Source organism: Patagioenas fasciata, chromosome 2 (assembly GCF_037038585.1).
Source record: "Patagioenas fasciata isolate bPatFas1 chromosome 2, bPatFas1.hap1, whole genome shotgun sequence".
Classification (NCBI taxonomy): Eukaryota; Metazoa; Chordata; class Aves; order Columbiformes; family Columbidae; genus Patagioenas; species Patagioenas fasciata.
The window spans coordinates 46,883,032-47,027,210 of record NC_092521.1 but is presented as its reverse complement, the minus strand read 5'-3'; the positions used below and the strand labels follow the sequence as shown (position 1 = coordinate 47,027,210).

General features: G+C 38.4%; 2 protein-coding genes across 6 annotated transcripts; both read right to left on the bottom strand.

Moving 5' to 3' along the window:
- Positions 1-13,917: 13,917 nt before the first annotated feature.
- LOC136097488 (opsin-5-like) lies at positions 13,918-26,526 on the bottom strand. Its single transcript, XM_065829860.2, has 5 exons — positions 26,439-26,526; positions 25,327-25,489; positions 23,587-23,714; positions 22,324-22,658; positions 13,918-14,609 (listed from the first exon to the last, which is right to left on the bottom strand). Exons 1-5 carry the CDS (start codon positions 26,524-26,526, stop codon positions 13,998-14,000), a joined length of 1,326 nt encoding a protein of 441 aa, XP_065685932.1. The 3' UTR covers positions 13,918-13,997.
- A 50,951-nt stretch (positions 26,527-77,477) lies between these two features.
- On the bottom strand, positions 77,478-134,483 carry TRAPPC8 (trafficking protein particle complex subunit 8). 5 transcript variants are annotated; one of them, XM_065830604.2, is made up of 31 exons: positions 134,085-134,483; positions 126,558-126,752; positions 123,838-123,921; positions 120,905-120,994; positions 119,441-119,615; positions 118,900-119,053; positions 117,774-117,861; positions 115,258-115,505; positions 113,590-113,705; positions 112,091-112,241; positions 109,427-109,527; positions 107,814-107,919; positions 106,479-106,610; positions 104,150-104,374; positions 102,956-103,064; positions 102,078-102,272; positions 101,773-101,903; positions 100,624-100,698; positions 99,795-99,921; positions 98,617-98,774; positions 97,359-97,798; positions 96,452-96,599; positions 95,059-95,155; positions 92,714-92,782; positions 92,560-92,600; positions 90,712-90,897; positions 90,033-90,134; positions 83,053-83,100; positions 81,482-81,627; positions 79,906-79,995; positions 77,478-78,513 (listed from the first exon to the last, which is right to left on the bottom strand). In XM_065830604.2, the coding sequence occupies exons 1-31, from the start codon at positions 134,239-134,241 to the stop codon at positions 78,279-78,281; spliced, it is 4,419 nt and encodes a 1,472-aa protein (XP_065686676.1). In that variant the 5' UTR covers positions 134,242-134,483; the 3' UTR covers positions 77,478-78,278. The 5 variants fall into 5 exon arrangements, with proteins under 5 accessions (XP_065686676.1, XP_065686681.1, XP_065686678.1 ...); XM_065830609.2 differs by lacking the exon at positions 134,085-134,483 and adding an exon at positions 128,922-129,071; XM_065830606.2 differs by lacking the exon at positions 83,053-83,100.
- Between the last annotated feature and the right edge of the window lie 9,696 nt (positions 134,484-144,179).

Below are 144,179 nucleotides of genomic sequence, written 5' to 3'. Positions count from 1 at the left end.
TTGACTATAGAAATTAATCAGTAACCTCTAGATTTATCTTTGATGTTTAAAAACTGTAATGCACATATTTTATAAAGATAATGAGACAATTGACAATTTGACTGGTGGCATGATACCATGATACCATTTTACTCTTTTTTCAGTCTTCAGAGGAGTCACAAACTCAGTTAATATCTCTATAGGGTTGATAGTTTTCCCAATGCCATGTAATCGGTTACTGGTGTAAAACCTGGGCAAGAAAATATTCAAAATGTCAAAATATTTTGACAGGTCTTTCCATATTTTAAATATCTTCCCAGTATGACATAAATTCACTGTTTCTATTTGAAAACTATATTCTTCCATGCAGTGATCATAAATTTTGTTGACTATCTTGTTGGTATCGCCTTTTTTTAAGAATGCCTCTTTTTGGAAATGGCACGGAAGACACTGCCACAAACTCCACTAAGTCAAGTCAGAGTCCATCAGTCACATTTTTCTAATTCACCAGGCCAGACACCTTGACAGGAAATTAGACTGTTTTATTACGTTCTGTTCCCAATAAAACCATTTTATCATCTTACAAATGAAGCTTAATAACTTGAGCAGAATCTTTCCAGTGATCAAAGTTCAGCTGCCTAAAAAAACCAGAAATCTATGGATCTTCTGCCTTTTAAAAATGCATAATGTTAATCCCTTTCCAGTCTTCCAAGACCTTTCCTGTCCTCTACTAATTCTCCAGATAAGTGCTAGTGGTTCACAAACTGTATCAGATGCTTTTTTTCATTTCATTTTAAGATGCTTTTCAATATTGCTTTGCCAATAAGCTGTAACACATCTCCATTAGCTAAATGTACTTGATTCTGCTCTTCAGCCTCTTGTGAACTTATCTCCCTTCTATAACCACTTAGTTAAAAGTGTCTGATTTTTGCAAAGTCTGAAGTAGATAAATAATTGAATTCTTCAATATGCCTTGTTTCTACTTTTATCCATTCTGTTCTTTCTACTAAGGACCAGTACTTCCTTCGCTTCTCTTTTACTTCTAACAGAATCGTTTCCATTTGTATGCCTCTTACATTCTGAGATCTGATATGCACCTCTGCTTTCTTTATATTCTTTCATAAACACAGCTTGTTTTCACTTCTGATGTGATATCTTTCTGATTTTTAGGTCAGTCAGGTTCAGGTTTATCCTAAAAATTCCCTCCCTGACAGCCTCATGGATGTGTTGCTTTTTTGAAATACATTCGCATTCTATTGCTATTCCTCTGTAAAATTTTGTAAATATATATATATGTATATATATATATATATATTTAATTCTTCCACTGTGGTACTTCAATCAATTCCTGTTTATTACTTGAGACCACAGAGAAAATAGTTTCACCTCATAAAATATCCCCCATAATTGGAACAATACTTGATGTCCAGCTTGTTTTGAAAACTGTGTTCCATTCCATTTTTTAATAAGTTTGCCTTATAAGTCTCTTCTTATCTCCCACTAGTTATTCAACTAGCTCGAGTCCTGTAATTCACCTAGTGCTATGGGTGTGTAGGCTCAAACCAAATCAAACACCTTCCACCTTTTTCCAAATAGATGATTTGTAACCAGTTTCTTGGAAAAACCTCATACATGCTCGTTTTCAATTTAAGTCTTTTCTTTCTGAGATACAAAGCAGATATTTTCAATCTCGACATAGAGGACAAATCTCTCTTATTTTTCTGGAATTCCTTTCCCAAAGAGCATCATGTTTTTCTGCTGATAGTCTAGTCCTGCAGAAAGATTGTGCCACCTGTCTGTGACCCAGTTATGTCATACCTTTCATTCTAGTTTCTTCTCATTTCCCAGTGTCTTTAGAGGCATCTCAAAGGGCCAGTACACTGCCTTCTTATTTTCCTCCTGACATTCTTACAGGAATGAGGGATTTATACCATGAGGGGAGCTGCCTGCAGTTCCTCTCTCCAATCTTCCCCTAGTGTTTTAGCCTAGATCAACATCTAGCTAACGGTGAAAAAAACAGTGTCTGAGGAGGTTCTTTGTTCTTCAAACACATGAGAACATCCAGTGTTCGATATGTTAAACATACAAAGTAGTTTGGACATCCATTAGCTTCTAACTTCTACATTTAACAGGGTATTGAGAAATATCTGCTTTGCAAAGAGCTTAGTGCTCTGGGAATGCCCGTATTGCTTTTTGAGGAAGACATAAGAGAAACCTGGATGCTTGGTTTCTCACAGAGCATGCAAAATGCTGTATGTTGGAGCATTTTCTCTTGCATTGGGATGCACCAGCAGTGGGGTACTAGACAGTCTGAGTACTCCCAGAACCACTCAGCCTGGCTGCCTGCCAGCTGTGCACAGGCATTTCTGTGAGCAACAGTCAAAGAAATATGGGCAGGTGACAGATGGATCTGAGAGACTGTTGTGATCCTTTGCACTCCCAAGGCTGCCACTGAGCAGTAGCAGAGAGGTACTCACTAGACCTCAAGCCAGAGGCTTTATCTGTGCTAAGGGCGATTTCCTTACATGGTAGTATCAGCACAAAAAGTGTTGCTGAGGCAGATGTTGTTATACCAGAAGAAGATGAATTTTGTACTAGTAAAACCATCTCATAATTTCTGAGAGATAATATTCAGTACAAGGCTTAAGAGATATCAAAGTCACCTACCATAAGTGGTTTCTAAATTAAGGTTACAAAGAAGAGACTGGAGTTACACATTGTCTGTGCCACAGAAATTCAGCAGCTGCAGTTTCAGCAGACTTAGGTACTCCACCTTTTACAGTGCATGCAGCATCACACCACATCACCTCAGCTTGTGTACATTTTTATTCTATCCCCCTCTGTTAAGTTTTCTGAGAAGATACAAATCCCTGTATGTTCTGTGAACAATCTCATACAGATAATGAACTATTCAATAAGAACTTTAAACTGTATTTTTATTATTAATTTAGCACCTGCTACTAGAATTTAACATGATTACAAAACATTTTGAAAATGGTGTTTGTTGTAGATAACTGTCATTGTTTTTATTTGCTTCAAGGGCAGTTAAAACCTCGTGCTTCAAGGCACACTGCAGTGGCAGGGGAATCCACCAGCTTTCCCAAGGAGAGACTTACACAAACATGGCTTAGTCCTGCATCATTAAAGTTACAGTGTGTATGGAACTACCTTGGTTCCTCTCTAGCTTTGGGCTTATAGGATATGCTTGCTAGAACCTGCACCTGCAGAAGAAAACGTCTCCAGAGTTCATTTATGCAATCTGTTTTGTAAAGCTCCATAAAATGTCGAAGGAAAAATTTCCTAACTTCTAAACAAACCTTGCAATTTTGAAAATCATGTTTTCTTCCGTTGGCAACAATACATACAAAGTTTTTTATTAAAATGTTTGTGTTAGAAAATGAGGTTTGGATTACTGATTTCTCTTTTTACACTTTTTCTCTGTCTCCTCCTATAGGAGGACAGGCAAAGGCAAAAGGACAGGCAACTAGAAATTGAAAACTTCCCATTTTTTAACTTCCATATTTCAATAAGAAGCATGACTGAAGACATTCATTTTTGAAGATATGCAATATGTTTTCAAATTAGTTTGGTTGCTTTAAACATTGACCAACTCATGATCTTCAAGTGGCCAGGAGTCCTGCAAGGGTCAGAGCTACCCAACATAACTCAGACAAGCATAATAGAGGAAAAGGTCCCTTCTCTTTCTTTGCTTCTAAAACATCAATATATCCTTTGCAGTCTAATGGAAACAAAAATAATTAACGTTGAAAATCATTTACAATTCATCATCTTTGGATTCCCTGCAATATAACCCTCAATTAAAATTTGTGATAGGCAGAATGATGCGGAAAATATGGTTCCACAGAGGTTTGAACTATGCGGGTGATTTAATCTCCAATGGGCACATGATAACCTTTGGAATTTCCAGAGTAAATTAAGTCACTCCATACATAACATATATTCACATACCTAAGAACTGCAGACTGAATCCACGCTTATTTAGTGTAGGATCCTGAAACAGTCACTCCATGCAGAGGGAACATGTCTCTGAGGAGAGGTAAATGTACAGGCATCAAGGTGCAGATAACAATACTACAGCCCTGGTTTGGTTTCTGTAGGACTTGGGAAGTGAATGCAGATATGATCCTCTTCTTTATCACTGAAATTAACTAGCCAGGTCTTCTAGTTTTGCCAGCATGCAAGTACTGGGATTTTCTAGGCACATAAACCCTGCCAGGCTTTCAAATCAGAAACACATTGTTAAAGATTTAACAAAGACAGGAGTTGAATCAAGTTTTTCTAGCAGATTATAAAGGCAGAGGGGTTTTGTCCTCGGCTTAAGCAGAGTTTGCAGTCCTTGCCAAGACAAAATTCCTGTTGATCTCCTTGCAGATGTCACATATTCCTTCTTTACACATGACAGCCCATCTAACAGGATGGAGGTTTTAGATACTTCATCCATGCTGAAGGAAGAGACATTGTCTTCACTCTCTAATGAACACTGAACAGTGAGTCATATTTCCAAAGAAATCCTGGGGAAAATCATCTTTTGTTTTTAAGACTAGATAAATAGCGAATACATAGCTAAAATGGTTTTCCTTTTTTTCAGTCGTGTTGCATTTTCAGTGTGTTACATAGATCACTCAGTGGCTCTGTATTTTTCTTCACCTTTCTAACCATCTGTCACCAACCTCACATATTGTAGCCTATACAGCTTTTTAAAATTAGATGATAATTATGTTAATTATGGAAGCATTCACCGAAGCATTCAGAAGATGCAGTGTTACAACAAAGGGAAACAACAGTTTTGTAAAATAAGCCATTATGAGTCTGTCCTGTGTCAGACTGACAGTCTGTACAGTCAGAACATCTTTCCTTTATCTCAGTTCTGTTTTTCTCTTTTTATCAAAATTCATTGAATACTGATACTGGGAAGCTGGCACCAGTGAATGTATTTGATCCAACACAGCAATCTACCTATACACGATGAGTTGCAAGTCCAAGACCACAGGCATGGAAGGAGCTGATAATTGACAGAAGCAGAACAGCGTCAGCTCCCATTCAGCTGGGTTGGACAAGGACCAGACTGAAAAGAAAATAGGGCCTAATAAGTGTACCTTCTGGAAAATCACTCTGCCTTATGGTTTGCTTAACATCTTGGTTTCATGGGTCTGGTCAAATTTGGTTTAGCTGGGAATGCTGGTTATTTTGATCTGATGAACAGGCAGTGCTCTGGTTCGGGTACTGTGGAAGGATTAAGCTGCTGTAGGATTCCCTCTGCTTCACAAAGTGGTCAGCTGGCAAAGCGGTGAAATTCACTCAGAAAATCTGCATTCAGAGCAGATGTTGCCATGTCACTTCTTCAAGAAAACTGAAAAAAAAAAAAAATCATGATAAAACTGTCATGCAGTTCCCTACCACAGATACCCTGACTCAGGACTGTGGGTTTTGCAGGAAAAGATGACGGGAGAAAATCCATTTGCAATTGGGAGTAGAACTTAATGCCATAGAGGTAAGCACAGAAAATAATACAATCTTTTGAGAGGACAAATCACCTACATGAAGATGTGCAGAATGTTTCCCAGCTTTCTCTGCGAAAGTATTTAAATGTTGGGGAATTTTCTGTCTTTCAGCTTTCTGACTCTGGCTCTGCCTCTTTACTGGAGGTGCAGCCAGGGCACCTTGAAGGAAGCCCCATTCTGGGTAATCAGACCATTTAGGATTGGCCTGATATAGAAAGCTGTTTAAAACCCAATTGTGATGAGCTGCAGTGGGAGAATCACAAATTGGACAGCAAATGAAAAGCAAAGTGTTTTTAAGCTGTGGCCTTAGCTAGTATTTTAAACCAGCATAGTAATTTCTGTTGTACGCTTCTGTACATCAGAGAGTACACTGACTGTGACCAAAGCCCGTAGAGAGGCTGTCTGTGTTCATACATGTAGACTTGGAAAAATTGCCTGTAGAAAAAAACATCATTTTTCCCAAACAGCAGGTATTCAGTATTCAGCAACAGCCTTGTCTCGGCATGAAGCCTGATAGGAAGCAGTGTGTCATAGCAGAGAAATAAGATAATTGAAAAGGAAAATGTTTTAGCACTCAGGATGACTTCTGCCAGTCTCTCTGAACTAAATCTCAACAACTGACTGGAAGGCAGTTGTCTGCCAGTGTCTTTCTGTCAATGGAATAGGTTGTCCCTGACCATCTTCAGAAAGTGAGACACATCAAACAAAAGACAACAAGACTCATCTGCATTTCAGCTCACAGCTATTAATTTTACGGTGTGACTCCTCCAAATAACAGATGCGTAGCCAGAGCTGTTCCTGGATTTCAACTGATGGGAGACGAATTTCCAGTACCTTGACTCCTCTAATTACACTGACAAGTCTCCTGAAATCTCCGCTGTGGTCCATCATCTGAAACAAAAATGCAGACAATTCTCAATAGTGTCTGTTAAGCTGAGAGGAATGAGAGGATTAATTAGTTGCAGTTCATAAAAAAATAAGATTAAAATCCATGAGTAACTGCAAAGTGTAATTGGCAATAATGATGCAAATCACTGCAGTGCAAGAAGGACAGAATTGGTCCCAGACATTTTACATTTGGAACAAAATATATTGATAGCACTAAGACCACAGACAAGCCTGGATCACCAGCTGGCTCTTCTGCTGAGCTGGCCTGGGCAGCTGCCTGCCTTTCCTCAAGGCTGGCAGAGGAACCGTTCTTCAGCAGAGGAGCATCACCTCTAAATCTCCAGGAATCCAATCATCCTCATGGGTCTTACCAAAGGGCTGCACCAGGGAATCTTTCACCTTGCTGGGGAGGGTTATGGCTTCCTTTGGTGTCAGGGCTAGTAAGGTGTCCTGTGGAGGAGGGAATGTGCAGCAGATAGTACAGCTGCTGGATGGAGGGCTGCTTGGCAGCTGCCCCCACCACCCTGCCAGGCACCACTGGCCATCGAGCATCACACAGGGACAAAGGGCTTGTCTGATTTGACACCTTATGAATGATACCAAACACCCTTATGATTCCAGACTGAGAAAGTCAAAGCCTTTCAATTCAAAATTGCTATATTATCAATTTTGACATTTCCAGTAGCATTTCTCCCCCCCACACACAAAACCATTCAATGCTTTCACCTGTATCACAGTTGCATTTTGCAATTCACTGCAAAATATATCCCACACATTATGGTCTTTTTTTTTTTGGTGGGTGAAGTGACCTTTTGTCTCATGATTGCACTGCTTGCACAGCCTGAGAAGGCAGAACTGGTCCAAAGTACAGCTCTTGCTTGCTTGTACAAAGATTCACAGTATCACAGTATGTTTGGGATTGGAAGAGACCTCAAAAGATCATCTAGTCCAATCCCCCTGCCGGAGCAGGAACGCCTAGGTGAGGTCGCACAGGAATGTGTCCAGGCGGGCTTTGAATGTCTCCAGGGAAGGAGACTCCACAACCTCCCTGGGTAGCCTGTTCCAGTGCTCTGTTACCCTCACTGAGAAGAAGTTCTTTCTCAAATTTAAGTGGAACCTCTTGTGTTCCAGCTTGATCCCATTGCCCCTTGTCCTATCATTGTTTGCCACTGAGAAGAGCCTGACTCCATCCTCGTGGCACTCACCCTTTATATATTTATAAACATTAATAAGGTCACCCCTCAGTCTCCTTTTCTCCAAACTAAAGAGCCCCAGCTCCCTCAGCCTTTCTTCATAAGGGAGGTGCTCCACTCCCTTAATCATCTTTGTTCCCCTATGCTGGACCCTCTCCAGCAGTTCCCTGTCCTTCTTGAACTGAGGGGCCCAGAACTGGACACAATATTCCAGATGGGGTCTCACCAGGCCGGAGTAGAGGGGAAGGAGGACCTCTCTCGATCTACTGACCACCCCCCTTGTAATACACCCAAGGATGCCATTGGCCTTCCTGGCCACAAGGGCACAGTGCTGGCTCATGGTCATCCTGTTGTCCACCAGGACCCCCAGGTCCCTTTCCCCTACACTGCTCTCTAATAGGTCATTCCCCAACCTATACTGGAACCTGGGGTTGTTCCTGCCCAGATGCAGGACTCTACACTTTCCCTTGTTAAATTCCATCAGGTTATCCCCCGCCCAACTCTCCAGCCTGTCCAGGTCCCGCTGGATGGCGGCACAGCCTTCTGGCGTGTCAGCCACTCCTCCCAGCTTAGTGTCATCAGCAAACTTGCTGATAGTACACTCAATTCCCTTGTCTAAATCATTAATGAATATATTGAATAATATTGGCCCCAGTACTGACCCCTGAGGCACTCCACTAGATACTGGCCTCCAACTGGACTCCGCACCATTGACCACCACTCTCTGGCTTCTCTCTTTAAGCCAGTTTGCAATCCACCTCACTACTCTATTGTCTAGACCACACCTCCTCAATTTAGCTGTGAGGATGCTGTGAGGGACTGTGTCAAAGGCTTTACTGAAGTCAAGGTAGACCACATCCACCGCTCTGCCATCATCCGTCCACCTTGTTACATTCTCATAAAAGGCTATGAGGTTGGTCAAGCATGACTTACCCTTGGTAAAGCCATGCTGACTGCCCCTAATGACCCTCTTATCCCTGATATGCCTTGAGATGACACCAAGGATAAGCTGTTCCATTACTTTCCCAGGGACAGAGGTGAGGCTGACCGGTCTATAATTACCCGGGTCCTCCTTCTTGCCCTTTTTGAAGACTGGAGTGACATTTGCTTTCCTCCAATCCTCGGGCACCTCTCCCGTTTCCCAAGACTTGGCAAAAATGATGGAGAGCGGTCTAGCAATGACTTCAGCCAGCTCCCTCAGCACCCGTGGATGCATCCCATCTGGACCCATGGATTTATGGATGTCCAGACTATTTAGTTGTTCCCTAACCCAGTCCTCATCGACTAAAGCAAACTCCTCCATTAACCTGGCTTCATCCGGGGTCTCAGGGGTACAGGGTTCCCCAGGACAGCCTCCAGCGAAGTAGACAGAGACAAAGAAGGCATTCAGCAATTCTGCCTTCTCTGTGTCTTCTGCCACCAGGGCACCCACCTCATTCATCAGTGGGCCTACATTGCCTCTGGTATTAGTTTTATCTGCTATGTATTTGAAAAAGTTCTTCTTGCTGTCCTTGACCCCTCTCGCCAGCTGTAATTCTAAGGAGGCCTTGGCTACCCTAGCTGCCTTCCTGCATCCTCTAACAGCAGCCTTATATTCCTCCCAAGTGGCCAGTCCCTGCTTCCATGACCTGTAAACTCGCCTCTTCTGCTTGAGCATACCCAACAGATCCCTATTCAACCACGCAGGCCTCCTGGCTCCCTTCCTCGACTTCCTATGTGTGGGGATGCTCTGATCCTGAGCATGGAAGAAGCATGGAAGATTGTATGCAAAGAGTCTCTTTCTAGCCTTCCTAGGGGCACTAAACTTGTAGCATGACAATCATAGATTTGCTGTCCAAAGAGCCTCTCTTCTTGGCTTTTCTTTCCAGGTATCCTTTATGCATGACATAACAGGAGAAACATCACTAAGCTCTTTGTTAAAAGCCCGTCTCTAGGAATAGACATATTTCTCTTACAGAGCGGCCACAGCATGAGAACCGTGTTCTGCAGTAATGCCTTTACTGCTTCTTTCTACAGATTGCATTTTTGTCTAAAGGAGAAAAAATAATGAGGATATCCCAGTGTCCCTCCCAACCCCATTGCAAGAACATGTCATCTTGGCAGGTGTGGTACTTTAATGGTACCTTGCTAAAAGAAAACCAGAGAGTCAACAGGAAAATGAAAGAATAAAACATATAGCATGTGCTTCTGGCCTCCGCAGACTAGCTCAATTTGGATAACAATTGGAAAAGCAAAAACTGTCAACCACAAGTGTTCGACATGGCACACAGAAACTGGTCTGTTCACAGCTTTTTACTACCATTTTGTTTGTGATGGGAGTGCCAGGTGCTTACCGCAGAGCTCCCCAGGGGTGTGCTGAGTGCTGGGGAGCAGAGAGGAGGGGAAGAAAGATCAGGGGAAAAAACAGGAAACTGATGGAAGGCAGAGAGCAGAGAGGAAGAAGAAAGCCCATCAGGAAAGGGGACAGTGTAAAAGAGGAAAAGTGCCATAGGAGGAGCAGGAAGATGGCAGAAAAGTCATGAAGAGCTATTGCCAGCTCTTCTGGCTGAGATGGACCAGCTAGTTCAATTGCCTTCTGCAACCTCTGACAGACTCTCCTTCCACTGCAAGGACATAACTGCCCAGCACATAAACCAACATAAACAGCAAGCATAATATACCCAAAACATGTTGGATCAGCAGCTTACAGCATACATTTCCTGTCCACAATGGGTAGAGTAAAACCAAGAGAAGAACTAGTCTCTCCACAGTGACTCCAGGCAAGCTCCTCAGCCCTCCTGTGGCAGTGAGAAAAGACATGGTGTCTCCCACCTCGTTTGAAATCCTTTGCATGCACAGGAGAAAGCATTTCCCACCCCAAAACTTACCATCCCCTGTAAGACAAATGCATAAATGAACACAAAAGTTAAATATGGAAGGGGAGCAAGGTTGCTGTGATCATGGAACACAGGCACACACACTTCCCATTCCTGCTGTTCTGGGCCAAGGACTAACTGTCCCTGCGCCAGAGCCACCCATTCTGCCCCACTCTCCTCAGCTCAGTCAGCTGAGCCTCCTTGTCCCTTCAGTCTGAGCAAAGAGGGATTTTTATGCGTACTTGCAGTACAAGGCCTTTGTTAAGCGATGTGTGTGCAATGTAGTCAAGTTGTCTGTTAGCATGTGAGCTGTGCCTATGTGCATCAGCAACCCTCCCAGGTGGGAATGACTTTCTGTTCCCCCTGGTCAGGAACAGGCTTAGATCAGTGACCTTTCTGAGCAACTGAGTTCTAGAAAAATAATGTTTCCCCTTCAAAAAACCATAGCAGGCAGGTAGGTCCAGTTACATCTTCCATGCTCTGCTACACTAGCAACCTCACTGGTTTACTTTACCATTTCTGTCACTGACATCATAAATGTTGTATTCGGTGTACTTAAATACAGTGCTAGCAACAAAAATTATAATTTCATTAGTCAGGTGAGAAAAAGTTTGTTTTATCTTTAGAAACAAATATTCTGTTTAAGTTCTTGTAATATTCCAATAAGCCTTTAATTCTTCCATCAGACCTGAATGCATAAAAATAGAGTCCATGTAATAGATGGCATTTGATTTATACACTTACTAACGGTAAATTATGATTAAGCCTGATGAACAACAGATGGCCAAATTGAAAAACTTGCAAGTTTGAAAAGGTTTTTTGAGACTTGGTTGCTACAGAAAAAGCACAAGAGAGAAAACTTTTCCCCCCACTTAGTGGGAACATAATCTGAATGCACTGTCATTCTTAATGTCTACTATATGGGGAATTCTCTGCATAGGCACAATGTTCTTCCCATTAACGTATAAAAGGAGCTGGCATGGATTTTACAGTCATTTTTAAAACATTTTGTGTTCTACTCAAAGTTAAATGTGACCTTCTGCGTAAATGTTTTACTCTATACTCAGAGCCGACAGTCAGGTTCAAACAGTCCAGTGCCAATTTGAAGTAACCAAAAAGACACAGGGTTGTGGTTTTTTTTTTTTTCCTTCACATTAACAGACAGACATTATGCAAATATATGCTTGCATATGTCCCACTAAAAAAGTAACATCTAATGCAAGTCAGCCTTGGCTTCCACTACAGGGAATGCTAAATTGAAAGTGACTGTAAATCCAGGCACGGAGACTCCAGACTTCCTGACTTACCTATTTAGATCCATTAGAAAAAGTATATTTGTGGTTTAGACTAGTAGCTCATAATATTATCTCACCATGCAACTAACAGACAGCACAGTTCGAAGACCAGTCACAGCACAAAAAACCCCAACATTTTTCTGATCGTTTTAAAGAGATACATGTTACAGCTGGAATTTAAAACATCTGTATGGAAGCTGGGCATGCAGCCCCTCCGCACAATGCAGATTATAATTATTTGTCTTTTGATAGTGCAATGCTTTTAGGCTTGGCAATGATATGCCAGTTAAAACCCCCAAACATACACCTTTTTTCAGTGAGTCCTCCAGAGATTTATTCACATACTCAGCTTTGTGCACTGACGTCAATGGGACTTGGAGCAGGAAGGACAAGATGATTTCTGAGTGTATCGTCCACTCTTATTTTTCACCATCTGAAAAGGTCAGCATTGCCTAAAGGTCCTCAAACCTGATCCCACCTCATCTGAAGTAAGAGACAGCAGGTGCAGGAGCTGCAGCCCCACAGAATAAGGTACCTGTTTGTGCTGCACTGCTGACCCATGTGTCTTGGGAAGTCTTGGAGAAAACACACACTGAGAGGACTTTCTGAGCATTGTTTGTTTGCTTTTTCAGAGTTCCTGAAGAAATATCTTGAGAGGGTGTCTTTTCTGTAATGCCTTGTAAGCATTTTGCACTCTTCATCAGGTCACGTATTTTAAACATAAATACATCTGTAGAATCCAATTGAATGTATGTTAATTATTGTTCATATATAAAAACACTGAAGATAAAAGCTTCTTTGGGGTGGGAGGGTGAGGGGAGTTTGAAAACAGGACAGAGAACTCTATGTCCCAAGTGAATGTGACAAATGCACTGTACAGCAACAAAAAATCCCTTAAAGTGGCTAACTGGAGACTTTCACAGAGTTTAACATGGCTGTCCCTTTTGCAATCAGATACATTTTCTCGAAGTCACCACAGAAACAGGAAGAAAATGTGTTGTTGATAAATCATTATCATTCTAAAGATACAGGTATTCCACCGAGGCTTTGGTAATGTCTCCTGCGGAGGCCCTGCAGATGGAAGTTCAGAGGAAGACTGCCTTATCGTCCAAAGTAACTCCACCCAGAAAACAAAGTTATAATCACTTTTAATGAGAAAGATATGGCAATTTTGGCCGTAGCCTGGCCAAAATGACAGCTTGGCACTTCCAGCATGTCATTGGAAATTTGCCTCATGGCAGCAGCAGAGGATATGGTGCTCTCTGATGGTAAGCCATAAAACAGCAGCAGTTCAACAAAATCCTCCCTAAGCAGTAGAAGCAGCCATTTCAAATGCCCTTTGTCCAACACCCCTTTTCTTCTCATTTCTCTTCCAAGGGAGAAGAAAAGGAGACCAAGAACAAGGGAAAGAAGAGCTGTGCCTGTTCTTACTCTGCAGCAGTGTCCTTGTAAGTCAAATTCATGAATTCTAGGAGGACTGGGATCTTCATGTGGGATAGTTTTTACAGGTTTCAGTGATTTGCACCAGCAGAGATTCTTGCCCCTTGTGCTATTTCTGGGTCAGGTCTTCACCCTCCTAATTCCAAGGTCCTATACAGGAAACTGGGAATAATAAATAATGTCCTCAGGCAAGTTCTAAAATTACACCAAAAGGTAAACAAAAAACTACCTTGAATTAACAGAAATATTTTTATTTCATTCACGTGGAATGAAGTCGAAACCTGCCTGTTCATCTCAAAGCAAGGAACAAAGTGACCTACACCTCCTAGCAAATGCAACATATATGGTCATTCAGCATTACTTCTTGTAAAACGGGCATTTCAGTTAGCATTTACCTTTTCAGTTGCTATAACAATTAAACCAGCATGATCTTGTGGTTTTAAAACTCTACACTGAGTTATTTCTTTTAAACAGACAGACTATAAATGTACGTAGTCTAGAAAGAGTAAAGATGCTTCATGGAAAATCTCTCAATGGTTAGTGTTTTCTCTTGAAAACAGAGTGAAAGGATGTTACAAAACACAGAGAGGATTTGCCTGACATAGGTCATGATGTGAACACAGCCCAATGTACTAATGTTGGCATGGCAAGAGTCATATAACATTTATAGCATGTCCATGCTCTAGCATGTGACCCATCAAAAAGTATGAGAAAAAACAGAAAAATAGTCTAGAAAATGGGGTAGTAGAAGGACTCTTTAGAAAAAGTTACATTCATAAATCCAATATAATAACAGTACAGTCAGAGAGCTTCACACAAGAAGCTCTAGAGGTCTGCAGATGTATGATGCACAGGTACTGCTTCCAAGGTGATTTCCAAGGTATCAATTTCAGTACTTTTTTCTCCCTGCACAACCACCTTTACTGGTTTCTTACTGGCCTGTCTCACTTTCGCTTGGAGGTTGCTCTTCAAGGACAACGTTTCTTGAAGAGGGCATTCCATAGTGCTTGGCCTCTCCTGGCAGCATTTTGGATAGCTTTGAAAGCATTCAAAAGTATCACTGCACTTTTCACGGGGGAAATAAGAACATTCTCCAGCAATTGGCAGAGAATTACAGCTGAATTCATTTTTGCCCTTAAGTGTTCTCAGGTTGGTGTTCGAAGCTGATATGTAGTTCTGTGGTGCCTTGACACAAAAGCAACTTCTGATGCATAACTGTTGAAGAACTGTGAAATCTTTGGAGATGATGTTTCGGAAATTTGGCTTCAGGAGGAGATAGATAACTGGATTGTAGAGCGTGGAGGACTTTGCAAAGACAGCTGGCACAGCAAAGGCTAACGGAGGAATCTTATCTATTGATCCAAAAGCTACCCACATGGCAATGATGGCGTAAGGGCTCCAGGCAGCAAAAAATCCAATGCACACAGCAACACTCAGCTTGCAGAGAAAAGGAAAAAACAGTGAGTTAAAAAATGGCATACAAGAGAAAAATAGCCAACAAAATAGCATACACATACAAATACGACCTGATTGAATCTCCTTGTTAAGAGTCTTCCCAAGTCTTCCATCATATCTCAACTGCTCTCCAAATGGAGATTTGTCTAGCAAATTAATTCTATCTGAAACTTAGTTCCTCCTGAAGCTTCAGAGTTAAAATGTGTCAGCTCCTACATTTCTCTTCCTCTTCACTAAAGTGCCAAGAAAACTCTTTTTAGACTAAAAGGTAGCCAGCCTAAAGAAAAAGATGCCATTCTGGGGAAACTCTTGTCTGGATTGCAAAGCCATTCCTATTGCCCAGTTCAAAAGCAATATCGATTTTCCTGGCTAAAAAATGTCTTCCATAGTTTTACTGTTGCTTCTCACAGACAGGCACCTGACAGCAGAAGACTAGATTGATCCTGAAGGTGAATCAAATGCATTAGTTTAACTCCTACTGCACAATTGTTTGTCCTAATAAACTCCCTCAAGAAAGCTTTAAGAGGTCTTTAAAAAAAAAAATCTTTTGGGTTTTTTATTTAAATTATCACAGAGACACATAAAATGCAAGAACAAATAAATAAATATCAGGTCTTTGATAAACAAAACCTCTAGAAATCTAAAGTAAACTGTAAGCATCACCTTTTATAGGAAGACTGGAAGAATGATGCTGGACATCATTCTAAGCACTGCTTATAGCTAAAGTGCATATATAAAGACAGAAAAAAAGAATATTCATGCTCTTGAAGAAGCTTCTCAAGTCCATTTTTTCCAAAAGTTTGTATTTCCAAATAAGGAAGACAGTAGAGAATCCACTCAATTCAGAGTAGTATTGAATCCAAGGGAACAAAAAGAATTTAATAAGGAAAGTACTTTTATTTTCAGCTGTTAATTGTGCCACCTGCCTGAGCTGCCCTCTGCAAGTGCGAGTACAGAGCTGCTAACTAGCTCAGCTAATTGCAAATCCACAACTTTTCTCAATGAGGTTCTGGCTATAGATTGAAGGCTGGAAAAATCATGGTTTTTTTCTATTAAGACAGATGACATTATTGTTTTCAGAAAGAGAATGAAAGAAACTCTGAACACTAGCACCAGGGGAACACACACTAGACTCTTTTAAGATATAGAGAACTCCTCCAAATGCTATTATTTTCTCCCTAAGTTTGACAGTCTTACAAATTTTATTTTGCAAGAAGAAATGCATGGTGATTGCCAAGAAATATGTGTCACAAGTTTTATGAGGAATGTCTGTGGCATTTAACTATTTTTGCTATTAGGCTAAAATCTGTTTATGAATTCTTGCATTTCTCTACAAAGCCATCTGCTGTAATAATAGTGGCACAGAAATTTGTGGGTTTTAACCTGTTAGAGCTTCCATTAAGTGCAAAGTTAAAGTGATTTGACAGAACTGTAAAATGAGGTATTATGACAGAATGAGACTAGTTAAGAAACAATGAAGAGGCAAACCCATTAGACAGGGTAGACTTATTTTTTCTCTTTGTTTCCATAGCATTATATTTCTTGAATGAAGGTCTGAATCTACCTATGGATATACTGGTGCAATATGCGTGGGTTTTGTAATCCTCAACTGTCCATGGTCAGTATTCAAGACTGAAACCAAATGCAGTCTCTCTGGCAAGTAATATGCCTTGGCCCTTTAGAATCACAAGAAGAAGAAATGGGCACTAGAATCAATTGATGCATTTCCCAAATGGCTTATTTATGACAGCAATTAAGCTTTGGGATTGCAATAAGCTTTACCTTGTTCATGTGGAAAAAATAAAATAATAAATAAAATAAAATAAAATAAAATAAAATAAAATAAAATAAAATAAAATAAAATAAAATAAAATAAAATAAAGTAAAATGAAATAAAATAAATAAAATAAAATACAATAAAATAAAATACAATAAAATAGGCACATATTTTCAAGGAGCTCATAGCCAACTTCCAAAACTGCATCAATACAGTTTCTACAGCAAGGAGGAGATTAATCTTGCATAGCTTGAGCTCTCAAAAAACTTATATGCTAAATCTAAAGCAGTCTTGATTCCTTACAGTGTCAATGGACAGAGAGACTTCTATGTCTAAAATAGATGTGACAGATTGTTCTCAGGTCTTTGTCACTGACAATTTTCAAGATGTACTGAAGACAGTTACTAAGTTTCAGCGGAGCACGATTAGACAAAAGGAACTCCCTTTGAGGTATTTAAGCCTATCAGCCATACGTATACATACATGAATGTAGAAAGAGACTTTGTTATCATTACTAATATTGTCATGCCACATATTGGGAAGTCTGGAGTTTAATACATCAGAGCAGAAAAGGACTTAACACACTCTACCAATGGTAAGAAGTTTCAAGACGAGTCCTTGATGAAGTGCCTTCATCTCTTTAAGATCAACAAAATGACTGACATGGTTTCAAGAAGACAGGTATGAGGAGTGGACTAACCAGTGATGCCAACACGAGATGGCAAAGAACATCAGGATTTTCACACACACAACTTTGGAACTCAGATAAAGGTCCGCCGTATCAACCTGTTCCCTATACCAAAGAAGATTTAGAAAATTCTTCCATCCAGATAATAAACTTACTAAAAATACATTGAACTTATCATTATACTTGTATGGAGACTACAACATTATTGCTTAAGATTGTCAGGATTATCAAGAATTTCATTAATGAGGAGTAATGTACAGAAAGCATGGAAAGGAGTTTCTGCTCAAGTTCAGGAATGATATTTTAATGTCCACAGATTTCTTGTAAAACCCTGTGCCCCTACAGATCTTTCACCAAGCACAGAATGACTGTAGCCTGAAGGCACAGATGAGTCAAATATGCAGGCTGTCAGGGCCCATCCATCCAACACGCCTGAAGCCAGTGCTAGGAATAGGCAGGGAAGTGGAATTTTGGAGTATTCAGCATCTTGTGTGTCTGGACTTGGAGTATCTCTTCATACAACAGAGAAATTTGTTGGCATACTAATGTTCCTGGTACAAAATTATTAATAAAATATATTTCACTGTAATAATAATGAGAGTTTAGAACAGAAAGTCAGAAGTAAATTTCCTACTTGTTAAGAAATATATTGCAAAATGGTTTTGAATGAGAAGACTTGAGCATTAATGAATTAGAAGAATTCAGCCTTCCTGAGATAATGTCATTTAAATTGAGAGGACGACATGTTGTTCTTCTTGTGGATCATATATGGTCCATCATTTGTCTCATTTGTAGAATCTTTTGCTTACTTCAGCAGCAAAATTCATTCTTGTCCACAAAACTGAAAAGGATATTTGCAGCAAGCGCTTAACTTTTCTCAATTTATTTATGCAATATGCTTATTGCAGCACAGCTTTAAAGGATTCTCAGTTCCCAGAGGCTGCAGAGAAGGAGAAATGGGCTTTTAGGAGGTAATTAGGTAAGGTTATGACAAATAAAATAAAATGGTACTTTCTTCTTTCACTTTTAAAGGAATTGATATGGGTGAAGCTATTCTGCTGAGAATATAAAGATTTTCCTACAAATTGTTTCTGACAGGGTAAATGCAACTGTTTTCAAAATCTGTGAGACTCAGTCCAAATGCATGCTTATAAGGAGCAAATTAATTCCACCGATTTTTTTATGCCTCAAGGGACTATTACAACCTCTGCTTTGTTTTTCTGCAAAACAATAAGCCAGTGATCCAATGCGTTGTTAAAACAGAAGAAGTAAAAGAAATTAGAAATTCACAAGCTAACCTCTGAAAATTCAAGTAATGAATTTTACTCCTCTCTTCATTCAACAAAGTACAAAAGAGTAAAAAAGTAAAAAGAGTAAACTACTGCTACGGTACCATGGTTCAGAAAAGAATACTTGATTCATATTGTTGTCTGCTCTAAAACGAGTCAATTGGCCTCTTTCCAAAGATTACTCTGCTCTCAAGACCTTGGAACAGACCTTTGGCAGCATTTTTTTAAGCAGTTTGGCACTATTCTGTTCACTTATTCTTTTGTACATATACATTCAATAGTGTAAGTAAGGTAACTGTGAGTTGGGTATTGAGTGTTTGTGTCTTCATGCGCATTTTCTCCCTTCACATGCATTTAGAAACAGCACATGGACTACTTATCTCCAAACAGCTTTGAAATGCCTGCAGCGAATTGCAATGTTGCTGCACCTTACAACTAAAACATCTGTTTAAGGTGAACAAAATCAAGAAAGGCACTGAACAGTTATAATTCTTTCACTTCAGGAGTAGATTTGCCCATTACAATGAATTATCCAGATTTAGCATCTGGTATTCTAAACTGTAAGTCTTCTTTCAAGAATAACCTTTATCCAATTTTATTTCATTATATTTTCTATTATGTTCATAGATCTTCCCACCTGTAATTAGCCACAGCTTTCAAGATTGCTTCTACCAGTGGATATATAATACTTCCAGTCTCAGAGCAGTGAGATATCCTCCATTAATATTGCTAGTGAAATTTATATTAATTGAAAAAAAAAAAAATTATTGAGGAGTAAGAAAACCCACACACTATGTTCATGTATTGTACAAACGTAATTTAAGACCAAATAAACTCTATGGTGTGTAGATTTGTGTCATTTCTCTGGAAATCTTTGCATTCCATACTAAGAAAAAAGTCAGTTTATTCAATAAAAAAACATTAGAAGAGAGATGTGAATTATTCAACATTCTTCTTTTCAGCAAAATGATACTTTGGTGTTTTAAATAAGGTACTTCTGATGTATCATAAAATACAGCCACAAATAAATACAAGTTGAGTACCAGGAGCTTTGTCCAAGGTCACACATGAAGTCTGAATCACAACAAAAACTGAACACAACCTCTCAGGCTTATTCCTCATGATTAAAACTGAAGGTATGGTAAACAATTCAGAGATGGTATTTAAACAAATATTTGATAACAAATTAAGTTACACTCATGGTGGTTTTGCCCCTGCAACATCTAGAGGGAACTAGGGTATATATTTTAAAATGGTTTAATCCTAAGGAACTCCCAGAGAAAAGGCAATTTTCTGCATCTCTATTTGCATTTGTAATATTTATCTGTCTTATCTATATGCTCAGAGCGTATTTTTTCCAGAAGTTGGGAAACCCATGCAGCTGTGAAGAGACCACATGAGAACAACAGTGTCCTTCCTCTGTATGCATTATAATTTATATTTATGGCACTATTTAATAACAAAAGCAATATCAGTAGTTAGCCCACCTAAGCACAAAAGTGCTAATAGCACTTTACAGTTCCCATATAGTTTTTGTCATTCTAAAATAGCACAGAAAAAACCCACTACAGACAGATTTTTTAATATGGGAAGTGCATCAGTTATAGCAAATGTTATCTGTATTTTATTGCTTATTTAATAAAAATATTCAATTACTAATAAACAAATAGATTAAAGTGGGCATAAATTGAATGCTATGGCCTGGTTATGTTAATACAGTTTAGGAAAGAGATGGGCATGTAGTGTTCAGGGCAGTACAGCTTAAAGCAAATTGCAGGAACCTAGGAAACCTTTAGTATTACAGAGGAACTTGTGGCATTTTCTTGGCCTAGGCAGCTGCCAAGCAGGAGTCTCTAAGTCCAGTTTTAAGTGCCTAAGCAATTTTCTGGATGTAGTTTTTCAAGACTGAAGCAAAGTCCAAACACTACAGCAGAGGTACAGGTCAGACCTGACCAGGACCCCTAAGCTACAGTGACCTGATATCAGAGCCAGGATGGAAAAGGCTGGAGTAAGAATTGGCTATAAATTGTCTTTAATTTGACAAGTGCTACAAAGTAGGTGGTATTGCAGCTCAAATCCAGCAGAAAGAACTACAGTTCAACAAATAATCATTCCAAGTATACCACAAAATTGACATATTTGGGGTGGATTGTTTTAGTGGAGTTTCTTAAGAAAAAAAAAAAAAAAGTCTCTCATCTCCTCTCTGCTTTTATGAGTTTCACTTAAATTATTCTGTTAGCAGGTATGGTCAAGGGATTATCATGTAAAACTAGTTGTTTGTATTATTATTCCAGGGTGAGATCCTCTGAAGATAAGCAGCATTAGAGTAACTCAAGAGTGTACAATCTAATAGTGAAAATTAAAGCAATTTTGAGGGGAAAAAATCAGAGAGTAAAAAGATGACATATCTGTCAGTACATGATAAGGAGTTCTGCTAGTGTTCCAGCAGCCAAACCAATATCAACCTCTATGATATAACAGTGTGTCTTTTTATGTTAACATCATAAATGAAATTTTGAAGGAGATATTGCTTCCATTTTACCAGTGTTTATTAGAAGGAACGCATGAGATTGAACATGCATGCACATTTCTGAGTGTTGTGAACATATACTGTAGCCAACATCTTGGTCTCGCTAAGCAGGAGTATAGAAGTCAATTAGGATAAGCTATGAAGGGTCTTAAAAGTTAATTAAAGAGTTGAATTATAGTATCCTGTAGTCAAATGAAATACGTAAGAAAATGAATATTTACTGAATATCCAAGAGTGGGGCAGGAATATATTTCAGAGCTTTAGTTGGGAAATGTTCCATCTAAGAGTTATTACAAAGGAGGAGTAGGTAAGATGTGGACATAACTCCTTAGTTCTTAAACTGCTTGGACTGAGCATGATATTTAGGTTATGAGACCATGCACCACAGTGGTCAAAACCAAGATACTCAAAGGGAGAGAGCAGGCAGATTAAGATCTCTAGTGCAACTACACTGCACTTGGTAATCTGAAGAGAGATGTCAGAGAGAGGCCAAGTTTGCTATCATGAAAAAGATAAATAAGATCATCCATACAGCAGCAGATGGGTGAGATATCCAGCTGTATTTGCAAATTAGAGTGTTCATCTTCCTGAACAGAGAGAGAACAGAAGGACCAAAGATGACTCTAAGCAGAAAATTGAAGGGTGGAAAGGAAGATACTTAGAAGGACGTGTTAAGCAAGCAACTAGAGAAATGAGAGAAGCATTCATTGAAATTAAGAAGAAAACAACAACTACAACAACAAAAATATTTTCTCACTGGAGAAAATTAACAGAATCAAGGAGAAACATTCATGTCTTTCAAGAGATACAATATCTAAAGAGAGTAGCACACCAAATGTTAGCTGCAAGCTAATCTAGTAGAACACAAACTTTCAGAAATTTTTGTTCAAAAATATTTACAGAAATATGCTTTTCTGTGACTTTTATTCTTTGTTCAGTTATACACAAGAGAATTTGACCTCAACACTACTATTTAAAATCTCTAATGATATAAAATTTAAGCTTGGATCTCCTCTGGAATCTGCAGCTGGGCAAACAGAATTCACCCACTCAAAAGCAGACCGGATTTCATAAGCAATGCTTCAAGAGCATGAGACCCAAACTCACTTCTACATAATGCTCCAATTTTTAACCTTCCCTTTGATCAAAAGTTTGAAATACTAATTTTCACAAGTAATGAAGATTCATGAGCTTATCCCCCTTCAGAAACAATACAACTACTATTTGTATGTTTACCAACTCATTGCCATGCAGCAAATCTGCACAAGAAAATAGGGTTGTCTGAAATGAAAACAGAGTAAAGACCAATTTTCTTTTCCATCTTTATTCCCTTCTCAGGAGCTCTCTTGGTCCTTAAATAGTGCTGCCCAGTTGTGTTAAAAACAGCTTGCCAAAGGCTGACTTTCAAATACCTTGACAGTAATGGTTTGTGCGTTGCTCATCCTGGTGGAGCCAGAGACGTGCTGTTCCACTGCTTTCCTGGATTCTTTCACAGTTACCAGAATAAGAGAGTAGGAAGTGACAATTACTCCACAAGGGAGAATAAAACAGAAAACAAAGAGGACTACAGTGTAAGACAGGGCCACAGCATTGACGTTGGTAGAATGCCAGTCAATGCAGCAGGCTGTGCCATAGGGCTCCGCTCCATATTCTCCCCAGTGAGCTAAGGGAGAACAGGCAAAAATTGCTGCATAGGTCCAAGCACAGGCTATCAAGATTTGCCCATGTTCTCTCCTGAACCTGTTCCCTGGAAGATACAAAACAAATAGTGAAGATGAGCACAGCTGACATGTCTGAAGGGAGTTTCCCATATGCTAGCCATTGAGCAGAATAATTAAGAAGGATAATTTTAACTGCTGTTCAAAATATTATAGTATATTCAAGGTTTGTAAGAATAGGGCATGGATTACAACAAATTGTGAAAAAGAATCACAGAATGGTTGGGGTTGAAAGGGACCTCTGGAGATCATCTACCCCAACCCACCTGCTAGAGCAGGTTTGCCAGAGCAAATCACACAGGAATGTGTTCAGGCAGGGCTTGAATGTCTCCAGAGAAGGAGACTCCACAGCCTCTCTGGGCAGCCTGTTCCAGTGCTCTGGCACCCTCAAAGTAAAGAAATTTCTCCCCATGTTTAGATGGAACCTCCTGTGCTTCTGTCTGTGCCCATTGCCCCTCTTCCTATCGTTGGGCACCACTGAAAGGAGTCTGGTCCCATCCTCTTGACATTCACCCTTGGGATATTTATAAACATTGATAAGATCTTCTCTCAGCCTTCTCTTCTCTAGACTGAACAGACCCAGCTATTAATTGAATTAATAACTGAATTCTCTAATACATCTAGATACTTAGCACAACATAAACCTGCATGAATAAATCTCCATCAAGATGTAGAAATAAACTCTGAAAAAAATAATTCATTCAGGCTAGCCATGCTTTGAGATCAGAACTCTTATTCTGTGTTTCGAAATTACCACCCTGACTTAAAAGACCTTAAAAGCAACCAACTGCATGCATCTAGCCCTATAGTTAATTATCAATGATCACAGAAATAAGCATTGTTTGACCAGATGTAAGAGATATTCTAGAAGACTATTCTCTAGGATATGCAACCCCAAAATGGTGGTCTGTGTTCACATGAAAAACTGAGCAATCTAGGGCAGAAACATTAACTTACCATAAGCTGGAAAACAAATTTTGAGGCAGCACACAGTGCTCAGTAATGTCAGTGTTGAGAGACTGCAGATCCCAAAGAGCACCCCACAAAATGCATAGAACAAGCAAATCTGTTTCCCATACAGCCACCTGAAAAACAACAAAGAAAGTTAATTCTAAGATGCTCTCCTTCTTTCTTAAATGTAATAGTAAATGGCAGAAATATATTTGCATTTGTAGCCTTAAAATTTCAATAAAACTGCATGCTTAAATTATTTGTTGGTCAACGATCAACTACAGAAGATATGTTCATTTGAAAACCTTACGGCAATCATGTCCTGCTCTATATTTATGATTCATATTTAAGCCTTTTTATATTTATAAAACAAAGGAGTATATCTTTATGACAATCATACTGAAAAGAAAAATCTAAATGCTTAACACTAGTAGGACTAGGTCATAAAATAATATAGCTTATTGTTGTTTCTGCTAACGTTATGTATATTTTTAAAACTAGTTTTCATCAAAATCAACACATTCTCTTGTGAAAACTCTCCAGAAGAACACAACTTTGATCTGAATCATTATACCTCCTCGCTTTCTATTCAGACACCAGCAGTACTTGCAGTAGCAGTTATCAAAAGCCCCATTCTGGATTTTGAAGACGCCTTCGCTATTAGTTAACATATTTAGCAATATTTTACCACAGAAAGTAATGTGGTAAAAAACAAGTAATTACTGGATTTTTTTCTCTGATTTTTTGTTTTGATGCCAAAATGAGAGAACACTAGATGGGAGAAGGACAGAGACAGATTTTTTCACTTCAAACCAAATATATTTTTTCACTTTGGTTAGCCGAAAACAGAAAATTTCCCAGGGTTTGTGTTGGCTGAAGTGCTCTCCATGTTGTTAAATATAATCTACTTGATTACATTATTAAAGACATGTTCCTAGTTTTCTCAGTAAAGTATTTTGGGAAGCCAAATCAGCATTGCATATTCACATCTGTACAGTTATGGGACATTCTGCAACAACTGGGATAGACCAAAATATTACAAAGATCATTCTTTCCCAAACCATGCAGAATAACTCCTAACAACCAGTTTTGATATTCCTTCACTTTTTCTATCTAGTTCCTTTCTCCCAAACACTTTCATACTGCATGAGTTGCACAAATACTATCTGAGGTCTCGTAATGAGCCTACTAAACCTCCCAAATTTTAAAAGAAGATCACAAAAAATAGATTTTGCACAATTATATGAGGCTGAATTCACGTGGATAAGGGGAGAGAAGTGAGGAAGGGTGAAAGAAGTTCTAAATTCAGAACGTTGGCCTCAAAATTAATCCGGAACACTACGTTTCTAGGTACCATCGCTATCACTACTTTTGGAGATCATAAGTAAATTCAGGGTTGTTTTTTTGTAGTACCAAATTTCACTGTCCAATTGGGAAAAAAAAATGAAGCATTTCACCATCACTTGAATAATACTACCCACAAAGTGTAAATGCAGTAGGAAGAGGATGTTTGGAAAAAAGTCTCAGCTCTACAGAAATCAAAAAGATAGTGACCTCAAATAGACAAAAGTGCTAATTATCACCAGCAGTCCCTAAAGATGCTGTTACAGAGCATACATCTCTCAATCCACCTAATGAATTCCCACTTTGATGGCAAGCAAAGTGACAGAGTAATTCAGTCTTCATCACTGACAGACTTCCAGAGCCTGCCGAGGATGTTAAATATCACATGTACAGTGAACAAACCTGTGTGAAAAGCTGGAGGTTACAGCTAGAGGGTACAGCGTCAGGGTCATACCAAGGTCGCTGATGGCAAGGTTGATAATGAAGTATTCTGCTGGTTTCAACAAATTCTTTTTCTTGTAGGAGATGTATAGGAGAATACTGTTCCCACACAAGGAACATATTCCTGCAGAGAAATACACGATATGAAGAAATAGTTACTTTCAGCCATCCTTTTTTCTTCTTTTATTCCATGTATAGGAATAGGTTAATGTCATCATAGCATTTATCAGATAAACTTGTCTGGTTTTTATATTTATGGATTTCTTTTTTTTTTTTTTTTTTAATTTGATCATTTATTCCTGTTTTGTTTTCTGTTCCCTTCAAACTGTCTGCAAAGAACTAATAAATAATTTTATCCATTAAATTAACTGACCTGTCAAAAAACAAAAATTGCCTGTAGGAAGCTGGCATGAATTAATCCAGAGACAACATCCACATGGCAATGCACACATTTTCTCAATTTGAGGTCCAGAGCTCTCCATTCACTAACCCTTCTTCCTTTCTCTTCGAGGCATTTTCTCGGAGGTGCCTGTTATAGTTCCTATTAATGACAGGCAATATAGCAAGAATTTTGAATTATGCATGAAAGAGAAAATGTAGTTAAGTATTGTCTCTACGGTGTGTAGACAACTATTTCCTCTGGGAATGCTGGCTTACTATACTACAGGAGAGCCATACATCACACTTTTTCTTAGAAAAAAATCAGTTTTAGTTTTTTGCTTTTATTTCCCAATTTGTATGTTCCTGTATGGATTACCTGCTCAGCTTTTTAGCAGGCACCAGCTGACATCATAATCACTTTGGGATCTGGTTGAATGCATGATCAAAGCCATCCCTGTTCATGTACATTTCCATTGTGAAATTCTTGGAGGGAGAGATGGAAAGAGGCTTTACCTAAAACATTTTTTTTTTCCTTTTTAAGCATATAATTTTTCTTTCAGACATTTTGTGTGACTTACACAAAATACATTCATCAATGTCAGAAACAAACTTGACTTTTACAGTCAAGTCTCCTTACCACATCAAATATTACCAAAGCTCTATGAACACGCACACCGTTAAATTATACTTACCAAACACCATATAACATATTCCAACAAAAATATCAGCTGACTCTGTTATTTTGGACTGGAATGTTGAGTTACTGAAAGATGGACTCATCTGAAAAACAAAACAGGACACAGTATTAGAAATTCAATATCCATGCAGACACCTGTGATCTCTCTGCAAGGCTGTAAGCTGGTTTATGGGGAAAGGACAGTAAGAATTTTATTTCATTTTATTTCATTTTATGAATTAATATATCTGAGTGGAGGATGCAAAGAAGACAGAGCCAGGGTCTTTTCAGTGGTGCCCAGCACTAAGACAAGAAGTAATGGGCACAAACTGAAACACAGGAGGACCCCTCTGAACATCGAGAAACTTATTCACTGTGAGAGTGACCAAGCACTGGCACAAGTTGGCCAGGGAGGTTGTGGAGTCTCTGTCCTTAGAGATATTAAAAAAAACATCTTGAGGAGAGGAGTTGGACTAGACAACCTCCAGAGGTCCCTTCCAATCTCAACCATTCTGTGATTCTGTGTAATTTACAGGTGAAATCACAACCTAGAACCGATGCTGAGGTAAACGAATTTCTGTTAATTTGAGGGACTCATCCAAATCTGAAAATGTCACAACATTACAAATGCAATTGATGAGCAAGGGTGCATTCAAATTTGAAAACATGACTTGGCTCAACAACTGTTTTTTTCCAGAATATTGCTCATCACCACTTTACAACAACCATAGGAACCAAGGTAGGAAATCTTAACAACAGCAGATACAGAACTGCAAATATAAACCTAAACCAAGCAAAACAAAACAAAATAAAAAAAAAAAAAAAGAAACCAAGAGAGAGAAAAGTAGGAAGAGCATCAAGATAACTAGCAAGTGGAGACAAGAATGTATGTGATACATGCACTTAATTCTACATTTAACTCGTAACCTTATGTAGGCATGAGCCAAATAGATTCTCTTTCTTTCTCTCTTCCACAAGCACTACACTACTCCACTTTTATTTCCAGTCCCCACTCTCCACTTTTCTGAATCTGTCTCATTGAGTGTATTTGTAAACCTGCCTGTAGAAATTTGCACTTCTCTGGCCGAGAAATTGGCAAAGTATATGAGAGAGTTAGGGGCTGAAGGTAAATCAACAGTCTTTCCTTTAGTGTACAACTCCTGCCAATTCCCTTTAAACCACAACAGACTGAACTCTCTCAAATTTAAGGAAGAGTCTTATTAAATTTAAAAGGGTCTATAATTCAGATATCCTATGTGTCAACTCTGAACATAACTACAGGTGTTAGTATAAAGTTTTCATCAAGGAGACATACTGTGTGATGAGTCAAGTCAATGGGACATTGCTCAGCTTTTCCTAGCAAAATCCTTTGTGAAGAGGGTTACACTAATGAAAAAAAGCTTCTCTCAGCTGTCTTCATGTTGGTTCGAGATACATACTGGTATAACTCAGAAAAATGCCATAGTTACCTCCTACTGTCCTCTGTCATTCCTGTATTCAAGGACCCTGCCGTGGGACCAGCCCTGTGACACAGTTCAGAGCTTACTGCCCATGCAGAGATCAACATAAGGAAAGTAACATGCAATAAAATTGCAATACATCTGCTAGAGCCAAACCCAGACACACAGATGCTCTCACATATAGAGTTTAACATATCATACAATTTAAGGGCAAAGACCTCAGGTGGAGCTGTCTTCTAGCACAGTCAGAAGGAAAGAAAGTCTAGTAAAGGCTAGTGTTTTTGTTTGCTTGCTTTTCCTCCTCTCACAGATGCTGTTACTGTATTGTCTTAACCAGTGTTAGAGAGATTAGTTCCTGGCAAACTGAAGTTACCACAAAAATATGATGACAAAAACCCAGCAAATTCCTCCAGATACATTCACAGGCCTTTACCCTGGATGATGATAAACATATTATCACTGCCAGTCATTTCTCACGTTCTCTTTGCTTCCGTTGAGTTTCTTGTGGCAAAGGGAAGGTCCTGTTTCCTGCTTGATCCCTGTGGACAATAACAGTCTCTTGCTCCATCCCCAACTCAAGAGCAGCTCACAATGAGGCAGCAGCACAGCCTTACGTGTTTCATTTGAGGGCAACATGGGAAATGTCCAAGAAAAAAGCGCCCAGAGGAATGAAGTAATCTCAGCAAATGGCTAAAGCTCCCAGTCACATAGCACTTAAACTCACTGTGTTTTAGCTAGCTTACTGATGTGTATGCACATTAAATGATGACCTTGTAGCTGCATTTCTTTGTCTCAGGCAGAGTATCTAAATTCAGCTTGTCCATCTTTCCTACAACTTCCTATAATCTGCTAATTATCCCAGTGGCCCATCAGTTGTTCCTACATGCAAACGTCTTTCCCTCTGTTGTAATAATCCAGGGCACCTCCACTGAAACCAAAGGTGCTTTATGTTTGTTCACTCAGGAAGAATTTTAAGCCGAGTGCGTAACACTACTATTTATTATTTGATCCTTTTACCACTATTTGTTCCATTCATTAAGCAGAAGCAGTATCAGCAAGACTTCACATCACAAGCCTCACCTCTAGCATTTTCCTGGTGGCCAGTGCTGCAGCATGTGACTGCCTTCAAGAGACAGTGACAAAAATAGTGACAGGACATTCATCTGCTTTTTCCCTGAGGCAATCTATTCACAAAGAAAGGCTGAGCTCATTTCAGATGTTAGTGTGCCATTTTCAATGCTCTCTCCTGTGAAAAGCAGATTCCGTATTTGCTGAAAGGAAAGACATTCTACCCTTGAAGATGCAGATCTTCAGTTGGTCCTGAGTTATGGAAATCTGCTTGAGTTCCTGGTTTTCCAAAGCTGTGTGCTCATTTGTCAGAGGTAGACTCTCTTAAGCTTAATCCTTATGGTCTTTGGAATGAATTTGGAGAATGAAACCCCATGCAGAGAAAAGGGGAGTTTTATTCCAGTGCTGCCTGGACTGAGGCAGGGGAGTGTTTAAACCACAGCTTCCATACTTCAAAAGAGTTGTTCAGACATAACAAAACCAGTCTGATATTCCCAATAGATGCAGTGTCCCTCATCCAGAAAGCATCCAACTAATGTGTCTTTGATGAGAGTGACCCCCACTTTTCTGAGGAGACAAAAAAGCTCTCACTCAGAAATGTCAGGAAAATGTTTTGGGTTCTTTTTTTGTGCCACTGACAATAAGGTTTCTACTTGTCTCATTTACTTTATCCCTGTTCCAGTAGTAGTAGTTTTCACCTGCCACTGTAGATGAAAATCACTTCAAGATTGTTGTAGCCTATTTCTCTCTTTCTGTTACGGAAAGCGTAGTCCCCAGAGCCTGCCCTACTCAGCTCCACTCTGACTTATCTCCAGCACCAGAGCTTGTATGAAGCCAGTGTGCCAGCTCTGTGAACTGACAAGAATTGTAGGATAAGCATTTCAGCCTTCTGTGTGTTATCAAAACAAGGAAAAAAATAATAATTATAATAATAAGGGAAGTGATGATCAAATAAGAATAACCCCATCATTGCTAATAAAAAAAAAAAAAAAGCCTCAATTAAACAACATTTTAATAATCACCTGAACAGTCCATTCCAATAGTTCTTACTTTTAGTGTTTGGAAATTTACTTTTTTTCTGAGCACTGTAAATATTTCCTGCTATTCTTTTACAGTAATTTCTAACTAAAATTTTGCCTTTTCCGGAGCAGTAAAGCCATTTTAATCATGAATTCCCAAGCTGCTAAGTCTCCAGGAACCTGCCACCTCAGTGGTTTCCAAGCATCACCTTTTTGCAGACATTTGTAGTAATTTCACAGTTAAGTACAGTGATTCATTTTGCACATCAGAAGAAAACGGAGAGTTGGTTACATTAAGAAACACTTTAAAAACAAATAATATTTAGTCAATTTATTATTTAAAAGCAAAATCATCACTTTTACAAAACATGGATAAAGCCATCTTCAAATAGGAACTAGAATAGAAAAGGACTCCATCCTGGTGTTTCAAAAACCACTCAACATTCCCTAACATGCTGAGCTGGCAGACAGCTACAAGTTTCACAAGTTTCACTGTCTCTTTTTTGTTTTTTTGTCTGGATTGATGAACTACATAATGATATTTTTGAAAAATACTTTACCTGTGTTTACCTGTAAAATTTTTTATCTGAAAAATACTTTCTCTGTATTTTTCTCACACCTTCCCCCAACAGCTAGAACAACTTACCAAGACACAAGAAATCCATTAAAATTTAAAAAATCTACAAAATCTATTTACATCTTTTAAACTTTTAATAGTATGTTAATTAACACAAATCAGACAACAACTGAGGTCTGGACATCTACATTCAATGGAGCAGTTTAAAATTCACACTCTTAGTTACACTATCGTCATTGTCAATATGTTATAAATCTCTCATTTTCTCCCTTCAGACAGTCTTCTGTTGACTTCAGTTCTTCCGTCTTCCCCGAATAACATTTTCCCTAAGTATTTAATGCTTTGCTCTTTCCCTACATTGTATATGTTGGCTTAAAAAGGTAGATAGAAAATAACCTAGTAGGAAAAGTATGTAGCAGATGGAGCAGCAGGGAGGAGGAGGTAAAATCAATAAATGAACGCAGGCTGATAATTCAACATCAAATGTAAAGTATTTGTGACAACTCGCAGATACTGTTTCATTTCAAATCAGGTTAGTAACACCAGCATATCACTAAGGAACTAGAAGCAGAATAAATTCAATTGTGCTTTCAATAATTATTTTTTTTTAATACTAAAAGCTCTACACTCTTTTTGTTTATCTGTATCTACTAAATATGTGACATAAAGACAAACTGCTATGCCTTAGTTTAAAGAAAAATCTCAGAAATCTCATTTTTAAAGAAGTTTACTCCTCAATAGCTCTGACAAAAGAATTAAGCCAATAAAAGGTACACACAGAAATGTTGATAATTTCACAGTGCATGAAAGATTTCTGAAATAAGGAAGAAATAGAGGCCTTTACCAATAAAAACAGAAACTTCTTTTTCTGCCATGGCCGTACTTTTGAAGACTTTGGAAGTTATAATACTGTATTAGACCACAATCACTTGTTCACGTGTATGAATAAATATTTCTGTATACACATTTCTAGTCTCTCTTTCACTCCCATTGACATTTCGGCACGCAATCGTAAAGTCAGCTGGCTATACACCCGCGCATGGATGCACTGACGTCCTATCATTGTTCAGTCATACAGAGAATTCTCTTGGAAATTAATCTGATTTTTCACTCTGGCTATAGAAAGGCGTATTTTTGGAGCACAAGGACTGAAATAATGCTCATCTCCAAAATCATGTCACTCCACCTTCTGCAAATAGCAATTGCTGGAAGAATTAACTGGAAGTCAAAGAGCATTGTGTTGTGTGCAGAAGCTTATCCATTAATGTACAACAGACAGTTTTGCAAGGAAAAAAAAAAAAAAAAAACCCACAGGAATACATTTCCAAAATTCTGATATTACAAATCATTAAATTACCCTGAATTACTCTTTTTTTTTTTTCTGAAAATGCTTGATGCCAGATAATGTGCTTCTATTTGTCCTGTCAACCACATTAAAAGCATTCACATGAATTAAACACATTAAAATGAAAAAAGTTGTACAAAGTTGTACCTGAGACAACCTGTGTGATCCTGAATGGAATACAACAGGAGAAGCCCCTAAGCTCCAGCTTAGCAGTGCTGTTACTTTTACAACTCACCACAGAAAGGTGAAATTTTTAAGTAGATCTGTTAAATTTAGTAAATAAGAACAAAATAAAATAAAATAAATAAAATAAAATAAAATAAAATAAAATAAAATAAAATAAAATAAAATAAAATAAAATAAAATAAAATAAAATAAAATAAAATAAAATAAAATAAAATAAAACCTGTTATGTACAATCGCTAAGACCAAGTAATTACTTCTATATTTCCACCACCAAAATCAAGACAAAAATCTTCTCAGAAACTTCTTTTTGCTAAGAAGTTATCTGAGATTCAGAGATATAAGACACTTCATAAGAAACCTCTCATAAGAGGCCACAGAGGTCACACAACATGATCACCATCTGATACAGACTATTGAACTTTACAAAATTAAAGCAATTATCCAGGCTTGACCTAAAACACAAGGTCCAGCACACTCCTTAGGAAGTCACTCAGAGGATTCATTGGGGAAGGAAGAGATGATGCTTTGTTTTTGCAATTTATCTGGCCCCAATTTCCAATCACACCAACTCCCACATCAGCACAAAAAAGACCAAAAGTAAGTCACCCTTAACTTTTCCTTGACGATATAAATGGAATGAACTCCAGAGGTTTAGGACAGAGGCTGTTTCTGCTCCAGCAAACTGACTTCACTGGCCTCAGCAGGAGATCTGGCACTCCAGGATTCTGCTTTTCACCTACAATAGACCAATCCAATATCTAAAACTTCTCAAGGTCAGCGCCATCTCTTCGGTGTTTTGTGGCTACCAGCCTTTGTTTTGAGTATCCCATAATGCTGCCTTATTATTCCCTATTATTAACTTTACACCTCAGATTATCTTCAGGAGGAGAAATCTGATCCAGCCTAGTCACCTGTTTCTACCTCACTCCCATGCATTCAGACTAAAATCCTGCTGTTGAGGGGAATGTTGACCAAACTTTCCACCTGTGCAGGACACACAATTTCTACTGGCAAGGTGAGCTGCTTTGCCATGATATCACTGAACTCATATTAGATCTGATGCATCCCAAGGGGTCAAATTTAAATGAATGAACATGATATATTCCCCCACTTTCCAGAAACACAGGTCTTATACATATGGGATGTACGGTGTGCACTCTCATTTACCAAAAGTTGCCCTTTTTGGAGGGTGAGGTAGTTCTCAGCAAAGAAAATAATTATTCATAGCATATCATTATTCATATTCTGAATCCATTGCATATACTAAAAGCTCTCAGATTCAACTATTATAATTCAGTCACCTTCTAGTTAGACAGCTGCAATTGTTCAAAACAAAGCATAAACAGGATTCAGTATTTAACTGTAGAACAAGGTTAGTAAAATGGAAAAAAAAATAATAATAAGCAGAATAAGCAGAAAAGCAGAGTGAAAAAAGGGAAAAATCATACAACTGCTGTCTATATTCAGAATTTAGTTTCAGCTTTGACAAGAATCCAACAATTCCCACTGTACCTGAAAACATTCCTGAACATCAGAAAACATAAACATTAAGTGCAGAATATTTACAAAGAACATAATTCAAACCACATACCTGGTTGAAAAAATTGTTTAATTCCAATATTTCTGTAATTTTGTTTTTACCTGATGAATTTATTTAACCAATCAGTAAAGAGAAATTTAGAAATTTGTAATACTCCACCAAGCTTTTTAGCATACCCTACACTCATCACCACAGATAGGTTTCTGAAAGCTGATTAGATCACAGGCTACAAATGGCGCAGATACAGAAAAAAACAGTGACAATTCAGTGAGAAGTCAAAGCAGTAATTTGCTAATTTTGTCTCTCAAGAAGTCGTAAAAAAGACTACTCACTAGACTGCCACGTCTGCTAAGTGGAAACACATTTCCAAAGATTTAAAAATAAATTATCTGTATATAGAGCAGGAATTCTACTGCTTACTAGAAAGAGAACTGAGTAATTAGAAAAATACGAAAGAGTGAAACAGTATTGATTCTGGTTCACAGGTCAAAAAGTCTCATTAATCCTGGTTTGGTCACAGGTATCCAGGGAACACCTGGGTCCAACAGAATTTATTTCATCCCTACCTGGTGAAGTGGTTGTTATAATTCATGCAAATGTAAGTTGCTTCTGTTATCATTTATGTTTTGACCTAGCAAACTAGGCTACATTGGAACAGAAACATGAAGCAGAAGCTGATGAGAAAAGTGACCTCAGTACAATGGGCACAAAATCCTATCCACAAACCCATTAATTACAGCTGTGTGAAACATTTTTTATAAAAGTTCATTAAATGTTCTAGGTAACCTCAACACTCTTTTTTTTTTAAAAAAAACACACGTGCTTTTCCTACTGTCCTGGTTAATAAACCAGAAAAACCCCACAGCATAATACTTTGCTGAAATTTGTTAAAGTTAATAGCACTTGATACATTGCTTCAAGATTTACTTCAACTACGTTTTTTAAGATTTGAAAGCTGAGTGCTTTATTTTATTGAAATCATTTAAGAAATCGGGATTTTTCAGCTGTTATTTTTTCCATCACTGCAAAATTATCTGAAAAAACACTTAGCCAAGTTCTTACCTCACAGTGCCTGTGATTCACGCAGGTTACCCATTATATTCCGTATAGTATTATACCCTGTGGATGTCTAGATATTTGCAGTTTGATTACTAGAAAAGCCTCTTTCCTCCCTGCAAGGAGTGCAGTAGCAATGGACTCCTGTTCATTCCTGTCACTGCTCCAGTGCAGGTGGAACAGTTGCCAACGTGTTTTGTGCAAGCGGTCCATGAATCTCGAATTTATTTCCCTGTCGTTCTGCCAGCACCACAACTGATTGGCCTCTCAGCAAGTTTTGGAGACTTAAGAGATGCATTTTGATTGCTCTCCTTTTCCTCCAGATGTTTATAGACTAGACAGGTTAAATAAGATGAGCTACTGCTCATTCCATCAAAACAGCTAATGTATCAATTACTTATAGTACTAAGAAAAATGAAATGAAATGGCAGACACTTCCATAATATGGCATAGTCATAAAGATAGTAAAAATATCCAGAATTATTGCTAGGGACTTTAAAAGTAAAATACAAAATTAACATTTCACCAGTGCAGCTATGAATGCTTGTTATGATAATTCAACTAATGAATTGGTCTGCATTTGCACAAATAATCTGATTTATTTCAAGGCAGAAGTCTGCATCTTCTACTTTTGAGATAAAACGTAGGCTTTGTACAGAAGCTGTAGCTTAAGCATCATATGTTCTCTATATCATATTCTCTGATGTTGAAAGTAATAAAGTGATAGGATGGGACAGAGAAGAAAGTCTGGTCTAGCAGGGTCCCATTTCTTTCCACTTCCTTTTCTTCAAGTAAGAAAACCTCCTAAAGTATGGTTATTTCTCCCTCACTTCATCATTTCTTCTCCTCGTTGTATTTTTTCTTCTTGCAACCAATTTGTAATGTAAAGATTACTTGGGAAATTAAATATTCCTACTCTGGAAGTTATCAGTTTCAAAATTGCTTTATAGACCTTGCTTGTATATGCAGCCAGAGCAGAGGCTGAGAAATAAATGCTTTTTTATTGTATTGCTCCTATATGAATCTGAAAATAAAGCACTCTCAGACAAGCAAGCAAACAAACTAAACTTGGAGCAAAACTACGGGGAAAAAATTAATTATTAACCTTTTGGAAGAATGTTCTGGGCTCAGAGTAAGAGTGCCTTTTAATAGCAACTTATACATAGGAGTTAGTTCCTCATCTGATTTAGATTTGTGTAGCTCAAATACTGTAAGCAGTGAAGGGATCACCAGCCTCCAGCCTAACCTCCTGAATTACAAAATATAAACACATTTTAATTTTTGTTTGCAGAAATTTGGAGATTAATATCCCTAGTCAATATTTTCTAAAGGTTATTTTTTCTCAATAGAGAATTGTTTATATATTTCTTTTCCTGTTTTTAACCTGAATTCATCTAGCATCAACTATCAACCACTAACTCTGATTTTACTGTTTTCCACTGAATAACCTTGTGGTATCAGGAATCTACTCCCCATATACATAGCTGCAAAGTATTATTATGTCATATTCATCACTTGGATAAAATAAATTGAGTTTCTTAATTATTTTATTATGGGACTATTTTTTTAATTACTCTTGAAGCTTTCTCTGTCTCATTCCCAAGTCTTCAGTCTGCTTTTTTCCTGCTAGGGCACAAGGCTTCTAATCTCAAAACTTCTTCACAAATGCAGTATCTAACTTCTCCCACTTAATATTCCCCAATCCCCTAGGCACAGCTAGAATTTTTTCTCAGTCACATTGGTCAAGCATAAGTTACTGCTGCTTCTAAGCTCTCTTTTTTTTCTTTGTAATATTCTGGGCTGGTTTATGTTTCATGTATGCCTTTGTATTTGACTGACCCAGCTCTTTCTTTATAACAATACAAAGATTTCTTCTAAATCATTGTTGAAAAACATGAAATATTCTTGGCCAGCAGCAGACCTATGGATAGATGCTACTTACGTTGCTTTTTTCTTTTTTCCCTCTATTACTTTTCAGGTACTTCCAGATAACCATTTTAGAAACCTAATGCTTTCTACCTTGATTTTTTTTTTTTAATGAAGGTAGTGTTCTTCCTAGCAAAATCACTACACATATGGCTGATTATACCAGTAATGAACCAAGCCCTTATTAATGGAAGTGTGCACTGAGCAAGTACTAAATTAACTCTTGAAAAATTCTGACCAATGTCACTGTGTATTTCTGTTGGACTGTTTTCATTTGTTTCCCACAAACATCGAAGGACTACAATGTCTCAGACAGATTTTGAGGAGAAGTAGCGTGTGAGCTACAGTAGATTACATCAGTATAGTCATTTACCTGCTTGCAGTAGATCAGTGCAGACCTGACCAATAAATATGTTACCCAACTTTCACTATACCTTGACTAAGAAATATCAGCTGAAGAATTCTCCAAACTAATTTGACGTAGGGATTTTATCTGAATATCTTGCAGTCTTCAAGCAAGCAAAAGTTAAAAAAAAAAAAAAAAGGTCAAGTTTTTATTTTTAGTTATTTGCACTTTACTGTACCACAAAACACTAGAAGAAAAGGTTAAAAATATATTGCTTATTCCATTGTTATTTCATTGGGTTGGCATCAAATTATGATTTTACTTCTTCACCTGAGCATTGTAATTAATGACAGAAATTATTTTTTGATACTGCAGCCTACAACAATTGATTTCTATTAGGGAAATCAATTTCTCCTGTTCATCTTCAGGAAAAAGAGAAATTAAAGTTAAATTGTGAAATAAATAATGCTAAATACTATTCACTGAGCACATTAATTCTTAAAAACACTTTCTATTCTAATCAGCAAGGTGTGGCCCATTAATGGTTGGATATTTTAGTAACATTTACATAAGATCATCCGCTCTTCGAAAGATATATAGACATGATTGCTGAAGGATGTCTGCCTGAAGAAGACGTTTTGGTAAATTGTGCTTACATTCATACTTCACACGGAATCAAGTTGATAGACTTCCAGGAGATCCTCCTTACAGACAACACTAGGAGAGCTGACACTGGCCCTCATTTCAGCTGCTTGAGGGAAACTCAAACTACAACAAGAAAGGCTCCATGTAACAGTGACATAAGTACCACAGCACTTTCTTGTTTTCCTTTTGACACTTTGGAAATTTTGCAGTCCTTCACTTCCTGTTATCCACATTGTGAGAGCAAATTTTATTCAGAAAGTTGCAGAAAAATCAGAAAAATATTTCAGAAAACATCAGAAAAATATGATCAAAACTTGTTCTTCTCAACTCACTGTTAAGCCATAATCCGAACTTTCTTAAACTGCTCTTCCTTACAGTAGTAAATAGTCCCACTTCTCATCCGACAGCTGACTTTAATGATCATGACACGCCATCACATGGTTCCCGTAACTCAACAGGACAGTCATCTGATGACCAAATCCCAATGGGTAGCGGAGAGTGAAGCACCTGAATATCACCAGGTGCTCAAAAAAGGAACTTCATTTTATGATGAAACATGAACGAATTTCAAAATAGGTTTCCATTTGGGTTGACCCAATCCTAAACAGTCTTTGAAACTTTATTTAAAGTTTCCAAATATTTAGACTTCCTTATCATTAAAGTTTTCTTGCAAAAAATACATTTTCCAGTTCCATAGAAAATTTACAATGAGCTCTCTTTCAAAGTTTTATTTGTTGTCAAATGAAATAAACAGAATGAACAGTCTAAAACACAGGTAACAAACACAGGGAGCTGAACATATAGACACATCTCAGATGCACTACAAAGAATGAAGACATATGTATATGGAGATATATCTATTTTCAAAGGTAAAAACACACTAACACACCTTACTAAATTAAAATACCTCTCTAATCTCTACCGCTCCGAGCACCAATTTCACCATACGTACAAACCCATTAATTTCATCCATTCATCAATACTGAACTCATTAATAGGAAAATCATTGTATCCTGCCCCTACCTTTTCTCACAGGGCAGGGAGGCAGAGATTTTATGAGGAACAAAACAATCCACTTTTGCTCCTCTGAAGGATAAAAATCATAATTTTCCTCACAGTAGGGGTCTGCACACCTACCAGTGAGGTGTCCAGCTCTGACTATATTGCAGGATGCTTCCCTCATTCTAAACCAGAATGTTTTCCTGTAACCATCCATCCATGCCTTCAATATACACAGAGGACATACTCCTACAACTGGTGTTATGTTTCAGTTTGGAATTAGAATCCTAGTTTATGTTGCAGCAAAGAAAAGAACCAGAACAAATAGCAACCTGTTCCTGTGCTCCACAAGGTATGAGCCAGGAGAACAAAACCAAGAAGATAAGGTTTACAGTACAAGCTCTTGATACTAAAATGCTTATTCCAGAACTAAAAAGTACTGATGTAATTATATAGCAGTCAGCATACTAAGTAAACCCTCTTAATAAGCACACTTCAAAATAACATATGCCAAATAACCTGCCATGAACAATATTATTGCAGAATAACAACCTTTAACCTATTGGAGTGCTTACACATAGTTCTCTGGTTTTTAGTTTGCTTATGGATTTTTAAAAATCAAGTAACTTAGGCCTTAAAAGTCAATTGCTCAATGAACAGAGGTTCCTATACTAGTAATTGTGGAATGGAAAATGATTCATGAAGAATCTTTGCTGAAGAATAAAACTAGGCAAGAGGTTTCAACCAATCTGGAAGGAAAGGGAACATGATCCTACCTTGTGGTTGTCTGATTTGAGTGAAAATCCTGGTGAGGAGACCATGGTCGTCTCTGTTGAGCTCCAAGACACCCTCTGAGAACTGACTGCACTTTCTGTGGTGAACCACTTGAGTCCTGTGAGAGCATCAAGCCCTGTGAGAAACCTGCAAAAAGTCTTTATATGCTTCAAGACAGAGAATCTCTGATTTGGTCTCAGTCATGTTCTGTTCTATAGTTTCTATAATTTATTTTGTGAATTGGTTGATCTCATGATCAGAGTTTCCAGTTATTGTCAGCATAAAGAGTGCATCCTGTGTCTCCACAGACACACACAGACATTAGGAAATCAAGCAGGAACCATTTACACTTTGTCCATATAAGGAGCAAGGCTGCGTAATATGCTCAGTATTTGAAAATACAAACCAAGATTAATATTTCCATTTCAAAAGTGGTTAAGATATTGGCTTTTCTGAAGAACACTCAGGCAACAAAAGTATCATTCAATCCCAAGCCACCAAATGGCAAACATCTTGTATCAAAGAAAGATGTAAAATACCTAAAAAGGTGGAAGGCTCCATGGTACAGCCAGCAGTCCATAGCTGTGAGCCCATTAGGATACATTATATTGCAATATTTAAAACATTAGAAGGAAATTCGATTGATTTAGAGGTTGGTATCAACTTCAAAATGAAAAAATATTTTAATAGATGCCTTGAGCAAGGGAATAGTACTTCATAGAAGTTAACATGCACTATCACCATCGTTTTATGTGAACCAGAAAAAATGTTTATTTCATTTATGCCTTGAATTAAATTGAGATATTATTTCTTCTGCCTGTTAAAAGCTCTCTGGATTGAAAGCCTGTCTCTCAGCAAGGAAGTCAGTAATTTCATCATCCACAAGATAATGTTAGCTGCTACTAAATATGCTGGTTCTCTTCATGAAACGTGAAACTCGGACCCTAAACAGATTTAGAGGGCTGGCAAGGGAATGCTTTGCAGGAATTTGCTACCAGGAAAAACACAGGCATCAACTGAACAGTATTAGGCCAGCTTTTAGAAGAGAAAGTATTGCCTCACTCAATTTGTATGAGATCTCTCATATCCAAATTGTTGCTCCTGTGTGAAAGAGACTCTAAAATTGGTGCTCTGCACTTAGAGGTCAAGAGAAAAGTGACATCCTGGAATGCTATTTATATCTCTGCAAAAAAAAAGAAGAGTTAATGCAAAAACTGTCATCATGCTAGAATCCTATATTTACTTCTAGAAAGGTTTAAAAGGATGAAAATCTTGATAAAACGTGCGAGTCAAATTTCAAACTGGCACTTTTAAATGTTACAAGAAGGGTGCCATGCTCATTCTGACAATAGTGCTGGCAGCAAGCAAGATGCAAAAGACGCTGTTGGAAAGGGACTCATGTACCCTCAGTGCAGCTCATCACTGCTCTGTCCATAATGTCTAATATCGCCTTAAAAAGGCATTCTTCACCTTTGTTTCATCTGCTCTACTTTGTTTTGCCTATTTCATTACATAACCTGGCAGTATAACAAACAAAACGTAATAAAAAGAGTTCCAACCCCATAGAATTTACAGTTGGTTGTACAGTGGAACAGCGACATCACCTAAAACATTTACAGATTATGGAGAAAAATAAAAACAAAACCAAAAAACACATTATGACAAGTTTATTGCAATCATTAAAATGACGCTTGAGAATACTTCGAAAAGCATTTAATATGTGTGACTAAATAAGAGAGAAAGAAAATGTGCTAATTAGGTAGCCCTGTAATTATTTTGCATAGCTAGAACAAGACCAAATTATTTATGCTTGGGAAATAAATCCACTGCTGATCTTGAAAAGCCCTAGCAAGAATTAACTCAGGCTTGTGCTGAGCACAGACCATGCATGGTTCACTTCAAACACAGTAAAACATATCACAGTCCAATGGAATAGCTACTGGGAGCTGTATTACTTGCTAATAATAGGTGCCCTTGGAACAAGGAAGATGTTATAAAGTGATCGCATAATTTTCCCTGCTAAAATAACCAAAGAAAAACTTGACCTATGGATTCAGATAATCTAGGCACACTATAAAGAACCATATTAATATATTGTTGAATAAATGAAGCAAACAACCAGCTGGGATTGTAACTTCATCATTTGCAAGCCACCAGCAAAGTAAGCTGGATGTAAAAATACTTGGGATAACATATCACCACCAAATATTGTGAACTGCTGCAGAAATTTTATTCTGCAAGCACTGTTCCTCCAGGAGAGCTCAAATCAAAATGAAGTAAGGGGAAGGACAGTAGCTAAATGATTAGAGTTGAGAAGGTCAAGGCACTGAAAAAGGTGGATGACAAAGATGCCTTCTAAAGAGACAGTAGAAATAATATTAGGACATAATGTCACATAATCTATGAACAGGTTAACAAGGAAGACAATTTCAGGGGACCCTCTAGTGACCTTTATGTTTGTACCAGCATGAAAACCTTACAGTCTAACTGCCCCTCAAAACTTCAGTACCAGAGTAGAAAACAAATCTTCAGAAAAAAAACACATTAAACAACAAAAACTAAATCAAATGTTTAAATAAATTAAATTAAGAGGGGCACCACTCCTGAAAACTGTGATTAGGGCACTCTCTACTACCAGAAGACATTGTTCCTGAAGTATTTCAACATCACACATTACATTAGCTTTGTTTTCAATGGCGATCCTCTCAGTAGCTCTAAAACCAAAAGTTAAACACAAGAAAAGAGACCAGTGTGGGCCCAACAGTACAGAGCAGAGCATGGCAAATTAACATGACAGACAGCTCTCAGAACAGCCAAAATTCCCCCATTTTGGCTGGTTCTAATTGCTGGTCTTATTCATTGGCTTCATACTGCAGTTTTGCCCGAGAGTAGAGGGGAAAGGAGGCCCCCAGCAAATGGGAGAGCATCTTCATCACACAGTTCTGTTTTCATTAGCTAACTGACTATTCTCGGCATGGCTTCCCATGCATCCACTGTAATTGCTGGAGCAGTTGTGCTTTTGTTCTACTTGTTTCAATAACTGAAACAGTAACAAGACTCCTTCATTTATATAAATCTCCAAATGTACTCAAGTACCCTATTTCCCATCTCACTTGTGAGGTGGAAAAGGACAGATGGATTTTCTATTTTCCATTTAGTTATTTGCTACAATGCCTTTGGGAAGTAGCTATTTTCCTCATTTTCATTTAAATAGGAGCCCTATTTAGGAGCCCTTACTTGGTTTAGAGAATCTTTGCCAAAACAAAACCCAGTTATGACTGACTGAGCCCTTATTTGGTTTTGAGAATCCTCACCAAAATATTATAAAACCCAATAGTGACTGACTCGAAATACAATTTACTTCCACAATGTAAACTCAGTGGGGCACTACATCAAAGTAATAATAGGGTTTGTGACCTATAGGAGAAGCTGAGAGAAGATAGTTTTTTCCTTCAGCGATAATTTAGTAATAAAGCCTGGTTTCAGGCTCAGGTGCTGCCATAGGAACCTCCCTGAAGCCACGAAGTTCAAGGAGAAGAACTTAGTTCTGAGAAAAGGACTAAAAGTCAGAGGTAGAAATAAGAAATCATTAAAAATAAGGTGCCTTGTTACCCTGTGGTAACTTACTGCTTTGATTTCTCTTCTTGTTGTAGGTAGGATAAATACACCAGTAATTTCTCATTCTCTCCCTGTGCTGCAGGCTCTTCTGGAGTTATGCTGGTACTCTCACAGCGTCCTCTGAGAAACATAAATGACACTATAAGAGACCTGCCAGTCTATTACTAATAGAACATCCTCAACTAAGATTTGTACAGATATACAGCTGATATGGGATGTTAATTGCCGAACAAATAAAAGATACCTAGTCTGAAAATGTCATTCAAGCATCCAGCTAATAACACATGTGCTGCTTTCCTCATTAAAATGTTACATCTCTTGTGCTTAACATTTTACAATACCCACTTACACCTCACTCTGATATGCACATGACCATGTACATTCTCACAGAGTGTGACAAACCATTTCTTAGAAATTAAGACCTTAAACATATGAGGAAATCTCTTCTCTGACTTGATACTGCCAGTCACTTTCTAAAGAGAAGAAAGTTGTACCACTTCAAACCTATGTATGTCCTAGGTTGCCAAAGCAAGACAGGAGACTGAGTCCACCAGATCACAAATCCAGCTAAAGATCCAGAGGAGGCGCTGATGGTTGAAGGCAAAAAAAGCCATTGGCAAACAGCAAAGGTGACAGTGGAACGACAGGCTTCAGAACTGGCCATGCTTGCCAGCTCTGAGCTGAAAAGCCCCTTTCTGTTACCCTGCAGTGTGAGCATCTGCTCTGACTCTGCCACCACAAAGCCCACCACCTCATGTGTTAGCCACCCCTTTGCAGACCAGTGCTACAGGATGTTACATTTGTCCAAGGCAGTGGTGAAAAACCTGATTAAGGTATTGATTACCCTGATTAAGGTACTCCCTCTCTCTGCTACTGAGGGTATCTAGGTAACTACTTCAGACTAGATGCCGAAGTGTTAGTTAGCTAAACCAAAGTAATATGAATTAACTCCTAACCACACAGTCTACTGCTAAAACAGTATTACCCAAACCTACCCCCATGACTATTTTGGTTTGTGAGCTTACCAATTGTGCCATGTTTATAAACCACAGTTCCCTAGCTGTTCTTCTACAATATTCTGCTGCAGGATATGTACATGCTCTACCACTGTGTCCAGTTATGACATGCTTTCTTTAAGACTGAAAACCTGCCATGGAAAATTAACTTGTAAAAAAAAGATAGAGCTAGGAAAGCAATCAACCAAATTATTACACCAGGAAGACCATGCATATTACTCAGCAGTATTTCTACTCAAGACAAGAGAAGGTAATCCACCATGTAGTAGCGCTACTAAAACATTTTTATAGTAGGAATCAAAGTCAGAAGTATATGCAAGTATCTTTTTCTCTAAACATTAAGAGAGAAAGTAGTTGCATGAGGTGCCACTGACTTAAAAGAAGAGGATCTTTTGAAAGAAGAGTAATGGGGCAGAAGTCTGGGAATTATTCCCAGAGAACACACATTGCTTACTTGTGTCAGTAAAATCATACATAGAGAGACTCCACTCTGGTACCAGAGTGCCTAAATTCCTTAATGATGTCACAAGAGCCCTTCCTTATCAGATTGTTCTTTAATGCAATGACAACAGCAACATTAAAATTCCAAGAAGAAAAGCATTATGCAAACATAGCAGGAAATCAAAAGATACTCTTTAAGTGTCTCCAATGTAAACCCTGCCACGCTGCTAATCTGGACCTTCCAGGACAGCAATGCAAGGAGCCATAGCTAGAATCTGAAGTGCTGGAGAGTGATCCTTGAACACCAAGAGGCTAAGCAGGCTGAGAGGCCAGAGACCACAGGCCTGGCTGTGAATTTTACCTTCTCTCCAGGCTTTGGTGACTGTCTCAAGGCTGTGTTTTGCCTACATGGAGCTCAGAGCCCAGAAGCCTCTCCTGGTTAGGCACTGCAGCTGAACGGACTTCACATTAAGACTACATGAGAAAACGGTGAGGGTATTGAACAAGCCTTCTGCACCCCTGCCACACAGCTACAGGCATGGCCACACTGTGCTGTGCGGCTTAAGACCTGGGGGCTTCTTGTCTTAACAGGGCTCAGGTCAGCATTTCCCATTTCTGAGGAGTGCACCAAAACCACCAGGTTACAGTAAGGTGGGAGAAGGTGTAGTCTGCTGAAGCTGAACCACAAGCAGGAGAGGAGAAGCCATGACTCATGGAGCTGCAAGGAGCTTGGCATTTGCCTGAAGGAGCTGAGGATGCAAGTTGAGACTTTTTCCCACCTAATTCTTCTTCCCTTACCCTGATATTCATGCTATCTTCTTTATGTTTTCTTTCTGTTTAGTTTATATCTTTCTAATTAAATCAAACACCTCTCTGGGGTCAGTATAGCTGAGAGATATTGGATCACATAGCCCTAACTCTGAGAAAACCTAAACAAACACAGTGAGCAGGATAGATACAGCAAACACTGTATGGCTCCAATATATAGAAGGGTATCACTAGAAACCCAGCATTATTATTGCCAGTAATGATAAGAGAAAGGGCTATCTTTGCTTCTAAAAATCCACCTGTCCTCCACTTACTGAGACCAAGTTGTAAAGGGTTCTGAGATACCATGGAGGAGGAAAACAGAGAAAGGGCTTGTGGCAGACAGGTGCTTGTCTCCTTGTAAACCTCGTTCTTGTGAAAAAGGACCACTGGGAAACTTCTCTGTTACAGAACAACCCTTCTTCACCACTGTGATGCAATATTAGCTCAATTACAAGAAACTGCTGGCAAAGGCTCTGGTCTAGATCCAAAGGTTGACTGATGTCTGAAGTTAGCACTGTGGCAACTCAAGCTATAGACCGCAGCCCAGTGCGAAGGGACTAGAAAATGTGCCAAGCCACACAACTTTCATGGCCAGTGTTCTCCAGTGATGAACAGCTGTAAAACTGCCTGTATAGAATAAGTATTCCAAATGCAAAACCACCCTCGGGTCTCCAGGGACAGAGAGAAGAACTGATAAAACTGATAAATCCCAGACAAGCCAGATTTCTATAGAAACTAAGAACTTTGAATTAAAAACAGAACCTATTCAAACACATTCATATGCCCTGAAAGGGCTTCAACATATTCTCTTTACACTATCCACACCTTTGACAGATGAACTTTACACAGGCATATGAAAAGATTTTAGTACTTTAAAACTAGAATTAGCTGAGAATGGATCCCAGGTATTTCTTCCGAAGTACTATTCACCGCCCTAATAATCCCAGTTGCCAGCGATAAACAGACAATGGAAAATACATGGGAAATACCTCCTTGCTATCATTTCAATCTCTTCCCTGAAAAATGAAAGTGAACTGGGGCAGCCTTATAGCTGTCATTTTTCTCAGTTGGCAGGGGTAAGATTTACATATCTACAAATACTGCCATTTTCAAAGTATTTTACATTTAAAATTATGACAGAATTTTCCTAGAAGCTAGGAAAAGTTGCTTGTTTCTCAGACTAGAACACTAAGTCTGAGTCAAAGAAGGAATTTAAAGTCATTTTTTATGTGCAGCCTTCAAGAAATATTATTGTACCCAACTAACCTACTGGTCAACCATGAAAGAAAGGGAGAAGCTTTCCTGGAAATATGAATCAGCAAAAATACTTTTGGAAGGGTTATTACTTCAGTGCGCAAAGAGAATTTAAGTGTTTTCATTTGGAGCTGCATCCCACCTTCGAGCAGGAGCCCTCCTCTTCTGGTAGACCTGGAGATTTAATGCTCATCAGAACCGGCAGACAGGATCTGCTTTCATTTGCAGCTGAATCCTACCACGATTTCAGTTCTTGAGGCAAATCCTATAGCAGATTATTAAATCCCATCAGGAGCAACAGCAGGAATTGCCTCTTCCTTCACACAGGTCAATAACCAAGTTTTATGGGCAACAAGCTAGGGGAGTCCACAAGCTCATAGCTTCACAAATTCTTGCAAAGGAAGTTGAGTATTTCAATCACTGTTTAATCAGAAGACCTGAATAGGGCTCATACAAACTGTGCCAGTAGGCAGTAATAGTTTATCTGAATAAGTCTTTGCAAAACATTGGAAAGAATCAAGAGCTCTCTTGGCTTTTCCACACTAACAATTTTTCAAATTATTAGGGGAGAAATGCTATTGTGAAGTTTAAATCTTATGGGATCTTTGAGTAGGTTCAGATTCAAAGCTTGAAGCAGATAGTGTTAGGGTAAATACAGGTACCGCTACACTGTCTCTATTTAGTAGAGAATCCCCTTGCTCAGAATCAATCTTTCCAGGCCAGAGATGTAGGGGAAAATTCTTGGTCCTACTGCAGTAACAATTACACCAACACTGCCCAAGTCCAGAACCTCCACCTCCCATTTAGCTGATGGAAACCTGCACAAAGTGATTTTTCTTCCTCTGACAGTTGGGAAGACAATATGTAGTTGCTTGGCAAATCTCAACTATCTAAAGGTGGTATGTCTGACAGAAGGCTGGATTTTTAAATAAAAATGGCATATTTTAGACATAAAAAGTCTTGGTTATCAGCAAAAATTTGCTATTGGGGCTTAGAGGATGCCAAAAAGCATATATGCCATGCATTAATCCTGATCAGTACCAACAAGAACTCCTGCTGACAGCCCAAATACTTATTTACCAAATTCATGTATTCAGGTCTGATAGGCAAAAGGCAAATGCTGACTCCTCAGCTTTAGATAACACAGAAATTGCCAGCATCATTCAACGATGAGCAATAGGAAACAGAAATACTGCCAGACTTGGTTTTGTTCTTATTCATTGCCAAGAGATGCCACAAACACAATATCAACACAAGTATTGATGATCCCCATGTTGATTCCAACTTTCCTCTGCAAACAGCAAAACTTTTGGTTTGGTAAGGTGTATGTCAAAGACTGGTCAAACATTTTCTAACATCATAGTTGCCCCTGCATGTAACCCAGAAGAGTTACAAGTCCAGTTATGTAATACCTTCTTAGAAGCTTCAGTTCATTCTAACACAGAAAACCTCAGACACATCATATTCAGCATGACTGTTTGCTTAATAGCTGTTCAGAACATTCTCTTTTTACTGAAAACATTTCTTTTCCTGTTTAAAAAAAAAAAAAGTGTTTCTTGTTTAATTAAAAAGGACCTATCACTTTGGTCTGCTCTGACACCAATCCTTCTTATGCAAGGCAGAAGTACCTCTCAGACGGAGAAGCATCCCCATGTTTTTCTTCGGTACATCTGCCTCACTAAGCAGAATGTTTAGGTCAGATTTGTTTTGTTTGGGGGTATCTACATCCTATAAAATTAGGCCCATAAAAATGATAAAAGCTCATTAGTTGCAGATAAGCATTAGGCACTCTCTTGTGGGAACAAGAATCAGAATGCTTATACTTGGACAAAGTCCCACTAAAACTGGATGGTAAAAAATTGCCTTCCAGAATCATCAGAGCTAATATACCAAGTATTTCAAATTTTGCTTTCAGTATTTATATAGTCTCATGAAAATACTTAATACGAATCTTAGGCAGCAAAGAGTGTTTCTGCTTTCATGTGATCTTATGGTTTTACCTCAAAACATACTGCACTGCTACCTATGAGAGTGCTTGCACTAAGCTGGGTAGCATTGTCTTTCAGTAAGTATATTCCTTTGTAATTGCAACAACCTAAGACCACTACCTAGGCAAATCTTACAAAATCATCAGGAATAAGAATGAGAAAAAATTTCTTCCAGAAATGTTTCTAAAGATTTTATGCACAAATTCCAACTACATAGAAGGCTCTGGCTAGACTTGACTAACAAACTCAGAAAAGATTAGCTAGATACAGTTGGAAATTTTTTTATGTAAGAATGATCATTAGAAAAAAATCAAGATCTAAAAAAAAAAACACAACCACACAAAAACAACAACCAAACAAACAACAGCAAAAAAACTCCCACATAACCAGAATTGTTTTCAATCAGTTCTTTTTCTCTAATACATTTTTCCAAAAGGATTAAAAGGACGTACTTGAAAAACTTTTTGTGGAAAAAAGTCCTATTGTTAACTGGATCATACTTAGTATGGGTATGAGAAAGTAATTTATTTCCCACCAGAAATGTCTTTGCAAAAAAGAAATAATTTGAAACAGAGGAAAAGAAGGGCGTTGTTTAGTTCTTTCATTTGAAGCATAGGGAAAGGTATGTTCCAGCATGTATACTCTTTAAAAAAACTGCTGCTGCTGCTGGTTTTGTCCTGTGATACACTGTCACTATAAAAAGGGATTTGGGAGACCTGGTTAGCTTCTCTGAAGTAGGCTGCTACCACAGAACTTTGACCCCCTGTTAAAAGAAACAGGGTTATCCCTTTCCACTGGAGTGGCCAAATGGAGTGATCAGACATTTGCACACTCAAAGTATCTATCAGAAAGGCTGTCTGGGAATGCATTGGTTTCAGGGAAAATACAGACTTTTTAATATTTTCTTCCCATCAGAAAGTGTCAGCTTGACTAAATTGAGACACTAGAAGTTGGTAGCAGCTTCAATGGGAAAAGTAGCTCTGCTTTAGGTGGCATATTTTGGTCGGAGTGAACGAAGGACTTGTTGGTTCCAGAAGAACCAACAGCCTGGCTGGTAGCACTTCTGAGCTCACCTTGCCACATCCAAACCAAGCAGCAGACCACAGTGCCATTTTGCCAATGACTAGGGACTCTTACAAATGACTTTTTAAGGGTTTTAAAACCTTTTAAGGCTGTTATGATCCTTTCCAGAGTGTTTCCTCAGACTTCAGGCTTTTCTTCTCATTTAACGTTTCTGAGCAAACACTGTAAGCCACTTGAATGTTCATGTTCATTGTCTTTGCTTGATCGGGTGTCTTCCCTGCAAGCCCTCACATCTGTTGTCTAATACTTCCAAACAGAGCAGAGGAAGACTGCACTACATTCCAGTGAAAAACAGGTAGATTGGAAATAAATCTTTATTACTTTTACTACCAGCTGAATGTTAGTTGAAACCAACATACAAGTAAAAGTGGGTTTTTTTTATTTTAAAGCAAATCCAGTTTTCATGGTTAAAATTATGATGCTTCACGTAGCATGAGCAGCTTCATCAGATCATTTGTAAAGCAAGGGACTTAATAGGAAGAGATGACAGAACACTGTAATAGATTCGACCTGTGTCATTCTTCTGAGTTTTTGGAACTGTGCTTTTCCATGTCCTTAAAGCGAAGATTGGGGTCTCCCCTATGCATTTGGACTTATCCTATTATACTTCTTATGTATTACTAGGAAGAATGAAGATAAAACTAACCGCAAAAGGTATCCCTAGTACAAAGTATGATTTCATGTGAAGTTCTTGCCATAAAGTCCAGCTCCATTATCAGAGTCAACATTTCCAGCACAGAAACAGGAAACTCACACTGCTTTTCCACTTCTTTTCGTCATTTCTTTTTGAAGTGTTCTAAAATAAATCTAAAATAAATCTATTATTTCACAAGAGAGAATACAGCCTTATCATGTGGGTTTATATACGTATACACATATATAAATATGTGTATATATATATATATCCCATTCAGGATGTCTCTACCTGATAGGCATTTTTCGGCACCCATTCTGCTCTTCCCACACTTCTGCATAAGGAGATCTTTCAAAAGAGCCAGAGGGACTCTGATCACGTACTCTAAGGCTACTCCTCGAAGCATTGCAACTGATCAGAAACAAAGATAAGGAGTTTTCACATGAAAGAAAACAAATTATTAGAAAAGTATGATATGAGATCAACTTTTGTCCAGCCAACTAAGTTCTTTCCCATATACTGAACTAAAACCGATGTGCCGTCTCTACAGATGCAAAATTTTATTTTCAGAGTTAGTCACCTTCAGTCAGATACTCTTTTCATTTTACAGTTTTCACACTATATCCCTTCAGTCTCTTTAGGCACTATAAAATCCTTGTTAGAACGGCACTGTTCCTTATCTGGGCACAAACTCGGAAAAAGTTCTGCTTCCTTTTTTATTCTGTTTATAAAAACTGGAATATCTTTTCAGTCACTGATGGCTTTGGAAATGGGTCATTTTATAGATTTTCCATTCTTTCATCAATTTTTTTCCCCTATGTTTAACAGACATCATTAAAAGACACAGTGGGTTATAAATGTTAGTTCCTCATGCACTGATCAAATTGCCATCCCTCCCACTGGTTGCACTGCTGACAGATAAACATTGTGCAGTGCTCAGAGAACAGGCAGAACAGGCACCTACAGCCCCACCAAACCAGCCTATTTTCTCTGAACAGCAAGGCATTTTAAAACTTTTTTTATTTAAATTCCTGTCTAAATGAGCAGCTAACTCACAGGCCCCGTCAGGTTTTTTTCCTTCTACATCCATCTCAAGAGTTACTCTGTGCCAATTATAATGGTGAGACAAAACTCAACTCTGCAGTCAGCAGCATCTTCTGTTCTTTACCCAAATGAAATATAAAGGGAATGCCAACATCCAAATCACCCCATTTACTAACCATGCACACACTACAGCCCAGCTGCCTTGGCAAACACTGTTCTGCCAGGGCTGGGGAAGCTCCTCAAGTGTGGGAGGTGGGAAGCACCACAAGAAACCCTGACCGTTCTCACCAGGGAGCTGGTACAGTCTCCGCACAATCACAAAAAGCATCATTTGAAGACACTTTTAGAAAGCACAAATTAATTACGAAGCGGGCCTAGCTCAGTGGTCCACAACCTCAAACCAGTAAATCAATTCATAAATGACAATGCTCTCTAGAAGCGTCATTGTTCTGGTATTTTACCCACAAAAAGTAGTGGTAGATACAAAGTACTGAGAAAAGGGGAAGAGGCTGGTAGTGCAGCTACAAGCAAGTTCCTCCTTCTTGCAGAATTTTTTTCTATAGCTTTGATCTTCACTGTACCTTTTCTACTATGCAGTTTGCTGAATGAGGACACCAGAACTACAAATGGTACCAACACATTGTGGTGTTGCACAGTGAAATAGTCGGGTGCTCCATTTTGTTTTCTAGTCTTTATCTTGTGATTCCTCAAATTCTTTTTTTTCTTTGTGATTGCTGCTAAATACTGAAAGATGTTAAAGAAAACTGACAATTAGGACTACCAAACTTCTTGAGCTGTCATAGCTAGCTAGGGGTCTTCAATGTGCCTGTATAATTATTCATTCCTTACTCCACACTCAAAGTTAAATTTGTCTTCTAGTTCATCACCAAGTCTCTCAGTACTATGGTAGCTATCCATACCTCTTGACAGTCAGTTTTATTTTCACCATTTACCATTTCCACATTAAATTACAAAGGGTTTATTTCGTCTGTCTCTTTTCTGCCAGTCCTCTCCCAGGATTGATCTATATATGAAGTGCATGGAAATATCCTGTCCTTTTCCCTAGGCAGTCAAACTTCCACTCCCATGATACCATCCTGTACTTCACTGGTTATCTCAGTACCAGTATTTTATCAGAAATGTCTGTCACAGTCTAGGGCCACATCCACCTCCTTCGTGTCAGCACCAGAAACATGCATCCTCTTCCACAGAGGGAAAATTATAGATTTATTCCCAAGAAGTGAGGTCTCAACTTTCACCCATCCACCGTCATCACCAGGCTGGTAGCAACATGTGATGTACCTTTTTTTCTCTCTCAACATTAAACTGCAGGTTCATTTTAGACAGTTAAAATTTATTAAGGCCAGCGTACATAATGACACATCTCTCAAAATCAAACTTGAAAACTTACAACAAACACCCAACAAACACTCCAGAAATGTCTCTCTTTTAAAACCATCCTTTCCTGTCCTGCTAAGTAATTTTTCAGCAGAGAACATCTGTTTTATGCTTGTGATTTTTTGTCATTGCTTTGGTGCCTATAGCTGTTTTCTTAGAAAAGGTGTTCTTCATGCATGGTTTCACATCTGTCTTTGCTGACCTTCCCCATCTGTAGTTGAGTCATAACTGTTCTCACACCATGAGTCCATCAGCCCTTCAAAAGACTTTGCTGTATACTAAGACTTAAGACATTCAATTCACTCCCTCAAGCTCTTTACTTAAATAACCAAGGATTTCTGTCATCTCATTTACCTTGCCCAGCTTCTTAAAAGGACAGATAGAATCCTTTTTTCTAACTGCATCATTTCTGTGTCTGTCATCGTTCTCAACTGTTTCTCTTCAGTGTTCCTTATTCTGCCTTCTTGCTCATCTGACATATTTTGCATTTTTTTTTGTACTTGGCACCTTTTTGTACTTTGATGACAGCTATGAAGTTTACACATACTTTCAGCCTTCTCCCTCACATTCCTTTGTTAAAATTTTTTATTGGCTATAGTGTCTTGACATTGCAGGGCTTGCATCAAGTCACAGGAGAAAACTATGAAGAACTCTCCTTCCATGACCTTCCTCCAGGGCAGCCTCTGACAGAGCTCCCAGGTCTTCTTCATGGATCAGGCTTAGAGGCATTTGCTGCCTGAAGACTCTTTACTATATGGAGTCTAATACTCTGTGACTTACAGGAGCATTTCTTATGTCTCATATGATATTTCCGTTAGCCCTGAGGCCCCGCAGGATGCTTGGAAAGGTGCTTCAAGGCTTTTCTTGTAAGTGGCAGATTCTGGAACTCTAAGAGATTCCAGTGATTGCAGGCACAGTGTCATAGGGAAACACTATGGGGTGCTAAAGGGAACCTGCCACAGACCTACCTTAAATCAAGGAATACGTTTTCAAACTAATCCCGTCTGGATTATATATCCTGCCAGGTACTTCCATATCTGTTCTTGAAGAAGTAATCAGTTTTGAGGGAAGAGGAGGATGGTACGGCAAAGGAGAGAATACCTTAACACTGGGGTTTGTCTCCTTAACAGATGTCTTTAGCCACCTCATCTAATTCTCCTTTATAGAGTGGTTTCCTTCCATACTTTGTCTAACAAGCTGATTCTCTGCCAGAGTGAATCATTTGCAATTCCCCAGCATAAAGGAAAAATACACTCACAGAACATCCTTGTTGCATCCTGAACATGGCTGAGGCCATGCACACCCTACATACAGCAGACAAAGGCTTTGCATCCCACCAGCTGGTAGGTACACACTTTGAAATGACTGCCTGTCTACAAACCTGAAAATGTCTGCCCAAATGTGCAAGTAGTTGGGCACAACTGCCACATTTCTCACTCTCACCCAACATAAGTTGCTTCTCCGTATAGAAAAAGGTTAATACATATTGGTCTAAAAAGCAACATTATCCATTTACCACATGACAAGCCGAAGCAAAAGCCAAGGTAGACACAATTGCCAGCACTCACACTTTGCTGGTCTTTGTCTTTATCAGACAGTTTAAAAATATATGCATTACTGGCCCCTGCAGATCTTGCCTTGTTCCAAGGATGTAAACACTGTGATTACACCAACCTCAGTCAACTAAAAATGGTTGAATTTGACATATTCCCCCAGCATCTCATAACTTCTGGAAAGTATGGGAATCAAACTATCTCAGAGTCACTCAGTGATATCACTGTTAAACAGTCTTGGTGCACAGTGCGTGTCCAAATCCTTATGGTTGTTTTCAGGGCAGCAACCACTTGTTCCAAAGCAAAGATAACAGAGATACCTTCACTTAACAAAGGCTGTATCTCACAGTGCTACACAGTGTCTGTATTCAAAACACTATGTATTTCCTGACTACCAGTGAAAAACTGAAGATGGATTGCAGACAAATATCAAAGCCAGTTATCTATTAATATATGAGAATAAAACCACACTTTTTGGTGTTAAGCTTTCTTTTCATCAGAACTTGACTGAACTGAATTTAGACTTCACAAAAAGCAAGTTGGAAACCCACAGCTGAGATGTGTTTCATAGCTAAGAAATTTTTGTTTCAGGTCAAAACATATAACCAGTTTATAAGGTGCTGAAGAAATGAAGAGCAAATCTATCTCCTTTACCTTCACTAATCAGATCTCAGCTTTGCTGACAAATATTCAAAGACACAATTTTCTAAGCTGTCACAAGCAGACATACATTTATAGATATATAGATATATATACGTTGAAAGCCACTGCAGGAAGAATAAATTAAATTGGCCATTCTACCAACCTCAAGAACACTAAAATCATGCAGTTCGGCCACAAGGAATCATTTAATTTTTTACAGATTATGAGATTTTTAGAGAGTAAGTCCATGCTTTCATTCTTCATCTAATGTTTTGAGACACTGAGAAATAATGCGTTCAAGCTTTTGGTGGTAGCTCAATGGACAGTAGCCTACTTAAATTCAATCTACATTTTCTCTGTCAGTCTCTGAATCCCACAACTGACATTCCAATCACGGCAATGCAGCAACATAGAACAAACAATTCATGAAGGTACAAGATACATAACATGAATATCAGTTCAAAAGCTCTATAGCTTCCATATCTACATCACAGATACAATACATCTGGCAATGCAGCGATGAATGTCCCCTGGCACCTCTACAGAAGGAGCACCTGTAGAGCTGCAGCCAGGCAGGTGCCAGTGCCTGTATCTCCAGTGCGGTGAGTAATGACACCCCAGGCCAAGGACACCCCGCAGCTCAGAGCTCCTCTCCTCCACTCACGACACTTGCTAAGCACTCTGACAGGCAGAGCCCCGTCCTGAAGCATTTAGAGTTCGAAAATCGCATCCCTCCAAAAAAAAAAAAAAAAAAAGCCAATTAGCGGATTTGCTGCTTGAGCTAACTGGCAGGTTTGTGAGGTGGGGAGAGAGGGGAGAGGAGAGGAGAGGGAGAGGGAGAGGAGAAAGGGAGAGGGAGGATGTGAAGGAGGAAGAGGGAGGTACTCACGGAGCGATGGTCCCCGCGTCGCAGAGCCCCTCGCACGCACCTGAGCCTAACCGGAGTTTCCCTCCCGTTCCCCGCTCTCCGGGCTGGGCGGCCGGGCAGCCCCCACCAAGGCACCCTCCGGGGAGCCGGCACCGCTCCGCCCGTGCCCGCCGCGCCCCCCGCCCCGCGGCCGCCCCCGGGCCACCTCTTCTCCCCCAGCGCGTCCTCTGACCTCAGGAAGGCAGAGCCCGGCCGCAGCGCTGTCCTCGGAATTGCCGCGGGAGGGGGGCAAACAGCGTCCGGCGGCAGCAGCCCCGGCAAGAGCGGGCCGATTGCAGCCGCTCGAAGTGCCACTTTATCCCAAACCACCGGGGTGTTGTGCCCCTACATCCACATGATGTGACACACACAATGTAGGGCTGTAGCGGTTCGTGTCTCACTGGGAAAAAAAAAAAAAAAAAATCTGGACTCTAGACTTCACAACACTGAGGGAAAAGAAAAAAAAAAAAAAACCTTTATTATCACCATAAAACTGGTATGAATCTTCTTCTGCATACAAAAATTGGAAGGTTCATACAGTGTACATTTCTTTTTCTTATTAATAAACTATGCCAAGTAATTAGAAGTTAAAATCTGCAAATTAGTCCAGAACTACAGTTGATGAACTTAGATCACAGTCCCAGGTTAAAGATCCAAGACCACACTCAGCTCTAGAGACTCTGCATATTCAATCTAATTTTTCCCTTATGACCGCCAGTTCATCTAACAACTAAGGCAGATCTAAAGCACACTTGATTCAGACTTTGATGGTCCTTGCTGCCACACGGAGCTCTGGGACTCCACACACCTCAAGCCCCTCACAGCAAAATCAGGGTTGCTCTACAGCCTCTGCAGGGACCCACGTCTCCACAAGCACCTAAGCAGAATTACTGCGAGGTCTGCTGGACCCAACCTCTTCCAGCTTTCCCAGGTTCTATAGGAGGCCACCAGGTCAAATACAGCAAAGCTATAAAAGTAGTGCACACACATCCACATCTGGCACCAAGCAGGGTTGGATTTGTCACACTTTCTGCACAAACTGGACCAAAAACATTACTGCAAACAGAAACTGCCCCCAAAATGGCAATATGTGGTGCTGAGGGAGAGGGTGGTGGAGAGTGGCATATCAGCAATGCCACCAGCATTTCTGATTGTCATCTAAGCAGCAATTCACAGAGACTGAGCTGAAATTCTCACTCCTAATTAGTCATATAGTGCCAAGAAAATTTTTAAAATCCAGTTAAAAACAAAAACCATCTACCTAAACCCATTCTTATGCATATTTTTGTACAGCAAATGCAGCTATTTTCTTCAGGGTTCACACCTGTTGCCTTCAAAAACTACTATTCACAGACTTTGTAATGGAATTATCATCTTATTTCTACTTTGCAGACCACTAATTTCTCACAGACCCAGCATTGTTTAACTACTCAGGAGTTGCAGGTCTGGCAGTTTCTTTAAATTAAATGTAATTTAGGCCTCGTATTTATCACTCCAGGTATATTTATCAATTTGTCTTTCCCTTTTTTAATTAAGATTTGTTAGCTCTTTCTGTGGGAGGATATCCACACACAAAGCCATTGTTTATCTCTCATAGGTGCTTCACTTTTGGTCTTTAAAATCCACAAGAGTGAATATCCTTTTATTTACTGGTGTTGTAGACACCATTCTAGATCAAGTAAGCCAACACAAACTATTCAAGATATTTCACAGTCAAATTCGATTAATTTTCAGTCTATTTTCATTTATGAAATAGGAATGTGCTCTGCTATTTTTAAAATGTGGGAAGTGAGAGGTTCTATAGCCTCAAGATGTTTAAATCATTAATTTCTAGGTGCCCAAAGAACACCTCTGGTAAGACAGGAATTACATTCACAGAATCACAGAATCACAGAATAGGCTAGGTTGGAAAAGACCTCAGAGATCATCAAGTCCAACGCTTGGTCCAGCTTCAGTCCATTTACTAGATCATGTCACTAAGAGCCATGTCCAATCTCAATTTAAAAACCTCCAGGGACGGTGAGTCCACCACCTCCCTAGGCAGGCCATTCCAATGCCTGATCACTCTCTCCGTAAAGAACTTCTTCCTAATATCCAGTCTAAACTTCCCCTGGCAGAGTTTAAGCCCATGTCCCCTTGTCCTATTGCTAACTGCCTGGGAGAAGAGACCAGTTCCCACCTGGCTATAACTTCCCTTCAGGTAGTTATAGAGAGCGATGAGGTCACCTCTAAGCCTCCTCTTCTCCAGACTGAACAACCCCAGCTCAGATCCCATTCTAGCATTTTATCCATACACTCTCCTATTTTCCCCAAGGCAGCTGCTTTCACCAGCTCTAGTTCCTCTTCTGAGGAACCAAAACCACCCCTAACCTGCATCTCTGTAACTGTGGCCCATGTACAGCAGGTGGCACAGAGGCCACTCCATCCTGGTGACGAGCGGATGGTGTCTGAAGTTCTGAGCAAGCCCCTCTGTGCCCACACACAGCCAGGACAGGAGATACTGAAGAAGCTTCAGTCAGCTGAGAATTAAGCCTACTGCACTGCAGCTTTGGCATGGAGACCAGTTCTTTCTATGGCTGCCAATTTATTTAATTTGCTGCCTCCTTTTCTCCATCTGTAATATAGGGGCACCAGCACTCATAATGCGTTAAAAATTTCAGTAGGATGCACATCATGACTCAGCCACTCATCAGTCAGATAGCCAGCTTGCTGGTGGCCTGCAAGTCCTCAGAGTCATCAAGCAGTTGTGTTTCTCTTATTTTTTCCATTTGGGGTAAGCATCTGTAGCGCCTGGAACAGCTTGTCTAGCGTCTTCATACAATCTGTGAAGTAATCTAATGGTCACTGGACAGTAATCAGCACTAGGCAGTGTTGGCTGTTGTACAATATTCAGATCCTCACATTAAATCTCCTCTGGACTTCAATAATTTCAGAAATACTTAATTTGAAGTTATGTATCCACATTCTAGGAAAATGTGTACAACTGGAGGGCTATATTCTGCATAAGAGAAAACAGAAAAAAAAAGTGATGTGCCCCAAAGAATCAGGCCATGAACACAAACTAGATCCTTCAGAGTAGTCTGTGTCACAGGACAATTACATCATATCCTGATAGACAGGAGCTAGGTATATTTGGTGGATGGAAGAACAAGGTTATATTTGCTCCTGATCCTTAGGTAATGTGGGACCAAAAATACTGTAGGCGAATCTGGTGGGAGTTGATGCAAAGGAACAACCCTGTTTTCCAGTTAGCCATAGATTACCTTAGCTCCTTGTAAAATAAATGGTATTTTTTTTTCCTGTGTTTGTAGATAACTACTTATGTAACTGACTTTCCCATTGGCATAGCTGAAGGTTCTATTTTATTATAGACTTCCACTTGACTCATGCAATGGGATCAAATAGGATCAAAGTCTCCTACCCACAGGTTCTGCAGTATTCAATAATAAAATGGAATAATGTCAGGGAAGACAGAAAACAAGAGAATGGAATGTACCAGCATTGTTTCTACTGTTAAAATATATTGATGTAACCATCATTTTATTCTCATCATCCATCTCTGTTGCATGACAACCCATTACTGGGACAGTCATTTACCTGAATGATTTTACCATAGTTTTCACCAGCTGAGGATCTGTCTCTGCTGAATACAGCAAATGAGGAGACATCTGGCATCTGAAGTGATGATTTGAAGATTTTTTGGATGTGAATTAAGAGGACTATCATAAGTGACAATCCATGACTCTAGATGAAGAAAAAATAATACTGTATATTCTTTTCTTTGAGACATCCCACTGCTCCTGAAGTCAGGGATCTGAATTATCATGTCTAGACATGATAATAACATCAGGCAAGGACTGGCAGATTTCTCTGGGGAATATATGCTAAATATATTGCTAAATATTTTAGCAACTGCTTGGGTAAATATTTTGGATTATTTAGGTGGCAAATTAAAGGTAGATGAGATGCAAGCAAAGAAAAACCTGCTTCATTGTAGAGGAATATGCATTCCTTTCGCAGAATGGGCACAGGGAAAGCACTTTTCCAGATTAGCTGACAAGCTCTATCAGTAAACTTCTGGGATTGAAAAAAAAATAGTTGCTGAACTACTCTGTGAGTAAATATAAGTAATTCTGTGGTGTTTGGGGTTTTTTTAAATTTTATCCACACGATAAAGCAAAAAGCATTCTCTTGGTCCCAAACATTAGGTTCTGTGGCTTTCTATCTCTTTCTTTAGCAAACTCAAAAGGTGCAAACAGAAGCCTGAATATACACATTTCCCAGGCCTAAGAATCAGTTTTCTCTTATAAACCTATTGGATTTGAAAGCTCTATGCAATCAAACTTAAGGTATCACTGCCTCTCACAATACACTTCTGGGCTTACAGAAGTACTAATGATTCAAGGGCAGCTCTAGCAAGGGCACATATTGAATATTTAAATATTCAGTGCTCTTTATTTATCAGGCTCTTCATGTCAAACTTCAACTAAAGATTTTATTGGACTTGCACATATGATCACAATGTGAAACGAGACCTACTGGTTCCTTGGACACCAAGGATTACATACATCCATATGTACATACATGTTCTCCACAAGAACCCAGAAAGAAGGTTGCTGTCATCATCGCAGGCAGTCATTCAAAATGTGTTCATTCTAAGCTCAATATTTATTCCTGTATAGAGATGCTGTTGTTTAAAGACTGCAATACAACATTGTTCAAAGTGGAATGAAAGGACCTATAGATACTTACTCATCCACTGAGTACTAAATACCCTTCTCAGTGGAACAAAATACCTTTATCTCAGAAGAAGGTTGTGCATTACGACAGATTCTGCAGTGGATCATTTGGCATGGATCTTTCAACAGCGCTCAATTTTTTTATTGATTGGAATAACATGAGCAGCTGCTGAAACATTCAGTTGATAAAGATTTTGGGGTACTACAAATAAATTTAGAAAGGTAGATTTTCAAAGCACTTTTTAGGCATCTACAGATCAAGAGAGGGGCCCCAGAGATTTTTTTTTAGAAAAAAAAAAAAGCATACACACAACTGAAAAGATAAAGCACATATGCATTGGAAAAGATAGAATGTGTGCCTATAAACAGTATTTTTAAAAACTGTTCTTCTTTATCAGTATGTACTAACATAGTTTGGAAAGATGACCACACTCAGCAATAACTTTAAAACAGCATAATCTAGAAGGGCATTAGTGAGAAAATGGGCTATGAGCTTAAAAGCATTTTCTGTAGTGGTTCATAAGGGCAAATATTCTGTTGATGTAAAATACTGCAATGAAATTTCATTGGGCACTTTGTTGAAAGTTGCGCTGTTTCGTTGCTGAAGATGCTACTAAAAATCTTCCAATTAGAAGTGAAATATTTATGCAAGGTACTACTAGTATCACAAAAGTCACCAGTTTTATTATAATATAGTTAAATAAAATACAAGAAATTAGAGACACCAATTATTAATTTTTTCATGTGAAGAATGTTAGGTAAGAAGATGAAAGGACTCCATGTTCATAAACCTAAATTTATTCTTTATTAGGAAAATTATTTACCACGAGGTAAACCAAAGCTACAACTAAGGCTAATCTGCAGTGGCATATACAGAAAAGTGTAACCTTTTCACTCAGTTTTGATGAAGACCAACATGTTTAAAAAAATTTGTTAAAACAATTTGTTTAAGAATTGTCTGCACTCTTATTTGAAATGGGATCTTAATCTAAACAGAACTTCACACATATAAAATAGCAATGATTTAGGGAAAAAATATTCATCAGGCATCATTCTTTATCATTAAATATAATTTTAAAAAAATCAAAAAACCTAAGTAGTGATAAATAAATTAATTAATATTATGGGCCTAAATGTTTCTATGGATCTAGGGCTACCACTCCTATTGAATTCAGCTGTGGGCTGCCAAACTAAATAGAGCTTTTCTTCCTGGAGAGCAAAACATTAATCAGCTTTAGTGTAAATACTATCCGAATCAGACTGGCTTAATAATTACCAGTTACCACAAATGAATATTCCTGTAAATAACTATGAAGAAGCTTGAATCCAAAACAAAATTAAAATTGCTCATTGAAGCCAAATTTTAACATCACAGTCCTTTCTCATCATGAATTTTCAGTTCCACTGCTGCTCACACTGTTGGATTTGAGAAGTTTTGGTGTAGCTAATGGCAGTGAGATTTTTGACTTGCTCACCCAGGGCTTGTGGCCTCTGATCCAAGGTTCTTTTCTTGCACCACAGTTGTAATTCTCAAGGAGTGTTCCTCCAACACATCTTACCCTGTTCCCCCATTAGGCTGTAGGGGTCTAATAGAGAGAAAGCAGAGGCTTAGACACAGCTGTTCCTGTGCTGGCTGGGTTTGGCCTTCAAAACCATCCCTGTCCTTGGATGGTTTTACAGGAATGGTAGAGCACTGCCAAGGCAAACTGGGTCTGTCTGCTGCCTTTGGCATCAGTGTTCTGGCTGCATTTATTGCTGACTCTCTTCCCACTGCTTTTTTTTTGGATATCAGGAAAAAATATGAATGCACAGCTTCCTCTGAAATGCCAAACCATATGATACAGTGCAATACAGTTCACTCTTTTCCATTTTTCAATTCCTGACCACTCTTCTCAGTAAGACCTTTAAGTTTACATTACACATCAAATGACTATTTCTTCTTTAAAAACACACACACACAAACACACAAAAAACCAAAACACCATCCGCACCTACCCCATGATTATTTGTGCTCAGCCTCACTCCTGAACAAGCAGGTAACATCCTTTTTCTGCTCCTAATAACAATTCTTCTTTCTTTAAAGACATACAGTGAATAGCTCAGGTTTGCTCCTACTCTTGGAAGTTTCTCTGTGTACAGAGCTGGGATTTCCAGTCAAATACTGTTGTTTATCATGACGAATACTGTTGTTTGCCCTGTAAATGGCTCAGCAATTTGGGTGAAAATGGTCAGTCTCCTAAAAACTTAAATGGAAAAAACACCAGCTGAATGGGTGACAGCTGCCACGTGAAGCATGCGTCTCTTGGCTAAGCTACTCACATCATTCATCCTAACTGTGACTCCTAACATCCCCACTCAATATGGGGTAGCTTTTTTTCTTTTCTTGAGGTAGCTCTAGTATTGCAACACAAATTGTCTGCTTCACATATCTTTTACATTGTTGCTTGTAGCTTGGACATTTTTGCTTCCAGCTTTCATATTACTTCCAAATGTGTGTATATACATATATATACATGCCACTCCATAATGACTACTTGATCATACTGAATGGGCTATGACTTTTTGGGTTGTTTCAGCTTGAGTCCACATACCGGTCCTGTATTAGTAAATGCTATTACTTTGAGCCAGTACCTGAATATCAGCAGCCCTTCATCTGGAAGTCCTTCTCCAAAGTCAGATCTGTTGCTGTCAGCAGCGTGTTTTCTAGGATCCTAAGTCCCCCTAAGAAATACTGTAGTAGGGAATGTCATGCCCGTATTTGTGCATTGTTATCAGATCTCAGGTTTATCATATGTTTGGTTTGTGGCTTTTTTTTTTTGTCATTCCAGTCTCATTTTGAAACCACGGTAGAAATCAAAGCCAAGCATTCGGCTCTTACACTAACATACATTAATATCCTACAGGATATTAATTCTGGCAATAACATTTCCTTTCTCAAACAATTTCTCTCTTCTAATAAACCTTGATTTTTTTATCTTTTTCTCTCATGGATGGCTCTGTTCACACCAGGCTAGTTTTTGATTGCATCCTTGTGCAATTTTCTAGAGATTCAGGATGCATTCTTCATAAATGCCAGTTCTTCATATGCACACCTTTGCTGATTACCATTGTCATCCTTCTAGGTAGGAATCCTGACAGCACAAGTGCTGCTTTGTGTTTCATTTACCGCATATTCTGGGTACTAAGTGAAATAATTGTGTAAAGCATCAACTTCTTATTAAAAGAATAATTTGTTTTCATCTGCTTCTGATATCAGTTAGTCAAAGTATCTTCTCTTTTAATGTCCTTCTAGGACCTTGGAAACTGGCTGGAATCTCCACTGAATGATTCAACAAAATAACAATTCCTGGAAAAATAATAGTATGTACCCGAAACATCCCCTTCCCTCCTAAAAACAGCACCTTCAAAGAAAACTGGGATTCCTAGGAAACTATATAACGTTGTCACTTTTGACCTGAACAATTAGGATTCAGGGAATTTGGATTAATTCACACCGATGATTAAAGTGAAGTAATGATTTGATGGAATGCTAGTGGTTTACCAGAAAGTAAATAAATACATAAATAATCAGGGACACCTTTCATTCACCTCTGCATGTTGCAAAGAGGGACACCAGGAACCCAGAAAGTCACTCCCTTCCCTTGTTCTCAGTCTGGCTCTTCACCTTTTGAAGTTCTGCCCCAAACCTGCTTGCCTCAGATTTCTGTCTTGGCCACAATACTTTTCCTTCAGTAATTTTTAGGTTTGTTTTGCCAGCTTCATTTTGCTTTTATAGAACACATTCATCATGAGCAGCAATTTTAAAGAGTTCTGCGATCATCTATCAACCAGTGCTGGAAGCCTTCTAACTTCCAGCCTAGTATTCTTTGAAGCAGCATAACGGATAATATGGATTTCATCTACAAAACAACTAAACTCCTCTATAATGGGGCACAAGTTGAATGTATGCAAATGAATTAGCTTCTGAAAAGCTCTATCAGCATTTCCCTTGGATTTTGCCCATCAGCCACCACTGTTCTTTCCCAGTATTTCTACAGTAATCTGAGGGAACAGGAGCCCAAGGCTTTTATGATCATCTCCATTTCCCATCCAAGTTGAGGAATGATGGTAATATCTTTGTTTCTTCCCAAAGTGGGAATAGGCAATTTCAAATAATAAATCTATACTGCTTTTGGGATACCATTTTCCACCCTTTTATCTTCCTAAGACCCCAGGTGCAACCACAGCTCAGAGTTCTCCTTTATTGTTTCCTCTTAGACCCAGTATCAGGACAGTAACGTTTAAAAAAAAATAGCAGAATAAATTTAGTTGGGATTAAGTAAATAACTGTTTCCCTTCCTAGACCCTGGTTAGCTGCCTAGTGGCAGTTTGTCTTATCTCAAGAACAAACACACTAAAATGAGAATTTCAAGACCAGTTTGAAGAGGGTTATAATCACTAAGCTATGTATGTCATACAATAAACAAAGGCAAATTACTCTGAATTAAAAATATACTGTGTCTTATCTAAAACATATCACAGCACTGTGTCTTTGCAAAAATTAACACCAAGTATAAACAACTATCATCAAATATCAAATACGAATTGGCAACAGCCAGTTCTGTTTCAGGAATCGTATACTGTTATTTGTACATCTATATGTTCTTAGCAGTATAACATTCAATAAATACAATAAAAACGTAAAAATGTGTGTTTTCTTCTAAAAATGGAAAAAGGCAATTAGGTATGAAAACTACAATTTAACAATAAATTTATCTATTTTATTATTTATGCTCTGAATACTTTCTATTTTATGCTTTGTTTCACTCAGTCAATTTTCCTATGAAAATTCCTGGTTGCAACAACAAACCACATTTCCTCAAAAATCTTAGAAATACTATGGATAATTTTTTTTCAGATAGCCTGGTCTGTTTACAAAATTGTATCCCCAAACAACATGAAGGAAAATGGTGCACGCTAATGAAAGATTTAAAATACCTGACTATAATTAAGTTGTTTTTAATTTCAGCCTCCTTCTTTTACATGGACTAAAACCAGTGTTGTTAGCCTTGTTTTACTACTTAAAGCATGGATCTGAACTATGAAAATAAGGTAAAACTATAAAAAAAAATAATTATGATCAGAAAAAAAAAAAAAAAAAAAACAGCAGAAACCAAAAACCAAACCAACCAAACAAAAACATTAAAGAAAGAAAAAGAAAATTGCTGGAGGGAGGTAAATTATAATATCTGCTTATTTGTCCAAAACCTAAAGATTTTATTCTGGTTTTATTCAGATGAATCTCCCTTTGACAAAATCTGAACCAAAAAGGAGATTTTTGTCCTTGCTGCTTAAAAATATATGGCAAATATCAATTCCTTTCATAGACACAGAGACTCTATTAATCATTGGTATCCAGTGTCAAACTATAGCAGTATGTCAAACAGTTTGGTTTGTACTCCTCATGCATAAAAGCAGCATTTTGAACTTAAGATACTGATTTCTTTTCTCCTCAGCCAGAGCCAGTGCCCTCTGCAGTGCTGTCAGTGCTGGGTTTATTTCTCATTTCAGTGTCTTTGGAAATGCTACACTGGTCAAGGCATCCATCATACAACTACTGTATAAGTAACATCATCCTGAAATTGTGTGGTCATTCTCAAGTAGTCATACTTGACTTGACACTCCTCATGAGAATAATTACCTGTTTAACAAATTTAACTGTCTACAGCAGTATATATGATTTTTACTAAGATAGTTCACGCAGGGCATTCATAAAGAGCAGGACTATATGTACTTGCAGGAGACAATTCTATTTGGTAAACCATTCTCACCAAGATTAGAGAGAGCACAGTCCCCTTTTCATTTACCATGAGACAGCATTAAGAAGTCTTTGAGCAAGCAGGAGCTCCTGGACTGCTGTCCCATCTGCTCCTGAGGATGAGAAAGCCGGCCTGTTGGTCCCACAGCTGGCTCTGGGATTGTTTCTTGTGGTCAATCAGAATAGTTTCGGTTGGAAGGGACTTTCAAATATCATCTACTCCAGCCCCCTGCAACAAGCAGGGACATCTTCAACTAGATCAGGTTGCTCAGAGCCCCATCCAGCCTGGCCTGGAATGTTTCCAGGGATGGGGCATCTACCACCTCTCTGGGCAACCTGTGCCAGTGTTTCACCACCCTCACTGTAAAAAATGTTTTCTGCATGTCTAACTTGAATCTACTCTCTTCTAGTTTAAAACCATCGCCCCTTGTCCTACTACAACATGTCCTATTAAAAAGTCTGTCCTCATCTTTCTTACAGGCCACCTTGAAACACTGTAAGGCTGCAAAAATTCTGTTGAGGACAAAAAAATAAAACGGGGGAAGGGCAAAAATATAGTGAAGCTGCTCTTGCACAACTGCCCCTCATTTCCACCAATACCTATCAGGGGCAGCCAAAGTGCAGAAGACAGCAGCAGAGTGAAGAAGGCTCCCATTACATACCCGCCCTTCCACTGTCATCCTAAGGCATACATTCTCATTTGTCTTGTGTAACAGAAGCATATTACTGTACAAAGCCCTTCACTGGAAGGGTTTTAAACATCCATTTTTAATGGGAAATCATCAATGCTATAACAATGTATGTATTTTCATGGCAATCTTTGTCAATGTCAAGTTTCAGACTCTCAGAAAGTATATTGTAAAATGCTAAAAATACCTACAAAGTCTTCAGAAAAATTCTAGACAGTAGCCAGCTTCATGACATAGTAATGCCTTGGACAAAACAAAACTTTTCTGAGGAATATGTTCAGCACCCACTCATGTTCTCTGAACTCTGGCTTGCAGAGAAAAAAATTCTTACCTGGTAAGAAAAAATGTGGTGACAAGCAACAACAAAATATTCCCTACCTCCTTGTCATCTTTTACAGCTCTGTTACTGAAAAGGTTCTACATATTACTCTAAAAATACATATATTTCTGAATGGCATTCCAATAAGTTAAAGAACCATTCTGCTCCAGTTTGCATCTAGAAACTAATAATTAAATCCAGTAGTGTTTTTAGTGTAGCTGAGGATACAATTCATCCAGAATGCTTAGGGCTCATTTGACCTACAGATGAAGAGAGCGGATTTGAAAAGCAGGGAAAAACAGAACACAAACCTCTAAGGCAGTGACAATTCCCCTCTGTGGTCTGCAGAATAAAAACTGTGATCCTTAAGGACAGATGTTTAGATGAAAAATTGTGTTAGCTGCAATTCCTGAGCCTTGTCCCCTTAACTCGACTGATGCATTCAGTCGGTTCTGTCAGACCAGGAGAACTTTCTGGGGTGGTTTTCTCTCACCAGGCTCCTGCTGCTCCTCCCAAGCACAGCCAGAAGTGCTCTGAGCTGCCACTGCCCTTTGCTTTCTCCAGCAGCTCCCTTCAGTTGCCCAAGGTATTGCAGTAGGGAGGGATTATTTAAAATAACAAAAAAATCACCACCAAAACAAACAAACAAAAATATCCCACTTCATCTTACGGCTTTTGATACACTCAGATCCCATTTTCAAGTGTTTCCCTGGTGCTATGAGAGCCAGCAGTGCATACTACAAAAAGCTGAGAATCTCAAAGCATCATCTTGGTCCAAGAGCTCAGGTTTCAGCTGCAACAGCAAAGGTCATTAATATCACCCTGGGTATCAGCAATGACAAGTGGAGCCCATGTCCCAAGCACATTCTTGTGTCTCCCACTGGTGTGTCCCTGACAGTAGCATCTGCAGGGAGAGGGGGAAGGTCTGGGCGCATCACCTGACGGTTTCTTCACAAGGATAGGAAGAACGAAATGTTTTGCCACTAAATTTCAAGAAGTATTTATTTTCTTGGTCAGGAGGGGCCGTTACGTCCTCTGAAACCTCCTCAACATAAAGAAATATCCCCTTCACACTACGACTTCAAAATAACTAGGGATTGTGAGGCACTTGTTTAAAGATGATCACTGAGTTACTTCCTTCAGTAAGTAAAAACTCAGTCTTTTTTGGGTGTTGTTTCTTTTTTTCTTTTTTTTTTTTTTTTTGGCAGAATTTTTATCATCCTGGAGGAAACAGGGTAAGGAACTATTCCACAATTATCAAAAGGAGAACATCACATCTATTCTAACTTAAAAAGAAGAAAACCCAAAGGAATAACATTTACAATCATCAGCTGAATTGATTTATACACAGCTACAGGCTATAAGCAACATTTTTAAAACCATGTTAGTTTTTCACTTTTTCAGCTACCACTGAAGCAATTAGCAGAACTCATTAGCCAAATGACATTTTACAAATCAATGATTTACTCCTGTAGGCTGATAGAAATGCATAGTAAACACATCTTGATTTAAATGGGATCGGAAAAATCACTCAGTCTTAGAATGTTTAATCAGCATTCATGGTTTTAAAAATAGAAGGGTTCAGAAAATTTTTATCTTCTGCTCCTGTCTAGTTTTTACTCTATAGAAGTAATTTTGTCCACTAAATTATTCAAGGGTAATTTTGAGAAGACAGCAAACATTAAGATTTCAAGTGACTAAAATAATGGCAATGTGCATATGAAGAAAGGCTGAATTTCCCTCAGTGGACTTTCGTTACTGCAAACATCTTTATATTTAATATACTCTGAAATGATATCTTATCTCACTGGAATAAGAGCAGGATAAGTGAAAAACAGCCAGGAGTCACTGCTGTATCCATTGCAATCCAGAGACCTGACTTTTGATACCTGGGATAGATGGCCCTTCACTGTAGACAGCTGTATATCACAGAAAATACTGAATTAGAAGATAAGCTTTAAAACTAAATCTTTTGAGTAAAGGTGAAAGCCTGGTTTGTGCTTCATGACTATCTTTGGGATCAAAGTTGAAGATAAAATCTGTCCCCATTTAGCTGAGCGCAGCCATGATTTACCACATGAGATTCCATTCTCTTCCAAGCAGCCTCACTGACCAGGTGACTGCTTTCAGTAAGGCAGCCATACTTGCATTTTACAACTGAATATTAATAGAAACACTTATTTTTGTCGTTTAGTCAGTAGAGGGAAAGTTTGCTTTTGATCAGCAAAAAAGCTTCCTCATTATGCAGCTATTGTGACCACAGGTTTAAGCAATGAAAGCCATCAAAAAGCTGTGTTTTTTTAAAATTTCATCATACTGTTTATACACTATCCTTCTCCCCAAGGCACAGGTATTTTCTATACTTACACTTGGATTTTGACAGTGTTTACTCACAACCTAAACCAATAGATTTTGCTCATCTTTTTATCTTAATGAATATGCTATACATAAGGGGATCTGTGTTTCACATAACAGCTCACAATACAATCTGTGCAGTGGGACCCACACCAGCCACAGGTATTGAACACCATTTCCACTGAACTGGAACTCTGTCAACAAATCCAAATGCTAAAAGTAAAAATTCTTCTATTTTTATACTGGCACCTTTTCTGCTTCTTCTGGAGCAACACACGGTCTAAGTACCTGCCAAAAGAAGAGCTGCTTTGAACCTCTGTATTCTGCTGCTGAACCTCGCAAAACCCTACTTCAAAAGGGAAGTGAAAATGAAATTAAATGCATGTTCCAAGAAACAGTGTCACTTCCTAGTGCTAAGAACCTTCCTCAACAAGAAATTGTACTTATGAACATAGCTTAGGGAATCATCTGAAGTATTTTGTCCTGAGGGACGACCAATAATTCCAGGAGGATTCCCAAGATATTTAGTAAACAAAGCTAAGACTGATGTTTTTAATAGCACATTAACCAAACAACACATTACAGAGAAGCCCATGTTTCAAGGCACAGGTCACTAGATAATTTGTATCTGAGCAAAACCTAGTCATAGTCAAAACTGAAAGTGAATCAGTGCTCATTTCTTTCTTTAGCTTCAAGTCTTGAATTCTTAGAGTCAGTAATATTTATCTATGACCTGTGATATGAAAGATAATACTACTATTTGGCTTTCTATGTAAGGACTTGGTGGGAGAGAAACATATCTTCAACACTTTTGCTGATAGATTTCTAATCATAGAACTGAGCTCTCCCTTCATTTTCACACACAGTCCCCTCCTTTCCTTTACCTTAAGTTTTGAGTGACACTGAAATGCTCTTAAGAGTTTCTGAATCTGTCCCGGTGGAGGCAAAGCTGTTGCAGCTCCGTGTTCTTGGCTTCAGCCAGCAGTGAGCTTGAGCATGTTTTCCCAATAGGCACACACATGGACGCATGCATGTAACACATTACACACAGATCAAACCAGAAAGAACACACAGCAGTCACAAAAACAGCTGATCAAGATGAAGGAGTGCTAGCTGAAAATACACACAGCATGGATCCCTCCAGCAACTGGCCTTGCAAACTTAGGCTGCCCACCAGCTGGCTCCTGGACCCCACGTCTCCCCAGTTGCTGACACATGAACAATTACTAGCCTCAAGGGCCCCAGCCCCACAACACTTGCTGATGCAGGCCCCCTCACCTCAAGCTATGCACACACCCCAGCAGAACACCACGGGAAGTGTCTTTAGACACTTGGTTTACCCAGTAGCTAGTCCTTGGATCCTTGGTCTCCCTCAGCTGCAGGCACCTAGGCAGGTGAGCAGCCCAAGCCCAGAGCCCTACTCCAGTTGCTGGTATACAGGAACCCTCTTGCTCACACCAACACACATACAGACATACAAACACCCTGTGGATCCCTCCAGTAATTGGCCTAAACACTCAGTTTACCCAGCAGCTGACCCTCAGATTCTCTCATCTCCAGTTGTTTTGTGTATTGAGACAAACAGATGGGTCTGTTGGTCGACCTCCAGACCCCACAGTCTCCACAGCAGTAGGCCTGGACTACTCGGTCCCTCCAGTAGCCAACGCCTTCAGTTGTCTGACACAGAGAGGTTGACTGAGAGACTCCTAGAACCCAGAGTCTCTCCTGTAGCCAGTTTGAACCTTTTGGTACCTCCAGTATCCAGGTCTGAAGAAAAAAATGTGATGTTCACCTACTGATGAAGCAGAACATTTAGAAGCAGAAAGCATTAGATGGCAGCAGTGCTCAACTCATTTAATTTGGATACAGAAGTAGAGCTGTCGCCTATATTCAGTAATGTAGTTTCTATCTATTTCCCATAGCACCCGAGACAGGAATTCAATACTAAAGACAACACAGATAAATCTTACAAGGCTATTGATAAAATACTCAGTGAATACAGTAGGCAACAGCAGAATCTTCCAATTTGCCACTACCATAAGAAAAGAGTAGTAGTGTGACAGCATCACTAACTATATTTCTCAGTGTCAGAGAGAAAAATATTGCAGAACTAGAGAGGTACACAACCCACTTCCACAGGGTCAGGCAATGCCAGCCCTCTCCCCTCTGCCTGCCTCAGCACTGCCCTGGTGCTGCTGGAGGGAGAAACACCCTTCCCTGCCAAGAACTGCCATTAGCCTCTGTGCAATTAATGGTGATAGCCAGTGGTTAATTTGGACAAGGCTTAAGCCTCAGAGGGTTGAAGGAGAGCTGATAACTTTGCAAGTCTCAGTAAAAAAGTGTGGTTGTGGGGTGTTCCCCTCCGTCCTCAATAATATAAAAACACTACCTAGGTCTCTAAACTGCATCATTTCCCTTGCGCTACCCCAACACCAGATGAGACTCAAAGGCACAGCCTGGTGACATCAGCAAATATGAGGGATGCACCCTGGGTCACCACGTGAGACACAGGACAGGCCCCAAGCACCTGCAGTTAGTGGCCATCCTGCATGGGCGTGGCAAAGGCTGCGCCCAAACCTAGGTTTGGATCATATATTTATGCAGATTTAATTTCACATTAAAAAGCCCTGCCAGCCACCACCCAGAAATGAAGCTGTTTTGTGCAGCTGCTTAACAAAAATACCTTCCCTGTGCTCAGGCAATGGCAGAGAAGGGCAGGGAGGAAACCCACCTGCTGAAGACAAGCCCTTTGAAGGCAGTGCCTTTTCATTTGAAAATTCCTCCTGTCACCAGCACCCAGGTAGTCACCATCGCTTCCTCCACCTTTGCCCCACACTACCCCTAGCAGAAAAGCCCCTCAGACGCCGGGAAGCGCCAGCCCTACCCTAATTGCCAACTGATGGCTCTCAGCCGACAGGGACGTGGCACCTTGGCAGTGGTGGCCGAGCCATGTCTGTGGTTCTGCTTGTGGGGCCACAGGGGTGTATCGGGCTGAAGACATGCTCGGCAGGCACACTTGGTACATTGTGGCCATGACACAAAGGCAGCAAGAGGCACCCATGTGAGCTATGGTGGTAGCCCCCTGGCCCTGCAGCAGCCCCCTGAGGGGCACAGTCCCAGCAAGGGGGAGCCAGAGGCAGCCGAGCACCTGGAGAAGGACCCAGAAGTAATCTGTTAGACATTTTTCTAATAAGATAGTAACAGTAAATTAAAATGAAACCAACTACAATAGTAAGGAAATGGCCATTTTGTCTACAAGTTAGACAACAATTAATATAGCTTTTGCTATAACCTATTCCAGAATCCTATGAATTTGCAATATATGACTTTTCTGTATTTATTGCTAGTTAAGTCCTTATTCCACTACACAGAATGTCTAAATATTTAAATAATGTAGTTTAAGATAGAGACATAAAGATGAGCTTCCATCATAATTTAAACTTTTAAATTAAAGCTAAGATTACATTTCCTGTTTTAACACATAGAGTATTTTAAAGATGAGGCAACATGTTCTGAAAACTCCACAGTTATATCAGCATAACCAGTACACCTAATTTTTTTTTTTTTATTAAGTACACAATTCAAGGGGAATACTGCATTTAGTATGATTTCCACCATTGGTTTTTTTTTTTTAGAAGTTAGATGCGAACTGATGCTTGATACTACAAAAAGACACAAGACCTTGCTATAACATCATAGTCATCTCCTATTCAGAAGAATCAAAGCAATCTCGCTTCAGGTAACTACTATAACAGAAGTGCAGAATGAAGTCTCTCTGGGAAGCTTATAAATGAGATTCTGGGCATTCCTTCCACCATACCAGCAGCCAGTCTTAGCTGTATACAAGTCATTGAAACCAAACTTTGTCCACAAAATAATTAGGTTTTCTTCTCTTTCAGTAACCAGCAACTATAATTACTCTAGAAATTGCAACTGACACCTTGAGCAAACTAAATGCATCCTCAAGATGCAATGCAGACTTTTAAACGCTTATTGTGAATGAGTACTGCCTGCTGTCCCCCAGGGCCTGCCGTCATGCTGCTCTGCTGTTTCTTCTTTCTTGTCTGGTTGCAAACTGTGAGATCCCATCCCTCTCCTTCTCACAGTGTCTTTAAACTTGCCCCTTATTTTTCCACCTTCTGCCACGCTTGTATGCCTTCACTAGGTTTGGCCAGATGACAGCAATCATCTTTTTAAAAGCCAAATTTTCATCCTCTTGGTCAAAAAGAAATAAAATTTTAAAAGTCAGCAGTTGAGTTCGTTCCCTTTGTAATCAGTCTGCCTACTGGCACCATCTGGACATCATTCTTATTTTCCATTACAGTGAAGGCCTCAGGTTTCACTTGGAAAACTCTGTCCAACTCTGCTCTTCCTTCCCCCTCTCCCAGTGGCCGAGTTCCCTATCACTTTTCCACAGGACCTCCTCAGTCTGGTCCCTTTGTGCGCATCCTCCATCCCCTCTGACTCCTCACACCATGCAGCTTCCTCAGCACCCATCGGAGAGCATCGTGCAGAACTCAGAAAGCAACTTCAGCTGACTTTATGAAGCATTCATGCACCTTTTCACTTCTATTTGCTCCAGGTGGCATTCTTCTCTAGTATTTAGTTAGCTTTAATTATAAGCACTTCAGAGATGTTACAGTTCACACACGCAGGCCACCACTAGATACTGTTCCTCATGAATGTATACAAGTTCTGTAAGCAAACTACAAATATATTAGTATTAGTCATCAAACTTCAATTTGCACATGAAAACTAAGCAAGGAAGGTTATTTCAGCTGCTTTACAGGAGAGACTTAGAACAGGCTGGCTGAATTACTACAAAAAGGAAAAGAATAGCATGTAAATAAGTGATTCATCTGCCATAGTACGAATGTCATTTATTTATACATACAACTGATTAAAATATTAGAATTCACTCTCAAACTTAAGGAAGCAATGTAAACATCATCACCTTCATTGGTGTTCTCTCTGTTCTCAAAATATGCCTTCATAAATGTTGCCTGCTTCCTGTATCACATTCACAGCCCACTGAAGACAACATAAAACCTTATTACTCCAGATTCGCATTGCACAAAATAGCAATCTGCCAGTGCAGCATTTCACCAAGTTTTGGCAAATCGACCTAGAACCACCTGAATTAACTATGAGAGAGACAGTAAAATTCACATTTCAGGAGTAAGTTTGTTGGTGACATAGCTCAAATAAAAAGCCTCTTTTTTAAAAAAAGTCTATTAATGTACGTAATTATTCCTGTGTTTTATTTAACACAAGATTAAATTACTCCCGAATTCCCCACCATACCAAGAATGAAATTGGACATTTGACTTTTCTCCAAAATCCAGGGTTTGGCAAGTTTCATGGTTTTATATGGCAGAAGTAGTATAAAAACCCACAAACATTAGATTCCTAAAAACAAAGATGTCCTAGATCTCAATTTTTGAGGGCTTTTTCTAGCTACCTCAAAGTAAGATGTGATACTTTCATCTACTCTAAGCTGTAATCTTTGCTATGACAGATGCATTAGGATGCTCTTGCACCTTACAGCAGGTCCATGGGATCCTTTTGAAGGAGCATTGTTCTGCACGTAGCAGAGTTTCAGCCTTCGCAGGTACTTATTTGCTCAATAGCAAGACCAGACAATATTCATTTTTAAACAACTGTTTTCTGTCATCTCTGTGGGTCCACACATGGGCACACATAGTTTTCCTTGTAATAATGTAATGACCATTGTAATAATGTAATAATCGACTAAGGAGCCAGGTTTAGTTCTGTCTCCATGCCAGCTCCTCACCTAAGCAATCACATAATAAACTTCTGTTCCAACACACCAGTGACTACATTTTGAACTCTATTTTGAACAGTTCCATGCTTTTTACATGGCATAATGTGCATCATCAGCAACACACCATGAAGTAACCAGTGTCAATTTGGAAATAAAGCATCTTAATGGTTACAAAAGAGAGTAATTCCTTGGACACAGCGTGACAGCTGTCTTCTATAACAGTATGCCACGCTTCAGAAGTTAGAATCACAGATACTGCTTTTCAGCAAATTGTCTCAGAATGCAACAAGTTGAAAACTTCAGTATTCTTGCAATCACCACAGAAGGAAAGAGAATATAGGGGAGATTTCACTTAAGTGTGAAGAGAAAGCAGAAGTTTGGTTTGCTTGAGGTGGATTGTCTTTAGCTACATAATATTGTGTCTACAGCAAAATCAAAGGCTGGCTTATTTATATGGTTGACAGCCTATCCTGCTGAGCTTTACATTGCCAAAAACTCTTTGCAAATATTTGTTACGCATTAAAAAAACCCTCATGTCTAGATACATAAACATAGAAATCACCTTAACACTGCATATGTAAGAGTTCGCTAGTTTTACCCAAGTTGAAAACGCTATTCCAGCTCTTCTAGCTTCTTTCTACACCATTAGCTCACCATAACCCCATAAATAGTCTCAAACCTGAAGAGTCAGTCTCGACACAGTATTTCTGTCAAGCCAAGCTACATAGTGTGCTTTACCACAGGTTGTTTTCTTTTTTTCTTAGATAAGCACTAAGGGAAGTAGTGAGTGCTCATTTACTTCATCTGAAAGTTAGGATCACTGACAAGCAACATACCAGTTGCCAGGATAGCGCAGCCTGGCAGTTTTGTACTGTTAGTCATGCCTGTTCTTTACAGGAGTACAACTTTCAAATCACAGGAGATACCATTTCTTACCAGTTTCTTCCAACAGGTTGGGGAAAAAAAAAAAAAAACAAACAACAACAAACCACCAGTTAAACTTCTGACCCCTATCTCACAAACCTCTTGTGGAAACACCTTTATCAGAATAATGGTGACTTGGGTCACTTGAGTATTTGAAGTAGTCTTAAAAATACACCAACCATGACTTAGAACATTGTGGTCTACAGCTGGATAACTGAATGGTATCAATAGTGACTTTTCTTCTCGTAAGAGTGCCAAGAAAGAATGAATACTGGTGACATAACACAAGGCTACAACGCCAAGAATAATTTCGAAAGAGTAGTCTTCCAACTTGCCCAACAGCAGTAAAAAACAATCAACTAAACAAAAAAAAAACCCACAAAACACCACCACACACACCCCCAAACCACAAAACCACACACAACACACAACCCAAACTCCTTCCCAGAAGCAATATATGTATTGTTGGCTAACACTCAAGTATTTTGTTGATAAATCAACATGATTCACAGTCATATTAAGTGCTGTGACTGCATTCTAAGACTTTTCAGGAAGTTTTAAGACTTGGAGACAGTCAGAAAGTGTATTACATACAAATAAAATTGGAAACCTTATTTAAAAATAAAATATGCATCTGAAGGCAAAGGTATTGTTTCATAATTCCATGTTGTCCTAGGAAGGAATTACCTGCATGCACAAGATATACCAGACCACCAGAAGTCTTAGATTTCTTCAGGTACTCAATTTCCTATGTACCTGGCTAACTCACCAGAAATCGTAACTCTAACACTATGCTGGTTTTGCTGCACTTGTTTGCTTCACACAGCCTTCCATACATTCAACAGCTGTTACTCAAATCACAAATCCTCAGCAGATAGCAAGCAATTAAGACTTCCCACACAGCTGAATTCTGGGGATTGTACCTGGGAACAGTGGATAAGAACTCAAAAGGCAAATGCAGCAGCCACTGTAAGTTTCAACACCACACAGAGCAACAGGATGGGAACTTCACCTGAGCAAAAACAGCCAGGATGAAGACAGTACAGAATATATATACAGTATCAGCACCTATAGATTGCTACAGGTGCATATAAAAAGGGAAAAAGGCCACAAGTCCATACAGTGAATACGATGTATGTTTTATTCTATTTACAGTACATTTGTTATAAATATAATACATTTCTTGAAAATCTGGAGTAGATTTTTTTAAACAGATCAATTGTTATAGTTACATAATAAAGCAAGTGACAATTTAAATGACAATTTCATGGTTACGCTCTGTGTTGAGATGAATGAGAAAATACTCAAACTGATTGAAGAAATTATTTTTGAAACACCTTAGGTGGGACTTGTATGTAAACCTTGAAAGGTCACCAGTTTCCATAAACATGAAAACTCAAAATCTTCAGCTAAAGAACTGAGAAACAGAAATGGATTTGAGACACCTTATTGAACTCCACAGTAAGGTTGGGATTTCTCATGACTAATGGCTTCAGACAGGAAAGAGCCAACGAGGGTTTCTTCCTGAACCATATCTTAATACAGCCACAAATATTAACACACCATGCTGGAAGTTGTAACAGCTGTCAAGCTGCATTTTTGACAGAGCATATGACATATAAATATGTTCAGATTTGGAATTAGAGTATTTTGTGTTATGAATATCTTAATTACCAGAGAAGAAGTACATTATAAAAGGATAGACGTATTTTCAGTCCAACGTGCGTTGCATTGAGAAACAAATTGACAAGTAGTCTGAATATTTTGCTATTTTCTTTCCTACACAATCTTTAGTAACAAGTTAGATGTCTGAGGTGCTATTTCCAAAAACTGCAGCAAAATGTCAACCAGCAATAAGAAAAGAATCCCATTTATTTTGTCTTTTAGTGTGGGTTGTGTTGTTTGTTTCCAGGAAGTGGTCAGATATTATTGATAATAATCAGTGCAGGCATGGAGTTCTGCTGACTTGTTTCAAACAAAGTAACTTGGTCCACTAGCTTGGCAAATACTCTTGGGGTTCCAAGATTATAGACACCTGTGCGAACAAAGCAAGCTTTCAGCTGCAAGCTACAGACCTCCTGGCTTTTAAGTTGAAGCTTGTACTGTGTTTGCCCAAGCCATGTAAAAGATCCATGGATTTCTAGTGCTTCTGGGCTAGAAAAGAAGGTAACAAAGTTATTTCTCTGTATTTGAAGCATATTTTACCAATTTACACAATTCCCTTTACCCCAGGTTCTCCAAAGATTTCAGAATGGACTGTGTGTCCACCGCTGGCCCCTCACAGAAATGCTTGTATATGCTTTTCAAAAACCAGAAAACCTAAGTTACTATTCTGGCAGTCTTTGGATGTGGCAGTGCCCACCATCAGTCATCTTTGATGACTTGGAAGCCGCTAAGTCTTTTTTACTGACTGCAATAATCTCCTTTAAGTTACTGCCTTCCACAAACGCATCATGCTTGCTTTGACTCAGATTAATTAGTACAAAACTTTAAAACATTTCTGTGGTCCCCAATATACTTTACACTATACACAGAACATAAACTCTCTATACATGTATAACGATGAATTCCAGTGTATTGCCAGGTTTTATATAACTGACATGTAACACTAACAGGAGACACAGATCCAAATTGTCAGAGTTTTTTAATCCCTACATAAAGCATTCTTGAGCCCATCCCATGAGCTACAGTTAATCAGAGTGCAGGTCACACAGAAATAGCCAACATGGATATATGCTGCTTTACAGACATCGCACTAATATATTGGTTTGGGGGTGGGAGGTGTGTTTGGTTTTTTGTTTGTGTTTAGGAAGCTTCAAGGCACAGGATTACAGAATCCTTTCAAATTATCTCACAACGCTGTTAACAAAACTTGATCATCTTGTGAAAACACACCCAGATCAGTGAATAGCTTCCTAGCCTTAACTGATAAATAAAACAGACCTAAGTCTTCTGTTCTCTATTTCTGAACCTCTATATTAGGCCCTGGGCTTCTAATTTCTTACTTGCCTGGACATGCTGTTGGCAAGAAGCAAATTCTCACCATGACTAAGCCTATCTCAATATCTTTACAATCTGCCTTCCGTCCCACCACAAATATTCAGTCAGGGATTCCACAACGTCTATTTTGTGGTAAGCAGACCAAGTAGCATTATGTCTACTGGTGGGGGACGGGACAGCTGGCATCACTCAAACCATAAATGAGTTAAATTGCCCCATTTTAACAGAAGTACTTAACAATGTATATTTAACAAAGTAAGGTTGCTGAAGCTTGTATTTCACTAGTTCAAGCACTTCCACTTTCCTGCAGAGTTTAATTGGAGACACAACTCAAGGTTCTGTCTTAGCAACAGTCAGAAGCAAAGTTAAACTGAGCACCAACTGAAGACTCCCATTTGACTATCTGAAGCCTTCATCACCTTCCATTCTTTCAAAGAAACCACTGTTGAAAAAAATCCTATTCTAGATTTTCACCACAGTTAACACATTACAAGATTCCCCAAAACTAGGAAGCATTCTCAGAAAATATTGTTTTATTAACATTACCTTGTTGTTTTATGCCGCAAATCAATCATTACATCTACAACAGCCTGGGAACAATTGGAAAGTAGGAGAGTGACAGGTACCAGACAGAGGCTGCAAAGAGAAACAGTTCCATTGTAAAGGAAAAGAAGGCTTACTCTGGATAGGCTTAATTGTACTCTTTAATAGTTAAAATAAACTTCAAGTAATATAAAATTAACATGTAGTTGTCTATTATGAAACAGCCAGTGTACACAGAGTTTCCTATAATAAATGCTGTTAATTGAGGCAAACAGCATTGGTTGAATTGAGCCAATCAAAATTACCACCCTCCTTCAGCCAGCTGAGAAAGCCAATCAAATACATAAATGATACCTTAGTTTACAGGAAGTCTACTGTTACAACAAGAGACATTTTAGAATTGGATAAAATGATCCACTGTGCTACTCTCTGAACCACTGTTTAGCACATTTTGTCTTGTATTTTTCTTTTGCACTGTCTCCCGTAGAGGAATTGCGGGCATCTGACCTAAAGCTTTAGCCAGAACAGTGCCCAAACAGAAGAGACAGCACATACATATTTGGTGTTAATTTAAGTCTTTACCCTGAATAAAACTAATACAAGTTGCTCACAATTAGTAGGATTATTTTTGTCAGTAATGCTGCAGCAAGAAAGTCACAGGCAGACACACAAACTACTGCAGTTGAAACAGCTCTATGTATGCAACAAGTGACTTATGTCACTGGAATTCCTTGCCATTGCTTAATAGTTTAAACAGCCTAAACCTGACTATTAAGAAAATAACAATTAGCAACTATAATGAATAAACTATGAACTTGTTACTAGAATAATGCATACTTTCTAACTGTCATGAAAATATGCCACCTTATAAAATGTTTAAATGTTAGATTTTATAACGAAAGAAATCCCTCTCTTTTGGCAAATTACTTGTACTAACTGAAATTTTAGAAGAAAGTATAACACAGAGTTCTCAGATAAAACAACTGAAACCTAAACATGTATAGTTAATTTCATATGTGGAAATGAATCCAGAGGGCTGTGTTCAGATCAATTTTGAAAGACTCAGGGATTTTACAGGCTCCAACTAATTTACTGTAGCATTCTGCTTTTTGACAGAGGTTAATTCTGATTTTCTTCCAGGAGACAAGTCACAGTGATCTAAACTGTAATGACCTTTCCTTCCAACATAAATCAGAATTACGTGCAGCTAATCTTGGCAAGTCAGATGCTGCAAACATAGCAGTTTTTGACTTAAATGTACCACTTACTTTCTGTCTAGATCCTCAAAGTAGTCACACTGTTTACTCTAACACCAAAAATAAACAAAAAGACCGCAGTTTTTCTATCAGTGTGTTTGATAACATTAGTAGTTAACACGTGGTCTTAATCAGTTTTTCTAAATGAAACTTTCATTTTAACACACAATTTCAAAGCAGTTTTAAGAATTGAGCAAGACTTTACCTTTGCATACCAGACTTCTATATTTCATCTTATTTAACATAACCCACATAGTATCTCTCAACACGATATGTCAAATTAACAATATTTTGAAAGTTTCAAACAAAAACAGTACACAAACCTTTTTTGATGAAAAGAATGATTGAAAGACTCTGGATAATGAAGACTTGTCTTGATAAGATTAGAAAGCTGCTCTGGTGTTGGTCTTGCAGGTACTGGTGTGTTTTCTGGTCGAAAAAACTTTAAGAGAACTGTTTCTGGTAATTCCTGAAACAAATTCAGATGACATTTAAAATATTGACATATGGTAGTGTGCAAACACAAACACAAGAAATCCAGTCACAGAACCTACAGTTTTCCTTTATGAACTACAACTCCAGGGAAACAAGTCTACAGCATCGTGAAGCTTACCAGTTTTTCTGATGTGTTTTGTATGTAAGTGTGCTGGAGGAGGAACTGATATGATTGATTTGTTAGTATCTTTTGAGACAGATTTCACAGCTGCTTGTGAAAACACTACCTGGGCGACTTTCACAAAAGCATGCTGTTGCAGTGGATTGCTAGTGTTCGGTTTTGGTTTGTTTATAAGAAAAAAGGACAGCATCTACATAGTTCCCTGTTCAGCATCTATACCTTAAAAAAAGGGAAGTTCACAAAAGGAAAATCAATAGCCAAGTTTCACAAAACAGATCCAAAGTAATGCAAGCAGAAATTTATAGGGACATGCTAACAATGACAGAAGAATTTAATAATGTAGAGTGTCTTAAAAATCATATAGCAAGCTCTTGCAGATATGGAAGATACCTTTTCCCCAGCTGAAAGCCCAAGCCAAGCTCTGACACACTACTTGGGATTCATCCTAACCCCGTGGGTAGAATCAGTCTCTGAAGCAGAATAAGGCAGATGCTACAGAAAGATGCAACACCAATTGAGGCCATCAGGCTGCTTTTGGTCCAGCATTACAGCACTACTATAACTCTAACATCATCTAAACTGTTTTGCCAAGAGAATTTATTTGGGAGGAATGTGACATTTCCCTACAAATCTATTCTGCAAAAAGACCACCTTTAGAAGGAAGAAAAAGATTTAAAAATAAAAGGAAAAAAAGCCACACACAAAACAACCAACAACCAAAACTAATTTGCAGCAATAAATGTAACTACTAAAGGCAAGTGAAAGAAGACTTTTTAAAATCCATCAATAAGTGTAACAAAGGAATACTTTTCATTTAAGGGTGATGGACTTAAAGTTGAGAAGAAATACTATTAGCAACAAAACCTGACTCAAAACAACAGATACTCTAGGAATTCTGCAGTATGTATAAACATCTCAGTCACTGTTTGCCTGTGCTAGCAACACTGGGAAGACATCATATGCTTTATCAAGCTTGTAATTCTTTCCTCTTAAAAGGAGAAGTAGGGTGTTTTTTTCAACATAATTTGAGAAGAAAAAACAAACCACAAACAGTAACAATGAAATACATTTTAAACTATGAATTAATATGGTATTTCCATGGGTATTTAACTTGATGAAAATTGACAGCATGAAACATACTGGCCTCCAGAGATGAGATTATCAGTTTTCATTCAAATTGATCTTTCCCCTGAAGTTACAGTCCAACCAGTTATTCAACGCCCTCTTCAACCACATATCAATATCCTACACACTGTAGTTTGCCCTAGAGTCAATTACCTGTTCCAAGTCCTCCCAATCAGAAATCCCGAGTATTTTTTTTAAACCCTACAAAAGACAAATACGAATGTTTATCTCTACAAACAGACAAGAACATCATGAAATGCAGCAGGAACATTTACTGGTCAAAGCGTAGAGTGCCATTAAAATTTCAAAATTTAGTTCCCATATTATACCTCTCTTGAAGGACTGGAAGGCAGTAAGATTAACCATTTACCATCACAGAGCTAGACATTAATTCCAGACAGACTTCGGGTGTCAGATTCAAAAAAAGAAATCTGTGTCTCCAAGTTCAGCTGCTCAAAGTCTAGGGGTTTTTGTAATTGTGTACCTAGAATAAAGGCTGAGACACGACATTTAGTACATGCTTCAGGAGAGAATCAAGTACTTCCAAATGGTAACCAAGAAGATATGCATACAGATCAGGGAGCTACCTAAGAGACAGTCAATAAGAAATGCTAAGTTTAAGGATGCATTAAACTCCTGCCTTACTCTTAAGCTTGGAAAATTTGATCAAGGCTAAAAAAAAAAAAAAAAGCCCATAACTACTTGGGCACCTGTACCCTCCCTTCAAGAATATGCACCAAGCTGAAGAGCCTCAAACTTTTGACTCTTTATACTTAGAAACAAAGTAAAGCTAATCCAAGAATTAAACAGGTGGTATTTTGTTGCTGAACTCCTAGAGTACCAGCCCAAATGGAGTATTGCCTTTTTAAATGCAAAACCAAAAGTCCTGAAGTCCACTTGTTGATCCATCATGGTTCCTTGCAAAGCCTCCAGAAGTGCCATGGGCTCCAGAGATGGTAAGCACCATTTACTGCATACAAGGTGGCCACAACAATGGTTAAGGCGTAGTTCAAAGGCCTCATCCGCACATACTGGTAGAGTTACAGATGAAATTGACTGGAAGAGACTTCATCATAAGAAGAGTTTGGAAGAACCGGATGAGGGACTGGTGGTTTTTGTTATTGTTTTAAATGTTATACCTACATTTTTAAGCTTTTTGGTTTTTGCCTAAAAACATGCAATAGGTAGTAACATCAGAACCACACTGTTCCCAGTTAGCCTCCAAGAGCTACAAACGGTGTATTTGGTGCTAGGGAAGTTGTTTCTACTTCCAGAAAGCTTTTTGATGCCCAAAGCCATCTACAAAGGTGAGCTTCACACACATATGTTAAAACTAGACACAAGCTTGCTGTTCCTAGGGGAATAATCTCAACATCTTCACTTATTCAGTAGTTACAAAAAAGCCAGGACCTTTAGAGTCTGATGTTTTGCTAACCTGAAAAAGAGTTATATATTATCCCTACTTAAACTTCTGAAATTGTGTATTTGTCATTCGCACTGGTTTTAGGTATCTCCTGCAACTGTACTAATCCAAAGTTTGGAAAAAATCAAAATTTACACCATTCAAATCATCTTCTGTGTTATGTCATAGATGTAATAGACAGGTCTATCCATGACACATTCCATAATCTCTTAGAATATACTTTCAATTTGAAAAATTCTTCCTTTCCATTAGATGGATGGACATGGTATCTTCATATGCAGTCCTATTAAAGGATATTTATACTTTAATATTAAAATCTGCAATTTTGAAAACAAGTCTTCTCAATTACTGGGTCAATGTGCTCTTAAACACATCAGAAAAAGTTAAACATCACAGCTTCTTTTCCAAGTTCTATAGACATTCTGCAGACGTGCCGCATAAAATCATGTTACACATAGTCAGAAGGATTATTAACATGCTCAGTCAAGTATGAGGGACCGCTACGCGCAGCATAGAAGAAAAGCTGAATAGAAAACTCTTGAATAACACTAAGCATACATAAAAGCAGAATACATTAAAGCAACAGAATAAGAGTGAGATACAGCAAGATCCCAAGTGATGTGTCTTTCTCCATTTTCCATTTTAGCTCACAGAACTCCCATTTTAAAACATCAGTTTTAAGCTGGTTTTCTTTACAAAGTGACTCATTTATACTCAGTCTAGTTCGCAACAACAGAAATGACTCCATGGACAGTACTCTACTAAGACACCAGTAATAATACATTTGAAAACAAATATCATCAAGTCTACAGTCCATCAACATGTAAAGCAGCAGATAAAATTTTCCAGCCATTTGGAGTATTTCATTCATGACAATCACATAAGCCCATCCTCCCAAATCAGTACAGTAACTGGTACATTAATTGATGCAACTGAGTGAAAAATGTACACTTCAGCTCTTGATGTTTGACTTTAAGAATTTTGCTTTCCCACCACCAATCTGGTTTAAATGAAGTCTTAAATCCATTCCAACAGTCTATGTTTGATTCAAGTATCCCTTCCTATGTATCCTGAAATAAAAAAATCTGAACTAGCACTTCCAGTAATTTGCTGTTAGGAAAAATAATGTTATTTAAACCCTACCCTCTCCTGCCTTTCAAAAATTCCTACTTCCAACCCAACTGTTCTTGGCTCACTAAGTTGCATCCATATTAAGAAGCAGTGTTAGCAAAAACTATCATCTCTAAAGTGAAACACTGTCAAGAAGCCCACATCCATGCTGTATGCATTTTATGGATTTTACATTGGGCTAGCACTGGCCTAATCCACAGGACTAAAGGAGCGGCCCAGAAGCACATTACATGCAGTCCTGGAGCACATCTGGATTAATTCTGCCTGGAAGGTATCCACTTTGCGGATTACAAGACCACAATGAAAACAGAGGGCTGTAAATGGGGACAGTCACTTAAATAAAAGTATACCCGATGTAAAACACACTTGTAGATACTTTATCTCATCTACACTTCAGTCAAAACTAAGTTCACACTCACATGCTGATGCGTTTCAGAAGGATGGATGTGCTACTCCCACCATGCCAAGTGACCAGCCTCTCCTAGACTCCTCCTCACCTTGCAGCAGCATGAAGTCTTTGCCAATCTGAAGTTTGGCAAATGCCCCAGCCCAACACTACCGCTTCCACCCCCCCATATTACCCTGTACTTTTCCTTCAGAATCTTTAGGATTGAATTCACCAAATTGGAAAAATGAGAGACAGCAATAAGACGTAATATTGATCAACAGCCCTGACTGCAAATGAATGTTTAAAGACTAAGTTTGTCCTCTTATTAAGTTAATGTAGAGAGGTCAAGAACAAGAAATAGCATAGCTGTATTTCAGATGCAATCATACATCGACCTTCAGTTCAGCCTGGTTCCATGAAAGCAAGTTTCAGAAGAGAAACAACCCATAGCAGTACCTTTGTAAAAAAACCCCAACCATTAGTTACAAACACGCAGGTAATTTTTATTAGTGAGGCTTTTACTACTTCAGCTCAAACAGCTACTGCTACATCTGTTCAGACCTGTTCCCTTTACTAACACCTTATGTGATTTATTCTTAACATACTGTTGCTAGTTATTCATGTATCACTTAGTGGCATCTATTGTATTTCCGATTCAAGAATAAACCCTATTTTTCCCTACTTTTAGCAAAAGACCATTTTTTCAAAAAGACAAGTGAAACAAAGGATAGGAAGATGAATGTTTTCTATATTATTCAGAGAGCTTTCAATATTCTTTAAGTGTTCCTTCAGCACATTACATTGTATAATTCCGAACTTCCAGAACATAAAGATGTAAGTAGTTCATCACATCACCTGATAAGCCTACTGTGTTCAGTAACCTATGCTCAAAAGCAGTGCTATTTTAACAAATCGAAAACCCTGTAGTATAAACCACAACAACAACAAAATCTGTATTCAGTGACAGGAAACAAGTAAGCTTCAAAGTCATAATTATCATTGCCTTGGTTAGAACAAAAACAAGTTTCAAATTCTATTTTGAATAGACATGGGGAAAAAAAGGAAACACATGCATTTGAGCACCTAATTAAAATTTGTACAGAATTTTACTGTTATTTTCTTTCTTTTTATGCAGGTACATAAAGAAATTTTACCCAGAAAAATATTTTAAGCCTCCTCCAAGCCCCACCACCTTGCATTTTATAGAAACTAGAGGTTTTATCTTGATTTTATCAAATGCTATGTTAACTTATGGTACTGCGGTACAGGAACAATCACATCCTGCTGCCTGTTCCACACCTTGCTCCATGCATTACATGTTCCACAAGAAACCAAGCAGAAGTAACCACTTGTCCTTGCATCCCAATGAGCAGTCTCAACCTCTTCACTTAGACACAAGATAAAGATGACTATATCAGCGCACCCAACTCCTGCTTTACTGCAGATTTGCTTCCCTAGTCAATTCTAGAGTTCTAGAAGCTTCTATAAATCCAAATTAAATCCTTAAAAGCTGGCAAAGAGCTAGTCTGAGATAAACCATACTGACAAAGCAGTAGCAGTCAACCAACATGTCTAATTTAACCAAGATATAAAGCAAGCTATCCTGATTTTTTCAATGTAGTTATGTAAGAAAAAAAGGGGGAGGGGGGAGCAGAGAGAAATCATGTTTGTGTTTTCTCCATGTCTGTTGTGGGGCTGTTCTTTGTTGGGGATGACTGTATTGCCAGACAGACACAAAAATTGCTTTGCTGGCTGAAACAGCATGAAAATAAAGCAGTTCAAATCAAGAAGAAAGTCACTGAAGAACAACAAATAGAACACAGCAAGAAATGTAGAGACCAGACTCCTGCATCCTATGTGACACCCCACTCAGAATCTGCAAATAAATCCATTTTCTTCAGATCTGAGCAGCCCTTAATCATTTAAGTACTGGAAACCAGCATGCATCAGTAAAAAGCACGCATCTCCATCTCCCTCTGCTGTCTAGGCCACAGAATGCAACTATCTTCTATACTGTCAGCTCAAGGCATTGAAGAACAGTCGAGTTTCCAACCCCAATTATGACTTAGAGAATAAATACAGATTTACATGACAAATTGTTTGAATATTACATTGTAAGTCTCAAAACTATATACTGAAAACGTTAAGTTAGAAGTACTGTTTGGGCTTGGGATTTTCTCCACCTACCCCCACCCCTCCCAGCTCTTCACTGCTTGTATAACTTTAATACAAGAACAAAATAATTTAAAGACAATATGCAACCCTTAATAGATTAAGTACATTATTTTCTCTACTTAGCCTCCCTTAATCCTATTTTTGGGATTCTTTTAATTTTTAAATGTGGAGTGAACAAAGTAAACTGCTGCAATGTCTCAAATCACTTAATTTGTTATACTTCACCTCCCATCACAGAGGGGCTTATCCACTCACCTCAGAGTATAAAGTGCCAATTAAATAAAAAAGTAGTAAATGACCATATAGATTGTATCAATCCCTAGCAGTCCTGAGATTACAGGCTCTCAAAATTCCAAATCAAATCTGGGGTTTGGTTACTACGAGGACATAAAACTTATACATTTATTAAGAACCACCATTACTCTTATACCAGATTTCAAGTGCATCATAATGCAGATGCACTTTTGATTCCAGACACAGTACAGAATGTTACAAAGGAAGTAAGTTCCTTATGCTGAAGGACGTGAATACAATAAACAATGTACCATCAATCAATGAAAAAAATATTTTAGCGAGAGAATGCTGATATGGTAGCTTGTATTCCTCAAAACAGAGGAGGATACATCTGGATCCTCCTTGCTGCTGGTGGCAGAATTAGTTTCTTGATTCACTCCTACCTCTTCACTTCCCACCCATTTGCTAAAACCAGACCTCAATGACATCAAAAGTCCACAGTGTTTCCTTTCCTAAATTTAAGTGTCTACAGTGTGATCTACTGTTATACACATCCCTCGACAGGCAATGAATGGACAGTTGTCATTAACATTAATACAGCCTAGTATTTCTCAGCACAGTTTAAACCCACACATGCAAAGGCTTTTTTTTTTTTTTAGGGGGATTAAATGAAAAAATAAGTCTTCAGATATCAGAACTTAAATTTTCCTATTCTTCAGTATCAATGAACACCAGCCAGTTTGGCTCAAATTACATGCACCTTTCAACCTAATTTCATCTATTTCATAGCACAAAGAATTAAATGGAAAAATCATCTCAATGACGTAAAAATACTTCAAGGCTTATGAACCAAAGCTAGGTGCACAATTTCATAAGAACTGACTACTTATGTTATAGTATGATACTAACAGACCCATTTGTCCTATATTGTTTTCTTGACAAAATTAAGGTATAGTACTATTTGCTGCAACTTTGAGTAAGAGATCACAAAAAGTTATAAATTATGATTGCAATATCAGTAAAAACATAAGGAGAATGGCATCAAAACAAGAAGGAACAGCAATGTAATGCTCAGCAGAAGACTAAACAAGTACAAGACTTGTTTTTTCTTTTGTCATTTTGCACATCAATCTTCTTCAAAAACTAGTATAGAAGTTTTTACAGAAACTGTCTTCCATAGTTGTTACTGATTCATACCAGGAGACATCCACCAGTTTCTTACATATGCTATTTTCTTTGAACAATCAAACAGGCTATAAAGTTTCAAAGTGAAATAATACTATTAATAGGACACTTCCAATGGAGTTTTCAGAGTCTTTTCATCTGCTCCAGTGTTTTTGCTGTTCTAACATTTTACACTAAAGGCCTTCACTTCAGTTATCTGTAATAGTAGAATTTATAAAATAGATTTTGTAACACTTGAAAATAATTCCACCATTTTACTATTAACTTTGTTATGAAATAACTATTAACTTTGATGTAATACCATCAATAAGCTCCTAGTTCTACCCTGTAATACCACAGAACAGTTTACTCCAACAACTGCATAGCATTATACTTACTTGTATATTGCTTTCCTCATCTTAAACTGAGCCTAGCTATTTCAATATAGGTGACTAATCAACATTGAAGTTAGTCAGTCTGAATTATTTAGCAACAACACATATGTGATGTTAAGATACTACAAATGCACCCAAAGTGATTCCACTTATTCACAAGAAAACACATCAAGTCTTTTTCGGGAAAGAAGTAATTGGAAAGGAAAACTTCACCCTAGATTACCTGCTTCTGAGGAAATGAAAAAGCCTCCTTCCCAACTGTGTTAAGGGCAACATGATGCTGGCCCTCCAAAATAAGTTGCTTGTTGTCTTCCACAACATATGCCTACAGAATATAATACAAAGACATTAGCAGACCAGAAACTATCATAAGCTTCATAATACAGAATTATTGATTTTTCCCAACCTAAGTAGAAGATGTACTGTTCAAAACCTAAAGGCTAGCATGACATTTATTTTATGTCTATGCCTTTAATTTTGCAAGTACAGAAAACTGCTGAAATTCAGTCTGCCAATTTCTACTACTTAATATTTGCATTCTGGTAAATGAGATAATCTTCTCCAAAGCAGACTGGGTCACTCTTACATTTCGATCACAGAAGCAAGCATTAACAAATACCTTGGCTTAAGATCTCAGTTTTTCTCTTTTAAAAAGTGAACTTGTAAGAACTGGGTGCACCCAGAGTAATGTAAAACCAATTAAGCGTACTTATTACAGTAACAGCTATTAAGACTGTTTTGCTTCTTGACATTATTTCATTTGCCTGTTTCCAAAAAAAAAAAAAAAAAAGACGTCAGCCATGAATTTTGTATGAGTATGCTTGAAAGTTCAGGAAGTCATATTAAGTTATTTTCTAAGTCAAGTTTCATAGCCAAATTACAAAGGTCTTAACCATACATACCTTCCACAGTACAACAATGTTCAAATCAACTTCACTGCATCTTTGTATCAATCTGACTGTCTCATCAAATGATTGTTTTGTAGCCCTTTGTGATGCATGAGTATGAGATTGCACATGTGTTCTTTTAAATTCAGAGGATAAGCTTTGAAAAAAAAAGTCTGCACAAGGACTGGCTGAACTTATTATCTGTAAGAAAAAAAAAAAAGGAAGAGTGCTCTCAGAACAGGACACAAGCTGACAGCTCTAACAGAGCTCATCACTGTAGTATTTCCGTTCCATTATCTTGTTTTGCTTCTTCCCTCTGCAAACCTACAGGATGCCACACATCTTGCCCTGCTGGAGATCAGCCCTACCTAATGAGCTGTCTAAGGTAACACAGGGAAACAGAGCTATAGATTATCTACCTAAAACTACAAATAGCAACTTGGAAATAAGGCCTTTGATTATTACCACCAGACAGCCTACTGTGATACAAGCAGCACAGAAGAGAACTGTCACATGTAAGTCATTATTGCTTATTAATATCTTCTTGTTGGCTAGAATTATTTAGCAAAGTTAGGAACATACATTTTGCTAGCAAAGATAATAGATTGCACAGCATATTCTCCATGTGTAAGTACTGTGCTGTCTGTCAAGTTTGCCATCATCTGTGCTGAGCTTTTCCAACACCCAAAGCTTAATAAGGAAGCAGCAGTTTTAAGACTGACAGCAACGATACTTGGAGACAGCAGGATAAGTAAGAAGTTTCAGCTTCCTAACCCCTCCCTTTCAAAAAGGTTAGCCTTTCCACAACATGCTGTTGCAGAGCTGCTAATTGTTGCATTAGCAGAATACCCACACAATCTGCTTTTGGAGTAACTGTCTGGAAGGCAGGGCACCCTCCCTCCTCATCCTCCACTTAGAGAACATTTTCTTATAAGAAAGCTGAAGTTCATGCAGCTCACCAAATTTAAAAATGCAAAGAGGGATCATCTGCCTCAGATTTTTAGTTCTAACTTCAATTTATATGCCTATAAAATGAAATGGCAGTGAGTAGGCTTTCTTTTAAAAGCCAGATATGTATACAGAAAATGCACACTCAGCATAAAATAAGCAATCTGACATCCAGCTAACTAAATCCAGTATGCTAATGTGGATTTCTGATCTGATGTAAGTGGTCTGCTTTCCTCAGAACTTGGAAAAGCATTCACTGTACCAAGATTTGCTAAAAATTTGCTAAAAGGATTTTTCTTTAGCTGATATCTGTATGCTTAAAATGATTAAAAAGAGTGTGGTAGTCTAGAATCTCAAACTTTAAGAAAAAAAAAAAACAAAGAAAGACTCGAACTGAGTGCAATCTACATTAATGGGTTTGAAATTCTGGTACCTACACCAATCAATTTTCCTGATTTTTAGAATATGTGCAATTAGAATTTTTAACTCATCTTTGTAAAAATATAATTACAAAACAAAAAACAAATAGAACAACAATCTGACATCCACAGATGTCTACTAGGAGACTAGAGGGCTGGGAAATATTCAGAGGAACTGCTCTGAAAAGCTGGAAAGGAAGGGAAGATGTTAGCAGAAAAGTTAGCATTTCAATGTGCTTCTAAAGTAGTTCAGCTGTGGAGCTGGAAACTTAAAACTCTTGACCACCCACTAGCCTATACTATCTTACCTTCTCTTTGCAATAAAAAAGAGTTGACCTGGAAGACCGGTAGTTTTTGATGGGCAAAACTCAACTTCTTAACTATAAAAACACTGTTCCCATTTTTAAATTTTTAAAAAGGCCTTCGCTGCAATACTTGCACATGACAAGGATACCATGTGCAAGACAAAAATATGCAGTTGCACCCATTCACTCACCTGTTCATTTCCAAAGACAATGTCTGCAAATGTGTAATTTTCTAAAGGATAAAAAGAGAAGGCATTGTTTCAGCATCATGGGAAGCCACAACTTTAGCACACAGCATCCAAATAGTATTTTCTTCAAAATGTTCCCACATTCAGCAGAACCTACCTTCAGAGTTTTTGCATCTTACTGCTTTAAAACATAACTTCGCTCTCTCTCTGCTAGCGAGCTTTGTATCTGAAAGAAAAAGTTTGGTTATGTTGAAGGAGAAAAAATTGCAAAGACCCTCCTCATTAGCCAAAAGTCAGCCTTTAAACTTCACAAATAAGAAACACACTGATGATATTCAAAGCCTAACTAATCAAGCACAGCAACTACGTAGTAGTAAAGAAGATGCATCTTCTGCTGATCCCTTCCATCTACTTCTAGAGCAGGAAGGGAGCCATAGTACATAAAGGAGATAAAAAGAAAGAAGACAAAATATTCAGTTTACCTGACTGGTTCAACCTCAATATTAATAAGAGAGGAAGAGAGGTCTAGACTGATTTTTAAGTACATAAAGTGTCAGCATACAAGTGAAGATAAGAAGAAATGGCCTCAAGTTGCATAAGTGGAGGATTAGGTTGGACATGAGGAAAAATTTCTTCACGGCAAGGGTTGTCAGGCATTGGAACGGGCTGCCCAGGGAAGTGGTGGAGTCACTATTCCTGGAGGTATTTGGCTGGTACAAAAGGAACTGCAGTTTTTGCATTGTTGAAATTTACTGTTTGATATTGGAATACATTCTTAAATAAATGTGGTCATGTTACACATCATTTCCATGCACTTTTCTCACTTTTTTTTTGCCACTGACTTTCTATATGCTGGTTATTTTACATTGATTTTAGACTATGGAAACGACATTAGACAAAAAGCAAATTCCATCAATTTTCTTATTTGAGTTCAAAACCGAGTTGTAATGCACCAGAGATGACTCGCCACATCAAAGCTTTTGGTCCAGGAACTGCCGATGAACATACAATAAGTGGTTGTTCAAGAAGTTTTGCAAAGGAGACAAGGGCCTAGAAGATGAGAAGTGTGGTGGCCAGACACTGGAAGATGAAAATGACCAACTGAGAGTAAGCATCAAAGCTGGTCCTCTTACAACTACACAAGAAGCTGCTGAAGAACTCAATGTGGACCATTCTATGGTCATTCACCATTTGAAGTAAATGGGAAAGGTGAAAAAGCTTGATGAGTGCATGCCTCATGAGCTGACTGAAAATAAAAATCATAGTTTTGAAGCATCGAAAGTGGATTTTATACAACAACCAATGATGACCACGCCAGTGGCTAGACCAAGAAGAACCTCCAAAGCACTTCCCAAAGCCAAACTTGCACCAACAGAAGTCACAGTCACTGTTTGGTGGTCTGCTGCTGCTCTGATCCATTACACCTTGCTCAATCCCAGTGAAACCATTCCATCTGAGAAGTCTCCTCAGCAAATAAGATACACCAAAAACTGCAACACCTGCAGCCAGCACTGGTCAACAGAAAGGGCCTGATTCTTCTCCAACACAACGCCCAACTGCACATCCCACAACCAACGCTTCGAAAGTTGAATGAATTGGGCTACAAATTTTTGCCTCATCTGCCAGATTCATCTGACCTCTTAACAACCAACTACCACTTCAAGCATCTCAACAACTTTTTGCAGGCAAAACACTTACACAACCAGCAGGATGCAGAAAATGCTTTCCAAGAGTTTGTCAAATCCCAAAACACACATTTTTACATCACAGGAATAAACAAACTTATTTCTCATTGCCAAAACTGTGTTGATTGTAGTGGTTCCTATTTTAATTAGTAAAGATGTGTTTGAGCCTAGCTATAATGATTTAAAATCCACAGTCCAAAACCACAATTACTTTTGCACCAAAGTAATAATTCAAAGTGTAGATGTGGTGCTCATCACTTGGCAGTGTTGGTTAACAGTTTGACTTTGTGATCTTAAAGGTCTTCTCCAACCTAAAGGATTCTATAACATTCATTATATAAAATGACAGCACTTTTTTTTTCCCTAGAATAATTAGCATTTTCAAAAATTAGCAGCTTTTACTAGCTAATGCAGTATTAGTAATTCTGGTATATTTCTAATAACTGAATAAAGCACTTGTTAAATACTCTGTTGATCAGCTAAATTATACACCGATATGAATAACTAAAAGTAAAGGGACACAAACATATTTCTTGTGAGGCAAGTTATCAGTGAGCCCAGACACAGATTTCTCTACAACACAGAAATAATTTAATGTGTAAGTTAAGTCCACTTTTAAAATTAATGAAGTTTGAAAGTTATGTGTCAATATACTTTTCTTGAAACACTAACAAAAGAAGTGTTGTAGTATGTCTGAACAAAGTTTTTAGAAATCAGTTATTCTGAAAGCCAAATTAAACTTCTTGTAGGATTCTTTTAACTGTTGTTGTCAGGCAGAAGCCTGACTTGCCATCCTCTTGGTAATAAAGATACACACCTTTGTCTTCAGTCACATTAACAGATTTTTGAAGCTTCCAGTGCTTGCTATTACTTGAAACTTGTACTACATGAAATTCTTTAACGCCAGTCTCACTCTAAGGAAAAAAAAAAACCACCAAAAATTATGTCAAATAAGACCAATGACAATTGTAATGTTCCACATTGCATAATAAGTGTTCACTGCAAGGTGGTACTGTTAGAATCTTAATTTAACTCATTAGGCACACCATCCATAACACAGTTCTAAGGAGAAAAAAGAAGAGATTTAAGACCCACTGTAACATAAAACAGTCTCAGCTCACAGCAACTTCCGATTCCAGTAATCAAAGCCACATGAAAAGAAAAAAGATTCCACAGAAAAAACACCCACAAGCTAGCATTTCAGATTAAGACAACTATAATAAACCCTAGGCTTTTAACTCTAATGCAGAACACTGCCCACAAGGACACTTAGTTTCCAAGATTACTTTAGGAATATTGCTAGATCACAAATCCCAAAAATACTTTTTTTTGTTTGTTTGTTTAACATATATACACAACAAAACGTAGCTTTTGGCATTGGTTTCCTTTCTTGGAAAGAGTTGGAAGTGGAAAATTAAGTCTCAAAGTGTTATCTGTTAACGTGGTGAGTACTTTATGGAACATTTCTTCTCAAAGGAGGAGTGGAGAATATTCACTTTAGCAGCTAAAGGAAAAGAATAGCACACACACCCCTTTAAAACAAAATGACAAATCAGCTCAGCAATTTCACTACCAGCTAAATGTCCAAGAATTCTATAAACAGGATTCAATTACCTTACTTCATGGTTGAAAAAATAGGAGGAGCTTTAGCAAAAAAACAAACTATTGTGGTATGAAAAACTGGTATTTTTTCATTTGCTTTGCTAGGTCAACAGATCACAATAGACATCTGTCTTTGGATCATATTTGAAAAAAAGTCATTTAGAATTTGGTAATAAATGTAAACAGAGAAGCTTCCTTCAAGTTGAAGCTTAAATTTTTACTTCATATCACCACTAATTCTACCAGTGTTTTCACTGAAAGTTTGCAGTGGGCACAGGTTGCCTCATTCAGAACGATCTTGAAAACTGTAATCATCAAAAACGTTAATGAATTTGGAATAACCTTCCTAGAAGTCTTTTTCAGACTCTGAATTACAGTACTGGGATACACTTAGGACAGATAGTTACAGCAGACTTCCAGAGAGCTGAGATATAACTTAATATTAATACTCCATTTCCAACAGTGTCTGGAAAAAAATAAATATGCAAGGTTTGCTTAGTGTTTGCATAACAGTTGTAAAAAACCCTTTTACTTAAGTCTTGGTTCTACTGGTGATTCTTACACATCTGATCTTTAGAACAGCATTATTATTAAAAATAAGAACTTACAGTATTGATATTTTCTACATCCACAAACACCAACATATTGTCTCCTCTGCCTTCTTCATCTTCAAGTGCATTACTTCTGCAGACAGTAGCTCGAATATGCAGAGACCGGCTAGTACAAATAACTGCAGTGTGCCTTAATACTCTGTGACTAGGAAGTGGGAAGAAAGGGGAAGGAAGAAAAAGACACTGTGAGCAACCAGAACTGCTGTCCAGAGCCTGTCACTAAGAAGTTAAATTTTCATGTTAGTCATCAATATTAAGACCATTAAACTATTTATTCCTTTCAACCAAAGAGACTTTTCTTTTTAGTTTCCTATCAAAACTATTTTAACAATCATGCTGCAGGTAGGTGCTGTTCAAACATGCAGTCTCTTAGCCAGTTTTGAATACTGCAGAAATAGGTTTGTATGTTACCATGATAAGAAATATTTATGATGTAAGACAACTGCCACAGTGAAAAACAGGCATGTAGTAGCACAGGGACACCATGGATCTATTTAATGTCACCATATGTTTTGGAAAACAGACTTCTTGAGTAAATAAACCATAAGAGGCCCACTAGTTAGTCACATCTCCTTCATAAAAACTTGATAAAAAACATTTAGACAGAATACCACTGCATTCAACAAATTCCCCTGAACTGAGAATCTTGAAAGTTTACTTCTAGAACCATCACTATTCTGCCTTTTTCCAGACATGCTCAATCTCCAGGACTGTAGATTATAATTTCACATCGACATTAGACCATATAGCAGGAAAAAAAAAAAAAAATCATCGCTTACAGTAACAGATAACAGGCCACTTCTACAACATCACAGCAATCGAAAGAAATTAGTAAGATTTACATTGATGCTTACAATGTTTACAATGCGTCTAGTAAGTACGACCAAAAAAAGACAGAGCTTACCACATTTTTGAGTGTCTTTTAATACTTTCGTAGTAAAATAGAAAGTTAATTTCATGAACACCTTCTTCATCTGGTCCTCGTAACCACATTGGTAGCTGCACTGAAGCCCCAGGAAGAAGAATAGCATCAGGAAGTGGGACGTTTATTACTTCAGGTTGACCTGTGCCAACCCCAAAGTCTACAGAAGAAGCTGAAGATAGCAGTGCTGTACGCACAGAGGTAGGATCTGTCACAACAGTCTTGTAAGCACTACAGTTTTCAGAAGCTGAAGGACTTAGTGGCGTTAGAACAGCTGTATTTCCACCAAAAGTAAAAAATTCTGGATGCTTAGACACAACCTTCAGTGCAGTAAGAGGACACTTGCTTACATTCACAAATTCTACATATGCTTTTCTGATCTCTCCACAGAGAAGCCCTGTAGGAAAATTTATGAAGAACACCTGTATGGGAGAGAACAGAAGAAAAGAAAAACCTGAACACTGAGCCAAGTTACAAACAAATGAAAACAAGCACCAACGTATTTAAACTATATTGCTCTCTACAGCTTCCTGAGGAGAAGCAGAGAGCGAGGTGCTGAGCTATTCTCCATGGTACGCAGTGATAGGACACCAGGGAATGGTTCAAAGCTGTGCCAAGGAAGGTTTAGACTAAACATTAGGAAGCATTTCTTTACTGAGAGGGTTGCCAAATACTGGAACGGGCTTCCAAGAGAGATGGATGATGCCCCAAGGCTGTCACAGTTTAAGAGGCTTTTGGAGAATGTCCTTAATACCATACTTGAAGTCTGTCAGCCCTGAAGTGGTCAGGCAGCTGGACTGGATGATCACTGCAGATCCATTCCCACTGAAATAATCTGTTCTACAGAGCATTGTCATTAATCAGTTAGTCAGACCATTTTAATAACAGTAGGAAGGAAAACTGCTGTGTTTTAATTGAGCAACTTGAACTATTTTAGATGAATGGCAAGCAAATAGAAAAAGAAGCTTCTTTGCTTGATCACACTCACCTTGAAACTTGGCTACAAAAGCTGTTGTCAACTAAAATTCTATAAGGAATATAAATTTTCAGAACAGTGATTTGGAGGCTTCAAGTTTGACTTGAAGAAAAAAAACCCACCCAAGTTTGGCACTGACAGAGCAGAAGTAAACTGGAAAGATATGGCATTAACAAAGTTTAACATTTCATTGTTAGAATTACATTTATAAGCTCTGGATTCAGTTATTTCCTCAAAACCATCAAAAGAGAAGTAGCTACATACCTCCAACAAAGGCATTTCTTCTGTAATAATGGGATCTAAACGTCGATCAGGTCCATATTTAATAGATGTTTTTTCTTCTTTTGTGTTATTAAGTCGAGGCCCTTGGATTTCTAAATCTTGTCGTCCTCGTACAGATAATCCATTGGAGACAAATTTTCCTGAAACAATTTTTCAGAAGTTTGATATTTTTTAAATGAAGTAATTAACTTCCTTTCCTGAGAAGTGATACAAAGCTCCCTACCCCATCTCAAAAATCATTTTGATTTTTCTGTTAGTAGGTACATGCAGTGTTCATTGATTAAGCAGCATCACTGCTAACGAACTATTCAAAGCTTACTGTCACACAAAAAGCACCATTATTGCAAAGTTAGACAGCCAGTTACCCACTACTATGGACTTTCTCCACCCTTTAATAAGCTGACTAAAATTGGGGAGGTGATATTTCTTTTCTTTCCTAATTTCTGACAAGCTGGAAAAGTCTCCCAAAACATTTTTATTTCCTTCAAAGACCAACCACCACTCTCCAAAATTTTTTGTATTCCAAAGGTTTCCAGTTCATAGATAGCTAAACAAGCTACTTTATTTCTTTTAGACATTTTCAAGCGCGTGCTTTAATCCCCATTTTCTCCAACAACGAAGTTTTCACTGGTAGACAGTAAATGACTCAACAAAACAGATCCGGAAACATGCAATAAATAAGCCCTTTATATGTTAATATAAAGTCAGCGAAACTAGATAAAGTCAATATGGTTAAAAAAAAAACAGGTAAATTTAAATTTTGGAATCTACGCAAAGAACTTCAGCGCAAGATTTTGCTTTGTTAGCTTCCAACTTTTGTCTAAAAGACCCAGAAGAAAATGAACAGCAAAACAGTCAGTGAAAGCTGTTAAACATTCAACATGGCATAGACAGAATTTATTTTTTTTTTTAGTGGCTTCTGAATTTCCACAGATTTAAAAGGAACAATATGTATGGGTTTGCTAGAAGTTACTTCCTTTCTCATGGGATTCCTGCAGGTGCCAGTTCATTCTTTTCCTGTTCCAGTTGTTATCTTTTTTCCTACATCCTTACCTTGCATCACAGTAGTCAAACATTAAACACCAGAATTCAGTTCTACCCTGCAGGAGCCATGCCTCCCCCTCCCAGAGACACCCAGCTTAAGGGAGTAATACACTTACCTGTCTGTAATCCAATAGAAGGATCTATCCCATCTAATGTCACAGCACCCTGAACAGTGCCAAGATTATAAACAACTCCCAGAATATGTAGCTCCCCTGTTTGATGGGGAAAGAGCTTTAGTCTTGCCTGTGGAGATATGTTAAATTTTTGTTGTTGTTGCTACTAGAAAAAAGTATTATTATTACATTTAAATAACCAATTACTGAAGACACTCACAGCTACATTTACTTTATAGTTGTGTCAGATGTAACTGCATACAATAACTACAGGTGATTTACTGAATTCCAAGTCTCCTGTATACAGAATGTATCAAACCACTCCACAGATGAGAGATGTTCATTACATTAGGAAAGAATCCTAAATTGCAACAAAAATGAAATTCAACAGAGGCAGAGGTACAGAATAGCTGAAGTCGAAAAAGACCTCTGGAAGTCATCTTGTCCAACTCATCTGCTCAAGCCTCCTAGACCCAGCTGCCCAGGACTGTGTTAAAACAAATGGCTTTTATATCTCCAGTGATGGAGATTCCACAATCTCTACAGGCAGTCTGTGCCCAGTGTGCTCAGTCACCATCCCAGTTAAAAAAAAAAGTGTTTCCTGATGTTCAGACAGAGACATGTGTTTCAATTTGTGTGCACTGTGTCTTGTACCAACACATCCTCCCTTCAGGTATTTATACACACTGAAAAGATTCAGAAGTTCCAGTACTTCACGTATCAGTAATGTCTTATATAAGTTTAACATTAAGTTCAGACCATAACAAGTCTGACCTCCAACCTTAAAAGTTCAACACTGAAAAGACTTTTTACAACAAAGTACAGTACTTACCACTTTTGTCTCCTCACTATTAATTAAAAATTCTGCTATTGCTTCAGTTCCTATCATAGCATCTTCACACATTCCCTGAAAAGAAGAAACAGCTTTTCAGATATTATTACTCCTAGGCAGAAAAAGTGCCATAAATATTACTTCCCACACCTTTCCTAAAGTGCTCAAGGAAAAAAAGCATATAAGTTTCAGACTGCAGACAGTTAAGAGCAGCAGGTGCTGTATGTCCAGTTTTTCAGGCTTTCTGAACTAAAGCAGCAGAGTTAGAGAGCTCAGTAAACATCTGCTTGAGGGAAAGTTTAGATTCTTCACCATAAATTGGAATTCTGCATCAATTTCACTGATACTCACAGAAGTATTTATCACATCATTGAAGTAGCAGTTCAGATCAGAACGGAAGGGAAAGAATATGGCAGTCCCTAAGGTTTATTTATATGAAACTATGTTTATAACTCTGGCAAACACAGCAACCTTAGAGATCACTTATGTTCCAAATGCTTTTAGCCAGAAAACCAAATTATTAAGGAATTTGCTGTAATACTCAGTATTAGAACATTTTTAAACTTTAACAACATGAATGCGAGTACAGCCTTTCAGAGGGAAGTTCTTGCAGTATTAGTTGGAAGTGTTTAATGTTTTGATTACTTTATATTAACTACTTACTACTGTTTAATTACTTTTTAATAAAATAAACTTTTTCTTCTACTTGAGATACCACGATTTTCCTGTGTCATTCCAGCACAGTTTTTCAGAACTTAAATTTCACTATGTACAGTAGCTCAAGAAAAAGATATTTGATAATATACCTACTGATATCACAAGTCATTTCTGCTGGTCAAGGCTAGTGTGGCTCAAAATAGATGTACTACACATAAAATTAAACGTTGCGAGTATTTTGCTTTGCATTAAGCTTTACAGTACTCATTACAGTGTGTTTGTTAACTTGGCTGCTTTGTGCTCTATAGATCTATGAAAACAAACAATGCATAAAGAAATTCAGTAGCTACTTTTTTTGCACTCCCCCCCTCTTTTTTAATTTTACACTTAAAACAGTTGTTTTCCTATTACAGAATTTTGAAGACTTCAGTTAAGATACACTCTAACCATAGCTGTTTGCTTTTGGTTGAAAAAGAATGAAACTTTCCTTACCAGCTCTTTTGTTTCTCCATCACGTTTTGCATTGAAGTCTTTAGGTTGAAACTTCCATAGCAATGAAAGGTCAGTCAAAAGAAGTGGAACTTTGAGAGGGTTTCGGAAGGACACTTCTACAGTTATCGGTTCTGTTTTAAAAAAAGCGCAAGAAAATAATGACAACAGGATACCCTAACAACAAGCTGAAGTTTCACTTAAAGCATTCTTGTGCAAACAATTTGCATAAGAACATTGGTCTAAATCCACAATAAGACAGGGTATATTGTAACTTCATTTCTGAAGTGCATAAATCTTAACTTCACCTTCTATCACAGCAAGTGGAAATCTGGAGTTATCCGAGTAGCGATTCAAACAGAACTGTGTTGGTTGAAAGTTTGAAGGTATTATTCCTTTATTTATCACAGAAACAACCTGCTCCTCAAGTTCCTTCCACTGTTGTGATGATTCCGAGTCATACTCCTGATCCAGACTGACATGCGTAGCTGCCTGCTTTTCACCTGGTGTGAGTAAGGCAATCTCAGAAGATGAGAACAGCAGCAAGTACTCTTAAAATATTTTTAAGTTCTAAGTCACTGTCACTTTTATTTTACAATTGATTGAGATACACACACAGAAGACAATGTTGAAGATAATTTGAGTATACTTATATTTGCAAATTGTGGTATTCCAAGATTTTAGCATGCTACATGGTACACTCATATCACAGATTATTTTCACTTTATGACAGACTACATCCCCACAGTACAGCCCTGGTTTATACAAGAATTTCCACTCCGCTTACTTTACATTCAGGAATCACAGTATTTCAAACATTTCACCCAAGAGAAAGACAACTGTAAAGCTAATTTCTAGCATTGGCACTAGCACCTAGCATTTGCTAAAGCATTAATAATCCCTTTCATGAAGTACATTAGAGACTTGCATTGAAGCTTTCCAGCTATGAAAAATACTGGAAGTCAGCACAGTCACATATGCGGATTTCATATTTACACAGGAAGTATGAAAATATCTAGCAAGTACATATTAAGCTTAAGCTTTTCTTTTGAAATCTTATTTAAGAAGTTAACATCTTATATAATGATGGTGTTTGTTTTTTTTTTTTTTTAATGACACCAACTTTTGCATATGCTTTGGTTCCATAAATAAGTGACTTCAATCTGTTGACATAAAACTTTCTAACCTTCTGCTGGTCTTCGATCATGCCCAAAGAAAACACGGGTTGATGAGCTGTTAATATATGGTAAAGGAAGCTGCGGCAAGGGAGCATCAGGTGACAGCTGGGTTACGTTCTGGAGCAAAAGGAGGAAAACAATGTCATGGATTATGCAAATACATTATGTCCACACTCTACATTACCAATAATTGATTGATCAGGAAGATAAGCTATAAACACTCAATGTTTGAACAGGTAGTATTTTTAAGATCGAATGATTCATTTCAATCAACTGTTTTGATACTTTCTTCTGCTTTGACAGACTGAAGTAATATGTTTTCTTCAGTAACATTTTGAAGTTTGTGAGATAATTATTCTTTTGTTTTCAATAAAGATCTTAATCTGGCACTCTAATCATGTGGCTGCATGGCTGTCACAACTTTATTTGATGCAAAGCTTGACTCTCTAATTCAGAATTTGACAAGCTGCTTTCATTACACCACCACCATTACACAGCAGCTGACCTGTGGATTTAAACACTAGCTGAGTAATGTCCACCATAACTCAGCAAACACCACAGAAATCCTTTTTACAAGCTTTAAAAGACAATAAGTAACTACATGGCTGCAAATTGTGTGGTGATATCAGCACTAAACACCCCACAGTGTATACAGCATACTACCATCCAGAATCACTCATGAACTTACAGCCAACCCAGTGAGTAACTTGATCTATAAAAACATGTATTAAAGAATATAATGCACTACAACATGGATGGGGAGTACTTTATAGCAGCAAAAAGCTGACAGAGCTATCTAGTCTTTATTAATCATTTCTTACAATAGTGAAAGCCTCAAAAACCATTATAAATTGATCAAAAAAACCACCCAGATCCACTTCCTCTGAAAGAAAGTTAACTATCACAAGCTGCAATTCAGCCATGGCCCTCAAAAGGAAGAGTTCATTTTAGTGTAATAAAAACACATACAAAGTCACACTAACACTCATCAGTGGAAATACACTTAATACATACATGAGATGCAGTATATTTGTTTTATTGAAATCTAAAGTAAAAAATGAACACATGAACCACATTTAAAAAAACTTCAATCTTGGAACAAAGCAGGTATGATCGAAAAATCATTAAATGACTTAATAGAAAATTACTAGTAATAAAATTACTGATTACTCAAGGAATAAAGGCAATGAAAAGTCATTTACCTTATAAACATAAAGATATTCTCTTAAAAAAGCTCCTTGCTGAGCTGGAGGTTGTTTACTATCATTGATCAAAATATGCCTGAAGGCAGACACAGCATTGTCAAGCTGCCGAAGTGTAAAGGACTGGCGACCAATAGTGAAGTTGATATGGTCTTCTGCAAGAGACCAGCCTTTCCCTTTGTAAACCTGCATAGCTTGACAGTAGCAACGCAAGGCATGTTTTTTCTGCAAGAAAAAACAAGTTAGTTAATTTCTCAAATAACCCCATTAACCACTCATTCTATTTTGTAATATGAGGAAGATTGAACAGTAATTCAGAAAAGCTAAAGTTTCTACCACCACCCCCCCACCATGCTAAGTGTAATGTTTGCAGAACTGTACCTCATCACATTTGGTCAACAGTCATCTAAGCACAGCAGAAGCATTGGTTTCTACAGCACAGAGCCTAACCTGCATATTAAGTTCATGTTTTCAAAGACTAGTGTAAGAGGCATCAAGTTAAAAAAGCAAATAACAAGAGAATACTACTTCTAAAATAGTGTTCTGTGTTGCTTTAGGACTGACTACTAAAGTCTACAAAGCTCTACTGCCAAGCCTCAGAACATAAGCTAGACTTAACTCATTTAACTTCTGTAACTGAACTTTCAGTGTGACACTTCCAGTCAATCACTGCTCAGTAAACACACTTGGGACAAAATCCATGCCAAGCAAACCACCAAAACACAGCCCTACAGTATGCACAATACAAAATTACCAATCACATCAGCCACTGGGAGACTGACGCTCTGCTCCTAATCAGATCCACAGTTCCCTTCCTTTACATACATCAGGACCTGGGCATTCAACCCCAAGCCTAGGCATTGAACATCTACATAGGAATTCACTGTACAAGGCAAGTCTCAGCTTCTAACAAAAGGGAACTGCGTTCCCTTATTTACAGCAGCAGTGGGAAAAAGAAAAAAAATAAATCTAAGTTATGTTGAAATCTGTGTGGTGATGACAGCAGCGTACAATCAGTAAATCCTTAACATCAACAAATATTACTGACACTTTAAAATATGGTATTACAGTATGCAGCTAAGCAGCATGGCTGACTTCTTTTCAGTAGCATTTAATATTTTGGTGCCTCTGAGGGCTAAAAACAAAAAACAAACTGTAACACTGAAAAAGAACTCCTTGGAAACCAGAATCCCTAAAAGAATTGGACACAAACAATGAGAGAGCTGTTACATAAAGACAAAGTCAAAGCTTTACAAAATGCATACATTTTTCCAGGCAAAGGAGATACAAAACAATAAATATAGAAACCCCTATGATCAAGAGCGCCCTGTCAATACTGTATTGTCATCAAAACAGACAGAGAAACTACTGCATGAAGAAAACTGATGAGTGGAGGGAATACTCCTACTATTTTTCACATCTGTGACTTCAAATACAGAATAAAACTATATTTTCTTCAGTCCTTGCCAGGATGATAAAAACAAGACTGGGTGGGGTAGGAGAATACCCCTCCAAGTCCACAGGGCTTTGTTTCAAATAGAATTCTCTTGCCTGGTCTCCTGTATTATTGACTCGAAATACAAAATTTATTTCTGTCACAGGTTTGCAGCTTCTTAGTAAACTGAAACTGACTGCATTTGAGGACAGGCCCATAAAGGAAGTTTGGTGGCTAACCACAGCAGGAATCAAGTTCAAGCTATCTTTAGAGTGTCTGTTCCACAACAGAGACAGACATAGTGCACACAAGTGGTGTCCAACAATCTAAGTTAATTCACCACAGAGCTGTCTGCTTCAGAATGTGAACAGAAGTAAAAACAATCTGATGTGTGCTGGTTTAATTGCTACTTAAGTCTAAGCAGTCATAAAGAGATGCTTTAGTTTGTCTTGTAGTAACTGTCCACACACCTGCACCTCCACTAAAAAGCTTGTGGTTAAGGCACCAGGAAAAATGGTTACATTTTGCTATTATTCTAATAAATTAAGAGTTTAACAAATCCTTAACTCCTGCAACTCACTCATTTCTAAAGTAAAGATACTCATTTACCCAAATAAAAACCTATGTTTCACTGTGTATAAAACTGAGAGTCAGAAATAATAGCACACATTAGTTAAGTTTCAAGTCAGAGACCTTCAGCACTACTTCAAAAACACAAGTAAAAGATTAAGCTGATCAATGTAGGAGTCATTTTCAGAAGATCAGAGAGCTGAATACTTGTAACACAAAAGTGTCAAAAGCCAATCATCTTTCTCCAGACTAGTGACACATTTAACATGTTTTTCAGAGTAAGTATCAAATACTGGGCATATTTTCCACACAAATTATACTCACCTGGCCTGCTTTGCTAAATCTATGGCCAGCCAATATCATATGAAATGCAAACTTCCTAACCATGGGACTTTTCATGTTTATAAAGCAATGGGCTGCCTGCTCCAACAGAAGCGCACTGCGAAGATCTGAATCCTATTTAAAAGTAAAAAGCAGAATTAGCCTCAAAGTTGAATGCAAACAAAGATAACAGTGGCCTTTAATTAACAGCAGAGACACTAAGCTGTAACAGTGCTGCGAAGTTGAAGATTCTTTTACTATTACATGTACATGGATGCTTATGAAGAAAATAAGACTAGACTTATTTTTCACTTTATTATATGTATAGTGTTCAATACCAAACACATTGGTATTTTTTCCAGCGGAGAGATTTATATCAACCTGTTTCATTACAAGGGACAAAATAACTATTTTCTACTTTTTCAGTTATTCAAGCTACAGTTTCCCACACCATTACCTCTGAAGCACTCTGCTACCTCTTCCCATCCCTCCCCCTGCAAATAATAAAGCTAGAAACATAAAAAAAAAAAAAAAAAAAAGCTTTAACAGGATGAAGGAAAAATAGAGGGAACAATGGAACTGGGTGAACTTGTATCACAAGAACCAGGATGATTTCTTAATAACATACAATTTTTATCCCCTTCTGTTCTCATGCCAAGACACATCTATATATCAGAAGAGAATCTATCTTATTTTAATACAATTGAAGTCCACACTATCAGTGATGTCCAAGTATGTGTCTGGACTACAAATATATTCTGAGATACCTACATAATATTCTATGAAGATTTTCCTTGCAAGTGCCAAAAGGCAACACAAGCATACTACATATCATTTTAAGTTGTAATGTGATTGTGCAGAGCCAACAGTATTTAAATTCCTTGCTTAAATAACTTACACTGTTCACAAACTCTGGTTACAAGCTTAAATCAGAGGGACAAGAATGAAGCTAAAAAAACACCAAACCAAAACAAAAACCGCCACACATCACACTTGAGAGAGACACTTACAGAACTAAGCAGATTTATTCTATGCCTGATCTGTCCCCAGAAGTGTCTCAGAAGCATCACATTTGGTGCAGCTGGCCACAAAGCCAGATTTAACTGCCCACTGGAGTTTCCTCCAAGCTACATACAAGTTGCTATACTAGAAAAAGAATAACAGCACTAGCTTCTTCACTTCCAGTGTAAACCATTTTCTTCACTTCATGCTTTATATCAGCTCATTTGCTACCTTTGGCTAGAAAATTTCCAGGTCACTTCTAAATCTTGTCCTAAGATGAGCTCTGGTAAGTACACAGCGGGAAGGCAAGAGTGGAAAATCTACTAAGTATTTTACCTCACTGGTTAAACGAATCAGAAGAGCAGCTGCCTCGGAATATTTGCTTTGACTTTTTAAGATTTCAGCACTAAGCAGCACACAGCGTTCAGCCAGAATCATGTTCCTAAGGCAAAAACAGAGATGTATTAATGTTTATTAAAATAAATCATGGAAAACTTTTCACCTCAAATCTGACAACTCTTCTCCATATTGCATCAGACTGACATTCTGTTGTTTATTCTTCTTAAAGTAAAATATATCAAAGTTCACCCCCTGCAAAACAACCATATACAGATTGACATATTACATGTCCTATCCTACTACACCAGCAGTTTTTTGAAAGTCAAAGCTAGAGAGCATCATACTTATACAAATGCCAACTAAAATGATCCAACCAATTAAATTATATAATAAATGAGAACTCCAATAGCTAGAAAGAAGTTGTGCTGGGTTGATTTTGGTGGGCACCAGATGCCCACAAAGCTGCTATATCACGCACCCTCCTCAGCAAGACACTGGGAGAAAATTAGATTAAAAAGCTCATATGCTGAGATAAGGACAAGGAGTTCACTCATCAATTACAATCACAGGCAAAACAGACTTGGTTTGGGGAAGATAAAAATTTATTGCCATTTAATAACAGAATAGGATAGTGGTAAATAAAAACAAAAACACCTTCCCCTAACTTCTTCCCTGGCTTAACTTCATTCCCAACTCTTCTAGCCCTCCCCCTCCACAAGGAGAGCAGGGAAGCTGTGGTCAGTTAAAATTTCATCTCTGCCAATGCTTCCCCCTCACACTCTTCCTCCCCTGCTCTGGCATGGGGTCCCTCCCACATATACAATTAATTAATTGCTCCAGCATGGATCACTTCCACAGTCCTTCAAAGAATCATTTTGGTTGGAAAAGACCTTTACGGTCAGAGTCCAACAGACTGTTCCAGTGTGGGCTCCCCACAGGTCACAGCTCCTGCCAGGAATCTGCTCTGGCATCTCCATGGGCTGCAGCTTCCTTCAGGGTACATCCACCTGCTCTGGCACTGGGTTCTCCACAGGCTGCAAGGTGGATTCGTGCTCCTCTGTGGTCCTCCATGGGCTGCAGGTGACAATCTGCTTCGCCATGGCCTTCTCCACAGGCTGCAGCAAAGCATCTCCTTCCTCACTGACCTTAATGTCTGCAAGGTTGTTTCTCTCTTTTTCTCACTCCTCTCTCACAGGTGCTGTGGAGCAATTTACCCTTTCTTAAGTACATTATCACAGAAGTGCCACCAGCTTTGCTGACAGGCTCAGCTCTGGGCAGCAACAAGTCCATTTTGGAGTTGGGTGAAAACTGGCCCTGTTCAACACCAGGGCAGGTCCTGCTGTCTCCTCACAGAAGCCATCCCTGTAGCTACCTCACTACCAAAATCTTACCAGGTAAATCCAGTACACAAGTTTAATAAGCATTCTGTTAAGAAGAGCATAGATCCCCTTCCATGTCATCCTAAATAACACATATATGTTACTCTTTAAAAAGTTACCATAGTTCCGTGATCTTTTAGTCATCTGGCACTATCACTGTGCAGAGGAAGAAAAATTAAGCCACCAGGTCTTTCAACTTGCATTGGATCTGCACAAAAGTAAACAACATACTTGCAGATATCTCGATAGGTCTGAATCGCTGTTTCCATATAGTGAGCAGGATATGGTCTAGGAGCTCCAGGCTGAAGAAAAGCTGATACTGCTGCCATTTCCTACAAGAGAAATTCAGTATGGTCACTGCAGCTTTTTTCAACAAATTGCCAACCTCAAAATGCTGAGGAAAACATTTCAACAGCTACTATTAGGTTGGCGCAAAATCGGTTCTGTTTTTTGCACTGTTGAAATTTCCCATTTGATATTGGAATACTTTCTTAAAAAAAACATGGTAATATTATGTATAATTTTCATGCACTTCTCACTTTCTGTTTTATTTGCTAATGACTTATTACTTGCTGGTTATTTTACATTTCTTTTAGACTATGGAAATGATGTTAGACAAAAGGCAAATTCGAGCAATTTTCTTATTCAAGTTCAAAACCAGTCATAATGCAGAAGAGACAATTCACAACGTCAACAACGCATTTGGCCCAGGAACTGCTAAGGAAGGTATAGTCAGTGGTGGTTCAAGAAGTTTCACAAAGGAGATGAGAGACTTGAAGATGAGAAGCATAGTGGCCAGCCATTGGAAGTTGACAATGACCAACAGAGAGCAATCAAAGCTGATCCTCTTACAACTCCATGAGAAGTTGCCAAAGAACTCAACGTCAACCATTCAACAGTCATGCAGCATTTGAAGCAAACTGGCAAGGTGGAAAAGCTCCTTAAGTGCCCCACAACATCGTTTGATGTGTTATCTCCTCTTCTTCCATGCAAGAAGAACAAACCATTTCTTGATAGGATTATAACATGTGATGAAAAGTGGGTCTTACGTGACAACCGGTGACAACCAGCTCAGTGGAGGGACCAAGAATAACCTCCAAAGCACTTCCCAAAGCCAAACTTGCACCAAAAAAAAAAAAAAGGTCACGGTCGCTGTTTGGTGGTCTGCTGCTCTGATCCACTACAGCTCCCTGAATCCCAGGGAAATCATTCCATCTGAGAAGTCTGCTGAGCAAATTAATGAGATGCACTGAAAACCGCAACGTCTGCAGCTGGTGTTGGTCAACAGAAAGGGCCTGATTCTTCTCCACGACAGTGCCCGGCCGCATAAAGCACAAGCAACACTTTGAAAGTTGAATGAATTGGGCTATGAAGTTTTGCCTCATCCAGCATATTCACCCGACTTCTCACCAACCAACTACCAGTTCTTCGAGCATCGACAACTTTTTGCAGGGAAAACAACCACAACCAGCAGAATGCAGAAAATGCTTTCCAAGAATTCATCAAATCCTAAAGCACAGATTTTATGCTACAGGAATAAACAAACTTATTTCTCATTAGCAAAACTGCGTTGATTGCAATGGTTCCCATTCTGATTAATAAAGATGCATTTAAAATTCACGATGCAAAACTGTAATTACTTTTGCGCCAACCTAAAGTTCAAGATCTTCATTTAATCAGTTACTAGCATACAAAAGTGTACCAAACACACTGTAACCGATAAGAGGCTTAGCAGAATAACCTATTTATGGCTCTGCTTGTAATTAACTAGACAGCAGCAAGAGTTTTATGCAGAGAGGTGTTTTCACTTGATGGTACCCCCAACACTACGCAGAAGCATTGATTCAGTACTGCTTTACAAGTCTAAGAGAGAATTTCCTACTGCAGGAACAATCTTGCTGTTAAAGTAGCATTACCATCTATTTTAAGACAAGGACTGGTTTTTTTGAGTTTTGGTTAAATGAAGATACATACTCAGCTTCCAAGGAAACTCTAGTAAACATGCATTCGGATAATTTACTTCTTTCCTTATGAGGTGGATATAGGGTAAAGTTTTTCTGTAGTAAATAATGACTAAGACTTGCAGATTGTCAAAAATTCATAATTAAGATCTCCACAAACCATTCATTAAGGAATTAAGATGACTTTTCAGATTAACCAAATAGAGAGTGACTGCCTGTACTGCAAAAACATATTTATGTAAAGGTTTTACATCAAGATGAGACACTGTACAAGAATGCTTCCATAGCTCTGCAAAGGAAAGTTTTAAATTTATCAAGATAGCCAGACTGAAGTCTATAAAACATAGCTTCTAAAAAACTGTTAAAGTAAGCTTATTTTTCCCCAGTGTTCTCATTTATCTTGTTGAAAAATCTAGTCACATATACCTTCAGTATAAAGATAAGTTAATGAATGAATATGTGTTTACAGTGAGGTTCAGTAGTGACATACTCAAAATACATCCCTCAAGAGTTAAAAAAACAGTACAATACCATATTTATATTTATAGAGACATAGTCTTGACTTCCTGGCAAGTAATATTTTGCCAAAGTCTAAAAGAGATATCATTAACTGAAAAACACTTGTGAATTAATTTATCAAACTACGAGTTTAAAGATCCATTTTGCTAGCAGTTGCATTCTAGGTATTCTCCTTTCCATATTTCACATTTTAAAAATTAACTCTTCAATTTTTATTTACACCTTTATTCCCTTTATAGGGAGTAAAGAAAACAGATTTGAGAAGACTATAGGATTTGCTAAAGATGTGCAGCAAATTTGACAAGAACCCTTAATAAATCTGGAGGTGAAGACATCGCATTGAGTTACCTTCAGACCAATATTAGAGATTATTAGGAAAAGTACACAGAATGTTTATGTTACATGAAGTACCAACCAGTGCTCCAGCTGCATAAAGCATTGCCTGATCATTTAAGAAGTCTTTCTTTGCTGTATGGTAACAGCTATATGCAAGTTCATAGTGTTGCACCAAAAAGCACAAGTCTGCCATTTTCCGGATTTGAAGCTCTGGTGCTTCTGGTGGATACCTATAAATACAAATATTTAAATTCAAAGTCATAATTTTAATAAATAGAGCAAAACATGCTCTGTAAAGTCATATCCTCTCATCTTCATTTCTATTCACAGAGTAAGAGTAAAAACTGCATTGCTTCAGCCTTACCCAAAAAACAGTTAAAACAAGTGAAGCTGCTTCCTTTCTGACACAAGTAACTCAGCTTCATACCCTACTTTCCAATTAACAAGATTCGCTGTTCTGCTTATATTCTAAACAAGCAGTCCCCTTAGCCAAGAAATACTGTAAAAAAGTACACAAACATCACTGAAACTGCTCAGTAAGATTAACTATTAGAGCTAAACAGAACTATATGAGAAGGAAAAAAATAAGACACTGACTGTTCACCTAGCTGTACTTGTTATTTCTCCCCATTTATCTTGAAAGTAAAAATCCACTAAAAAACTGTGTCTTATGCCAAAACACTGGGCAAGTTCCTGTCCTCTGTAACCATAATTTTAACTTTTGGTTAGTTCAATACATATTAATCTCTTCACTGAAGATCCAAACACTTGTTAGTCAGACTTTATAGGAAGCAAACCACACTTAAACATTCAATAGAGAAAGCCGAAATTAATAACATTTTGATTATGAATCCAAAGACACACAACATATTACTTTAAAGCTGTAAGTTTCACGGATATTAACTTGGGCTAGGCAACATCTAAGAGCTATTTAGACTTCTGTAGTTAAGAGAGTTGAAAAGGTTGCTTTTCGTGATTACACATCCTCATCCATAACAAGAAATTACAAAGCATACAGAACGAATACTCTGGTAAAATTTAAAATCTGGTTTTAGTGTAAAACAGGTGGAAAAACTGAAAATCCCCTTAATTTAGCTCTCAAATGCACTTGCAAAGGCAATATACTTGATAGTCAACTGCAGTAAGTTACAGTTACATAAACAAAAACACCTACACAGGGGGTTTGGCTTAAATAACAAAATAAAAAGTTGTGCTAATTAAAAAAAAAATCCCTTACAGCAGAACATAGCTTCATTTTATTGTTACTCTTAAAAATGTATGTTCTTTTTAACTTCAAAAGCTTCACTGTAAATACAGCTGGAAGACGGCTCTGTAAACAGCTTCTTTTATCTCCTTTGTCTTTAAGTTCTGCTACTCCCTTATTGTGCACATTCAGACACAGTACTTTTCATGATTTCTCTAATTATAGTCTTTTACAATATTGTTGATTTAGTTCACTTTGCAGAACACCATAAAATAAATACAGGCTTTCCCTTCCCCTCTCCCCATACCACTCCAAAAAAAAAAAAAAGATACATTTTCAGTTGAGATATAAAAGTAAGGACTGAAATTACTTACAGCAAACCAGAGGTATTCTTCAGTTCATTTATACTTTTCTCTGGAACCTTGCTGCCACTAAACCATTTTTTAGTAGCGGAAAACAGTGATCGACTCAAGCCTTTCCTGGATATTAACTGCAAAAAGACACTAAATTAGAGCACTACATTGCAAGAGATATACTAAGCTAAACTAATATAAACCCCTAAATCTTGCTTTTTCCATAAAACAGAAATAAAAACAATAAAATAGCCAAGAAAACACTCATTTAGAACTAATCACTGACACTGAGATAGAAGTTGCAATTTATATATTTGTTCTATTTCAGACAGCCAAGGTTCACTGTTGTTGCTATAAATTGCAGATATTTCAATCCTAAGAACCAGAACTGAAACATTTGATGCATCTGTTTGATATCTAACAGAATATCCAATTTCTGGTATTAGTCCAACCTAAAATCTAGACTAAGTACAAAACTTCAAGAGAGAACATTCTCCCCATCACCATCCACATAAAGCATTACCACATTGCTAACATCAGTTTCAAGCGCCGGGAAGCTCCCTGAGAGGAGGGTTACACAATTTTATTCTTTTAGATAATTTTCACTAATGAGGAAACTTCCACAGGGAATTATCATTCCTAAGATCTAAGCCAAAGTACATCTCTTTTTAAAGATAATTTTCAAAATTAACTTTAAAATCTTACAAGGACTAGGAATGTATTACTATATTCCAAAGAGTAAGACTGCTTGCTACACTATGTGTATGTACTTTTTTTTAATGTTTCTTCATATATCATTCCAAGTATAAACATGGTCAGCACATACAAACTCCCAAAAGTCAATTCTGGGAGAAAGTGTTCCTTACAGCATATGATACTTACTCTCAAAACCCCTCAGACTTAAAACTATAACCTGAATGGACAATTCAAATCACAATACAGATTTCAGAAAACAGATTGATATTTGGGTCCAAGCCTAATGCTAAATACAGTAATTTGATTGCACTAATGTAAGTTAATCATCTGCTTAAAACCATATAACAATGAAACACTTATAAAAGTAAGAACCTTACTGTGAAGGAAACTACTTTAATGCATGTCCTAGATTTAACATGGGCATGATATCAACTATCACACTTAAAAAAAATACTAGCTTGAGAAAAGCAAAAACTGCTGAGATTGAAAGAGAAATGCATGATTTAGGGTGGCCAAGCATTTTTTCCCCTCTTGTAAACAAGTGGCAATTGAAGTATGCAGCTTTTTTTGCAGACAATTGATGAAAATACACTTCCGAACTGCAGCTGTGCAATCTAATGTTGAAACACAAAAAGTACATTTTGTTCCCCATGTCAGAATCATCCAGAAGCATAAAATATGAGGATTTTAGGAGCAATGACAGATATCCCTGATAACAGTTCAGACAGGCTTTCACCAAGAAGCCATCTTGCACTGAAGCTCTGTTGATACAAATTGGTTTTTTGCTTTTTTAAAATGACAAATAGAGCAAAAATTATAACTTCGGTTATTTCTCTTTAATTTACTTACAGTTTTCACTAAGACCATTGAACCATTAATTGTAGAAGGAAGTAATCCTTTCAGAACAGATTTTTGGATAACTGGATTTATACCCCAACTGTTTGCTTGTTTGTTTTTCTAATATGGCACAAAGTGTTTTAAAAGTAAACTAACCTGATCATTAAGTTGCCGAATTGTCTTCTCTATGTGTGGCAAAAGTCCCCTAAATGTGAATTCCTGTATGAACTGTCTAATTCGATCGTGATCTGTGAGTGTTAAACAAGCACCATGTGGAGTTCCAGAATTTGATTTCTTGGAGTCTTGCAATGACGCAGTAGCCTTCATATAATCAGTGCTGTCCAAACTGCCGCTGGGATGATCCAGCTGAAGAGGGTGAGTCTTGAAGTTATTTGATAGGCCATCTATTAAAAGATTGAAACAAAACCACTAGTAAGTATAAAGTTACTTAAACATTTTAGGTTTTAAATGTCATTTTTATTAACCTACTTCAAAGTTTTCCTTACTCGGAACTCTGTTAAGCCATGCTACTCGCCAGTTATTCCACACTACAGACCAATGCTGAGTAGACAGCAGCAGAGCACTACCTCAGTACCACATCATTCCTGAAATTCTTTAGAAAGCTCAGGGGATCTCAGGAACTACAACAGAGCTAAATATGTACACTTTTGATTCTCAACTACAGTGCAAAAAAATCTCAAAATAACCTAACGAACATCAATAACACAGAAGGAAAACTATGAAGACCTTAAAATAAAATATTTGTGAAGAGCTGGAAATGCAGCAACTACTACAATGGCTCCACTGGATCCACTCACTGTTTTCACAGAATCACAGAATCACAGAATTGGCTAGGTTGGAAAAGACCTCAGAGATCATCAAGTCCAACCCTTGGTCCAACTTCAGCCCATTTACTAGATCATGGCACTAAGAGCCATGTCTAATCTCAGTTTAAAAACCTCCAGGGACGGTGAGTCCACCACCTCCCTAGGCAGGCCATTCCAATGCCTGATCACTCTCTCCGTAAAGAACTTCTTCCTAATATCCAGCCTAAACTTCCCCTGGCAGAGTTTAAGCCCATGTCCCCTTGTCCTATTGCTAACTGCCTGGGAGAAGAGACCAGTTCCCACCTGACTATAACTTCCCTTCAGGTAGTTATAGAGAGTGATGAGGTCACCTCTAAGCCTCCTCTTCTCCAGGCTGAACAACCCCAGCTCCCTCAGCCTCTCACCATAGGTCATGTGCTCAAGTCCCTTCACCAGTCTTGTTGCTCTTCTCTGGACCCGCTCCAGCACCTCAATATCTTTCCTGAACTGAGGGGCCCAGAACTGAACACAATACTCCAGGTGTGGCCTCACCAATGCAGAGTACAGGGGAAGGATCACTTCCCTTGTCCTGCTGACCACACTATTTTTGATACAGGCCAGGATACCATTGGCCTTCTTGGCCACCTGGGCACACTGTTGGCTCATGTTGAGCTTGCTGTCAATCAGTACCCCCAGGTCCCTTTCTGTCTGGCTGCTCTCCAGCCACTCTGTGCCCAGCCTGTAGCGCTGAAGGGGGTTGTTGTGGCCAAAGTGCAGGACCCTGTTTATGCTTTAAGGTTAAAAAAAACAACCAACACACACACACAAAAAAATTCATTTTCCATGCCTTTATGAGCAATCATGATTTAGAACGACTTCCAAAGTCCTCTCAGTTCAACGAGAAGGGGTGCTGGTCACTACTGCACCCAGCTATCCAAAATAGACCAGGACATCATTTCACTCTAAGACTTCTATAGTTCTCTTATTTATTATTTCCTTTCTATATAAGAAAATCAGCTTCCTTTATTTATCTGGCCATAGCTAGCACTTAGCAAGGCTGAGCTGTGAAATCGAATCCTTAATGGATTTTACTCACAACATGTAAAGCTGGATACAAAGAGTTTGCACAGTAGCTTGCAGACGACACCTGGGCTGTAAGGCCCTAGAAAGCTGCTTTTTCAGGCAACTACAGGCACCCCTACATAGTCTAGGTCTTCCCACGCCTTTTAAGTCAGGTCTAAAGGATCTGAGCTGAGTCAGGCCAGGCGGCATGTACCTCCACTTCTTCCCTATCTGATGATGCTGTTTCTCATCTGAATCCTAGACAGCTGGCCTTGAAAAAAAAATTTTAAAATAAAACCGCCATGCATTAATTTGCACTCAATTTCATTTACCATCCTCTGCCATCCACAAGCTCAGTTGTGAGGTAAATTCTTCCAGTCAGCTTACTTTCTAAGTCACTACTCTGTCATTTCCAGATTTAAAACCAAAAACAAGGACAAAAAAGATCCCTCAGCTTCCAAGCTACATCAGAGCACACTGACTTATTATGATGAAAATTAACCATGTAATACTGTGTTACTTTTTATTAATTGTCAGAGTTGACAGACAACACACTTAGTCTTACAAAAGATGAGCCTAGTGCATCAGCAGCCATCTCATTAAAGACACATCTACCAATTAGCATCAATCGAGTGGATCAGCACCACAGCATTTTTCTTTGTGTATACCTCATTAGATTATCTTTGAGCATTTAGAAAATTCTTAGTTCAAATTCCCTAACAAAAACACTCAAGCAATTACTGTCCAAGACATGAGACAGCTGTATAAATGCTATCAGTGTTTTGATAGAAGTTATAAAAATACCTTTAATTTCACTGTCTAAGCCATCTGATATCAAGTGATCAGTATTCTTATTTGAAATGACAGTGTAAGGACAATCTTCATAGCAATCCTGCCAGGAAAAAAAAAAACACCTCAGAATTAAGAATACTAGAGTACACAAAGGTCAGTCAACAGCAGTTATTAACTTTAGTAAGTTAATTGAATTATTAAGAAAGCATGTTTGTACATATTCATTTCTTAAGTAGTTTGTGAGGTTTTAAGAACTTGTCCTATTGTAAAGATGAAAGTCCCATTCACCAATAAATGAAGCAAGTATCTCCTGGCTTGCTCAAACAGCTTCACTGTCAAGATATGCAACTCCAACTCTTCAACGGCAATGCCTAGAGTGGTGAAAATACGCTCCCTAAAAGCAATTTTTGAACACGCTCATACAAAAAACAAAAATCATCCAAATTGGGCAGTTGGTATGCGACAGGAAAAAAAATCCATTTAGTTCATGGTCGAACATTACTTACTGGTTCTCTTAGCTTACTGAATATGAGATGTTTTGACTTTCCAGTGTCAGCTACATTTGGTAAAGAACTATCATTCTACAAACAAATCTTTTAATCAGATGCAGTTAAACCGCAGGTCAGTCAAAAGCAAACCCAAGAAGGAATATTTTTGGTCCTGAAGCCAAAAATACAGACATTTATGGCAAACTGAACTCCTCTGACCTAACACACACTGTCATTTGCCATCTCAGCAGATGACAGACCAGTCTGGACTGTAAGAGGTTACCAAGAAAAAAACCACATGTACCCCCACAAACCAGCACATCTATACTGTTTAGTGAAGTATAGAGGACCTGGGGAAAAAAAAGCATATTTCAAGAGTGAAAGAAATTAATTAAAATGAATGTAGAAAGTTACTATGAGTAAGAGACTTCTGAGGTTACTTGTTCTTGTCAGTGCACAAAGTCAAAGTCTATTATTTCAGTGCTCCTGTCAGCCTATTTCAAACAGTCTAGTATTTCAGTGCTCCATACTGTCAATTTAAATAGCATAGAGGACAGTTCCTTGAGAGAGGATTCATCTTACGCCCTCACAAAAAGTGATAGCTATGTTAACACAACACCTTATAAATTGTTCTAAAAATAATGTCATACCTGGTTCTGGATAGCATTTTTCTGAAGGTACTGACTCCAAGGATCTGGTATCTGTTCATCTGTTCCTCTGTTAGACACCCGAGAATTTATTTTCAGTAAATAGCAACCCTGAGTTCCATACCTCTGCTTCATCTCTTCATAAATGGAGTCAGCTCTGAAAAAATATAACATTTACCTTATATTGATATCAAACAAGTTCTACTCTAAGTATATACTGCAACGAGCTATTTTAGACTATCACCCATAGGGATTCAAATGATAATTCCCCTGTTCTCAATCAGTCCTTTATGCAAGTGAAACTGAGAATCTTTGAGAATTAGTTCATCAAGATAGCAAAGAAAGCATCTACCTCAAGAAGCTAAGACTGACTCCCTTTTATATGAACACAAGTAGATCTAAAAATACTAAAGGAAATCTGCTTTGATAACAGTCAGCATACTAGCTAATGGATCCTGTTACACATCTAATCTCAATTGAATTTATAAATGTTAACATTTCAGTCAGAGTTGATCTGCAAGTTCACTGAAGGTAGACAACCCACCTTTGTTCTTCTCCTGCGCTTACATCATGCAGTAACACATAGTATTTGAGCGTGTTTGGTATAAACCACTTTGGATATAAGTATTCACTACTATGCTGAATTCGATGTTGCTCTTGAGAAAGCTTCAGAAATTGCTCCACAGGCTCTGGCTCACTAGAAGAAACTACAAGCATACCTAAACTCATGTTAAGGACATTTAACTGGAAGAACCCTGGAACAACCAGTGATCATATAATAAAATAGTGTATAACAAAGTAGTGAGTACAATATTTAAGCCTATAAAACACACTACCACAAAAGTATGCACAATTACAATTTGGCCTTAGTCTTGGTAAAAAACACTATTTAAAGTCAGTTAACTAAATTTGTAACATGAAATGAAACAGGAGCTTGCTCCAATTCTAACATTGAATCAAAGTTTAAGGTGATACATAACAGTTAACAGTTTATTTAAGGTCTTAGATACAGACCAACTGTTTATGAAATATATACCTGAAATTCACTCCCAGTGTACTTTAGTTTTCAATTTCAAACATGAGTTGAGACTTAAGTTATCACCTGAGCAACAATAGTCAGTATTCATAAACACAGCAACATCTTTTGTGCAAAAAGCAGAAGCATCCAGACTTTTACCTTAATATAACTCCATGATCACTAATAAGGAACATCCTGCTCTGCTACATCTATTCAAAGACATTAATTTAGAGAAATCAGAAAGCAAGCTGTAATTTAAATGTTATCAAAATGTAGAAGTCAAGGGCCAGAATCAATATTTTGCCACATTAATTCTGCACAAACAGTTCGCTCTACTGGCTACTAACATACCTGTTCCACCAACCTGAAACGATGAAGCACAGTAGAGAACAAAGTAAGTGCTATGAAACCCGCAGCATTGTAATTATCGTAAAATTAAACACCAGCTACATCACGAAAAAGTACATATTTTCATTTTCCTTGTAGACTAGCAAATTTGCTTAAAAAAAAAAAAAAAGGCATTTAAGGCATCTTTCCAGACTTCTTTTTGTCCAAAAGACCTCTAAGTTCACCAATTTTCCAAAACACCCTCCCCAACCTCCTCACTCCATCTGCTAGAAAAAGCTATAAAAAGCAGCAGGTACATCCTAAACACAAGAGCCTCCGTTGTACATAAGGGACAGTCAACAGATACCTAAAGAGCTACAGTGGAAAGCATTTTAGGATGAGGAAGTTTATTTTACAGGTATTATGTTAGAGCTCAGTTTAACACATCGTTGTTTAAAAAAAAAAAACTAACCACAAAGAAAACCATAATACCCTTACAAAATTAGTCTGTATATATTATAGTTGGACATACTGAAAAAAAAATACATTTCAAATCATAATGGAAACAAGAGTTACTGCAAAATTTTAAAGTCTCCTACATTACATTTCTGCAGTCAGCTCTAACAGCCTTCACTTGAGGGGTCTGTAACACTCAAAGGATACATGCAACATAGTGGTTTAAGAATTCATGATCTGATGCAGGCATGGACTGAAGAAAGCACTCTCTGTAAGACTCAAACCAAGGAGTAGTAGCTGGAATACACAATAAGATAAAACAAATTAGAATATTCAGCAAAAATCCTGTTAACTCATTTATGAAAAGTAAATATGAAAGACTACACCTAAAAGTGAAGCTTGCAAACTCAGACAAGGTTTGCATAGCAGGGGGAAGAAGGGGGGACAGTCTAAGGAGGAAGCATCTAAAATACACACAAGTGGGTGAAAGGGTAACATTTCAATCAAATCCTGTGAAACTGAATAGTATCTTAAGCATCCACTTCCTCAATATTCTAAGCTTACATGTATTCACGCCTTGTTAGAGTAACTACTCTTTACCACACCTTTAAATGTAAAGGCACACACTTGGGAAAGAAAAAACGAATTCTTCTAAGAGGCATTGAATTTGCCTTGGCTAGAAACGCAAGAATTGATCGAGAAGCAAAATTAATTTCTGACTACACAGAAGAACTAAAAGATCGCCAAAACCCTATCCTGCCAGTTTGTCTAAAGCTTTTTGCAAGTGTTGTGACTTGGCTTGATATTAGTCCTCTTCCTCTGCTCCGCTGAAACAAACAGTTAGCTGTCAGCTTGCAAAGCTGAGATACAAGAAGCTAGAAACTCAGATCCGAGCTGTGCCATAAATGCTTTTTAATAGTTACCTGTCATGTTCAAAAGCCCTTTTACAATAGGGATTTCATTTTTCTAAGAGTAACAAATCAAGAGAAAACAAGTATGTCTGGGACATCCAAAGAACACTTGAACTCAAAAATCTTGTCTGTTTCTTTCCATGCCAACTATCAGCTGAGCAACGAAGTATTATTTCTCCCTTCATGCCTGTTTTATGCCATCTCAATTCTGCAGTTCCTTCCCTTGAGTGGAAAAAAAGACCCCAGAGCAAAATTAGTCCAATTCCAGTAACCTGATTTCACACTGAAGTTAGCTGGAACCCAATGTAAACTCATATGCAAACTAGAAAACAATAACTAGTACAGAAAAAATGCATTAATAAGAAATCCTGAAGGTATTTATTTTCCTTATATGGACCCAAGAAAACACATACTTTGATGGCTTTAGGAGACTGAGTTTCATTTGTGTTGGAATTATCTTCTTGTCCGTTAAGTTAATGCATTTTATGTAATCCTACATTGTCAGGCCATCTTACATCAGTTTCATCCACATGGAAGTCAGATATAGTCACACTTAACTGAACTCAGTCCAACAGTCAGTACATCTCCCATAAAGAAAGATGAATAGGAGACAAACTTCTAGTGTTTTATTACAGCCTTTCTAGCAACTGCTCTCTGAGTCTAGTGCATCAAACGCTTTTGGCTTTACCAAGTCCTACATGTAAATATGTGAACTATTTAAATTAAGGAAAACACTGCTTGTTATTAAAAACAAACCATGAGAAAGCAACTCTCATGCATATTTTTTTTACAAGAATAACAAAGCATTGTAGTAACTCAGGTCCAAACCAAACAATGCTGAGCCATTTACGGCAGAAATTTCAACTGCATTTTAGTTCCGAACTCTGTTTTCAGTTCTCTGGTTCTGTTTTACAGTTGAACCACATAGAAGTTGTTTGGTTTTTTTTTTTTTTTTTTTTTTAATCTGACAGAGTTGCAAACAGCAAAGTACTACTTTGTTTTGTGGGGTGGTTTTATTTTCCCCACCTCCCCTCCTCCCCTTTCTCATTCAGACTATTAAGAACCTTTGAAGCGGATACAAAGGCAACTGGATTCTCTCTACACAACCACAACATATTATACCTCAGTAATTATTCAAATATTTACAGGGTTGTAATCATTTATAGCAGATACTTACAACAATAAACATGTACAATATTTGAAACAAAAACAATATTTGAAAAAAATTTCAGAGGTAACATTTCATAACACATGCTAAAGCAGTCCATTGCAACACTGTCATTTAGGTACACAGACATGTATGTTTTGTATTTTTCTATTAATATGTTTCCAGTATAGTAAACAAGCAGAACTGAAGTTTAGGCAAACTTGTTACTGTGTTTGTAAATTGTTGAAGAAAAAAAAAACACTGGTGATATTTGTACACAACAGCTTAACAATGAGAAGTCTATTTCATGAAGTTTTGTACTTTTTAGCTACCTGACTAAGATTAATTTCACGGATACTGGTACTCTAGCACCATTCAGAAAGGAAGGCATTTAGCAGCACCTGAACAGACACTACTGAAAAGTTAGCTATTACTAACCAAAGGCATAAACTTTGTTAATATCTAAAACTGAAAAACATCAAAATCTGGCTTTGATAGAGCACAACACAGGCCTTCTCTGTAAGTTGAGAGGTCAATAAACAATGTCTTTTGGTAGCTATAAGTCTTACAAACTAGGTGAAAATGTATTACACCACTTTTTTTTTTTTTAAGAGTCATACTCCAGAAAGAATGCCAATATAGCAGAGGCATATGTGCCCCTAGTACAGTCAGCACTTTAGCTCTAATTTGAAAAGCACCACTATCCTCTGAGAAGGAAATTCTGTAGAGAAGCAGAAAGTATTTACATTTGAAATAGAGAACAGGGACAGTATATAGGTCCATAGGATCAAGTAAGACAGTGCTTTTCCAGTATCTGGTCATTTCCCACCACCATGCTGCATCTATTGATTCTATGGAAAGACCAAATGATTTAGATTAACAGGAATAGAAATGTGACTAAAAGAAAAATTAAACAACCATCACCAACAAGTTTTCATTTGGAGGGAAAAAATGGAGGAACACACATCTACGCCAAGAAAAGTGCTAAACGGTTGTAGGAGATGGTAAGGAAAGGCGGATGGGGCACATGGAAAAGGAATAAAGGGCAATTTGGCAAACTGGCACCAACCACAAAAAAATACCTGAATAAAACGTGGATGTGTTCAGTTCCATCAGTGTCTCTTTCCAATTACTGTACCAAGGAACACTAGCCTTAACTGAGCGATCTGATAGAAAAAACATGATATTATTATACTAAAAAGGGTCAGGTGCAAACACTCTACTGACTTTTACGCTCTGGTAGCATGAAGCAGAAAATCTATACCATGCAGACCCACCAGGGACTGAAGAGATTTGATTCCAGCTAACGTTAATCATGAACACTTCAGGTTCCTCAACGTGTGACAGTTTAATAGAATCCAATATTAATTTCTGGTTCAGTCTAAATTCTGGGCTTGAATAAAAAAAGGCAATCTATAATTTAGCAAATAATTAAGTTACAGTTACATATTATAGTCTCTTCCAAGTAGAAAAATATAAATGTAAGACACTAAGTTCTGATATTTCTCAGTCTGTAGTACTACAGTTAAAGTAACTAATGATGTAGCTGCTGAAAGTGGTCACCTCAACACTCTCCCTTATCTTCACCATATTGCTGCATGCCATCATGCAGCCCTGAACAAACATAACCAGGGAAGTGATCCACTTGAAAATCTGGGAGAAGAAAACTCTTTAGTGGGATCACTTTTCCTCACCCTCCACATGTACCAGCACATGGGAAAAGCAGGCATGAACACAAGCACCCTTTCAGCAATCAAACAGGTGTCTCACTAAAAGAGCATTATGGAACTATGAGACTATTAAACAAGTGTAACAAAGAAAGATTAAAAACAAACCAATTCACCACAGCAGTTCCAAAACTTTTCTAAAAATAAAAAAATCTAAAAAAAAAGCAGTATGATGATCTTAGTGCTGAAAACACCCATACGTGAGCCTCTAAAAAAAATGTTTGCCTTCCTTCAAAACAGACTGCATTTGATCATCATTGAAGATTAAGGAATGACTTTTTAAATATCGGTATCCAGAAAACTAATTCACCAAAAGAAAAAGAGCAAATTAAATAACAGATTAGAGTATTTCACATTTCCATGCCAAAAAGATTATGTTTTGTTGCCAGGAATGAATGCTTCCATGGGTTTTCAATAAAATGCTCTAACAAAGTTTAAAAAAAAAAAAGTTTCTTGGCAAATACTCAGCTTCCTAAGTAGAAAAGGAACTCTACCTGGCAAACCAGGGACTTCCTCACATCCTCCTACAATGCAATCTAAGTTTCAACATGACAACACTGTACCACTGCTTTGTGCTAAAGCCCTAAAAAGGGGTACCACAAAACTACATGATTTCGTCGTTCTTATGTGATTTTTGTTCCTACATTATTTTGTCCTTCTGTATGATCTTCATCAGATTATACATCTCTCCTTCTGTCAAATATGCATACTGCCAGTCTGAATGGAAATAAGAACCTAATCACCGAGAGACAGAAGACAGTCAAGTATGGCAGTTTGCATAACTCCAGTAGCAAATAAGGAAATCAAAAGGAGAATTATTTACTTCTACAACTAGAAAGCACGGCTTGATGTAGCCACTATTCTTCTTCCCTTCTCTCAATACTTCACTTTCAAACTGAGGTCATCAAAAATGTTATGGAAACATCTCTTCATTGAAACCATTCTGCTTTCTTAGGGTCTTCCAATCTCTAGAATTCAAGTAGACTTTCTCTCCAGAAAGACTTCACATAAAAATAAAAATTCACCGATTTCACAGATAAACGGGGGCGTGGAAACTGAGAAACTTTACAGTTTTCAATAGCTCCCAAAAACTTCCAGGCTCAAGTCTCTTCCTTTTCTCTCAGTATTTCACATCAAGTTGAGGATGTGGCTTGTAAATTAGGTTTCAAATATGTAGAATTATGCAATTTTTCACCATCAACATTAAAAAAACATACTATGACAACATCACTTACTAATCCTCATGAATTTTCATCAGTCTTGTGCTATAGCAGAGATTCCTCACCGCATGCTGAACTTTAAGTAGAATAAATTACTCATTTAAATAGGGCAATGCATACATGCTTTGAATTAAGTATGTACTCAAAGGTTTTAATGGATTAGGATCTTAATTGGGAGGAGTTTAATCTTCTCAGCTCTGAAGATCAGGTCTCCTTTAGTATAATTCACAATGCCTTATTCCTTGGGGATCTGAAAACATCTTTAGACTATTCTAGCCATTTTGACAATGAAACATGAAGCATAGAGTTTCATAGTAAAAAAAACAAACACACACAAGACACAGAATCACATACTTTTTATCTTACAACTTTTTATGTCAACTTTATGAACTCTTTGCATTAAGCGATAAGTAAAAAGACCAAGAAAAGAAGGCAGGAAGACTAACTTTCATGTGAAGCTGTATGTTAGTACCACTGTAAATACATCTGATATTTATTCAACCAAGTGCAACATGTTAGTATACCAGTTCTGTAACAAGAAAAACCTCTCTAATTTGATGAGCTCTTAAAATGAAAGCATGAGTATTTTCTGCATTAAAAATAGTATGATGACTTAACACAAGTGCAGAAGAATTACAACATCAGGAAATGTTATATTAAGAATTATTAATTAAGTTCAGCCACTCTTTTGGCATCATATATAAAACCAAAACTATTTGATAAATCTGAATCAGTAAAAACAATGACTCAAAACTTATCAACACTCAGAGTAACTTTAATATATGCCACAAACCTGTAATCAAGCTTACAGTAAATTCCAGTTTCAGTTACAAAAAATACAATATCATTACATACCACTAATGTTGAGATCATAATCTCCAGCTGTGATCACATTAGCTACTAGTCCTTCAGCAGGCTGACTGACAGACACAACATCATTCAAAAGTTTTCGAATGGCACCAGGCTGAGGTGGGTGAGTAATAATGTTGTTGACAGCAATCTTCAAATTTTTAATTATGTGAAGCTGATTATTAGGATCTCTCATGTGAACTAAAAAAGACAAGAAATAAGCTTTATTGAGGAGTGTAACAGAGTTAAAATAGTTACCGTAACATAGTATATTTCTCCCAACAGATTATTCTTTTTCTTTAAAGATTAATTTTTGACTAAACCACTGTATCAATTTCAGATCACAGACCATAATATTTGAGTATCAAAAATGGAGTGGGGGGAAGGAAAGAATGAGGAATTACTTCATGTTCAACATTAGGTTCATCTAAGCAGGCTTATGAACACCTAGCATAGGATCTTAGCTTCTAAGAATATCCATTCAGAGTAACAAAGGCACTCAAAACCCACACCCTACACTGATGCACCCCCTTCCCTGTAGAATGTACTGAAGTTGCACAGAAAGCCTATAGTAACCATGTATGGATGTCACATAACATCTCATATTCCAAGGGATCCCCAGTTTCCAAGAAGACACCAGTACACAATAACAGCATTCAAGAAACTCAACAGGGACAGCATAGTATTAGTGTATCCAAAATGAACATATCCTTTCCTTTTTAATATTACAGTGTGATTGCCCTAGTTTTGCTGTTTTGTTTATTTGAAGAAATCATTTTGGAACTGCATGTTCTGCAGAAGGCATCACACAACTGATTTTAAAATAATGTTACTGAAGTTACATTTCTGGAGTGACAAACTTTTAATAAAAATTAATTAACATTAGTACACGTTAGTAACACATTGTTGAAGAGCAGCACTGCTTGGGGATGAAAAACTGCAGATGAGCCGACAATGCACGGTTGCAGCCCAGAAGGCCAGCTGTATCCTGGGATGCATCAAAAGGAACATGGCCAGCAGGCTGAGGGAGGTGATTCTGCCCCTCTGCTCTGGTGAGACCCCACCAGTAGTTCTGCACCCAGCTCTGGAGCCCTCAGTACAAGAAACACCTGTTGGAACGGAGGCCAGCAAGGCAATCAGAGGGGCAGAACACCTCTTCTAGGAAGAAAGGCTGAGAGCAGGGGTTGTTCAGCCTGGAGAAGAGAAGGCTCTGGGGAGACCTTATAGCTGCCTCCCACTACTTCAAGGGAGCTTATAAGAACGAAGGAAACAGACTGTTTAACATGGCCTGTTGCAACAGAATAAAGGGTAACGTTTTTCAACTAAAAGTAAATTCAGACTAAACACAAGGAAGAAATTTTTTACAGTGAGGGTGGTGAAACACTGGCACAGGTTGCCCAGAGAGGTGGTAGATGCCCCATCCCTGGAGACATTCCAGGCCAGGTTGGACAGGTCTCTGAGCAACATTTAGTTGGAGATGTCCCTGCTCATTGCAGAAGGCTGGACTAGATGACCTTTGAACATCCCTTCCAACCCAAACCATTCTATGATTCTATGAGCACCAGCATTCCCAATTCACTTGAAAATACTTTTTTAAAAAACCAAAAAGTTTTATGAGTATTAAATACTGATTTCAGAATTATGCATGAGAGTTGTGCCTGACAAACAGTGAGCTATGGCATGCAGCCTCAAAGAAAACGCAATGCAGTTAAATGTCATGAACCTGGTGTTTATGACAGAACTACAAATAGCTGGGAAACAGGCAAAATGTTGATGTGAAGAGGTTGCATATTTAGGAAAAGTGAAGTAGATTGTTAGCAATAAAAATAATACTAAAAAAGAAACAGATTCATTATTAAAATTAGCTCTTAAAAAGGGTGATAGCAGCCTTATGTTATTAGCACACAGCAACTTACACTGTTTCACCTTTGTGTTATTTACCCAAAAAATATTTTCTTCCCATTAAGACCAACTTCTCCAAGAAAGACATCAGAGAGAAAAAACACGAAAAAAAGAAAGAGTCCCAAGCCCATGCAAAGGAGTCAATACCAGCCCTAGAAGACAAGGAAGCAGCAAAGTCCAGCAAGACTATCAAGGAATTATGGTATTTAACTCAAAGCTAAAGTTGAAAGATCATATAACTGTGACAGCTATAAGTAGGGCACCTTTATTTTCTATATGTTTAAAAAAATTTCACAGGCAAAATTCTCATTTTTCTTCAGTGATATGTGATCGCTTTTATTCTCTAAGTCCCTAATTTTGTTTTTGTGGTTTTATCATTTTAAAAAAAAAGTCTCAATTTCCAGAAAAGAAAAACAGATTGATTACAAGAAAACTAAGGTTTTTTTACGCTTATGTATACTGGCCTACCTTTCTACTTAAGGTCTACCTCTGTGATCTTTCCACTATAATTCAATTGGGCTGCAGTCTCTTGTAACTTTCTCTGTAAGATACATGTTACCATAAGCAATAATTTGAGTTTCACATAACTCATAAATGCAGAACTCGCTTCGTAGAATCTTCGTGAAACCTGCTCACTCAAGCCATCTGTCTTAAAAAAAAAAAGTATTCATGACACTTTCAACAGACATTACAATCCTGGGTCTGCTCTGATTTTTCATTACATTTTCCCTATTTCAAACCACAAGCACCACCAAGTAAGCCAGACTGGAAGTGCAGGCGGGACGCGTTGAATACAGCTACCAAAGACACCTGCTGCTACCACATACCAACAGCACAGCTCTCGACTCCTTTACATTTTGTTTTCACAAATCACTTTATACCATATACAAAGCAGAACAAAGGAAAATTCTTGTTCTTCTCCTCGTCTTGCAATTAACCACAGAATTCACACTGTGAAGGTCTGAAACAGCCGCTTCAGTCCCCTCCAGCCAGGGCAAGCACTCCACACCTTTTCCACAAGCCTTTTCAGATAAAAACAACTGTGCAGCCCAAGCCGGATCACACTAGATGTGTTTACAGTCCATCTTAGCTGTTAAAACAGACTTCTATCCCGGTTCAAGTCCGGACCAGCATAGTTCTACCCTCCTCAGACACACATTCACTCCCAGCTTTTAGCCAGTGCTGAAACTCATGGGAAAACACAGTGAAGCAACTTAAAGAACTGATCCTGCCCAACAGGACCTTAAAATCTGTGGGGTATTTTTCAGCTATAAGTTTCAGATTGAACTTGTTCATCATAAGGCTGTATCAATACAAAGGATGGCAACTGTGCTGGTTAACCTTAATTCATCCAGTTCAGCATTTCTATCAGAAAGCTGAAGGGAAGGATTTTTTGTTTCCCATGTTATAATACAGATAAATTATCAACCCTGCTTCCACATGAAACATCAAATGTAAAGCAAATGGGAGGGACAAACAACTAAGAAGCCAGTCTGCCTTTACCTGTGCAGCTGTAACACTAAAACTCATCATTGGTGTCTCTCCTAAATTACAACAGACATAATAACAAAGAGCAAACACATTTCCCTACAGGATGCAGCTGACATTTCTGGCATATGTGCAACGCTAAGGACCAACATAAAGGACATTCTTGGATGTCCAAAAAGCTCTTGCCTTAATCCCTAATAAAGGAAATGTATAACATTAGAAATTTAAGTGTTCGTAAGAGTTCAGAAAGTATTTCGCCAAAAGTGGGAATAGTAACATACATAAGAACAAGATCTTCCTCATCAGAAGCTGAAAATATTCATATGTTGATTAAAATACACATGAACAAGGAATTCCTAACATCTAACTAAGCTCAAATAAATGCAGTGTTCTCATTACACCTCCTTACTTCCAGCACATTTTTAAGGCTTCGAATCGGATACAGTTATCAGAAGCTCTTCCCCTCTAAAAAAAAATAAATTTAAAAAAAAAAACCACACACACACAAAAAAAAAAAAACAAATAAAAAACCCAACACTCTGGTTTAAGATTAACAAAGACTATTCTAAAGTGACACTCGCTAGTTGGCATGTACACTGTAATTGTCCCTCCCATCAAGACAGTATTAGTTTGGATAGTATTTTTAAGGATTCTTAAAAACAGGATGCTATTTAAAAAATAACTAACTATACAATACATGCATTTGTTAAATTAGGCATCAATTGTTATTAACTAACACAATAGCTAAAAAAGAGTGCCACTTTGAGAATAAATGTGAAGGTATAAAATCCACAATATACTTTTCAGTTTTTCTTTGATAAAGGAAACCAAATGGGGAGGGGTTTGGTTTTCTTTTCTTCTAAAGTCAAGACTCACCAGGACAGTAAAGTTTTTCTCTTCAACCATTGCTCCTTCAATAACAAAAAGTGACTTACCTACAGAAGTCAAGAAGCTAAAAATTACAGTACAGAGCACTTGGAAGCCTGTGCTCTGGATTTCCTCCCATCACAATTTGCTATATTGCAGGAGTATTTTTGGCTACAACATTAGTAAGTCATTGATAGACAGAAGTTGATGAGTAGATTAATACTGATCAGTGCACAGGCCCCCTCTTAACATCTACATTACATATGTTTGTGGAGTTCTACTTGAAATTAGATATAATCTGGTTTCCTTGCACTGAACAACTGCAAGAAGCATGTGGTTTAACACTACTTGAAGAATCAAGCAGCGGTCTGGACCTTCACATCTCTGCTAACATGTGAAGGACAATCAATACATGCACAGCAAAAAGCTCAGCTTAGTTTCTGTGTATCAAAACTGTTTTGCACATAAACCACAAGATTCATTTCATAACTGCACTACTTCTCTAAGCGAGCACGCTGATGAATGTGCAGCCTTCAGCAGGCTCATAAGCTATGTAAATCCTTAACTTCAGAGAAAAATCTGTATTGCAACAGGACTCTAAGAGTGCAGTAAGAAACCAGTGACTGAGCTCTTCAAATTATAGAGGAGTTCAGGAAGTAATGCATGTACTTTAAAGTTCTGTAAAAGGGACAGCTTATTTCTAAAGAGATGAAATACTAATCAATCCAACTTTACATTAGAAAGTCAACGAAACAGCCACTAAGACAGAAGTATTCATTACCAAAAAACAGCAAAACACCACACCACAGTATTTCATACTTGCTTAGGAAAAAACTGTGCTTAAAAGTGAAAATATCAAAACAATCACAAGCAGTGAAACACACAGTTGTGGAGGATCGGATCATTAATCGTGCTTCTCTTCCTCTTAATTGGATATGAAAAGCACCGTGGAAAAATTTTACTGCTAAGTTTGGTCAAATCTATTAAGGTACAGCAATTTAAGAACTTATACGACATTTCTAGGTCTTGTACACAGGATACAGTTAACAGTGTCACTATGCAACAAGAACAGTGACTCCAATAAGCACGTCTCCCTGTCTTAGAACTCCACAAAGTCCAGAACTAGAGAAATTGCTTACTCTTATACAAACTCATGAGAAACTTTATTACACTGAACTACTGTTCTGTCTGAAGAAAATACCACCTGCTACTCGTTTCCCTATCATCAGCACACTGGCTTTCACCACAAGAAATTACATGTAGCACGCAGTAATGTTTTCTCCACAAAGCTAGAATAGGAAGTCACACTAGGAATGAAGAACTGCAGTGAGGCTTGCAGCCTGTTGAATCAGAATACAGAGCAACAAAACCCACAGTACCAAGCTTCACCTTCTTGGTTCTCTGACCATCAGGTTTTGAACGAGATGGTTCACACTGTTGAAGTTATGCAGCCTACACAGAACAGCAAGGATGCCCCTTCTCAAATATATGTCACAAAAGCCACAGCTGCAAAATTAGGAAATTAATGGCGATTTAGAGGCAATTCATGGAGGTGTTACTTTATTCCATGACAGAGCTTGCCTAAGACCAATTACAGAAACATCAAAAAGTACTACAAAATTATGAAAAACAAACAGTATAGCTTTTCTTTACAAGTTTTTAGAAGAATGCAGAAATTGAGTCAGTATCAGTCTCTCCATAATAAGCTCAAAGTCCTACATTATATCAAGGGAGGAAGTGTAATCTTCAGCCATGACTTTACCATGTCTTTACTAAAAGACAGTAAAGGTTAGTTTGGTTTATATAAAGTACCCACATACTACTCAGGTCTGCATTTACAGGGGGAACACTGAGAATAGTTCAGGTTTGTAAGTTCCTTAACTGTTGCTATAACTGGAACAAAAATATTTACTACTAAGAAACAACAGAATTAAGTAACCTTGAGAGCAAATGCTTCATTTTGAACAGTCTGCCTCATTTTTTTTGCTAGATGCATTTTTAAAGCCTTTCACTAAAGAACCTATAGAGATATTTAAGTAACTTCAGAATGGCAAGGACACAGGCTGCTGCATTTATTATTTTTATCTATGCATTCTCATAGAGCTCATGAGTGTTGCTCAAAAAGGGAAAAGGCTTTATAAAGGTTATGGCTACTAAGTTATTAAGACCTGCCACAGAATTAAGGCAGATTTTAATGCACACTAGCTTTTAAGTCTGTGCATTTGTTTTTTTTTTTTTTTCTTTTTTTTAATAGTAACACAAAAAACTAACTCAAGTGAAAATACAAGTTTCGTTTTCCTGAACTGTTTCCTCAACACAGAACATGAAGAGACTGAAGTCTGAGCTGTCAGAAACCAAATTTGACGAATGTCACTGCATTGCTACTCTGACAAAGAGCTCTTTCCAACTGCTATTCTGCATATTATTCTGATGCGCAGTGGCTTGAAAAGCATAGTTTAGTTACACTAAAAAAAAAAAAAAATTCCAGATAGTAAGTTGAAGCATTACAGTAAAAGAAACCTATAGTATCATCTTCCACTGGTCAGTTTCTCTGGTCAATATCCAGTTTTGCTGCTGCTTTACCTTGTCATTTCACCTGTGCCACACAGCCAGCTCAGTTCCCACCTGCTCTTTGCACACCTCTTACTCACAGAACCAAGCAAAACAAGTATATACCATAAAACTACAAGCAAGCAAAAGCAATGACTTGCAACCAAAATTACAACTAATGTTCCTGAAACACTGAGTATACCTTCAACGACTGAGTATTTTTCTAACAGCCTTACCACGGGTGTGAAACTCAAGAAAATCTACAGCAATAGGCAGGTACCAGATAACAGTGAAGTCGTTTTAAAGAAAGAAAAAACAGGGAAGAGCTAGATTTGCAGACACCCTTCTTTTCAGCCGTGTGCTGTGATGTCTCCGGGAGGAGCCTAACTTCCAAGCCTCCGCAGAGAAGAACAGACTGAAAAATAAATAAATAAATAAATAAATCAAACAGACTTGACAGCCACCTGGCGCAACCCCGGTAAAGGTGCGCCTCCGCGAAGCCTGTCACCGCTCCACGTAACGCCCGACCGACGGGACACCACCACGGTCCGGGGGAAGGGGTCTCGCCTCAGCCGCGCCGCACAAAGGAGGTGCCGTGACAGCCGCTCCGGCCAGCCGGGCGGGGCTCCTCGCCCCCCGGGCGTCCGCCGGGCGGAAGGGAGCGGCGCCGCCTCCCCCGCCCCGTGTAAACAAACCCCGCGCCCCGGCTCCGCTCCCGGCACTGACCTTCCGAGGTGAGGCGGCAGAAGGGCTTCACCAGCTCGGCGAAGCTCAGGTTGTTCTTGCGAGTGAGCTTCTCCGCCTCCTCGCTGCACAGCGCGGCCACCAAGGGTACGAACGAGTCCTGGATGAACTCTTGCACCGACTGCACGCACTGGGCCATCGCCGCCGCGCGGGGGCTCGAGCCACTCGAGCCGCCCCCGCCACCTTCCTCCGCTCTTCTCCGCCCGAGCCCGCCGGCTTCCCGTCAGTCTGTCCGCCGCTGCTTCCCCGCGGCTCCCGCTCCAGCCGCCTTGCCCCGGCACCGCGGCCACCGATCGCTCAGCAACCCGCCAGCGCCGCCATGTTGCGCCTCAACCGAGCCCCTCAGGTAGCGCCCACTCCCGGCGGCCCTCGCGTTCACTCATGTGATTGGCCGAAAGGGGGCGGGGCCGGGCCGGGAGCGCACGAGCAGAAGCGGCCGAAAGGGGGAGGCGACGGTGGCCGGGCGGGAGTGGGTTTGTATAATATGTTTCCACCCCCCGCCGCCGCGGCTGTTGGTGCGTTCCGAGGCGGGTGTTCGCGGGGCGGTGCTGCCAACGGCTTTCGCCTCGCTGAGGTTGCAGGCGGTTGTGCCCGAGCCGGAGGCGCCGGCAATGACAAAATCACAGAATGTTCGGGATTGGAAGGGACCTCGAAACACCATCTTGTCCAAGCCCCCGCCGGAGCAGGAACACCTAGATGAGGTAACACAGGAAGGCATCCAGGCGGGTTTTGAATGTCTCCAGAGAAGGAGACTCCACAACCTCCCTGGGCAGCCTGTTCCAGTGTTCTGTCATGCTCACTGTGAAGAAGTTTCTTCTCAAATTTAAATGGAACCTCTTGTGTTCCAGTTTGCACCCATTGCCCCTTGTCCTATCATTGGTTGTCACCGAGAAGAGCCTGGCTCCATCCTCCTGACACCCACCCTTTACATATTTATAAACATTAATGAGGTCACTCCTCAGTCTCCTCCAAGCTAAAGAGCACCAGCTCCCTCAGCCTTTCCTCATACTGGAGATGCTCCACACCCTTAATCATCTTGGTTGCCCTATGCTGGACTCTCTCCAGCAGTTCCCTGTCCTTGAACTGAGGGGCCCAGAACTGGACACAATATTCGAGGTGTGGTCTCACCAAGGCAGCGTAGAGAGGAAGGAGAACCTCTCTCGACCTACTAACCACCCTCCTTCTAATACACCCCAGGATGCCATTGGCCTTCTTGGCCACAAGGGCACAGTGCTGGCTCATGATCATCCTGCTGTCCACTAGGACCCCCAGGTCCCTTTCCCCTACACTGCTCTCTAATAGAAGGCTGATTTCTGGCAGGCCGAGGGCTGGCGTTTGCTCCCCGGCCCCAACCGCTGCGCTTCCCCTGCCCAGGGTGCCAGCCGCGTCGCTGCGCAAGCCACTCGCTCGCTTCACCCCGCATCCTTGCCCCTCCCGCCGGGGCTGGGCAGCCGGGGCCGGCTTTTTGTCCGACGGAGGCGCTTCCTGTTAAACGAGGTGCAGGGAAGGGGGACGTTGGATCAGCCAGGGTTTTGCAAAGTTATTAACCCAACAATTAAAAAAAAAAAAAATTAAAAAGCATGCAGTTCTGGAGTTATTAAAAAAAAATAGCCAGAATGGTTAAAAAGTAAAGAACTGCTTGGGGTTTCTTTGTCAGGCCTGTTGCTGTTCAATTGTATGCATAAAATAAAAATCTTTTTTGAGATTTACCTATTAAGGCATGATTGTTATACAGAATTCTGCTTTTAAACTTGTAACCTGAGTAGGGAAGTGAGTTGAAAGAAAGACGACAATCATGATCAGTGACAAGAATGAGTAATTTTGAACATGTTTTTTACAAATGTGGAGTACTGGAGTAGGGTTGGGTTTTAACATGCTGTCAAGGACAGTCCTTAAGACAGTGCTTGTAAACATCACCAAAAAAAAAGCCCTTATGTCTTTGGAAATCAAGGCTTGATTATGATGGAGCATGATTTCAAAACTAAGATTTTGAAATCATTAGCCAAATTTCTGAGGTTTTGACAGGCCTGTCAGAAGCAGAAAGTTTTTACAAATTACTGAAGTGAGACAGGTAAGTACAGGAGAGACCTTATTCTGAGGGAAGACTTAAAATAGGAGATCACTCCTTCCTAAATGCAAATGTCAGAGTTAGAGATGCTATTATCACTTACATCGAATGGGAGATCACACCTTTATTTTTCAGATGCATGATTTACAAAGACATAAAAAGCCAAAACTCATTTCCCCCACTGCCAGAAGTACTCTTTATGTGCAACTGATTTCCACAGTAAGTCATCATGTATAAGATCCTTTAAAAAAAAAAAAAAGGCAATTGGAAGATGAGGTTATTTTTATAGTCAATATTACAGAATTAATGCATCCTAATTGAAAACCAAATAAAACTCATAAAAATTATATGTAATTGTCTTCCCTAACAAATTCAGTGATTTGGAAATTAGTGTTCACTCATTCATCTATATCAATTGAGTCAACTTCTTTGAATGAAAAAATTAGTTATTTAATATAGGCAGTAAGAAAAAAACCTGATAGACCATACAACTCACTGTTTTTCAGGACTGAGTCCTGGGAATGCTATCCAAAAGCTACTAAATATTGCAGAAAAAATATTTTGGCTTTGATAGATTTTTTAGAACAAGTTGAAGGCCAACATTCTACAAATATTTATGGTGCATCCACATTTGGAAATTCCCCAGTGCTATTCCAAAATAATGTTTTCATGGATATTTTGAAGTATGACCTCCACATGGAGGCTTTGGAACAACAGTCCTTCTCCCACACTCCTCTTAACCATTACTTCAGAACAATACACAAATCTGCCAGATTGAACTGGATCAGAAAAAGTCCCAAACCTGCTCACACATTACCTTAAAACGTATTTTAAAATTCTGACCATCATTATGTCTTTCTGGCAGATATTCAATTTTTGTTTATTTGTTGCTCTCTAGTCAGGGTGTGGCTGTGAGCAATCTTTGGTAACTGCTACAGAGTGAAAACTCTTTTTTGTGGCTTACACAGGGTGAACTTTGTAAATGTGTTTGTTTTGATTTTTTTTTTTTAATTAGAGCAGTTCTGCATTCTAAACCTACATTTGTGTGCTCAACATTTATTTTCTGTGTATGAAAACATGCTTTACACATTTTCGTTTTAGCCAGCATTAGCAATTTGATCCTTAGCATTTCTCTCCTGACAGTTCTCTCCCAGTATGACCCTGTCCAAAGGACTGGTTCCGTCACGCCTGTTTCATAGTCTCTGCCATTTCATGGATCTGTTGTGTTTTCCCATGATGGAGAAACCTTTGATGCAGCCTCTGATTTGCCTGCCCTACTAATAAGGGATGAACTACCCCATCTTTAATGAACACAATAGCTCAGGGTGTTCTATCCCAGATCTGTTGCAAAAAATGGTGTAGTCAAAGAGGATTCACAGAATACCATATTAACAGGGCAAAAGGCACATCAGAAGGAATATAGCATCACTAATTACTTGTATCATTCCCAAGCCTGGCAACATGTTCACAAGTTTTTTTGTGACAGTGTACAAATAGATGGGACAGATATTGGACAGAAGCACAAAGGGATAATACAAAGTAATAAATCAATGCTTTAACCATCTGAATTATTTAACCAAAAATGCTGTTTCTTACAGAGAAAGAGATGGGTCAAAGCAAAGGCAGGTGAACAAAAGTGAGATTGTGTAGTATGGGGTGGGACAGGGGAGGCCTCGTCAGAGGGAGCAGAAAAACTGAACAAATAGTAACAAAAACATCACTGAGACAGAAAAATATGTGCACTGTTTCAATTGTAAAAAAAAAAAAGTAACGTGACTGTAAAATTTGGACTTGAAACTACATGTCCTCTACCCCTCTGGTGCTTCCTTGCTGCTGGCAGGAGTGCTTTTCCACCCCCTTGGGCTGGAAGCTTCCTGAACTTCTGCGGTTCCTGTGTGCAGATCACCTGGCCAGAGATCAGGACCTTTCTGCTTCACTAAGCTGCTGCTGAGAAAGTTTATTTGAAAGGTTTTATTCATCTGTTAATAAAATCATTCTTGTATTATTGTGCAGGTTTAAGACTAAAAAGAATAAAGAATTGCAAATGCTGCCATCTGAGGTTGAATCCAATGCTTTTATTTGTAGTTACTCAAATATGGAACATGTCCATTTACCTGTAGGTTAGTTACAGGTTAAAATGTACCCCTGAAAGTTTACATCATGGACTACCAGCTCCCTGCCAACTTCAAGGGCACATTTGAGTTTTTGCTCAGTTCAAGCTTCTGCAGAATTACAAAGTGATGTTTTGCACAGCAATTCACTCCAGCATAACTTGAGGTGAGATTTTAAGACTTAGCTAAAATCATGCAAGAAGCTACATATTGGGGGGTGGGAGGGAAGTTGGTTGGTTGAGGTTTTTTAATAAACCACACTGATACAGTAACAAATCACTGCAAGTTAGGTATCAGTGCAGATTTACAGCCAGTTAGCTGTTACGTGGTAACTCCTCAAGGTTAATCCCGGACCCTGATTTCTGGGCTTTCGGATTTGCTTATGGCCTTCACAAGCCATAAGCAAATGTGATCTTGGCCAATGTGATCCTGTGTGTTGGCTGTTCTGCACCAGTGTCACTGGAATGGAAGATGAACTGCTGCCAAGGAGAGGCTGTGGTCCCTGACGTCTGCCATGCACAAGTAGCCCTCTGAGTTCCACTGCCTTCCGTAGATCAGGAAAATCTTTTGAAATGCCCTTCTGCAGCTTGCAAGATGAGCAAAAAACAATACACACAGACAGAAGAAAGAACAACTCCTGGGCTGAATCAACACACGTTTTCCCAAGAGACGAGGAAAAAACAATTCTGAAGGAAGATTTCGCACCGCAAGGCAGCAAGAACTGTGCCAGGGGCCTTGACTGTGTACCAAGCCTGTACACACCAAGCCTGTGGTGGCAGGAAGACACACTGGCTGAAGCAGAAGGTCAGTTCTGAGCTGGGAGGGTTAAATGGTAAGGTTTGCCCAGCCATGCCTCATGGTGGGTCATAAAAAGTAGATGGTAGCAGATGGTCCATCTCCAGCTGTTCTGAATCAATGGAACACTCTCATGTCCTTTTAGGGATGAGATGGGAATACCTGTTCACACAGTTCTCCTCCCAGGCAGTTCCTCCTGGGAACAACTCCCTGTACCTAGGCAGAGCTAGGAAGAGCTGGTAGCTCTTGATGATCCTGCTCAGGCTGGGAATTCCAAGGTAACAGTTCTTTAGAACCTCTCTTTTGTTCACCATTGAAGCAGCCATCTACCACTCCCCTGACTCAGGCCATGATCAACAGCAATCTTTTATTCTTTGCCAGTACTTCCCCAAGGCTTTTAAGCTAAAAGCCTCTTTTTATTAACAGATGTCAATCTAAAAAGTATCCAAAAGAATCAAGGTTTTTCATATAAGTATGAAGCCTCTGCTTAAAAAAAGAAAGAAGAAGAAAGGAGGGAAAGCAAGCGAGTGCCAGCTCAGCACCAGGACCTTGGCTCCACTCACTACAAAGTTTAGGGACAGTTGTAACTCATCAGAAAAAGTGAAGGTTGCTCCCTCGCTCTCTCTCATACACACTATGTCTCACACTTTCCTTCTCTTTTCCTAATGATCTCAGAGACTTCTATCTTAAATCAGTTATCCTTGCTGTACATTTATTTAAACTGTAGTTGAATAATCTTCCAGATTCTAGAGGGTCCTTTTTCAGAGGAATTCCTGGGGATGTTGCCCCTACTTGATGAAACTGAATCACTAAATTAACCAAGGACTGAGACTGACTAACAAACTGATTCTTAATGTGCAGGTGCTATTTGAACTAATTTCTCCAAACTGGTTTCATTTTTGCAGTGTTAGCCACATGCAGAAGCCCAACATATATTGTGGTCCTATATCAAGGTGTATTCTGAAGTACATGGCTTAGAATATGGGCAGGACACAGCTGCAACTTGTAGGTGGTCAAAAGTGAGTAGCAACATGCCATGTGGATGAGAGGCAAGCTCTGGTTATGCTATACACAAAAGTGTAGGTGAGTAACTGAAAGTATGAATTAAAACCAGTTAATTAAAACCAGTTCCTTAGCTTCCACTCTGATTTCAGTGAGCTTAGCTGTCAGAGTGATGTTAAATTTAAGCCATCTATATAAAAGGAAAAAAAAAATTCACTGGGGCAATAACTAGAGAACTTAAGTGTGTGGATGTGAAAATGCAAGTAGGTTTGTGATTTCAGAACTTTTCATGATGGAATCATGAACATACTACATCTGCTCACCTGAGGTGTATTCACATGTAAAGCCTCTAAGTTAAAGAAAACAAATGAAACAAACAAACAAAATCTTTTTCTTCCTATGCCATGAAAATAAACAGTATTTTCTCTCCAACATAAAGCTTTCTTTTTTATTCCATGCTATATAGCAAAATACTAAATAAATCCTGACCTGAAGCTACCTTTTTAGTTCAGTTTGCCAAAAATTACAGTAAATTAGACTGTACTATGCCATGTATGAAAACTGAGCTTACTGTAAATCATTGCAAGGTGATCTGCAAGCTCCTTTTGCCCATGACTTCTGTGGTGGCCCACCAGAATGGTGCCACCCACCAGACCAATGTCCTCCACCAGACCAATGCCCTAAGCCACTTTGACCACTGGCACAGTGAGCAGCAAGGAGGGAAGGAGAAGCTGTCATGTCCTCAAGTTACTTGTAGTGTAGTTGGGTCAGATTGTAGTTTAAGACCAGATGGAATTTTTTTAACATATGAATATTGGTTTCTCATGTCCACAGAGAAGCCACACATTTTCACATTACCAGGGCAAGCTGTGTTGTTAAAAGTTCTGAGATACAGACTTTACAAATCGTTACTATTCAGTTACATTTCAATATTTTTAGTCAAAAAGCAACGTGCTTAATGCAGAGGAAACTTGCAAATACGTATTAATATTAATTTTTTCTCATCTTTTTTCTTAAAAGGCATTCACAGCACATGATTGTTGTATTCAACTGGATTTTCTCTTCTGCTCTTCAACAAGAACAGTTGGAGTCAGGAGAAGATGAAAATGAGCCAAAGAGTAGATTCTCACTTAGCGATCAATGTTTTCCTGGCTCACAAAGAGTATTTTTCCAGGCTTTTAGTTACATAAATAAAGTGCTACGTAGTCATACAATAAAATGCCTTGGGATGATAACATCAGAGTTGTCCATTGTTCACCAGATATTACTCCAGGGGATAAAATCAATTTGAGATTTCCTGTCTTTCATATTATTAGAATCACTTCTCTGTCCACAAACAGATTTCTTTTACCACATTTAAGAAACCAAACAGAGCAAAATGAGTAAATAAAGTTTTCCTTATAATTTAAAGAAATTCAGTCTTTCAATAAACAGTGCTGATTTTCACTGCAAAAAGTACTTCAATGCATTAGAAACAACTAAGTAGCCACAGAGAGGCCAACAGAAGCTTACTAGAATTTAAGTCACCATAGTCAAGTAGATGCAATTCATCTACCACACCACAGGCTGATAGAATAGAAAGAATTTTTTGAAACTGCCTTTATTGTATGCAAAAAGGTGTGAGAAATAATATTTCCAAACCAACATTTTGTTATTTGGATTCTAATTAATAGACTGTACCGTATTCCTAGAAAGTACCCTGTTTAGACTCTTTGTGACCATAAATTATCATGGTTGGAAAAAAAAAGAAGAACAACAGGAGAAAAGCGAAAGAAAAATAGCACTCAAGAGATATTTCTTACCAATGGCAATGGAAAAGATTTTTTCAAGTTACATGTTCCTTTCATTCTGTGTGTCTGGAGAGTTTAGAGAAAGATGAAACAATCCAAATAGCGTGTAAAATATATGAGTTTTACTCAGCTTAATAATTCTTTAAATGCTAGTGCTTGCTGAATAAAATCAGCAATAAAAATAGCTACTGGGTGTTTCTATTTATCTTAGGAACCATCATGTGGATGTCTACTTATGGCATAGTTTCACAAGTAATTGAAGCCAACATAAGCCTCAATTACTGACATACAAAAAACAAACAAACAAACAAACAAACATAAAAACAAACCTAAAACTAAACCAAAAAAACAGCAGGTCCACCCTCCCTAATTGCTCCCCACTTTGTGCTACCACTTTGAGCCTCCATAAATCTTTCTCAAGTGGACGCAAAATCACCTGGAGCAATGAACTAACACATCTGAAAATTAACCCTATTTTTAACAAGTGGTCCATTTTACCATTTGGCCAAATCTGCACAAACAGGAGAAAGGAGCCATGGCTCTGAGCAGGAGATGGGACCAGCCCTTTCAAAGGAACCCTGGGCTGCGAGTGACCTCAGCTATCTGCAAAACCACCCTGGAGGTGATGAAATGTTCCTTAGACAACATGAACTGGACCTGGAGAGGCAATAAGATATAACTTGGTCGCTGTTTTAATTTGGATGAGAAGCGTGCTTGCACTTTGGGTCCATATGAAAACGGTTTAGATGTAACTGAACTAGAAAATGCTTTCCATGGGCACAGCTACTGCACTGAAACTGCTGATGGGAGGCCAGTCCACAAACTGAAAAGTGCCAGCTGGTCCAGTCTACAAATCCATTCTTCTTAGGCTGCAAAACTTGGTAACGAAGCCATAGCCATGCATTGTCTTCTTTCAGCTCAGTTTTGGGAATAACTCCAATCATCAGACACTGTCTGCACTGAAAGCACCAGAGCTGCTTCCTCAGTAACAGTGAGCCAATGGGCTAGCAACAGGTAAACAGAGAACACTTAACTTTGTTTATTGAGATGTACAATACTGCTCTAAGTCTTCCTGCTGAATATAAGAAATGCTACTTTTATTCTGTGACATCATTCAGCTTCTCAATTGCTGTGTTGTAATCTGAAGCATAAAGGAATAAGTTATGACCTGAGTTATACCAGGAGTCACTGAATTTCGTGTGCAAGATGTGATTTTTCCTCTAGTACTTATAGGGATATAGTCCTGAGCTTGGGAAGAGATAGAAGGCAAAGGGTAAGAGTCAGAGCACTCCACTCCAGCAGCTTCCAAACAGCACAATGCCAACACAAGTAAGAACCATCCTCTCTGCTATGAATTAGAATCAAATAGATAATTATTTTTTTGCTGTTTGGGAAAGAAGGGAAATGGAGGAAGGAAAAGGAGTGTCTTAGATTGCATCTGTCAGTGCTGGCTTTCAAACTGGAAAAACACGACCATAGGATAATTTCTTTTTCTTCCACGTCTCATGTCTGGTAGCAGCCATAGCAAGATTAAGTTCAAACTTTCTAACCACTTCCAAATGGCCTGCTTAAATTTTTACATTTAGTAATTCCATTTAATTCAAAAAGGTATTTCACATTACAACATAAATTACACATCAAAAGCATGGCATTACCAAGTAAAACCAGAAGCTTTTTTAAAATTAAACATCCTGGCTGACCTTCAAAATTTCAACTTCTGCTCCAGTTTAAGGTGAAAATAAAATTAATAAAGTAATTTCTTGAGGAACAATATTTCAGTTACCTGTTAGATCTGCACCTACTATACTTCACAAAAATCATCATATATTCCTGAGCTGAAACTGCCCTTTCCTTTGAAAGGGGGCATCCCCTAGAAAAGGAAAAATCTAGACTTTTTCTATTGCCGGAACAGAACTCACAAACTCACGTCTTGCCATTACAAATCCTCTAATAAGTGGGCAGGTGCAAGGTGATTGAAGAGCCCAACAGCAAAGAGGTGTAGTTCCTCTAATCTGAGTGTGGTTAGTGTGGCTACACCCTTTTTAGATAAAGGCTTTGCAGTAGCTCCCCTCGCATTTGCCTCTTGCTCATGCTGCTCCTGAGGCTTCTTTCCTCTCTAGTTCACTTTCCAAAAGACTAGCCAGGTGGAGCGAACTGTCCCTCAGCCAGCCACTGGCTCAGGCTTGCTGGTCCCTTTCCTGGGTGGAGGTTTCTTCAGGGAAAAATGCTGTGTCAGTACACAGAAAATTGAACGTTTACTCAAGCATGCTTCTCACACAGGAAAAACAAACAAACAGACAAACAAAAAAAG

Excerpts from the sequence above, each read along its gene's own strand:
- LOC136097488 (XM_065829860.2), bottom strand. The coding sequence starts at position 26,526 with ATGAGTCCATCTTTCAGTAACTCAACATTCCAGTCCAAAATAACAGAG. Across the intron at positions 22,659-23,586 it reads AATTTGTTTTCCAGCTTATG|GGAACAGGTTCAGGAGAGAA; the intron begins GTAAGTTAATGT and ends TGTATCTTCCAG. Across the intron at positions 14,610-22,323 it reads CACAAACCATTACTGTCAAG|CTGAGTGTTGCTGTGTGCAT; the intron begins GTATTTGAAAGT and ends TTTCTCTGCAAG.
- TRAPPC8 (XM_065830604.2), bottom strand. The coding sequence starts at position 134,241 with ATGGCCCAGTGCGTGCAGTCGGTGCAAGAGTTCATCCAGGACTCGTTC. Across the intron at positions 103,065-104,149 it reads AATATCTTTATGTTTATAAG|AACGTAACCCAGCTGTCACC; the intron begins GTAAATGACTTT and ends CTTTTGCTCCAG. Across the intron at positions 81,628-83,052 it reads ATTGGGAGGACTTGGAACAG|GAATTACCAGAAACAGTTCT; the intron begins GTAATTGACTCT and ends AATTTGTTTCAG.